General features: G+C 44.2%; 2 non-coding genes and 2 pseudogenes across 2 annotated transcripts; 2 read left to right on the top strand and 2 right to left on the bottom strand.

Moving 5' to 3' along the window:
- Positions 1-6,501: 6,501 nt before the first annotated feature.
- Positions 6,502-6,629, bottom strand: LOC128579529 (small nucleolar RNA SNORA11). The gene has a single exon (XR_008378182.1). It is a non-coding gene; the product is annotated as a small nucleolar RNA SNORA11 (small nucleolar RNA).
- A 12,349-nt stretch (positions 6,630-18,978) lies between these two features.
- LOC128579521 (neurotrophin receptor-interacting factor homolog) lies at positions 18,979-34,883 on the top strand (annotated as a pseudogene).
- Positions 34,884-62,572: 27,689 nt separating this feature from the next.
- LOC128579525 (death-associated protein kinase 1-like) lies at positions 62,573-134,143 on the top strand (annotated as a pseudogene).
- On the bottom strand, positions 68,208-68,341 carry LOC128579527 (small nucleolar RNA SNORA70). Its single transcript, XR_008378180.1, has one exon. It is a non-coding gene; the product is annotated as a small nucleolar RNA SNORA70 (small nucleolar RNA).
- Positions 134,144-144,179: the final 10,036 nt, after the last annotated feature.

Raw genomic sequence — 144,179 nt, 5'->3', positions numbered from 1 at the left:
GGAAATAAAAAATAAAATAAATAATAATGTTCTCAATTTTATATGTGTATACAAAATAATTCCAATAACCAAAATATTCATATGAATACAAAAATAACAAACAACAAATCCTATGTTTACTATAAGATTGGAATGTGGGACCCACCCAGAGGAGGCCATAGGATGAGGCCTAGTTGATGGGGCAGACTACCACCAGCACAGGGGTGAGGTGGTGACTCTTAAAGAATCTTCAGCATTTTTTTTTTTTTTGATACAGAGTCTTACTTTGTCACCCTTGGTAGAGTGCCATGGCATCATAGCTCATAGCAACCTCAAACTCTTGGGATCAAGTGATCCTGTTGACTTCTAAGCTGGGACTATAGGTACCTGCCACAATGCATGGCTATTTTTTTAAGACGAAATCTTGCTCTTGCTCATGCTGGTCTCGAACTCGTGAGCTCACGCAATCCACCAGCCTTAGCCTCCCAGAGTGCGTGAGCCACTGTGCCCAGACCATTATTATTTTTTTTTTTAAGAGACAGAGACTCACTTAGTTGCCCTCAGTAGACTGCGGTGGCATCACAGCTCATAGCAACTTTCAGCTCTTGGACTTAGGTGATTCTCTTGCCTCAACCTCCTGTGTAGCTGGGACTACAGGTATCCGCCAGAATGCCCGGCTATTTTTTTTTTTTTTTTGCAGTTTGGCTGGGGCTGGGTTTGAACCTGCCCCCCTCAGTATATGGCGCCGGTGCCCTACTCACTGAGCCATAGGCGCTGCCCAAATTTTTTCAATAATAAAAGGGAAAAGGGTCATTTTACAGTGGAGAAACCTGGAAGGTATCACCTTAACCATCACTTTTGTGCCAAAAGTGCATCATAACACTCTAATCATGAAAAACATCAGACAAACCCAAAGAGAAACCTTATACAAAACTGACCTCTATTCTGTAAAAGTGTCAAAGTCATGAAACACAAGGAGAGACTGAGAACCTGTCATAGATTGGAGTAGACTGAGGAGTTATGACAAATGAATGTGGGATCCCAGAACAAGAAAAGAATATTTGGGCTCAGCACCTGTAACTCAGTGGTTAGAGCTCCAGGCACATACACCAGAGCTGGTGGTTTCAAACCCAGCCCACGCCTGTCAAACAAAAACAACTACTACAACAACAACAACCAAAAAAAAAAAAATAGCCAGGTGTTGTGGCAAGCACCTGTACATGGGACACTGAGCCAAGACAATTGCTTAAGCCCAGGAGTTTGAGGTTATGGTGAGCTATGATGCCACTGCACTCTAATGAGGGCAAGATAGTGAGATTCTGTCTCAAAAAAAAGAAAAAAAAGGACATTTGGGGAAAAACTGGTAAAATTTAAATACAGTCTGTGGTTTATTCATTAGTATTAAACTAATGTTAATTTCCTAGTTGCACAGTTCCATTAATACTAAATCAATATTTACTATGCTAAATATATGAGGGTTATGTAAAATGTTAACATTAGGAAAAGCTAGGTAAAAGGTGCATAGGAATTCTACTAAGTATTTTTGCAACTTTTCTTTTTTTCTTTCTTTCTTTTTTTTTTTTCTTAAGACAGAGCCTAAAGCTGTTGCCCCAGGTAGAGTGCCATGCCGTCACAGCTCACAGCAACCTCCAACTCCTATGCTTAAGCGATTCTCTTGCCTCAGCCTCTCAAGTAGCTGGGACTACAGGTGCCCACTGCAACACCCAGCTATTTTTTGGTTGTAGTTGTCATTGTTGTTTGGCAGGCCCAGGCTGGATTTGAACCCGCCAGCTCTGGTGCATGTGACTGGTGTCTTAGCCACTTGAGCTATAGGCACTGAGCCAACTTTTCTGTAAAATTAAAATTATTTCTAAAAAGCTCAGGATAGGCTGGGCATGGTTGCTCACACCTATAATCCTAGCAGTCTGGGAGCCCAAAGCAGGTGGATCACCTTAACTAATGAGTTCAAGACCAGCCTGAGCAAGACCCAGTCTCAAAAAATAGCTGGGTGTTGTGGTGGGTGACTGTAGTCCCAGCTACTCTGGAGGTTGCGACAAGGGGATCACTTGAGCCCAGTGTTTTGAGGTTGCTGTGATGCCATGGCACTCTACCGAGGGCAACAAAGTGAGATTCTGTCTCTAAACAAATAATACATACATACATACATACACACATAGCTCAGGATAAAAGCCCTTTTCCTATATTCATATGAAAATAAGTTCACCATATACTAAGAAAAATGTTAAATATTGTTGTGATCCAGTTATTATATGAAGAGTATAGGAAAATAACTGAATTATGTTTTTGTTTGTTTTGGGTTTTTTTGAGACAGAGTCTCAAGCTGTCACCCTTAGTAGAGTGCTCTGACATCACAGCTCACAGCAACCTCCAACTCATGGGCTCAAGCAATTCTCCTGCCTCACCCTCCCATGTAGCTGGGATTACAGGCACCTGCCACAATGCCAGGCTATTTTTTTGGTTGCAGCCATCATTGTTGTTTGGCAGGCCCAGGCTGGATTTGAACCTGCCAGCTCAGACGTATGTGGCTGGCGCCTTAGCCGCTTGAGCCACAGGTGCCAAGCCCTGAATTATATTTTGAAAATCACAAATGAGTGAAGCTGAATATGACTTTTTTTCTTTTTTTCTTTTTTTTTTTTTTTACAGAGTCTCACTTTGTTGCCCTTGGTAGAGTGAAGTGACATCCTAGCTCACAGCAACCTCAAACTCTTTGGCTCAAGCAATTCTCTTGTATCTGTCTCCTGAGTAGCAGGGACTACAGGCGCCTGAAACAATGCCTGGCTATTTTTAGACAGGAGGTTTCACTCTGGCTCAGGCTGGTCTGGAACCTGTGAGCTCAGGCAATCCACCCACCTCGGCCTCCCAAATGCTGGGATGACAGGCGTGAGCCACCGCGACTGGCCTTTGACCTTTCATTATCACCTATTATCCTCTTTCATCCCTAGTAATTTTCTTGGCTCAGAACTTTGTATGATGATAACATAGCCTCTCCATATTTCTTTTGATTAGTGTTTGCCACGTATAGTTTTACATGCTTTTACATTTAACCTGAGCTATATTTAAGGTGGAATTCTTGTAGATAGCATACAGTTGGGTCTAGGTTTTGTTGGTTTATCCAAATTGACAATTCCTATTTTTCAATTGGTATGTTTAGATCATTCACATTTAATGTCATTATTGATATAGTTGATTTAGGTGTACCATTTTAATATTTGTTTTCTATTTCTTGTATTTTTTTGTTCCTGTTTCTCTTTTTCTGCCTTCTTAAATCATTTGAATATGTTTTTGCTTATATATTTAAATTTTAGCTATATATCTTTGTATTTTGTTTTGTTTTGTTTTTCAGACAGAGTCTCAGTCTGTCACTGTGGGGTTAAGTGCCATGGTATCATAGTTCACAGCAACCTCAAACTCGGGCTTGGGCAATCCTCTTGCCTCAGCCTCCCTTATAGCTGGGATTACAGGCTTGGGCCACAATGCAGGGCAAGTTTTTCTATTTTTAGTAGAAGCAGGGTCTCCCTCTTGCTCAACCTGGTCTCAAACAACTGAACCCAAACAATCCACCTGCCTCAGGGTCCCTCTTACTAGGATCATAGGTGTCATCCACTGCATCTGACCTATATCACTTTTTACTGATTGTGATTGCAATGGATTGAATGGACAGAATGTTTGTGCTCCCCAAACACAATTCATATGTTTTTTGTTTGTTTGTTTTTCCGGTGTGTGTGGGGCATTGAGACAGCATCTCATTATGTTACTCTCGGTAGAGTGCCATGGCATCACGGCTCACAGCAAACACAAACTCTTGGGCTTAAGTGATTCTTTTGCCTCAGCATCCCAAGTAGCTGGGACTACAGGTGCCCGACACAACACTCAGCTATTTTTGTTTATTGTTATAATTGTTATTTAGCAGGCCCAGGCTGGGCTGGAACCCACCAGCCCTAGTGTATTTGGCTGGCACTGTAATGACTGAGCTACAAATGCTGAGCCAACACAATTCATATGTTAAAGCCTAATCCCCAATATAAAGATATTTGGAGGTAGGAGACTATGAGAGGTGACTGCATAATGAGGATAGACACCTATGAGAATGGGATTATTGAGACCTCAGAGAAATCCTTCTCCCTTGCTCCACATAAGGACACAGAAAGAAGGTATTATATATGAACCAGAATGTGCCAGTGCCTTGATCTTATACTTCCTAGCCTATAGAATTGTGAGAAATAAATTTTTGTTGTTTTACAAGTAAACTAGTTTGCAGTATTTTTTCTTATAGCAGCCTGCATGGACAAAGACATACATTGTTTTTCCTCTAATGGTTGCTTTAGGGATTATGATATACATATCTAAGTTTTCAGTCTACTTATAGTTAAGATTTAACATATCCTGTAAAATTTAGAGGACTTACAGTTATATGTATATGTAGTACATCTATATACATTGAAAAATGAGCAGGCAATTTTATAACTTTTGCTTTCATCCATGCATATTTTAAAGAAGGTAAGAGAAAAATTATTATATTGATATTTACTTAGTTATTATTTCTGTTGCTGTATCTTCATTCCTGAAGTTCCAGGAATTCCTCTGGTATCATTTCCCTTCATCCTGCAGACTTCCCCTCAGCCTTTTTATAGAGCACGTATGCTGGTGATGAATTATCTTAGTTTTTCTTCATCTGAGAATCCCTTTCTTTCCTTCATTCTTGAAAAGTATTTTTTTCTGGGTATAAAACTGAGATTTTTCCTTTCAGAACTTTAAAAACATTTTCGTCTCTCTTCTATTCTCTATTGTATATAATGTAAAATCTACCAACACTTCAAATATTGTTCTCTGATAGGATATGTGTAATTTTTTCTGATTGCTTTCTTTCCTTCTATTTATTTTTGTTCTTGGCAATCTGATTATGAAGTGTCTGGCTATGATTTTCTATTGAAAATCACTGAGCTTCTTGATTCTGTAAAATTTATCTCTTTTATTTGAGAAGGTTTTAGCCATTATTTTCTGCAAGTACTTTTTCCTGTACCAATCTCTTTGTCCTTTCCTTGTGATGCTTTAATGGCTTGAGTTTTAGAATTTGTTCGTTTGTTTTTGAGACAGAATCTCACTCTGTTGCTCTGGGCTTGAGTGCCTGGCATCATCATGGCTCACAGCAATCTCAAACTCCTGGACTCAAGTGATTGTCCTGCCTCAGGCTCCCGAGTAGCTGGTACTACAGGTTTTCACCAAAATGCCCAGCTAGTTTTTCTGTTTTACTCTTCTTTTGTTGTTGTTTTTTGCAGTTTTTGGCCAGCACTGGGTTTGAATTCACCACCTCCGGCATATGGGGCTGGCACCCTACTTCTTTGAGCCACAGGTGCCGCCCTAGTTTTTTTGTTTTTAGTAGAGGAAGGGTGTTACTCTAGTTCAGGTTTGTCTCTAACTCCTAAACTCACCTCCCAGAGTGCTGAGATTACAGGTGTGAGCCATTGTGCCTGGCAGAGTACCAGATATTTTGATATTGTTCTATAGGTCTCTAAGGCTCTGTTCATTATTTTCAATGTTTTTTTTTTCTGTCCTTCAGATTGTATAATTTCTATGGATTTAGCTTTAAGTCCACTGACTCTTTCCTCTGTTGTCTTCTTCTGCCATTGAGACATCTAGTGAATTCCTTATTTCAGATACTGTATTTATCATGTGATTCTTTTTCATACTTTGTTTTCCTTCAGAGAATTCTATCTTCTCATTCATTTCAAGTTTGTTTACCTTTACATCAAGGAGCAGAGATGTAATAGCTGTGTTAAAGTCTTTGGTAATTGCAACATCTGTTTCATATTGGAGTTGGCATCAATCAAAAGTCATTTTCCATAACAATAGTCATTATTAAGATTTGCCTGGTTCTTTTTATGCCAAATAACTTCAGATTGTCTTGAATAACTTGAGTATTATGTTGAGAGATTTTAGAGTCTGTTAAAATTAGCTTGAAAATGCTGGATTTCTTGTTTTATCAGGCAATAAACAAAGTTAGATTTAGATCAAAGATGGGGAACATATGGTCTTCTAGGTCTTCAACTGCAGCCTTTTGATGGAATCCAAAGTTTTTGGAACATGTCCTTTTATTTTTACTAATACATCTTTGTCTTTTATGTTTTCATTTTATTTTTAAGATGAATGTATTTAAGATACCAAAGAATAAAATAAATTTCAATGAAATAATCCTCTCAGATTGACTGGCACAATTAACACTTTAGGGCTGAATTGACAGAGGCTATGCCCCTGATTTGGTTCTAACTTCTGCCTCCTGACTGACACCACTACTGCAAAAGACTAGTGAGAGACAGTTTATGGGGATCAAGTACCTGAGTTTGTTTTCAGCTTTTAACAATTGTCCACTGTGTTTAAAGAACTTAATTTCCCCCCAATAATTTATTAGATTATTTTTCAATTTTATTTTAATATGCAGTTGAAAGAATGTACAATAATCAGCCATACACCCACAACATATATTTCATTATTTTTTTCTTCTTTACAAGTAGGGAATTTGTTCCTAGGGAGGCCACAATTTTTGTGCTTGTCATCACAATGACCTCAGATTCCTGTTGAGAGTGTTTAAACAGAGGAGCCATTCTTCAGGCCCTCTCCTCTGAATTCACCCCTAGAAGTAGAATTTTTCAATAGTTGCACAGCTCAACAGCATTTCTTTTTTTTAGAGACAGTGTCACACTTTGTCACCCTTGGTACAGCTCCATGGCATCACAGCTCACAGCAACCACCAACTCCTGGGCTTAGGTGATTCTCCTGCCTCAGCCTCCCATCAACAGCATTTTTTAACTCTGTCCGATTAACAGTTAATCATGTCAAAGTAGACCAAGGGAATGCTGATGGAAGAAAACAGATTTTTTTAATGAGGTTTGAGAATTGCAGTATTGTCCTATTTCCACTGAAGAGGATTTTCTTGCTTTGTCATACTGCAGTATCAACATGAAAGAAATTCAATGCTCATCACCATTATAACACTTACAAAGACCACAAATACATATTTTAAATTAGAGGGAAAGGCATGAAAAGTGTTATTACAGAAATTAGTGGCTCATACCTGTAATCAAGCGTGAGCAAGAGTGAAACCCTGTCTCTACTAAAAATGGTAAAACTAGCCAGGCATTGTGGTGGGTGTCTGTAGTCCTAGCTACTTGGGAGGCTGAGGCGAAAGGATCACTTGATCCCAAGCGTTTGAGGTTGCTGTGAGGTATGAAATCATAGCACTCTACCAGGGCAACAGAGTAAGACTTTGTCTCAAAAAAAAAAAAATACATATATATATGAAAAGCAAAAGTAAAGACAATTCTTTCTATTAGAAATAAGACCTGCAAATCATGCCACTGAAACAACTTATAAAGACGCTCATATACTCAGGCAAAAAATGAAGCCATTCAGTTATGTAGAAATAGTGAAAGAATACATTGCCAAAGTTTTAGGATGCTTAGACTCTAATAAGATTTCAAAGTACAAACAACTGCCTCTTTCAAGGAGAACCATAACTGATCAGTAGCATGAATTAGCCTTCAACTTAACAGAACAAGTTTATACAATAATTCGAAAGGAAAATATATATTATTTCTGACATCAGAGAAGTCAAACTGGAGAGAAATCCTATAATGTTAATAAATGTACAGAATTCTTAAATCAGAGCTCAGCCCATTTGAACTATGAGCAAATTCTCACAGGAGATACTGGAAAATATTTTTTCTCAGTATGTTTTAGAACATGTTAGAGAACAATTCAATTTATATAATCTCTGGTAAATGGCTGTAGGCATAAATTACCCTTTATTCAGCATGAAATAATTTATACTTACAAGACAGTCTGTATTTGCTGTAAATTTAGAGAACTTTTTTAAAAGGATTGCCCATAGTCAGGTATCATTGAAAGCACCTGTAGTCCCAGCTACTTGGGAAGCTAAGGCAGGAAGATCACTTGATCCCCATAGTTTGCTGTGAGGTAGGCTGATGATGGGGCACTCTACTCAGGTCGAGAGAGTGATACTCTGTCTCAAAAAAAAAAATATATATATATATATATCCATGAGGGAGACACCCTTTGAATGTGTTCATTCAGGGAAAAGTTTCGCCCTTTGGTCCTCCCTTACTCAAAATCACGCGGAATGTACGCTAAAGAGAAAAATAATGGATGTTGTCACCATGAGAAAGGCTTCATATTTTGCTTAGCCCTTATGATGCAGCAGCAGAGAACTCATATTGGGGAAAGCCCATATATATGCTATTAGTGTGGAAGAGACTTCAGGAGGTGTTCTCACATTATTCAGCATGAGAGGACACATACTGGAGAACACTACAAATATAGTCATTGTTGGCAAGCTTGCAACCATGGCTTTTACCTTATTTGACACCCAGAAAATCATAGAGATAGGAAAATTTCGGTGAACAAAATCAACATGGAAAACATATTGATTGTGATTCCATTTTGTTTGACATCAGAGACAAACCATGAAAGAGGCAAAGTCCACAAGTTACTTTTGAAGTATAAATTAAAAGTACCTGAATAGGGCGGCGCCTGTGCCTCAAAGGAGTGGTGCGCCGGCCCATGTACTGGAGGTGGCGGGTTCAAGCTCGGACCCGGCAAAAAAACTGCAAAAAAAAAAAAAAAAAAAAAAAAGAAGAAGTACCTGAACATAGTAAGTCTGTACTTGTGACTTTCTGCACTCACATAACAGATTTTAGCAGTTCTACTCTAGATGTATCTTTAATTTGCCATAGGAGCATTTAATGGGGTTTCAGTGTCTATGCCTAATGGACAATGTCACATAGACATGGTTGCCATAGATAATCAAATGTAAATGTTATCAGTGACAACAACATACTTATCTTTGTACATCATATATGAATCAAAGAAGAAATTGTGTATCTTTTAACATCACTGGGATCAAATATGTATAGTTTTACAATATTTATAGAAGCGGGCCAGAGGCTATGCCATCCATTTTTTCCCTAATTAATCCAAATGTCATTCAAACAAATGTGAGAGATTTATACTATCTTATCAATGTTTCACCAATGACATTCTATTTGTAACTTACAGAGATGTATCATAAAGAGATGCTTTCTAAAGGCATTGCCAGTTTTCAAGTAGGATTCAAAAGTCATATTACAACTGCTATTGACATGTCTGTGATAATAACACAGACTTCACTAGCTCCAACCCAACTCCCTCACAAAAAGCAGAGGGTCTAAGCAGCATTGGCTATCTTTTCTGAAACCCTGGACATTAGAAGACAAGTAAATATTCCAGAAACAAAATGACTCTGATTTCAGAATCTTATGTTCAACAAAAATATAACTCATGTATGATGGAAGAATTGCAACAGTTCAAACACTATATTCCTTCTGTAATAATTTCCCCAAGATAACCTAACAGGAATTACTTAAAACAGAAGTATAAGTCATGTCTTCAAAAGACATATAAGAGGAAGGTCATACACCAAGAAGCTTTAGTTATAACAGGGACAAAACATATACAGCCCAGAAATCCATCATTAATAAAATAGGTAAATAAAATGTGGTACATCTACATAATGGAATACTACTACGCAATTTAAAAAGAATTGACTACTGATATATGTAGCAACTTGGATAAATCTCAAAAAAATTATTTTGAGTGAAAGAGGATAGACATAAAAAACTATAGACTGCATGGTTCCAATTATAAAAAGTCTGAAAGCAGGAAAAACTAGTTGATGGGCCAGGCACAGGTGTTCACACCTGTAATCCTAGCACTCTGGGAGGCTGAGGCAGGTGGATTGCCTGAGCTCAGGAGTTTGAGATCAGCCTGACCAAGAGCCAGATGCCATCTCTGCTAAAAATAGAGAAACTAGCCCAGCTACTTTTCCCCAGCTACATGAGAGGCTGCAGCAGGAGAATCACTTGAGCTCAAGAGTTTGAGGTTGGTGTGAGCTATGTTGCCACAGCAATCTACACAGGACAACAGAGTGACATTCTGTCTTAAAAAGAACAAAAAACTGGGTGGTGCCTGTGGCTCAGTGAGTAGGGTGCCGGCCCCATATACCAAGGGTGGCAAGTTCAAACTCAGCCCTGGTCAAATTGCAACAACAACAACAACAACAAATAGCCGGGTGTTGTGGCAGGCACCTGTAATCCCAGCTACTTGGGAGGCTGAGGCAAGAGAATCACGTAAGCCCATGAGCTGGAGGTTGCTGTGAGCTGTGATGCCACGGGACTCTACCGAGGGCAACAAAGTAAGACTCTGCCAAAAAAAAAATTAAAAAAATAAAAAACCAAACAAAAAAAACCTAGTTGATTGTGATAAACAGACATTGGTTACCTCTGGGAGATGATACTGCCCAGGAAGTGGTACAGAGTTTCCTTTTTTTTTTTAGACAGTCTCACTTTATCACCCTTGGTAGAATGCCATGGCATCATAGCTCACAGCAACTTCAAACTCTTGGGCTCAGGTGATTTTCTTGCCTCAGCCTCCCAAGTAGCTGGGACTTACAGGTGCTCACAATGCCTGGCTATTATTAGAGATAAGGTCTCACTCTGGCTAGTTTTAAAAATATATTTTTTCTTGACTGGAGTGATGATTTCAGCTTCACTGAAATCCAGTTTGTGGCCTTATATGGGTAAGTCAAAGAGGCCTCCAGGGAAGATGCACTCTAAGTAGATTTTTGTGCAAGTTACTGTGGCTGTGCCTCCCACCCTCCTTGCTCAGATGCCAAAATTCCAGCCATGCTCTTTTCCATCTTTTCTCAAGTTTAGGACACAGATGTATCCATCCTGTATATATACATGTATATATATATATTTGTATATATCCACGTATGTATATATACATGTCTATATATATAAAATTCACTGAGCTTTAAATATTAGGACCTTATGCCTATGTATACTACATATATTTTCAAATTGAAGTATGAGATATTGGGGTTGGAGAAAGAAGTGGATTAGGATTACATCTCACCCTTTAATTTAAAGACTTTTAAAACTGGCTTGGCGCCTATAGCTCAGTGGCTAGGGTTCCAGCCATATATAGTGGAGCTGGAGAGTTCGAACCTGGCCCAGGCCTGCCAAACAACAATGACAACAACAACAACAACAATAGCCAGGCATTGTGGCAGGTGCCTGTAGTCCCAGCTACTTGGGAGGCTGATGCAAGAGAATCACTTAAGCTCAAGAGCTTGAGGTTGCAGTGACATGTGACACCATGGCACTCTACTGAAGGTGATATAGTGAGACTCTGTCTTAAAAACAAAAACAAAAACAGACTTTTTAAACTATGTTCCAGTTGGGTGGCGCCTGTGGCTCAGTGAGTAGGGTGTTGGCCCTATATACTGAGAGTGGCAGGTTCGAACCCAGCCCTGGTCAAAATGCAACAACAACAACAAAACTATATGCCAGTTGACAGGATACAGAGGATCCATGCTGCAATTTGATTTAACTATTAATTAATTAAGAGAGAGTCTCAGTCTGTCTCTCTGGGTAGAGTACCATGGCATTTTAGCTCACAGGAACCTCAATCTCTTGGGCCCAAGTGATCCTCTTGCCTCAGCCTCCCACGTAGCTGGCACTACAGGTGCCTTCCACAAGGCACAGCTATTTTTCAATATTTTTAGTAGAGATGGGGTCTCACTCTTGCTCAGGCTGGTCTTGAGCTTCTGAGTTTAAGTAATCTATCCACTTCAACTTCCCAGAGTGTTGGGATTACAGGCATGAACCACTGCTCCAAATCATACTTTTGATCCAATTGTCATGGGCAGGAGAGTGCCTTACACTGACTTGTTTGGTCCAAGGTGCTCATACATCCCTGGATTAATTACTCTGGCAATGGTCATGGAATGAGGTCATGTAACTCTGTCCACTGAACTCATCCTCTGGGGCTGAGCTCAAGGGGCCACCTCACCCATTGCTGCCTAAAAGGATAACTGGATATGTGGAAAGTTCTCCCACATGAGCCTGAATGTTCTCCTCTCTCTCTCCCTACATGAGAACTCTTTAAAAATGCTGGCTTTCTCAAAAATCCAAGCAAGACCTCATGTTTTTCCCCTTACATTAGTGCAATGCTACCTTTCCTTTCCAAGACTCCCATCAAATCCTCAATCTGGGTCTCAACTTGCTAGCTGCTACCTGGATGTTGAGACTTCATTTCATTCCAGATCTCTGCCAACAGCAAATCCAGAGTTCTGACATGAGCTGCACTGAGATCCAGTTTGTGGCCTTATAAGGGTAACACGAAGAGGCCTCCAGGGCAGATGTGCTCTAAGTAGATTTTTGTGCAAGTTACTGTGGCTGTGCCTCCCACCCTCTTTGCTCAGATGCCAAAATACCAGCCATGCTCTTTTCCAGCTTTTCTCAAGGTCAGGACACAGATGTGTCAATCCTGGCTACTGGGGCCTGAGCAAGTCTACAACAGACAAAACTTCTGAAATTGTTTTATCCCTTCCTTGTGGCAGGAAGAGTAATGTCTCTTCCTCACAGATGTCCACATCCTAATCCATGGAGCCTGTGCATGTTACTTCAAATTGCAGAAGGGACTTTGCAGATGTCTTGAAGGGTTTCAGATGGGGAGTTATCCTTACTTGTGGTAGGACCAACACAATCACAAATGTCCTTGTATAATGCAAGGTAGGAGTTAGGATCACAGAAAGCAACATGATGACATAATCAGATGTTGGAGTCCAAGAAAGATATGAACATAGTGCAGTGATGGGTTTAAATATCAGGATGGGGCCATAAGCCAAGGGAGATAGATGGTTTCCAGAAACTGGAAAAAGCAAAGGCATGAATTGTTTCCTAGACTCCCAAGAATAAATGCAGCCCTGCCTACACCTTGATGTTATCCCAGTAAGATACATTTTGGAATTCTGACCTCCAGAGTTGTGAGATAATAAATTGGAATCACTTCAAGCCATAAAGTTATGATAATTTGTTACAGTGGCACTAGAAAACAATCACACTCCTTGATGTCAATTTCTTCAGCCAAATGTTTTGTGGTTACATTCAACACTTGGATCTATGACAACCACTTGAGACCACAAGGACGTGAGCCTTAGGAAAAATCAGAATAATATGCTGAGGAGGGTGAGCCAAAGATATACAGTACCTAGCTACTAGCTATAGTTGAGCCCAGCAGTCAGCCCTAGAAGCCCTTGCCTCCATATTTAAATGCAATTTAAGTCAATGAATGGTGGCATATTCTGTGATTTGTGCCAAAAATACATCTTATGTGACAACCCTTTCCTGCTCCGCCCAGCTCTGCTCTCAAGTCTCTCGCTCATGATGAGTCTCTCGCTCATGATGAGTCACGATGTGAGGACTCCTAGAGGTAACCAGGCCATGCAGGCTCCAGATGACCCCTGTGGAGCTGACTCAGAATCACTCCTTAGGAGGGGGATGCCCCATGATGAGCAGGGACCCACTTACTGAGCAGGAAGGGCCACATAGTCTCAGCTGTAGTCTCAGAGACATGGCCAAGGGGTTATAGGTACAGCAAGGGGACAACCCAGAGGTCCCAAGGTTAATGTGTGAACGAGCTCCAGATGTGGTGGATTCAAGTTACACAGGCAGATGTGGATCCACCTCCCACTTATTCCATGACCTTCATTTTGGGCAGCATAGGAATCCCCTCTGGGTGAAAAAAGTTGCTCAGAACAACCCATACACCTCCTACCAAAATAAATCATGCCAACTTGCTGAATTACAGAATGATTCCTTCTTTCACCATCCCTTGGTGTCAAAGTTCTATGATTACAACTGTATGCTACTGATGACTTTTAAGACTAAATTTATTGGAAAAAGCATAGTTTTAGATTACAGGCAGTTTCAGGTTATAAACAAGATAGGTAGGCTTTGTAGGTTCGTCCTTAAGTTTAATTTGTATGTAAGTTGGACCAGGTACATTCACCTATTACATGTAATAGCCTCCATTTGTAAGTGCCAGTCATACTTCAGATAGATGTTTGTAGCTCTGGCACTGCCTATAGTAATTTCTGCAGGAATTCCTCCTTCAGGTGAGTTTAACCCAATTTGTTTTCATGAAAAATAGTTCTTTGCTTCATATTTGGATGAGGAGGGAAGTATACAGCAAAGTTCAAGGGCTTAGCTGCCAAAAAGACTCTGTTGTAATCATATTTGTACTTTTATCATATCCAGTGATGAACATTGGCATTGGCATCCTGGAATACAGTAAGCATGTTCATTTATGTAAGTTTACATGTAATTCTTTCCAAAATGTATGTTAACATAAGTCCTCTGCATTTCCTATTAGATTAATCTCAAATATTTTGTGTTTATAATTTCTACTTTAAAGGAATTGCTTTTGCAATATGTGTTAAAGTGATAGAGATTTTGTGTGTTCACTTGGGTGCTTTGACCTGTACATTTTTAGTTCTTTTTCTGCCTGGCTTATCTCACTGATTTTTAAAATATTCAGTTGAGTTTTTTAAATATGTTAACGTTATTTGTTAGTAAATTCATTTTTATGTCTTTTTCCCAATAGTTATAGCATTTAATTGTTTCATCTTATTTGCATTAACAAGAAGATCCAGAAATTCTAAAATTAATATTGCTTTTTTTTTTTTTTTTTTGTTTTTTTTGGCCGGGGCTAGGTTTGAACCCGCCACCTCCGGCATATGGGACCGGCGCCCTACTCCTTGAGCCACAGGCACCGCCCTAAAATTAATATTGCTGAGAACGGATTTCTTTCTTTTGTTTTGGAATGTATGTATATCTATCTGTTCATGGTTGTTGAAGAGAGAAGTAAACAAGAACAAGACCCAAGAAGAAAGATGGGAGTTAATTTTCATCAAGAGAAAAAAGGTCAACTTCCTAATGCAGATAGAACTACTGAGATGAGCTGTGTTCAGGACCAGCCGGAAGTGGCTGGTTGGCTTCTTCCTTGTCCATATACTGGTGGAGGACAAAACACCATCACACTGAGGATAATGGGAGGAACAGTGGGAGCCCAGTCCTGGGTGACATCAGTGGGCAGTTAAACCAGCACCAGGAACCACCTCCTTGCAGATTTTCTATTCTGTGAGGAGACAATGTTGATTATTTGGGTTTTCTTTTTATTTACAACCAAACACATCCAGTGGAAACAGGTTGCAAAGGTGTGGACTAGGTTATTCCAAACCTGCCTCACTGGTTTATCTTGCATTCTGAGGACTTCCTGAATTCTTCTTTGAGGCAACCCATTTTCTAGAGGCTGTCTGTGGTCAGCCTCTGGTCAGAGCTCACACTCCGCACGTTTCCATATGCTATGTTCAGTGTGGGTTATCTTGCTATTACCTTATCTTTGATGTTAGGGAAACAAATGAAGAATAAATGAGTAGCAGTAATAAATAGAACAAAGAACTTCTTTTCTGGGAAAAAGCTATGATGCTAATAATTTACAGGTAAAAACACTGATTAATTTATACATGTTAATACTTCTCCAACCTAAAGTTCTCAAGCTCTTAGAAGTTCAGAGATGTGTGCTAGAGCCTGACATTTCTGTGTGAACTATATGAGGAAAACTAAGTGTTAAACTTTATAATTGAATAACTACTACCCTGTTTCCCCAAAAATAAGACATCCTCCGAAAATAAGACCTACTCATAGGAAAGATAAGACGTCCCCTAAAAATAAGACCTAGCACATCTTTGGGAGCACACCTTAATATAAGACACTGTCTTATTTTTGGGGAAACAGGGTATTGCAAAATCAGCCATTTTCCTATATATCCACAATGCCTTCATTGCAAGTTCAAATCCCAAAACATTTTCTAATGAAAATTTTTCCCTGTTATGAATCTGCAAAATATGTATGAACTAATGTTATTCATATTTTGTCTTTCTTCAAACTCGTGTAAATCTTGTATTTTGCTATGGATATACTCATGTGTTTGATGACTAGGGATTACTTCAGACATATTAGGGAGGTTATATACCTCGTGGTGGATACACCTTGCTATCCTACTAACATCCGAGTAATTGTGAATTCCAAAATACTTGTGGCTCTGAAGGCTTTGAAGAAGGGATCAGGGCACTGAATGTTGCCGAAAACAAACAAGCAAACAAAAAAAATGAACAACATTTCTGACATTTTACATGTCAATAGTTAACATTTGTTTAGAGGTTATGTTTTTTTTTTTTACAAATTACAGTAAACACCATGTTTAATTTGATAAATAAGTATACAATTATTAAAAGTTGCATCAAAATAGATTTCATAATTCAATCTCTAATAATGCACTTATTTTGAAGCACCCACCTTTAATCATAAATAATGCTTTTACTCTATACCATATAAACAGAAAAAGATATTAAAATAAATTCCTAGGGGACTTGCTTCCTCAATATGTAAAAGAGCTTCATCAAACATGAAGGTTAAGAACTAGAAACATCCCCGTTTACATCCAAAACAAAACAAGAATGATCGTTAGTAAACACGACAATTTAACATGGCTCTGTCACACTAGCTATGACTATACAACTGTAGTTTTTTTTAAGTTGAAATATCAATGGATATGGGCAGCGCCTGTGGCTCAGTGAGCGGGGCGCCGGCCCCATGTGCCGAGGGTGGCGGGTTCGGGCCCAGCCCCGCCAAACTGCAACCAAGGGGTGGCCGGGCGTTGTGGCGGGCGCCTGTGGTCCCGGCTGCTCGGGGGGCTGAGGCAAGAGAATCGTGTGGGCCCAGGAGTTGGGAGGTTGCTGTGAGCCGTGTGACGCCACGGCGCTCTGCCCGAGGGCGGTGCAGTGGGACTCTGTCTCTACAAAAAAAAAAAAAAAAAAAAATAGCCGGGCATTGTGGCGGGCGCCTGTAGTCCCAGCTACTCGGGAGGCTGAGGCAGGAGAATTGCCTAGGCCCAGGAGTTGGAGGTTGCTGTGAGCTGTGTGAGGCCACGGCACTCTACCGAGGGCCATAAAGTAAGACTCTGTCTCTACAAAAAAAAAAAAAAAAAAAATCAATGGATATGATATTTACAAAAGCCAAGAAAAATCCAAGGAAACATAAGAATAAAAGACATCTGCCTGGTCTCTGACTAAACAACTAATATACAAAACCCAACAGACTTACTAATTGCAACAAAGATTAAGATAATGTGTAGCCTGAGAGCGAACCACGCTGGCCCCCAAATTAACAATCCCTGTAACACGCTTAGTAGGCACACGATGGCTCAGACATGTAATCCTAGCAGTCGGGGAGGCTGAGGCAGGTGGATTGCTTGAGCTCAAGAACTCCTGGAGACCAGCCTCAGCCAGAGACTCCCCACAACCTCTAAAAACAGCTGGGTGCCTGTATTCCCAGCTAATCGGGAGGCTGAGGCAAGAGAATCACTTGAGCCCAAGAGTTTGAGGTTGCTGTAAGCTCCGACACTATGGCACTCCACAGAGGGTGACAACGTGAGATTCTGTGTCAAAAAAAAAAGAAAAAATTAGCAGGCAGTATGCAGGACCACTAGAGGGAGGCACAAGGCTTTGAGAAACACCAAGAAACCTCAAGGAAGAGGAGCACAGAAAGAAATTGAGCATAGATTAATGGACCCTGAGCCCCAGGAAGAGAACATCAGAGCCCCTAGGCTAGGGCCCCAAGGAAGACAAGACCACAAATTGGGAAGGCAAAATACCACATGCCAGTCCCTGAAAAAGCGAATAGATTACAGACCATCCTGGACTTAAGGAAGACCAGCAAACTACACGTCCAGTTCCCACCTCCAGTTTCCTCTTCCTGGACATGTGTACCTGGCACCCAGAAGCAAACTCGACCTCAGGAGCTGAGCAGAGGATCCTGGCCTGCCCACCCCTTCCACATACCATGGGTGCAGTCAGTCCTGATCTACTCCCTACAACTGTGAGGACATTCAGGCCCAGCCACCCTGCCTGGGCGACAGTCAATCCCTTCTCTTTAACCCCCCCCCCCCCACACACACACACAAGAACCAGGGTGAATGCTTCGCCTCTCTCCCTCCCCACTTCCGGTCGACAGACTGCTCTCCCCACCCCGCCTACCCACACCCGGGGTAGACCGGCCCTCTGCTCCCAGGCCCAGGCGGATTTGAGTCCCAACACCCAGCTCCCGCTCCTCTAAAGCGGGCGGGCCTTCAGCACCAATGAGCACTGCCACGCACGAGTTCATCACTTTGGTCTTACCTTCCTCCCCGCAAAATGTAGTTGGTTATTCGCTCTGCCCAGGCTCTCCCACTCAAGGGGCATGGTGGCCTCTAGGTCCAGCCCCTGAATTTCCAGACCTGCCTGGCCTTCCTCCACCCCAGAGCAATGTCAAAATGAGCCCCGCCCACGCAGCCTCGCCCCCAGCATAACTTCCGGCTTGACTTCCCCTTCCCGCGCTTTCCCTTTCTCCTGCTTCCAATCGGCCCCAGGAGGGGTCGCCCACATGGTGGGGCACGACTTTCTCTCAACCTGGGTTGCCATGCATGGAAGTGCTGGGGACCTGAGGCCTAGCTTCTCTCACCAGAGACCTCCCCTCCCTCCCACCCCCGCTCAGTTGCACCGTTGGGGCCCACTTCCCGGAGCCTCTTTTCTCTCCCAGCTCCCAGCTTCTCCTGCCTCACGGAGCGGGCTGAACAAGATGACCGCAAGGGCGAGGACGGGTGGCGCGCCGCGGGGCTTCTGGGAGTTGTAGTCCAGCCGGTGCGCTGACGCACTTCGCGGCGGCAGACAGGCGCCATGGTGAGGCGTGCACCGGGTGAGTGGGGCTAGAAAGCCGTGTCCGGCGGGAGCTCCCTGGGCGGGTGTGGGGTCGCTACTTGGGAGCGGGCACAGCCTGGGCCCCTGCCCTGCCGAGCTTGGGAGCCCGGAGTCAGACCTGCCTGCCGTCCTGCCGACGTGCTATGGGACATGGTGTGACCTGGAACCCCGAGGGGAGACGGCGGTCTCGGGACCTGAGGGCTGAGGGCTGAGGGAGCCGACTGTGCTTGGGAGCGCGGGGCCTGGGAAGGCGGACGACCCCCTGCGGGTACGTGGGAGCTGGAACAGCGCGCTCCTGTTGGCCAGGGTCCTCCCCAATCGTGCTGCAGTGCGCTTTTGACACATTCTGGGCTCCTCCTGTGAGGGTGGACTTGCCATTTCCTGTGGATGAAGCCAGTGGCGAGCACGCCCGGGGAGAGCTCCCTGGCGATTTCCCCAGAACCCCACTTCTGTTTTCTCAGGACTTCACCCATTCCCGAGACAGACAGACTGAGAGGGAGAAAAGTATGGCCTCCAGGCTTCCGACGACCTGGTCCTGGGTGAGTAGAGGCTTCTTTTAGCTTTGAATCCATTCCTTTATGGGGGTGTGGTGGGGAGAGGCCCCCTTCTGTGAGATTTCCTTGGGCCCCAGAGCTCCTCAGGAAGCTGCAAGGGGTTGGTTGGGCGCGAGACAATCCACAGGTTGCTTTGCTTTCTAAGGGGTGTGGTTAGATTAGTGGCCAGATTGGGGGTGATTCTGAAGAGCAGGCTGAGGTGATTCCAGTTTACTCTCATCTATACTGAGCTGAGTAACTGACAGGTATAAGTGAGGATTAGGCTTCTGTTGAGGTTTCAAACAAGACGTGACATGAGCTCAGTTTAGCAACAAAAGGAAAAGAGAACAGGGGATGGATCCCTGAAAATAAATGAGATAGAAACAGAAGGGGCTTGGCTCAGCTCGTCTCCTGTAGCACAGCGGTTACGGCGCCAGCCACGTGCACCGAGGCTGGCCGGTTCGAACCCGGCACAGGCCTGCAACACAACAATGACAACTGCAACAACAACAAAAAAAACCGTGCTTGTGGCGGGCGCCTGTAGTCCCAGCTACTTGGGAGGCTGAGGCAAGAGTTTGAGGTTGCTGTGAGCTGTGAGGCCATAGCACTGTACTGTGGGCAACATAGTGAGACTCTGTCTTGAGGAAAAAAAAAAAAAAAGAAACAGTAGGGGCTGAAGTCTATTTTTTTTGAGACATAGTCTCACTATGTTGCCTTAGGTAGAGAGCCGTTGCGTCACAGCTCTTAGCAGCCTCAGTCTCTTGGGCTTTAGAGATTCTCTTGCCTCAGCCTCCCTAGTAGCTGGGAATACAGGCGCCCATCACAATGACTGGCTGTTTTTTGCTGCGGTTGTCCTTGTTGTTTGGCCCGCCCCTGCCGAACCCGCCAGCTCCCGTGTACGTGGCTGGCACCCTAGCTGCTGAGCTACAAGCCTGGAGCCATGGGCTGAAGTCTTGCATGTGATGATTCAGCTCAGGGAATTCCCTAGGAATTCTTATACTCCAATGCTCAGATTAATAAGAAATGGGCAGGATTTCATATGCCAGCAAGGTCTGGTGACCTGAATAGGGTCTAAGCTTGTGTTTGCTCAGACTGGCACAGAATCTCAGGATGTGACTCCCAAGATGATCATCATCTTGTACACCATCTGTGATTTCACGGGCTCTGTCATCCTCCTTTGTCTTTCTTTGCCGTGGATGAGGACATGCCCTGACTGAACAAAAACCTGGATTTTAGGAACCAGTGACTTTTGAAGATGTTACACTGGGTTTTACTGGGGAAGAGTAGGGACTGCTGGACCTGGAACAAAAATATCTGTACAGGGAAGTGATGCTAGAGAACTACAGCAACCTGGTATCAGTGGGTAAGGCTGGCCTCTATGTCAATAAAGATCTGTGCTTTGTGTGAAATGTGTGTCTATTTGGGCTTAAACTGCAGGGATCACAGTGAAAGTGTTATGGCCCTGGAGCCTGAGGAAGCAAGTGTAATTTTTCACCTGTAGGATAAGGACTTACTACTGCCTAATCCATTGCTCAGAGCCCCCGAGTACTAGGCATGTGAGTCTGTTAAGGATGTTTGCAGCTGCAGTAGTGTATGATTCCTGTTTTTATAATAAGAATTACATAGGATGTGGTATAAAATGTTCTACCAGGTCAAGTGTATCATCATCAAAGAACCTAATCCCTTGCATCTCTGGATATTGTGAACCTTTCCATCTTCTGGTTAGTCATTGTATGCCTGTGGCTTCAAACAATTCTGCATTCAAGGCAGAAATAAGGGAAGGGGGTAGCGCTGGCCTGCTCCTTTTCACAGCTTTGCATTTAACAAGAAAACACAAGCTTTTCCCAAAAGTCTCAGCTAACCCATCTACCTTTGTGTGAGTGACTGGAACTGGGCCAAGAAAGGGGATGGATAGGATTGTGGTCATCAGAAGTTATGTCATGCCATCACAGGGAGGAAGGTGGAAACAGCTTGTACAGCAGCAGGGCAGCATTTTCTCCCAAACACAGACCACCCCTGCAAGCTCTGTCTCTTTTCCTTTGAGCAGAATATCAGCTTTCCAAGCCAGATGTGGTATCTCAGTTAGAGGAAGCAGAAGAATTCTTGCCGTTGGAGAGAGGAATTCCTCAAGATACCTTTCCAGGTGAGAACCAGGCACATGGGAAGACCTCACAGGGAATGGATCAATTGATTAGTCTGGGACCAATGTTTTGGAAAAGAGTTGGAGAAAGTTGGAGTGATATAGTAAGTAACCACAGACATGCAGAACCAAGTTTTTCTGTGGCTCCAAAGTTAGTGTCCCACTTGGTTGAAAGGGAACCTGTTACTAGGCTGGTGGTATATGTGTTGACAGTAGGGGCTCCCTCACACTGTTCCATTCATTGTCTGCATGCCTCCCCCTCATGTAATCATTTTTAAGTCTGGTGTGTCTGTAGCCAGACTTGTGTTTATGGGTTTAGTGCACATGTATAAATTTATATAGATGTTTTGGGGGTGTATTATACTCAATACAGACAGGTCTGCTTCACTCTTTAACAATTCATTGTAGTCCACATTTTATTTTTCTTCTCTCCTCTTGGGAGACATTCCAGTCGCTGGAAAAAACTTGCTTGTATACAGTTTTTTGCACATACAAGTTAGTTTTTCTGTCAGCTAGATTTTTTTCTTTTTTCTTTTTTTTTTTTTTTTTGGGATACTGGAGCTTGATGTACTTGCCATAAATTTGGTTACATTCTCCCTGAACTGAATCCAAATAGGCAAACAGTCATGCAGACTTGGGGCACGTGTCACAAGTAAGGCTGCTTTAGCAGGTGTGGTGGCAATCCTGGGTGCATCAGTTATCTGTGCAAGAAACATAGTTGATACCAGTTAACTGTAGGATTGACTAAAGTGTAAGCTAAAAATCTGGTAGCAATAAATAGTCACCTAAAATCCTATAAAGTATGTATAGCTCAGGCGCATGAGTGCTTTTTGCCCTCTCCATCACCAGGGGAATTTTAATTTTTTTTTTTTTTTTTCCCTGAAACAGAGTTTCATTATGTCACCCTCGGTAGAGTGCTGTTGTGTCACAGCTCACAGCAACCGCCAACTCCTGAAATCAAGCGATTCTCTTGCCTCAGCCTCCCAAGTAGCTGGGATTACAGGCACCTGCCACAACACCTGGCTATTTTTTGTTGTAGTTGTCATTATTGTTTAGCTGGCCCATGCCTGGTTGGAACCCACCAGTCTTGGTGTATGTGGCTAGCGCCATAACTGTGCTATGGGTGCTGAGCCTTAATTTTTTTTTAAGATTTGTGGGTTTGATGTGTAAAAAAAAATAGCATATTAGGTTTAGTTCACATTTTCCTCACAGCTGCCAGAATTGCATGTTTTATAAATTTATATACTCTTGGCATTTTTTTCTTCTGTGAGTTTGTGTATTTTCCCTTGTTTGTCTCCTTTTATATGTGGTAATTAATATTTTCTGGATGTTAAGATTGAAATACTATATTCCAGACCTTCTATCTTTATGTAGTCTCTCTACAGAAGTTCTATAATTTCAAGTATTTTTTTTTTTAGGTCTGTTTTTATTACCATTCTAGGTTTTGTATCATAAGTAGGCCAATAGTAAACATACTTTTGTGTATTCTAGTATTTTCAAATTTGTGTTTTGGTTAGTTCAGTTTATCTGGAGTTTCCTCTGATACTTGGTGTGGGGTACAAGTTCTTTCAACACTGTTTACTGTCTATGTTCTTTGTTCATTGGATGTTAATTGTTTTTACTTTTTGGAAGAAGTTATGTAATTGCATTCACATTAGCTTCCAAAGCATTGTGAAGCTGAGAGTGTGAAGAGTGGATGTCTGATTTCCAGATTTTGATGCGCATGACACTGGATTCTGCTTTGATTCAAAACAATTTTTATCTGGATGAAGAAATAGTCATCTAGTCTTTTCTAATGAATGAAAATCAGTAATATCCCCAGTTTCCCACCCAGAACCTACCACGGTGGTCATAGGGATATTTTTTTCCTTTAAGCAGTTAGCATGGGGACATAATAGACATAGAAGTACCCTTAGTGTAATGTGTAGCTGGAGTCTGTTGACTTTTTTTTTTTTTTCATGTCAATGCTCATAAATTACTTTAGGAAGGTGGGCTTTTCTTTGCTATCTTTTTTAGCTTTTCTATCATCAAGGTGTGCTGGCTAGAAAGCACACTGCATGCTTTGCCTTCTCTTTGTTCTCTGTGCTCTGATTTAAATACCACTGTAATTACCCACTTATGATTACTATGTGAAATCTGTATTTGAAATCTGTATCAGGCCCCCATGTTTGATGATGGACTGTTCACCACAGAATAGTGGGGGTGTGGTCTCTGTGACTCCTCTTCCTCTTTTTCTCAACTCTATTTCAGGTTTTTCCATGTTTTAGCTTGACATCTCGATGTTTTGGTTTTTTTTTTCTTTTCCACATTCAGAGGCCTTTCTCTTCTCTTCACTGAAAATGTTTCTACCCATTGGCACAGGTAACCGAACTATATGTCCTCTATAAGGTACCCTGCAATGCAAGCACTTTGTGTCTGTCTGCCCATTGGTTTCAACCTTGATCATCTAGACTCCTAATGTCCCTTCTGGTCTTTATGGTTCTATATTACTCTGGATGGGACGAGTTAGTGTCTCATCCTCCCTAGAGCTTAAGTCCCATATCCTGCATGGGAAACCTCCAGGTCATGTACTTCTGGATATAGTTCCCTAAATCTAGCTGCTCTGTGGGACACTGTGGGTGCCTATGGTTCTATACATAGGGGAAAGCTGGCTTCACAGGTGACAGATTGAGGGGTGGTGTCTCAGAGTTATAGGCTGTGTGAGGGGAAGTTGTGTGAAGTTAAGGAGCTCTTGTATTCTGTGCCTGAGATGATGGGCGCCTAGTTAATCTCTGCTTTGTCACAGAGTTATTTGTTAGATGTTTTACTTCCTCTACTTTCCTTCTTTCACCTCCCAAATATTTACAGAGAGTCTCTTTCTGTCCCATGCAGTATACTAAACACTTGTGTGAGAAACTAAAGCCTTAACTTAAACCCTGCCACCATACAGTTCATAATCAATTTGATGGCTGTTTGTAAGCCGATAGCACAGATAGAATAAGTTGTAGTAAGTACTGAAAAGTAAAAGAACTCAGTGGAAAGGGGAGAGCTATGAGAAATTAGGGAAGAGAGACTCTGCAGGGGTGAGATTTAAGCCAATAAGGGAAAATAAGTGTGCCAACATGCAAGAGTGTTGGTGAAAAGAGCCTCCAGACTTGGAGACGTCATTTGTAGTGACCATGAGATGGGAAAGAGCTTGGCTTTCTGAAGAACAGTAAGTTGCCCAGTGGGGCAGGAGTAGATAACAAGTATAAAGAGGGGCATGTGGTTTGGCATAATCAAAGTCTCATTGGCTGTGAGGGGACTGCTTTGCATTCTTGAGAGGGGTTGAGACGTACCTTTTCACGGCTCCCTCTGGGTAGCTTGTGAAGAAAGAACTGAGGTACAGCACTGTAGTAGACCATACGCCTTTAAGGAAAGGAGAAGCAAGGGCTAAGCTTGGAAACACTCAGCAATTATAAGAAACACCTGTAACATCTTGGTACTATTAACACCTTGGTGATAAGGGCATGGGGCAGGAGGGCCACAGTAGCACCTAAGAGAGAGGTCCTAGTACCAGGCTTGAGACTAAGAGCAGGTTTAGGGAGAAGCAAGTGTGGGTGATTCATGAGTGGACTCAGTGGGGGTAGGTGAGTAATTGGTTGAGGATGGTGAAGGAAAAGCAGCCAAGAATTCTTCATAAGTGAAAGGAAGACTAAGTGAGTTCCTGTGATTATTTATAACATATACTTACTACATACAGTGGTCCCCCAATATCGATGTGGGATTAGTTCCAGGACCAAGCTTCACACAAGATACCAAAATCCACAGATGTTCGAGTCACCTATATGAAATGGTTTAGTATTGACATATAACTTATGCACAGCCTCTCATATGGTTTAAATCAATCTCAAATCATCACTCATAATGCTTAATACAATGTAAATGATAAGTAAAGTAGTTGTTAATACTGTGTTGTTTGGGGAATATTAACAAGGGGAAGATTCTGGAAATGTTTAGTATGGACACAACCATCCATTGATTTCCCCCAATACATTCAGTCCACAGTAGTTTGAATCAACAAATACAGAACCCATGGATATAGAAGACCATCTGTACATTCTTTCTTATATGTCATTATCGTATTTTTAAAATGTGATAAGGGAGAAAATTTACTTCTGAATTTTTGGCATGAACCAAGGAGAGCTGGTAAATGCGTGGACTTTTTCAAGGGGTAAAAGTACAGGTTTTTTTTTTTTTTCTTGTCTTTGGGGTTTTTGTTTATTTGTTTGGCAGGCCCTGGCCTGCCTGGTTCAAGCCTGCCACTCTTGCTGCACAGGGCTGACATTCTAACCATTGAGCTATAGGTGCCCAGTCTACTTTTTATGTTTAAATAATTTTAAACAAACTGTTTACATAACACTACAAAGTCACAGCTTTTGCCTTGATTTTGAACTATCCCATGTCTTGACTGGTTCTGTTAATAAAGAGTTTGCATGAGAAGGAAGTAAGGGACAGCTAAAGAGGTTTGCAGGGCGGCGCCTGTGGCTCAGTGAATAGGGCACCAGCCCATATACCAAGGTTGGCGGGTTCAAACCAGTCCTGGCCAAACTGCAACAACAAAAAAATAGGTAGGTGTTGTAGTGGGTGCCTGTAGTCCCAGCTACTCCGGTGGATGAGGCAAGAGAATCGGCTAAGCCCAAGTGCTGGAGGTTGCTGTGAGCTGTGATGCCGTGGTACTCTACAGAGGACAAGAAAGTGAAACTCTGTCTCATAGCCGGGCATTATGGCGGTGCCTGTAGTCCCAGCTACTCAGGTGGCTGAGGCAAGAGAATCACCTAAGCCCAAGAGCAGGAGATTGTTGTGAACTATGACATGACAGTGCTCTACTCAGGGCGACACAGTGAGACTCTGTCTCTAAAAAATAAATAATTAAAAGCTCTATACTTCTAAAAATAATAATAATAATAAAAAAGAGGTTTGCAAAGCCAGTTGAGTGCACCCATTTGACCTCAGAAGGAGATCCAGTCAGCACATAAAAATGTGTTTGGAATGGCAGCCTTTATTGTTGGCTGAGACATTTATCCCTCACAGAGGTCTCTTCATCCTACCACTAGCATGGCTATCCCTCATTAATGGACAGTGAATTCAAAGGTGGGCCTTTTTGGCAACTCAACTTGTGTACTTTTCCAGCTTTCTGTGTTCACAAGAATGACAGCCTAGGCCCTGGTTGTTGAAGTACAAAGAAAACTCGATAAATGCCATATTCTCAAGAAAGCACTGAATGGGTAGTGATGCTGTGAAGGTAAAAAATGTGCTGAAGTAAATTTTATGGCAGTCACACTTCAGCTTTCAGTTAGTGTCCATCCCAAGAAGGCATTGCTCTGTGTGGCTATTGGGTAGAATACTTGAAATATAAACTAGATTTAGTCATTAGGGAAGCAAGGCAGGGAAGGGACTATTAATGAAGGTTATGCTTATAGGAAATCCTACAAGAATTTAACACTTTTTATTGTCAAGTCATTTAGTAGGAAATGAGCTCTAAAAATAAGAATATGGCATTCTTTTCAAATCTAAATTTTTGCAAAAAAATAATTTAAGGAAGGAAGTAGTTTAATTGGGAGAGAGATGCCTCTGTAGATTCCATCCTTCATGTAGCCCAACAGAATCACATAGACCATAGAGTTAACATATATAGATATAGATATAGATATAGATATATAGATATAGATAGATAATGTAGGAAATGAGTGGAATACACTTGTTTGACAAAAAAGACAACTCATCTACAAACAGAATGGAATAAAGGCCACTTTCAGCTCAGCTTGTCCTTTAAGGAAAGACTCACATGGGAGATTAACCTTCAAAGACTATGAATGAAGTTCTTTTCATGAGTTTTTTAGCATCTGAGAACTCACACAGGGAAAAAAAATCTCAGTAATATCACATCAGGAAAGATTCTGGCGTAACTCAGACTTGAGAGAATTCATACTGTAAAAGTTCTTAACAGGCAGTGATTCTGTCTGAGAATTCTGAAATGATGATAACATGCAATTGCTGTGGGAAAAGTTGTATGCATAGCTCTCCTACTCAGCATCATAGAAGTCATACTAAAATAGCCTAAGAATATAATCAGTGTTGGGAATGCTTCAGGTGTTATAGAAGTCACTGGCAGGGTGCCCAGAGAATGACAAAGTGGGAACCCCTTCAGTAGGAGTCCTCATTGTTTTCAGCATAAGAGGACTCTTATGTGTGGAGATGTTCTGAATTGAATCTCTTCAGGCAAATTAACTGCCTTAGCCCTCACTTTATTTAATAGAACAAATAAATTTACCCTGGACAAGACAGGTGGATTGCTTGAGCTCAGGAGTTTGAGACCAGCCTGAGGAAAAGCAAGACCCTGGTCTCAATAAATAGCCAGGTCCTGTGCGCCGGGGAGGCTGAGGCAAATGGACTGCTTGAGCCCAAGAGTTTGAGGTTGCTATAAGCTATGATGCTAGGGTGACTAAGTGAGACTGCCTCAAAAAAGAAAGAAACTTATGATAGAAAGAAACATTTTGAATAATGTAAAGGTAATGTTTTATCTTGTTTTTTTGTTTGTTTTTTTTTTTTTTTTGAGACCGAGTCTCACTATGTCACCCTAGGTAGTGTGCTGTGGCATCATGGCTCACAACAACCTCAAACTCTTGGGCTTAAGTGATTCTCTTGCCTCAGCCTCCTGAGTAGCTGGGACTTCAGGTGCCCACCATAATGCCCTGCTATTTTTTGGTTGCAATTGTCATTGTTGTGTAGCAGGCCCAAGCTGGGCTCTAACCCAACAGCCTCAATGTATGAGGCCGGCACCCTACTCACTGAGTTACAGGAGCCGAAACTTATCCTATTTTTTATATCATACAGAACATAAGCCCTACCTAAAGGTTCAGTAACATAAGTGTATAAATGTAGTAAAAAAGATCTTTACTAGTTTGTTTTACTCTCACCTCCCATATTTGTCTTATAAGACCTGTATAAAATGTGAGCCTCTTGTCTAGGGAACAAACACTCTCTGGCATCCAGTGTTGGCACCCAGGGCTAAATGCAAGGGCTGAATTGTCTTTAACCTTTATCTGAATATGAAGGAAAACAGACTAAACTTTTGAGGCAGACATTTTATAGAAAAAAGAAGAACACTTCCTCACCTTGGCGCTTGTTGCTCAGTGTCTAGGGTGCCAGCCACATACAGTGGAGCTAGTGGGTTCAAATCCAGCCCAGGCCTGCCAAACAACAATGATGACAACTACAATAATAAGGAAAAAGAAAATAGCCAAGCGTCGTGGTGAGCACTTGTGATCCTAGCTACTTGGGAGGCTAAGGCAAGAGAATCGCTTCAGCCCAAGAGTTGGAGGTTGCTATGAGCTGTGATACGATAGCACTGTACCGAGGGAAACATAGTGAGACTCTGTCTCAAAAAAAAAAAAAAGAAAAAGAAATTACTAAGGGTTTTAGTAATTAAAAAAGAAATAAAGTGCTGTATAAATTGGTAACTCACCGGAAGGTTTACTTTTTTGTTTGTTTTATTTGAGACAGTCTTACTATGTCACCCTTGGTAGAGTGCTGTGGTGTCACAGCTCACAGCAACCTGCTCACAGCAACCTTTAACTCTTGGGCTTAAACGAGTCTCTTGCCTCAGCCTCTTAAGTTGCTGGGACTACAGGTGGCCACCACAATGCCCGGCTATATTTTTGTTGCAGTTGTCATTATTTTTTAGCTGTCCCAGGTCAGATTCGAACCCACCACCCTCCGTGCATGTGGCTGGTGCCATAACCACTTTGCTATGGGCACTCAGCCAAGGTTTACTCCTAAAGTGTATAATTCAGGGATTTTAAAACTATTTTCACAAGGTTCTGGAACCATCACCACTATCTAACTGCAAAACATTTTAATCACCATGGCAGGGAACCCATGTCAGTTAGCAATCCCCTTTCTATTCCCTCAATTCTTCCATCTCCTGGCAATCACCAATCAAGTTTTTGTCTGTATGGATTTTGCTATTTCATATAAATGTAATAATGTGGCCTTTTATATCCGATTTCTTTCACTTTAGCATGATGCTTTCAAAGTTCATCTGTGTTGTGGCATGTATCAGTTGATTTTTTTTTTTTTGAGACAGTCTCAAGCAGTTGCCCTGGATAGAGTGCTGTGGCGTCACAGCTCACAGCAACCTCCAACTCTTGCGCTTAAGTGATTCTCTTGTGTCAGCCTCCCAAGTAGCTGGAATTATAGGCACCTGCCTCAATGCCTGGCTATTTTTTGGTTGTAGTTGTCATTGTTGTTTGGTGGGCCCAGGCTGGATTCAAACAGTTCTGGTGTATGTGGCTGCTATCTTAGCTGCTTGAGCTACAGGCGCTGAGCCTATCAGTTGATTTTTTCTTGTTGCCAGATACTTTGTTGTACAAGGGGATCACAATTTCTTTATATGGTCGTCAGTTGACGGCCAAAAAGGGGAAATAACACAGATGTCCTGTTATGAATAATACTGCATTCTGAGACAGGTTTTTGTAAGCATATGCTTTCAGTTCTATAAGAAATAGTTCTTTTAGGAATATTTACTAGATGGAGAGTTGGGGGGTTATATGTAACTTTACATTTACGTTTTTGAGGTTTTACCAAAGTATTTTGCAAAGTGGTACAGCATTCTGTATTGCCATCAGAGTTTGTAGGTGTAGCAGTTTTTCCATATTCTTACTTGTTACGATCCATCTTTGATAAAAACCGTCATTGTAGTTATAAAGTGTATGTTATGATGATTTTGATTTGCAGTCTTCTGATGGGTAATGATACTGAGCATCTTCCCATATGCTTTTTGACCATTTGTCTTGTTCTGTTCTTAACCTGAAGAATATCTTGGACCTCAAATCAAAATTCAGCTGGATCCTCTTCCTGCTGAGAATCCCCTGATGAACATTGAGGTTGTTGAGGTCCTCACACTGAACCAGGAGGTAGCTGGTGCCTGGAATGCCCAGATTTGCGCTGTCCATGCTGAAGATGGGGTCCTGAGTCTTGACATTCTCAAGGAGCTGGTATAATTGCTGGGCAGCATCCAGCTGATCCTGAGGCTGCTCGTCAGAAATTTCATTATGGGAATGTGGTAGGTCCCCGAGAAGCCCTCACCTACCTTCGTGAACTGTGTCACCAGTGGCTGGAGCCTGACGTTCACTCCAAGGAGCAGATGCTGGAGTGCTGGTGCTAGAGCAGTTCCTGGGTGCACTACCTGGGAAACTCCGGATGTTGGTGGAATCACAGCACCCAAAGGACTGCAAAGATGTGGCAGCCTTGGTGGAGGATGCGACTTGGATATCTGAGGAGGAAGGTGAGTCAGTGGAACAGCCCTACTGACACATTGATATTAGCCCAGTGAGGTACATATCATACCAGACTTATGATATCTAGAACTGTGAGCTAACAAATATGCTCATCTGAGCCAACTAGTTTGCAGCAGTTTATTACACCAGCAATAAGAAACTAAATATAGGTTCTGGCCGGGGTGCAGTGGCTCATGCCTATAATCCTAGCACTCTGGAAGGCCAAGGTGGGTGGATTGCCTGAGCTCATAAGTTCGAGACTAGCCTGAGCCAGAGCAAGACCCCATCTCTAAAAGTAGCTGGGTGTTGTGACGGGTGCCTGCAGTCCCAGCTACTTGGGAGACTCAGAAAAGAGAATCACTCGTGCCCAAGAGTTTGAGGTTGCTGTGAAATATGATGCCACGGCACACTACCTAGGGCGACATAGTGAGACTCGGTCACAAAAAAAAAAAAAAATAAAAAAAGCAGGATAGAACATTACATTATTCAATGTATTTCTCTCTAGCATAAGTTTCTTTCTTTTTTGAGGCAGAGTCTCACTTAGTTGCCCTGGCATCATAGCTTACAGCAGCCTCAAAGTCTTGGGCTCAAGCAGTCCATTGGCCTCAGCCTCCTAGGCCCATGGGGCCTAGCTATTTTTAGAGATGGGGGTCTCGTTTTTCCTCAGGCTGGTCTCAAACTCCTGAGTGCAAACAATCCACCTGTCTTGTCCAGGTGAGACTCTGTATCAAAAAAAAAAAAAAAAAAAAAAAAGAGAAAGAAAGAAATACAGCTACCAAGGAGACAGCTGTGGAGTTCCTGATATCCAAGTCAGTGAGTTCATCCTGTGTTTAACCTCACAGATGGATGGAATCAATTAATATCACAGAAAACAGAAGTCTTCCAGGAAACCCTCAGAATCCCTCTCTTAGTGATGATCACATCACTTGGGACTCTTCGGTGTGACTGCCACAAAACACTTTCGTAGAATGGCTCAGGGAGGAGGAAAGTTTATTGAAAAACTTCTTGGATGACGTAGCATCAGACACAGCTGAACCCAGGAGCTCATAGTGTCCTCAGAACTCATCTTCTCTCCCATATGTCACTTTTTTTGCCCTTGGTTGGCTTCACCCACAGGCAGTCTATCTCTCTGCAGGTCCTCCCATTGTGGAATTTCTCTTTCCCAAACATTCCCAAGCCTGTTGGCTCTGATTGTTTGGTTGTGGGCTGTGTTCATCCCAGATTCAATCACTGGCCAGGCTAGGTTACATCAGGTACCCCTTGATGTTGCAAGTGGAGCCAGTATGATACAAGCTTGCAAAATGTGTGGTGCCATGTAAAGAAGAGCACAAGCAGGAGCCATGGTTGAGGGGTCATGGGGCCAGATGGGCCTGTTTTCTAAGGTGGAAGAAAGTTGATGAAGTTCGTGTCAAGATTGGTACATGTCCTGAACGCTGGGAAAGTCCATGAGGTGGCAGGAGTGATGGAAGAAAGGAGTGCCCACATGGGCAGGGTGGAGGGCTTGGATGCTAGAAATGGGGGCTTAGCTTCACAGAAGGCATGAGGCAGCCATCTCATTGGGGCTGGGGCCCAAGATAGTCCCTAGAGAGGGAAAGAGTGGGACCAGGAGTCTCAGCAGTGGGAGCACTGCTCCCTGTGGCCTGTGCAGAGTAAAGCATCTTGTACCCATCCAGATGTGGGAAGACAAGTACCTTGAAAAGACTGGAGGGTCGAGAGTAGAGGGCTGAGTGTGGGAGAAGAGAAGGCAGGACCAGGGACATCACAGGGTGTAGCAGAATGCTGGTGTGCGGTAGCAGAGATAGGCTGCCCTTGCCCTTCTGGGGTATGACCACACCTACTGATGTCCTCCCAGCACCACCTGCCCAGCCTTCACAGGACCCCACCTGCTGTCTCAAAGTCCCTGCCCAGCAGGAAAAGCAGCAGCAGAAGGCTACAGCCATCCAGCCAGAGATGGCCCTGCCTGAGGTGAGTGGGGAAAATCACCCTCTTCTGGTCCCAGCATCCCTTGTGAAGCAGGCCCACACTTGAGGCTTTCCACAGGTTGAGCCATTCCAAATCTCAGCTCTTAGGTCTGTGCTGGACTCTGAAGCGACCTGAATCTGAAGAGAATCCCTGCCCTCTAGCCACAGTGGCATCACTAGAGTGCATGGTGACCTGGGAGTTGAGGCATGAGACAAGGGAGAGGACTGACCAAATGTTTCCATAGACTTGAGAGATAGAACAAATTCAGGCCAGGGGTGTGTGGACATTTATATCCCAGTTAGAGTAAGAGCCCCCATCCTTCAGAAATGCATTTCTGGGATTTGCTTCTGAATAACCCAGAGCTAGGGTCTGGGTAACACAGGTAGGTCCTGTCTTGCTGACCATCAGGGTAAGGGTGTATATGTGGCATTCGTCAGAATTATTTGCAAGTGACTGATACTGACTCAAGCATAGAAGTAAATTTATTGGCTTTCATGTATTCTGGATTAGGCTTAAGGCAAGGCTGCATCCAGGTGCTTCCAGGTGATGGAAAGAATCTCTGACTATCTCCAGTCTCATGGCTCTGCTTTCCCTCATTTCTTCTCAGGAAGGCTATGTCCCATATGGGCAAGGTGCCTCTCGTCCAAGCAAAGCAAAGTGGAGGAGATCTCATCTTCCCAGATAGGACCAATCATAGCACAGCCAGAGAGACCGTCCTACTCTAGCTCAAGTGGGGAGGTAGAATTCATACAAGGAGAAGGCTCTGCAGTGGGAAGTTGTCAACCCAGGGCAGGGTAGATGCAGATGTGGGTAAAAGGGAATAGCTTGCATATACTTGGGGCTCTTTGTGAAGTAGGAGCTTTGGTTCCTGGAGAAAGGACCCAGTAGACCTCTTTAGCCACAAATGGGTATCTAAACAAATCCCCAAAGCAGGAGAGTCCCTATCACAGTGGGGTTTGTAGGAATACTCAGCCAGCTTTTCTTCTGCCCCCATTAGGAACCCTCCTGAGCAGACAACACATGTGACTTCACAGGAGAGAGTGACTTTCCAGGATGTTGCTGTGGACTTTACCCAGGAGGAGTGGGGGCTGCTGGGCCCAACACAAAGGACTGAGTACCATATGTGATGCTGGAGACATTCGGGCACCTGGTCTCTGTGGGTAAGGCCAAACCCTTCCTTTCCCTGTCCTAGGGCTGATCTGCCTTAGGGACTCCAAGTTGCGGTTTCCCCTTCTGTGGGCTGAGAACTAGGACTGGTTATTATTCCTTGGGGATCATTCCTGTCACTCAGCATCAGAGAGTTCATTCTGGAGAGAGACCATTTGAATGTCAAGAGTGTGGGAGGATCTTCAATGATCGCTCAGCCATCTCCCAGCACCTGAGAACTCACACTGGAGCTAAGCCCTACCCATGTCAGGACTGTGGAAAAGCCTTCCGCCAGAGCTCCCACCTCATTCGGCATCAGAGGACTCACACTGGGGAGCGCCCATATGTCTGCCACCAATGTGGAAAGGCATTCACCCAGAGCTCACACCTTATTTGGCACCAGAAAACCCACAATAGGACAAAGTGGAAGAAGAAACAGCCTACGTCATAGCTCTTAGGCCCGTTGAAGAGACAGTGCCTTTTCAACTTGATTCTGCAATAGAACATGCATTTGGATGGTTGGGAATTGGGACTGAATGTGAAAGAAGCAGAGGGAGGACATTCCCCAAACCAAAGAACCACTGGGGACACCACCATTCTTTTAATTAGAGTAAAGAAAATGAGGAGTTGTCAATGTATTTGGGAAAAAGATTTAATTTTTCAATCAGTTGATGTGCTACTGTTTGCTCATTCATTCAGTCCTTAAAAATTATATTAGTGGCAGTGCCCGTTGCTCCGTGGGTGGCCAGCTGGCCACATACACTGAGGCAGGTGGGTTCGAACCCAGCCTGGGCCAGCTAGACAACAATGACAAGTGCAACAAGAAAAAAGGTGGCGCCAGTGGCTAGAGCACCGGCCACAAGCACCCAAGTTGGAAGGTTCAAACCTGCCCGGCCAGGTAAACAATGACAACTGCAATAACAACAAAAAACAGCCAGGCATTGTGGCTGGTGCCTGTAGTCCCAGCTACTTGGGAGGCAAAAGAATCACTTAAGCCCAGGAGTTTGAGGTTGCTATGAGCTATAATACCACAGCACTCTACCAAGGGCAACATAGTGAGACTCTGTCTCAAAAAATAATGATAAAAATAAAAGTTATATTAGTAAAATCTGAAAATGCTTCTAATTTTTTTTTTTTTTTTTGAGACAGAGTCTCACTTTGTCACCCTTGGAATAGTGCCCTGCATTATAGCTCACAGCAACTTCAAACTGTTTGGCTCACGTGATCCTGTTGTGTCAGTTTTTCCTTTTTAGTAGAGACAAAGTCTCACTCTTGCTCGGGCTGGTCTCAAACTTGTGAGCTCAAGCAATCCACCCACCTCAGCCTCCCAGAATGCTAGGATTACAGACATGAGCCACCCCACCCAGCCAAAAATGCTTATGAATTTAAAAAGACAGGTACTTAATAATCTGTGCACTGATTTTGTATCCACAGTAAAAATTTGAGTATGTGGCCTAGGACTTTAAAAAGAATGTGGTTAAACTATATATTTCTGTATAGAATTTCTTTCCTTGGCCAGGAATGGTGGCTCACTCCTGTAACCCGAGTGCTGTGGGAGGCTGAGGTGGGTGGATTACTTGAGCTCACAGGTTTGAGACTAGCCTGAGCAAAAAAGTGAGACCCTATATCTACTAAAAATAGAAAACCTGAGGCAAGAGGATCACTTGAACGTGAGTTGGAGGTTGCTGTGAACTATGACACCACGGCACTCTACCCAGGGTGACAGCTTCATACTCAAAAAAAAAAAAAAAGGATTTCTTTCCTTCATCTACTTAAATATTCTTATGGTAATGTTTTCATATTTAAAATAACACTTCTCAAACACAAAGAATAAAATTATATAATTTTTTTAATTAAAGCAACCAGCTCAGTGCCTGTAGCTCAGTGATAAGGGCACCGGACACATACACCAGGGCTGCTAAACCAGTATAACTACAACAAAAAATAGCTGGGTGTTGTGGGTGCCTGTAGTCACAGATACTTGGGAGGCTCAGGCAAGAGAATCGCTTAAGCTTAAGAGTTGGAGGTTGCTGTGAGCTGTGACACCACAGCATTCTATCAAGGGCAACATAGTGAGACTCTGTCTAAAAAAGCAATATTGGGCAGCGCCTGTGGCTCAAGGAGTAGGGGGCCGGTCCCATATGCCGGAGGTGGTGGTTTCAAACCCAGCTCCGGCCAAAAACCAAAAATATATATATATATATTAAAAGGAAAATTGCCAGATATTTTTAGCATATTCTGTGCAAGGCTGCAGTACCTTGGGCCTAAAGTTCTACCTTTGTTGGGATGACCAGTTCATTCCACTCTTTAGGGTATTATGATACAGTTTGTATAGAGAAGGGAATCCTTGAAGAACCCAGAGGACTAGAAAGTCCAGGCAAGTATGTGTTGCTTTCTGGGAATATACATTTATTTTGTTTCCATTTTTCCTAAGACCCCTACCAAGGAGGTAATGGCTCTGGCCAGGTGCCAGCCAGGAAGTTAAACAACAGTACATTGGCAGCATTAAGGTAAGATACCCATATTAAATATTCTCCAAGTCACACAACCTGTACAGCACATGCCCATTCAGTCCCTCCACAGCTGCACATATATTGAGTTCTGCATGACACTTAAAAACACCCTCTTAAAGCTGGACAAAAAATACTTAGATTCAACAGATGTTGAGTGCTGCTCTGCATAGCTGCTTAAGAGTCCTTGGGGTCATGCCTTCTAAGCTGAGGGCATCTCCTTTCACCGCAGAAGTCAACAGCTTTTGGTGACATGACCAAAGTAGACTCCTTGAGCCCAAATGCCCGAAGACTGACAGTAGTGTAACTTTTCCCATACTGAGCATAGAGATTGTGGCTGCTAAATTGTTTCTTTGTTTTAAACTCCTCCCTTCTTGTAGCTACATTGTTTTAAAAACCTTAAACACCTAATAGAGCCCCTGTTTCAATGATTCAGAGAGTAAAATATCTGTATTGAACTTGCCCAGGGATGTGTTAGTGGCATATCACAGTCACTTATCCTGTTCAGAACTCTACAATATCACCCCTCAAGAATGAATCAAAGAGTAGCACCTTTGAGAACAGAACTTGGTAATCTTTTATGCCATGATTCTCAATCCTAGAAGGGGTAAGTTGAAGGGGTTAGGGGTCACCAGATGAGGGAGTCTTGGCGCAAGGAATGAAGGGGCTTGACACAGTCTGTGCTGGGGGGACTGAGGAACTCTGGGAGGAGCCCTCCCAAGTAAACCTCAGGTCCATATTTATTAGTATAAAACAGGAAGAAGCAGAGAAAAGCTGCTTCCCCACTGGCGTGGTGGCTCACGTCTGTAATCTCAGCAATTGGGAGGCCGAGGCTGGCGGATTGCCTGAGTTCACAAGTTCAAGACCAGCCTGAGCCAGAGCAAGGCCCTGTCTCAAAAACATAGTGGGGCATTGTGAGCGGCTATAATCCCACCTACTTGAGAGGCTGAGGCTAGAGAATCTCTGAAGCCCAAGAGTTTGAGGTTACTGTGAGCTGTGACCAGAGGCACTCTGCTAAGGGTGACAAAGTGAGACTCTTAAAAAAAAAAAAAAAAGCTACTTGCCTGACATTAGCACTGATTAGGGAGGATATGAAAATGGTCAGATATAAGGTCTCCACTTTTGTTTTTTCAAAACCACAGACTTTGAGCCAACCTCTGCCTCCAGCATCAAAAGATTTTTGGGGGGCAGTGCCTGTAGCTCAGTGAGTATGGCACTGGCCCCATATACCAAGAGTGGCAGTTTCAAACCCGGCCCCAGCCAAACTGCAAAAAAAATAAATAAATAAAAATAAAAAAAAATAGCCAGGTGTTGTGGCGGGCACCTCTAGTCCCAGCTACTTGGGAGGCTGAGGCAAGAGAATTGGCTTAAACCCAAGAGCTGGAGATATTTCTGTGAGCTATGACAGAACAGCACTCTACTGAAGGGAACAGAGACTGTCTCTAAAAAAAAAAGATCTTTGGAATCTAGAGAATCTTTGCCATAATATTACTGCCACACCTTACAAACACATTTTCTCTTGGAGGGCAGTGTTCTGATATCCTGCATATACACAACTTACCCGCCAGTCTCATGATTCTTTCAAGTAGGAGGCAAATTTTATGCTAAAGATAAGGGGTCAAGGCTCAGCACCTGTGGCTCAAGCGGCTAAGGGGCCAGCCTCACACACCTGAGCTGGTGGGTTCAAATCCAGCCAATCAACGATGACAGCTGCAACCAAAAAAAAGCTGGGTATTGTGGCAGGTGCATGTAGTCCCAGCTTCTTGGGAGGGGGAGGCAGGAGAATCACTTGAGCCTAGGAGTTGGAGGAGGTTGCTGTGAGCTGTGATGCTACAGCACTCTACCCAGGGCAATAGCTTGAGGCTCTGTCTCAAAAAAAAAAAAAAATCTGGGGTCAGTTTCCCCCACAGTAAGTCAAATACTTTGGTGATGGCTTCAGGAACTGAGGTGATGACTTGAGCTGGGAGATAAAGAAGGTAGGAGCAGGAAGGGATGAGAACGTTCTAGGCTGTGGGAGAGCTCATTGGGACTAGAACGTACGAGGCCATTGGGCCCATTCCAAATTCTTCATCTCCTAGCTGGCACCTGGGTTGAGGTGGAGCCAAAGCTAGGTTTAGTTGTGCTTGGGTTCTGAAAGGGACCATCCAGAGAGCCAGGGTTCCACTAGAACCAGGCACATGCAGCATGGTCTTTTGTAATCCATTGTAAGGAAGTCACATGGTGTCACCTATGCCAGTCTATTCTTTATAAGTCAGTCACTAAGGCCAGCCCAGACTCAATGGGAGAGGAGTTAAATTCAGTCTTTTGAAGAGTGAGTAGCAAGGTTAGGGAAAAGAAGAGAGCATAGAGGCCATCGCTGGATAAGAAAGTCCACACGAATGGACCAGCTTTTGCCTTTAAATACCTGGATGCATATCACTTGTGCATGCAAGGCAGGACAAGGAAGGCAGGCTGCACATGTGGGAGCTGACACTCTGGACACAGTTAAATGTGGCTTCAAGCTTGGGTCTGTTCCTCACTGGGACTGTGATTTTCAAAAAAGGGGATTAATGCCAAAAAGGTCCAGATGTGATGAGTCCAGTATACTGTTGTCAGTACATGATTAATTCCAGTACTTCCACTTACTTGCTAAACAAACATTTTTTTCTTTGTTCCTTTGTAGCTAATTTTACTATAAAGATTATTTATACATCTTTGATCCAGCCAGTTGACAAGATTAATTTTAGTAGGCTTTGCTAAAATGTCTTGGATTACCAGTCTTTTAGAGATAATTTTTTTTTTTTTTTTTTGGCCGGGGCTGGGTTTGAATCTGCCACCTCCGGCGTATGGGACCGGCGCCCTACTCCTTGAGCCACAGGCGCTGCCCGTTTTAGAGATAATTTTATGACATTTCTTATGCTTTCATATTTTTTTTCTGCATACAAAGTCAGGGAAGATAGATTTTTTTTTTTTTTTTTGAAACAGAGTCTCACTATGTTGCCCTTGGTAGAGTGTAGTGGCATCACAGCAACCTCCAACTCTTGGGCTTAAGAGATTCTATTGCCTCAGCCTCCCAAGTAGCTGGGAATACAGGAGCCCGTCACAACACTCCACTATTTTGTTGTTGTTATTGTTGTTTAGCAGACTCAGGCAGGGTTTAAACCTGCCAGCCCTGGTGTATGTGGCTGGTGCCCTAACAACTGAGCTGTGGGCGCTGAGCCAAAGATCAATTTTTTTTTTTTTTTTGTGATTTTTTTTTTGGCCGGGGCTGGGTTTGAACCCACCACCTCCGGCATATGGGACTGGCGCCCTACTCCTTGAGCCACAGGCGCCGCCCAAGATCAATTTTTTTTTTTTTTTTTTTGAGACAGAGCCTCAAGCTGTCACCCTAGATACAGTGCCGTGGCATCACAGCTCACAGCAACCTCCAGCTCCTGGGCTCAAGTGATTCTCCTGCCTCTGCCTCCCAAGTATCTGGGACTACAGGCCCCCGCCACAACGCCAGTCTATTTTTTGGTTGCAGCCATCATTGTTGTTTGGCGAGCCCTGGCTGTATTCGAACCTGCCAGCTGAGGTGTATGTGGCTGGCACCTTAGCCGCTTGAACCACAGGCACTGAGCCCACACAAGGTCAATGGGAATAGGGAACTCAAGCCTCGAGAAATGGGTGAATCACCAGGAATGTAAGCAACCCAGCCCACAAATAGGGAAAACTCACTCCCATAGGGGTACTCACCAAGCCTGGATGAGGCCGGTGTTGAGTGCTGATGAGAGCGCGTTGGCAGATGGACATAAGCCGATGCAGTGATGAGCGCCCAGTCTGCAAGAAGAGGATAGGGAGCCCCCAGGAGCTAAAACCCCATGGAAAGGGTGGAAGCTACCCTTGGAAGTGTTCCCTAATTAGATCCCACTTCTGACGCCAGACAAAAGGGTGGCACTCGACCAGCAGAGATTTCACAGACCACCAAGGCTTGTATAAAAGGTTTTGATTGGTGAGGGAGGGATGCTGCAGAGCAGCACCAACTAAGAGAGAAAAGGAGAGAGAGGAGAAAGAGAGGGGAGGAGAGAGAGGAGAGAAAGAGAGCGTGTACCCCTTTATATAAGTTCAGTTAGGGGAAGTCTTAGAATGGTGACGGGATGGTAGAATAGCCAATAAGGAGTTATTGCTCTGGAGGAAAGACCCATTAGGGGCAGGCTGTAAGTTTGAAAATTTCTGTGAGTAACTGTATCTTTAAGAGTGAGCCAGCTAGTCTTGGTCAGTCAGTCAGGAAGGGGCTTTCTCTGGGGCAAGTACCTAACAGGTGGTCACAGTGGGCGCCAGTAGTCCAAGCTACTTGGGAGGCTGAGGTAAGAGGATGGCTTGAGCACAAGAGTTTGAAGTTGCTGTGAGCTAGGCTGATGCCACTGCACTCTAGATTAGTGTAGCAGATTGAGACCCCCTCAAAAAAAAAAAAAAAAAAAAAAAAAAACACCTGTATTTCCACCACACAAAAGTACCTTTTCTTCCAAAACTGTGGCTTCACAATCTTTTCTCAAAGCCTAAAACTGCACATAGATTTTTCGTATTTGCCATCGTACTTAAAATTTCACTTTTCCCTCGTGACTCGGGATTCTCCTTCAATGCTGAGAGATCTGCCCAGCCACTGAGCATCTCCACACTGTGGCCGTGCAGAGGCTCCGTATTCTGCGGACAAGCTGGCAGGGTAGCTTGTCCAGGTAGCCGCCCAGTCTGGGTGTTCTATGCGAAGTGCCTCCCAGGCTGAGAAGGCAGGGCATCGTGATCCAGCCAATCCCATGGCTCTGGGAGACCAGTTCTGTTTCCCTCCCAAAGCGTAGACCCAAACTTTGCTGGAGGCCCCAAGCCCAACCCTTCCGAATACCTACAGTGAGACACCACTGGACACCGAAGTGGGGGCGGGGGGGTTAAAACTCCCCAAAGACCATGCAGCTCCTCCAGAGCTGAACTGTCCAATCACTGTGCCACTCTGTCCAAGCTTCAATGTACATTGCCCAGACAGGCCTTGTTTGGCTTGCCCAATCCATGCCAGGTATGCCCTATCAGCTCCCTGCCCCACCCAATCAGCCCTTTATCCTGCCCAATTAGCTCCCTCCTCCCAATCTTCACCTTGCCCTACCCAGTAAATTGCTGTCCCTCAGTTCCGGTGCCCAGGGCCTGGTGAGGACAGAGTGCAGGCTGTATGGCTAAAACCCCAGACCAAAGCAGCAGGCTGAGGAGTCTGGGGGGTGGCTGCAAGGACAGAGGGCCCAGGCCTGTGGGTGCCCAATTGTCCTGAGATCTCCAACGCACCTGCCTCCTACCACCGCAATCCTTCAGTCCCTTGAGGCAGGCTGCAGGGTGGGGCTTTCCATCCCAAACGCGTGAGGCGCCACTCCTTCCTTAGGGCCAGAATTATGCGCAGCCCTGGTGCGTGCCTTGTTCCGGTATGTCCACTGCCCCTCCAGCTTCCCTTGACCACCTGGCACAGGCCAGGGGTGTTTGCTGAAGAATGGGGTTGAGCTTCCTTGGGCCATTGGTGATGGTGGTGGCAGTGCACAGGGGGAACTAGAGTACCAACAAGAATTTGAAAAAACTATGACAAAGCATACTTCTAAGGGCAGGCCAGCTGGGGGAACAGCAAAGGCCAAAGCCAGAGACTGCTGGTAAACTCTTTCCCAAAGTAGGTATCTGCAACCATACTTTTGATTTTGCTATATCCAGTACCATTAGTCTTAATACACTCAGTTAAAACAGTTTTACCCAGATATTGTTGCCTTCAAAAGATGTTCTCTTTTGATTAAAAAGTTATGTTGAGGCCAGGCACAGTGGCTCATGCCTGTAATCCCAGCACTTTGGGAGGCCTAAGCAGAAGGCTCCCTTACTTAATTGCAGGAGTTTGAGACCAGGCCTGGGCAACATAGGGAGACCCCTAACTCCAGAAAAATTAGTTTGGTGTAGTGGTAGTCCCACACACCGACTCAGGAGGCTGAGTTTGTAGGATTGCTTGAACCTGAACTTTGAGGTTACAGTGAGCTGTGATCCTACCATTACATTCCAGCCTGATACCCTGCCTTAGAATAATAATACTATAATTATTATTAATAATAATATATTAGCAAAGCGTGAGATATAAAAACCAGCTGGCACCAAATCTCCACCCTCTCGTTGATGACATTGGTAATTTCAGAAAGGAAACCAAAAGAATACAATTTTTCCTCGCTTTGAGCTTTGGTCACATTTAGGGGTACAGTTGATTTAGTTGCTCATCTACACAGTTCAAGGTGATTCTGACAAGTTACACTGGGGGAGGAATGCAATCCTGTCATCCACACCAAGGAGTGAGGCCATCATGGAATGTCAGGAGGGGGATATGCTTGTGGTCTGGAGATCAAGTTAATTGGTGCATGCAGCAAACAATTTTTGAGGGGTCAACAGGGACTGTAGCCAACATTCAGGCCAAGTCCCTGTCTATGTGTGGCTCAGGTTGGGGGAGAGGGCATACCAAAGAAAACAGTAATTCCATCAATAACTTCAGAGCTATGAGAATGATGAGGGGTCTAAAACAGGGTGAGGGATTAGAACAGTTTTAAAAACTTTACCCCCCAAAAGAAACGAGAGTTTTTACAAACTTCCATTCACTTGAATTTCCCTTCAATATTTCCTAGCCCTAGGCAACACTTTTGTGTTTTTGGATTGCCTACGGGGATGGGGGTGAGGGAACAAAGCATTATGTTTCAGAAATACATTCTTTTTCCTTTCTTTTCTTGCTTTCATTTTTGAGACAGGGTCTCAGTATGTCACCCTCGGTAGAGTGCTATGGCATCACAGCTCACAGCAACGTCAAACTCTTGGGCTTAAGCGACTCTTTTGCCTCAGCCTACCAAGTAGCTGGGACTACAGGTGCCCACCACAACACCTGGCAGCACCGGCTGGGTTCAAACCTTCTAGCCTTGGTTTATGTGGCTGACACTGTAACCACTGTGCTGTGGATGCCAAGCCATAGAGATACATTGTTAAGTATTTATGAATGAAAAAATATGCCTGGGATTTACTTCAAAATAATCCAGTGTTAGGGGATGGAAGGAGGTGAAGATAGATTAAAATTTAAAATTAGAATACTGACAGGAAGTGAAGCTGAGATTGATGCATTGGTGAAATGTGTTTCATTATACTGTTGCACCCAATTCAAGTGAATTCTCCAATTTTAGAGAAAACGCCAGCACACTTAGTTCAAATTAGGTATGGGGTCCTTTATTGGCTAGCCCACCAAGATGGATTCATATCCCAAATTCTCAATGTCTGCATGACAAAAATAATGTTTTATTAAATCACAGCTGTGTACAATAATACAATCATGAGGTACAATGTGCTGGTTTTATATACAGTTTGAAATATTTTTATCAAACTGTGTAGCACCCAGCAAAAGGACCGCTGAGGTCCCCTAAGTGTTTCAGCCTGAGTCCTTGCATGTCTCAACCCCCCCACCCCGGGTTAATTCTGAGAACAGGTTTCAGAACAAGGAAGTTCCGTGAGTTCCAAAAAAACTCCTAGCCACAGGTAAAACAATGGTAGAACTTACCCCAACCCCTTAGCAATGGCTAAACAATGGTGGAAAGCTTACTCAAGCAAAATTTCCAAAGCCAAGTTTGTCCCTATGCCAGCTGCCATGATGTAACCCCCTGAGCCAACCAGCCCTGCCCCACCCTGACTGTAATCCCACCTCGAGCTACCCCCTGAGCTAACTGGCCACGTTCTGCTTCTGCCCTTGCCAGCTTGCCTGCCAATATATCACAAAAATGGTATAAAAAACAACCTGCTTTTCTCTTCAGGGCCATTTGCCGTTTGCAGCAACCCTCCTGCACAGGTGTAATAAATCACCATCTCATTTATACCTGAAGTGAGGTCTGAGTCATTCTTCAGGTGGCAATGTGTACAACAGCTGGTTTCCATAGCTTTCATGGCATTTTCTTAGTTATTGTGCTCAGACTTTTATATTCTACATTATTAAGTTTCACCTGTACCCTTCCAAGATGCACTGTAGGTGTGGACCCATTAATTACCCTCCCTCCTCCCATAAAAATGGGGGTTTTATACCTTTTCAGTTGAGGGGTGAGGGTAGTAGGTGGAATCTTTGAAAGATTAGATTTACAGGGTTGGGGGTTGGTTAGTTACCTGGGGAACCAAGGATAGGAATGTGGTTTTACAAGGGTCTGCTGTGACTCTGGGCTAATCCCCTGTTTCTGCAGGATATTTAACAGGATATTTATTTAACAGCCCATTTCTGCAAGGCCAACGTGAAGGGGGTGCTGAACAGGACGGGGAAATAAAGTGCAAATTAGGTTCATTCGGCTTCTCAATTCTATTCTCTCTACCCTGTATGTTTGAAATTTTCTATAATAAAAACAAACAAGGTCATTCGTTATCTCATAATGAGTTTTGTGAGGTTGGTTTAAGCAATACTGATTGAGTGGCTCAAGGAGGATTCCACCTCTGACTCCAGTTCTTTTCATCTTTTTGCTCTGCCATTCCTGGCATGTTGACTTTGCCTCCTGGGCTGGCTTTGCCATGGTGCTGGCATAGTTGTGACTGTTCCACATATCACATGGAGACAACACTGTCCAGAGGCAATGAAAGGGGGCACAGTGCTGTCTTTTGTCCATTTTTAAGACTGAAGCAAACTTCCCTAGAAACTCCCGGCTCATTTCTCCTTGGCCAAAATGCTCTTCTAATTCATTCACATAGCAAAAAGCTTGAGAGTACTCTTGATTAACTTAGGATCTAAGATTTCCCCTTTGGGAGTTAAATAGATTCTAGGTGTTCTGGAAGAATCTGCAAATTGCGGGGTCGTGTTAGCCATTTATGAAATAATTAAGCAAAAAGGCTACGGCTGTTGGGTAAAGCTATTGACAAGGTCAGTTGCAAAAGAGTCAAGGCAAGAAACCCTTCTTCTCAAAGCAACCCTGTTCCTAGTTGGTTGAGATTTTAAACGTGAATGGGAGTTGTATTTGTCCCATAACTTTTCTGTGTTTATTAAAATTCTGATCCTGAGATTTAATATTCTTCCCTTTATTGTGTTAACATGATGTATTACATTGACTGAATTTTGTATTCTGACCAATTTTGCACTCCTGGATGAAATCCTACTTGGTATACGTATATAATTCTTTTTATATGTTGCTAGATTCAATCTGCTAGTATTATGGCAAGGAATTTTTTTTTTTTTTTTTACCTACATTCATGATGGGTATTGGTTTAGAATATTCTATTTTTATGATGGTTCTGTCTGGTTTTGGTATAAGGATAATATGGACCTCATAGAATGAGTTGGTGTTTCCTCCTTTTCTATTTTTTGGAAGATTTGGGTATGAACTCTTCTTTAAGCATTGGGCAGAATGCTTTAAGAAGGCATATGGTCCTGGGTTTTCTTTGTGCAAATTCTGTTGTTTATGAATTTGATCTCTTGGTATTTTAGGTGTGTTCAACTATTTTACCTCTAGTTTACTCAGTGTTATTAGTTTGTGTCTTTCTAGAATTTTTTAATTGCTTTTGTCATCCCAAATACACATTAATTGATATATCTTAGGAAAATAATACAATCCCATATGTTTACAGTTCTATTTCAGTAAATTTTTAGAGAAGCTAAAAAACATCTTTATTGAGGGTGGCACCTGTGACTCAATGGAGTAGGGTGCCTGTCCCATGTGGCAGAGGTGGCAGGTTCAAACCCAGCCCCAACCAAAAACTGCAAAAAAAAAAAAAAAACTTTATTGAATGAACTATGAATGAACACAAGTTAACCACACATAGATCAATATTCTCTCTACCTCCCAACATTTCAATCGGATTCTTGAAATGCAATTCTGATGTCTTTGGATATGACTTACTTGCAAACAGCCTAAATGAAGCAGAAATCATTGGTTTTGTTTTTGTCTCAGTGTGTCTATTCATTGTTTGTAAAAATTACTTTAAAATTTTCACATTTTGCAAGTGTAAATAAGTAATATTTTATCAGAGTCCAGGTCTTACACGACTTTTTTCAAACTTCTTCCTAAATATTTAGTATTTTGATGGTATTGTACATGGAATCTTGTGTTAACAGACTTCCTTTTAGAACAGTTTTATATTTACAAAGAAATTCAGCAGATAATGTAGAGTCTCCAAATACCCCCCGTACAGGTGTAATGTAATCCTTACATTAAGAACTTTTATGGTACATTTGTTTTTATTAAAAAACCAATATTGATAACATCATTAAGTACCCATTTGTGGGAGGAAGATCACAGAAAGAAAGTGCCATTTTCATCACATTGTATCAGGATACATACTGTCAACATGATCTATGACTCTTGACATGGACCTTGCTCATCTGGCTGCATAGTGTTTGTGTGATATCTCCAATGTCAAGCTATTCTTTGTTCCCTCTTCCATCAAGTGCTCGTTGGAAGGAAGTCAGTACGTCCCACACTTATGAAATGGGGCGTTGTGGTCCCGCGTATTAGGGTACAATGTCTACACTATTTAATTAAAATTATTAAAAATGGGAGATTTGTCTCTTCTCCCTCACTTATTAATTTATCTATGGAGTAAATATCTATGGACTCAAAGATATTTAGCTTATGTTATGAGTTATAATCCTATACTACATTTTTGTTGCTTAAATCGTTAAAGCTTTTGCCCTTGAGAGCTTCTTCTACTGGTTTTGTGTCCTGTTGAAATACAATACTGATGGAGGGTGTTGTGGTTTGGGGTTTTGCTTTGTTTTGTTTTTAGGCATTTTTGAGTAATGTTAATCAAGGCTGAATAAAATAGTTTGAGATTTAGAATTTTTTCATTCCTTATTTCTTCTGCATTCTGCAAGTTTAGAACAGCAGAAACCGCATTTGGAATAAGTAAAACAAAGTACTTCGTTGTCTCAGGGGAAACAAAGTCCACCAGTGAATCAGGCATAGCTATATCGAGGACCCAATCTCTATTTTCTCCTCCACCACAGTCCCTTTGCTTTATTTTCTGTTGTATTGGCTTCTCTTTGGCCAGTTTCCCTCCAGGGATGGCTCCACTGCATATTTAAAGCCTTACAGTTGTAACGTCACCAAGGAAAAAAAGAGGATTTTACTTTCAACACGTGCATAGAAGTGTCAGAATTGAAACTTTGCCCTGTCTTGGGCACATGTACTCTCTTGAACCAGGTGCTATTGTGGAGGGAATTGAATTCTCATATCAGCCAGACCCAGTCACCAGCCCAGCTGAATCTCATTGCAGTGAGCTCCCTGTGAAGCATTGGGACTGAGCAGAGGGGAGGTTCCCCGATGAAATCAGGCTTCCAATACCAGCTGATAGAAGTAGATGCTGGGCAGGTGACAAACAGAAGCCCTCACAGGTGATGATCAGCATGAACATGTTTTAGTTTGCCTCCTCTGCACTGCAATAGAATTCTTTGTCCTTATTTCTCCTTCTTCAGGTTAGAAGTCATACCAAATTCATTTCTAGATACCTTCTTTCTCTTCTTTCCAGACTCATCTTCAGTGTTTGGAAAGTGACCAATCCTGGAAAGATGTCTTGTTTTGATGAATGATTTTTTTTATACTCATGACTCATAGATTGATGTGTGTAAATAATGAAAATACAATACATCCATAAACACAAGATAATCTGAGAAATGAACATTATATAATCTGATAAATATGATCCTCTTCTTGTTTCTCAAAGACTAGTTATTTTACATATCTGCTGATAATCATAGCTGAATCTTATATAGCGCATCTTAGGTGCCAGCATTTTCTATCTGTTCATTTAATCTTTATAACAATCCAATGAAATATCAATAGATGCCTTTACAGTCTTATGTTTCAGTAAGATGAATGACTCAGTAAGAGTGAGAGCTGGGCCTATCAAGGTGGGGAGTCTGGCTGGAGTCCACAGTCTTTTTTTTTTTTTTGCAGTTTTTGGCCGGGACTGGGTTTGAACCCACCACATCCATATACAGAACCAGTGCCCTACTCCTTTGAGCCACAGGTGCTGCTGGATTCCACAGTCTTTACCGCTGTGTATTACTGTCAGGCACTGAGCTAAAGCCTTCCATGTGAGTAGGACAGAGTCTCTCATTTTAAAGACTTGTGCAAAAAGGAGGCAGACATCATGTGCATACACGTGAAAAGTGCTTGTTGTAGAACTTTCTCTAAAGACGACAGACGAATGGCTAACAAACACATGAAAAAATGTTCATTATCTCTATATATTAGAGAAATGCAAATCAAAACAACCCTGAGATATCATCTAACCCCAGTGAGAATGGCCCACATCACAAAATCTCAAAACTGCAGATGCTGGCGTGGTTGTGGAGAGAAGGGAACACTTTTACACTGCTGGTGGGACTGCAAACTAGTACAACCTTTCTGGAAGGAAGTATGGAGAAACCTCAAAGCACTCAAGCTAGACCTCCCATTTGATCCTGCAATCCCATTACTGGGCATCTACCCAGAAGGAAAGAAATCCTTTTATCATAAGGACACTTGTACTAGACTGTTTATTGCAGCTCAATTTACAATGGCCAAAATGTGGAAACAGCCTAAATGCCCACCAACCCAGGAATGGATTAACAAGCTGTGGTATATGTATACCATGGAATACTATTCAGCCATTAAAAAAAATGGAGACTTTACATCCTTCGTATTAACCTGGATGGACGTGGAAGACATTATTCTTAGTAAAGCATCACAAAAATGGAGAAGCATGAATCCTATGTACTCAATTTTGATATGAGTACAATTAATGACAATTATGGTTATGGGGGGGAAACAGAAAGAGGGAAGGAGGGAGGTGGGTGGGCCCTTGGTGTGTGTCACATTTTATGGGGGCAAGACATGATTGCAAGAGGGACTTTACCTAACAATTGCAATCAGTGTAACCTGGCTTATTGTACCCTCAATGAATCCCCAACAATAAAAAAGAAAAATAAAAAAAGGAAAAAAAGAAAGAAAAGTGCTTGTTGTCAGAACAGCCCTAAAGGGGAGCTGTGTGTTGGTCCATATCACTAAAAGATATTGTGTGAGGGCGTGCTCACTTACTTAGGCCATATTTGGGCAAAGTGGTGTACTTAGAACCTCCCAATGTCATACTGTGTGGTGAATGCTTTACTATGTTTGTGCTAAGGTTGGATTAATGTTGACATAGGACTGACTAGTCTTACGATTAGACTATATTTGAGAAATGGTTCTTAGGAGCATGTAATTATTTATATATTGATTTCATATTACCTTAATAACAGGCACACTAGGTTGCAGTGTATGGAGTACATCGTATATTTATTTTTCCATTCTTGCCATACTTTACTAAGAAGAATGCATTTCCACTCCATCCAGGTAAATATAAAAGATGTAAAGTTTAATAAAACACTAATATTGTCCAGTTCAGGGGTAGAAGGAAGCAGGGTGTGGGCATTTGGCAGAATGAGGGAGAGAATGAGGCAGGATCTCACCTAATGTGCACATTGTTGGGGTGTATAACACACCCTGGTGAGGGGCTCTTCTACACAGTTCTTCAGGATCTTTACCCTGAAATGGGAGCACTGTAATATAAATATTGTACCCTCATATTAATTTAAAAAAAAACATAAAAAACATACTCAAAAAAATAAAAAGAACTGAGGAAGATATTTATCTACTTACTGATTGTTTTCCAAGGATCAAATATAACATAGAAATATAAAGGCGTTGCATCTGAATGTGAACATTATAATTATTAGTATTATCAATTGTGAGTATAGGCTTTGGGAGGAGATAAGGCAAATTCCATGTCAGAGGAACAGTGATTCCGGTCATTTGCACTGCATGTCAATATGACACCAATGTGACAATTATTTCCTGACCCCTCTGCCTTTTACAGAGAAACAAACTGGATCATACCGTGATAAAAACCAAACTGATGGGAGCATATTTACAGATACGCTTCAACTACTGCTGATCTGTGGTTCAGAAGACCATGGGTGGGTTGAGGGGAGAGAGGGGTTAGGTATATTATGTTGAAAATAATTTTCTCTTGTTTCAGTGTACTTAGTGGGAAAGGTCATCATCAGCTGGGGATGGTTGTTAATCCAGAGCCTTCTGATTTCTTTCCTCATATTTATGTATACTAAAAAAGCCAACTTGGCATTCATCTGTTCCTAATAGAATTCTGCACTCAGGTGGTGGCTTTTAGCAGCAGATTTTGTTAAAAAAAAAAAAAAAGGAAATAAAAGATTTTACAGAAATGAGCTCAAAACTAAGCTAAAACCTCATTTCTCTAAGGATGGTATGTGGACCAGGAGCTTCCACATCATCTCAGAACTTTCTAGAAATGCAGAATTTCAGTGCCACCTCAGAGCTACTGAATCAGAACATACCTTTCATGAGATTCTTAGGAGATACCTGAACACAGTAAAATTGGAGCCAAAGTAAAAATAGAAAGTCAGCAGTTGGATCTGTCAGCATCATCTGATGAATCCTGATTGTCCTTAGTGGCTGAAGCAGTTTACCCTTATCTGGCAGTCTGGACATTCAGCTTCTGTTCAGCCTGAGATCCTGGAACATAATTAGAAAAGGCTAGCCTGACCACCAAAGAAGGACAGAGATTCCGTGGAATGCAATCTGGGGCTCCTGGCTATCCTAAAGTTGGGGTTGACAGGTGGAAAAAGCAGAAGCCTATCAGGCAGCAGAAAGAAAAACCACTTGGGGCCAGGCACTGGAGTAAGCAGTGAGGTCTCCAGGAGCTTGGTGAGCAAACCACCCCTGGACTAGGAGGAGAATGGTACCCTCTGCTGACAAGGCTTGACATCCCTGCTGCTGGCAAAGGAAAACTATTTCAAAGGTCCAGATCCATTGTCATAGAGCAGGCAATGAAGCATGAATTTGGAGCTGATAGGCAATAATAACGGCACACTAGGATGAATTTAACTAGTTTCCTATTAGCGGACGTGTTGGTGTTTCCCGTTTTTCACTATTCTCAACCCTGTTGCTATGAGTGACCGTAGGCATACCGATTCTCACACTTGAATGATTGTTACATGAGAATTTGAAATTGCAGAGAGGAACATGAGGAGTTTTGCATCCCATTCTAGTGTTAATCAAGTAAGTCCTGGGCTGAAGATTGCAGGTGAAAACATAGAAATCAGCAGCTGCCCAGATTACTCAAGGATGGTCAAAGGCCTTATTGGGAGTTGGGCACCATTGCTTTTTTAAGATTCACTGTAGATAAAAGAAGAATAGATATTTACTAAAACGTCATAGGCCCCAGGTTTCCTCTTTCATCTCTGAATGGTCTTAGCCATTGGGGGCTCTCCCAGGATAACACACCCCTACCCTGCCACACCAGAGGACCATCATAGCTCGTACAATTCCTTCTTTATTTGGTACCTGAAGAACCTATTTTTCACCCTTGGGGATATTTCTATATTTGTCTTGTGCTATTTGAAACATGTCCAGGTGTTTGTAAACAGAACCAGGGGGTCTAGAAGGCCCTGTGTCCTGCATGGAAGGCTTGTCCATTCTTCATTTCTTTGGCCCCTTTATCCTCAACACATTCTCACCCAGAAATCCCTCCAACCCAGAAATCCCTCCAATTCAGCCTATGGGTGGTCACTGCTTGAAGACCTACTTTAATCCATTCATCAGCTAAGCACCCTCATTATGCCAGGCAGTCCGTATAAGGATCCTGAAGGACAGATGCTGTTGTGTTCATTTTGTACACATGGAAACTATGGGTAAAAGCCTAAATGAATTCTCAGGTGACAGAGCTTTAAATAGTAAAGCTTGACTTTGACACCAGATTCCCCAGTGGAAGCCCAAAACATGGACACGTTTTAGAAATTATTGTAATTAGTGGAAGGGGGAAAGGGCCAGTGGGCTCTGTCCTGCCTCAAAAGGCCTCACCGTGCCCTATGGTCTCTGGTGGCTCCTAAGGAAGTCCTTCCCTGTTAGTTCTGGCCCTGGTTGTGGCTTCCTCCACTGACGCTTCCCATGGTCGCCTGAACACCTGGTCACACATACAGAGGGTCTTTCCTAAGTGTTTGTTTCTCAAAGGCACCGTTGTGTTTGGAGTTCTTGATCCAGACAGGTGTTATTAATCAAGGTGCGGTGCTTCCTTCCAAGAGTCAGGCCCTTCCCGCATGGTGCATCTCTTAGAGATGTTACCTGGCAGAGAGTACCAACAAGCAGTGAAGGTTTCACCAACCTTTCCTGAGCATCAGGCAGAAGTATAGGATGGGGACCACCCACCTATGTCTTTGATTATTGTTTCCCAGAAGAGCCAGTCATCCTTTACTTTTGTTAATTTATATATTTTTCTCAATTTCAGATTTACACAGAACACACACAAAAATACATGCACAAAGACCCTGAAACATCATGGCAATATGTAACCAAGACAATCTTCAAGCTATTATCCTCTCTTTTCAATTATAAGTAAGTGTTTGGCATGCTGTTTTGTATTTTTAAAATTGTAATGGACTATTTCCTAGGCAAAGTCAGGTGCTCAGCAAAATTCAGCAGAAAGGATAGGGAGTTCCATATGGTGCCTGTCCCCACTCCCTCAGAGCCTTCACACTTCCAACATCCCCCACTGGAAAGGCACATCTGGAACAACTGAATAACGCACATTGACATGCCCTTATTATCCGAAGTCATAGTTTACATTAAGGCAACAACTTGATGTTGTACGTTCCCTGAGTTTGGACACATGTCCTGTATCCCCCATTATAGTATCATACAGAGTAGTTTTACTGCTCTAAAGATCCTTTGTGCTCTGCCTGTTCTTTTCAACCTTCTTCACAACCCCTAACAACTACTAATCTTTTAACTGTCTCTAGTTTTATGTTTGTCCAGAATATCATATTTCAGCTAGTATGGCATATAGCAATTTCAGAGTGGCTTGTTTGTATTTTTAAAATGTCTTGCGACTAAGCATACATGACTATTTGTTTATTATATATTCATTACCTAGGGATAATATCAAACAGTGTTTAGCAACTTTCTTCCGGTAAAAGTAAGTCTTGACCATATTTTCTCAACAGTATGTCCAAAGATTAGGGTATCAACCACAATAATCACTAACTGACTTGATCATTTACTGTGCCATGCACTGTTCTACTGTAACTGTTTTCCACTTGTAATATGGGCTGAATTGTGTCCCCCTGAAGAGCACATGTTGACGTGCTAACCCTCAGTATGTCATATTGTGATTGTACACAGACATAGGACCTTTAAAAGGAGGTATTGAAGTTACAATGAGGTCATCAGGGTGAACTTTAATCCAACATGACTGTTCTGCTTATACACAGTGGAGACTAGGACATGAACACACAGACACACACAAAGGGTCATTATGTGAAGAGGGATAAAGAAGACAGCCATGTACAAGGCAGGGAGAGAGCTTCAGAGGAGGCCAACCCTGTGCTTATGATCTTGAAATTCCAGCTTCCAGAAATCTAGGAAAATAATTGCTTATGACACCAGATCTGTAGTACTTTTTAGGACTTGTCTAGCAAACTACTACCATGTGTAACATTTATTCTTGCCATAGCCTCAAAAGGCAGGTATTTCTGTATGCTTTTTATAAGAAGAAACCTGAGGCACAGAGAAGATAAATAACTTGCCTGCAATCCACCACAGTATAACATCCAGCTACCAGGATATGCTGTGCTAACATAAAAATCCCCCAATCTTAGCCGGTTAACACAACAAAGGGTTCCCGCTCACTGATGTGGACAGTGTATCAAGGGTTGGTGAGGGGTACTTATTCCTAGTTTCTCAGGGACCCAGTCTCATGGCCCCTTCATCCCAACCTGTTTACACAGGCTCCTGAGATCAGGGAAGGGAACGTGGTGAACCTATGTTGACTCTGAAGTTTCTGCCTTCTCATCATTTCCTCTTACATTTCCTCTACTAAGCAAGTCATTAGGGCACATCTGTCTTCAAAGGGCTAAAGGAAGGAAGCATAATCCCACCACGTGCCCAGAAGGAGAGGGAAACCAGGATGTTTATGGATAGTGTTTATGGATCTACACAGGGCAAGCAAGCTCAGGGTGAACATGTCTTCCCCGATACAGGCAGGGCAGTGTGGGGCAGAGAATTCTCTTCACCTGGAGAGAAGTCTGGTCTCTGGCTTCAGCTACTGGGAGGAAATCTCAGAGTCCCTGGAGTGTCCTGCCTCATCACAGCATCGTTATCTGCCTGGGGGCTTTAGTCATCAGACAGTCTAAGAAGGTGATGTATGTTGGGCGCTTTGTGACATGCCATATGACTTCTGACCACCAGAAGGGCTGAAGACTAATGGTCAGCTACACAAACATCATGTGATCAAGTTCACGAAAAGGCCTGAACACCTGGCTCAGCTGAGCTTCCTGGGTTGGCGGGACTCTGTGTACTGCCTCACCTTGTTGATTCTAGGAGGGGAAAGTGCTCCCAGGACACGAGACTGCACATCTGGACCTGCTCCAGATTCTGCTCGAGGTGTCTCTTCCTTCCGCAGTTCTAATGTGCATCCTTTCACTCTAAGAAACTATGCTCACAAATAACACTTCCCGGAGTTCTGTGAGTCATTCTAGAGAATTATCAACCAAAAAGGTGGTTGTGGGAACCCCCCAAATTTGTAGCCAGCTGGTCTGAACTGAGGGTGGCCCTGGGATCCCCTGAACTTCTAGGTGTTTATCTCTTTTTTTATTTTCATTTTTTAAATATTTATACTCAACGTAACACTTTATTCTGTTGCTCTGCTGAGACTTTTCCATTTAGAGAACAGAACCCATCTTTTAGTTGTTGTTCCTTCCCTCATTCCAAATTAGGTATCATTTGACAAAGTAGAATTTCAAAATTCACTTTTCAATAATACATTCCAATTTAATTTTTTATACAGCTTGAAACTGAGGGTTACAATGCATACATTTAAAAATAAAATGACATCTTTTCACATAACTTATTTTGAACAGCAAAAAACAACTTTATGTACCTGACCATCAACTTCCATGCAAATGAAGAATCAAAATTGCCAACTAATATATCAATATTCCCAATGATGGTTATTACTGAGGGTTCAATTTCTGACTATTTATCTTACAAAGTTAAAATTTGTTCTCAGAATTTTGTTTTTAAAAACCTGCCTTTTGGAAGTGCTTTTATTTCTTAAGGGTGATGGCAACGTAAATTGTGAAAACAATGTGTAAGACATCAAAGATAGTGTAAAAATACATACGGATACATAAATATGATAAATATTTCACTTTTTTCTGATTCCAAAAGCAGATAGCTAGCCATCTTTCTTAAATTGTATCAAAAATCTCCAAAGAGCATCTAGGTAACTGGAATATACAGAACCACTCTATAAGAAAGAGATAAATTGGAAGTAGGGCTTCTGTCACAAACATGATGACTATAAAGCATTCTCTGGAAACATTCCTATTTTGGAAGTGGTGACAGAAACACAGGTATATTTCTTATTGTTTTATGATTTTATAACAGCTATTATGATTTTATAACCCTAAATTCTAATACATCAAAACTAAAGTTATTAACATTTCACTTAAGATCATTCAGCATCCTCAGCTTTTAAATAAATATAGTAAACACCTTAAAACAATGAAAATAGTGTTAACAAACTATACTCTACATTAGTATTTGACCCCAACTTTTGGTCTTCTTAACAGGTGATGGGCAAAATCCCAACCGTAGAACACTCTTCAGAAAATTTGGCATGACACTCATATTCAGTCTTCTCCCAGAGGATGGGCATGACAGTGGGGCTCTTGGGCCTGGGCATGTGGTTGTAGTATAAAGCAGGAAAGGGGAAATGACTGGACAGGGCTCTCGGAGGGAAAATAACTAAGTTGCAACCTGAACGTATGGCTCATTTAGGTAGGTTTTGTAACGTAGAGTATGGGTGAGGTAGCCCCCAGTGAGGTCTCATAAGTGGAGGGTAATACTCCCTCATCCCTTGTAGAATTTCATTGTTTGAAAATGATCTGGAAGTTAAGCTTTATCTTGGAGACCAGGGTGTGTGCTGCCTTTGCCATTTTCTTTCTGCCATTTCTCAGTCAATGTCTCATCTCCAGTCCTCTCTGGCAGTTTGGCCCCTAAGAGCTTGGTGGCAAAAGACTGATAGCATGGCAGAGCCAGAGGTGAGCTATTTCCCACCATGAAGGCAAAGCTCTTAGAGCAGGCAGGACACCCAGGCCTGCTGTCTGCTGCCTCCTACCCCACCTCCCTGGGGGCCTCATGGGGCCATTGTCTGCCTCTCTGAGATTATATGTGAGTGGCCTTGTCCTGTGTTATTTGTGTGAGTCTCATGCCTATGAATGTTTGAGGAAGAATTGAATTGTATGAGTGTTGGCATGTTGGGAGTGCCAGGCTCAACTGCTTCAAGTTTATGGGCACCCAGCTGTCTACTGGGAGGTATTTACTCCCCTCCTCCCCACCCCTACCCTCCAGGTCTGCCAGCCCTTAAAGGCAAAAACTTTTTGAAATTCAGGGGCAGCACTTGCAGCCATACAGTGGTTGTAATGTCCACCCCTTCAGTTAGCTGGGTCCTAGAAAACTTGAAGCAGTTAAGTCCCAACATGGCGCCACTCATACAATTCAATTTCTCCTCAAACATAGGCAGGAGCTTCAGACAAGTAACAGGACAAGGCCTCGTACATATCATCTTGGAGAGGCAGACAAAGGCCCCATGAGGCCACCAAGGAGGTTGGGTAGGAGGCAGCTGACCGCAGGCGTGGGTGTCCTGCCTGCCCTAAGAGCTTTGCCCTCTCGGAGGGAAGTGGCTGACACCTGGCTCTGCCATGCTAACCGTCCTTTGCCAGCAAGCTTTTAGGGGCCAGCTGGCAGAGAGGTTGGGAGATGAGGCATTGACTCAGAATAGACAGGAGGAATATGGCAAAGGCAGCACACACTGTGATGAAATCCTACAAGGGACAAAGCAGCAGGAAATGGATAAAGAGTCCCCTAAGGCAGTGGTTCTCAACCTGTGCGTCGTGACCCACAAGAACTGTATTAAAGGGCCATGGCATCAGGAAGGTTGAGAACCACTGCCATAAGGGAACTCAGGGAAGAGAGCCACTTCTGATAACCAAGCCAAGTAAGGAAATGTTTTAGAAATAAGAAGTCTTTCCCAATCCTATCAAATGCACAGACATCCAAGTGGGCTGCACCTTATAGCTGCCAGCAAAGATGGCTGTCAGGGCAAAGGTAAGCATGGAGGCCACCCAAGTAAGGTTACACACTAAGCAAGAATTAGGGAAGTGAGTGAACTGAATGTACAGAATGTTCCGCAGCCTCACCAGTGAGATTGTCTAAGTAAAGGTCCCTGGCTCTGCCCTGCTGTAACCAGTCTTCCCTTCCCACAAGGCAGGTACTAACTTGAAGGGTAAAAGCCTCTTCCTAATAGGTGCCATGGTCCAGATTTGGGAAAGATGCTGGGGGACCAGAGTCAAGGGACAAAGGCAACTTGTTAGAGGTGAGCCTCCTTCTGATATGCAGTTGCCGCCGAGCACCTGTATCCTTGGACCCTGCATTAATGGGAAATGCAGGGGCTGGAGACATGACAAGCCCACCTCCAACAAAGCCTTGGGTGGGTGTTGAGGATGCTCCAACAGAGATGCTGCTGCCCGATGAGCCCACTCCAGTGCTGGCGGTGTTCTGATGGAAGGTGGCACTGGAGGTGGCTCCACGTGGAGGTTTGAGGCGGGCTGGGCACCTTGAAGACCTCACCTGTCAGGATGGGTGTGTCCGGCCTTGAGGTGGCTCCACGTGCAGGTTTCTTGGCAGCCGGGCTGGGCACCTGAAAGACCTCGCTTGTTGGGATGGGTGTGCCCAGCCTTGAGGTGGATCCAGGTACAGGTTTCTTGCAGGCGGGCTGGGCACCTGAAAGACTTCGCTTGTCAGGATTGGTGTGCCCAGCCTTGAGGTGGCTCAAGGTGCAGGTTTTTTGGCAAGTGGGCTGGGCACCTTGAAGACCTCGCTTGTTGGGATGGGTGTGCCCGGCCTTGAGATGCTCCAGGTGCAGGTTTCTTGATAGGCGGGCTGGGCACCTTGAAGACCTCACTTGTCGGGATGGGTATGCCCAGGCTTGAGGTGGCTCCGCCTGCAGGTTTCTTTCAGGCGGGCTGGGCACCTTGAAGACCTCGCTTGTCGGGATGGGTATACGTGGCCTTTTCTGATGTAAGCTCCCCCCATAGCTGGTGGTAGTGCTCGTGGTCCCATTCTGTGCTGCTCCGATGCTAAACTCTCCTGATGTGGATCTAGAGCCTGGGGTAGCCACACTGATTCCCAAGGCCCTGCTGCGAGCTGGAACTGCTGAGGCCGCCAATGTGTAGGAGCCAAGCACTGTGCCACTGGTCCCACTGCTGGTGGTTTGGGTTGCAGCTGTCAAGCCAGAGGTGGTGGCTGTGTGGTCTGGGGTATCCTCACTCTTCTCAACGTCTTGACTGGCAGGTGGGACTGCCAATGTCGCCAAGGAGAAGGCACGTGACACTGATCTATGGCGCCTACTTCTGGTGGTTTTGGTTGTAGCTGCAGAGGCAGGGATGGTGGCTGCAGCAGAGCTGTCACCTGAGGTATCCTCACTCATCTCAACGTCTTCACTGGCAGGTGGGGCAGCTGATGTCCCCAGTGGGAAGGGACCAGACATTGAACTAATGGGGCCTCTGCTGCTAGTTTGGGTTGTGGCTCTAAATCTGGGGGTGGAGGCTCTAGCAAGGGAGAAAACAGCCGTGGTGGTAGCAAAGGCTGGCTGAGTGCCAGCAGGTGTCCCCAACGCAGAGGATATGGTTAGCAAACCTCCAGAAGCTAAATGAGCAGCAGTGCCAAAGCCTGGCTGGAGTGGGGTTGTTTTTGGCTTTTTAGCTCGGGCCAAGGCTGCAGAGTTTCCATATGCCAGAGTGCGGTTCACACTGCTCAGGGGAGATGAGGAAGGCACAGCAGGAGCCACAGAAGATGGAGGGTTAGAAGGTGGGGTGCTCAGCTTTCCAGACTGAAATCCTTGCATGGCACTGGCGGATGGGCCAGATAGGGCTTGGGATTTGGTAAATGTCTCCACTGTAAAAGCTACAGGTGACCTGGTATCAGTGTCTGGTGGGTCCACCTCCATCATCTCGACTGTGGAAATTAAGTCTGTAGTGGTGTCTGGAAGGGGCCCCGACTGTGAAAAGCCCATCACAGCCAGAAGGCTGAGTGTTGTTGCAGAAAGATGGTCCTCAGTGGTTCCCAATCTAGCAGATTCCAGGAAGGATGGGAGGCCTGGGGGATTCTGCCTTTCCATCCAGCTATCCAGCAGTGGATTAGTGCTTGGGGCTGGGAGGGAGGCCATGGAGGATGCAGTCTCTGCAGGAGATGGTGTCAAAGTAAATGCATGCTGCATAGTGGCTGGGGTTTCAGGGAGGCAGGTGGAGGCAGCTTCATTCGTGTCTGCCAAAAGCTTGTTAAACAAATCGAATGAAGCTTTCTTTTCTAAGTCCAGGTCTTCAGCAGTGACTGAATAGCCAAGCTGGGGAGGTGGAGGCAATGTTAGAGGTTCCCCCCGCCTACAATGCAGCAGCTGAAACTTCTCTTTTCACGGCCCAGAGCTGGGAGGTGTAGATGGGGAACTCCAGGAGTTTTGTTCCTTCCGCATGGTTGTTTCTGCAGCCTTCTCTCCCTGGGACTCCTTGTCTGTGACAGGTGGAGTTGAGGAATTGCAATGATGACACAGCTCCTCTCCTATTATTTTCTTTGCTGGCCTCTGTTGTGTCTGGGAGCAGGATAAGGAGGGCGAGGAACTGGGCCCGCTTCTCTTCTGGAGCCCTGAGAAGCCTTGGGTAGAGCTGTAGGAGCTGGTAATGGCATTGCATCTAGGGACTGGGATGCCACATGTGTACGTGCTGGCCAAGGAGCTCGCAGAAGATGTGCACGATCTCTTATTCAAGGGGTCCTCTGAGCTCTGGGAATCGGGACCTTTCTTCAGACACTCAGGCTTAGGCACCAAAGGAGTGGGGACTCCTTTGGCCACCAGGGGTTCAAGGGCTGAATGTCCAGTCCCACTTCTGTCATGGCAACTTCTTCTATTTTCCTGGCCATCAGCAAATATTTGGTCTTCTCCCCTCAGTGTCTTTTTCATCCTGTCTTTGAGGGCACTTGGGACAGTCTCCTTGGCATTTGGGTCTGGGACGTGACGTGATGATGAGGACAGTGCTGAGCTGATCACCTGCTCTGGTCCTACAGAGCGAGTCCATTTTCTGTCAGGAGGGGGGATCCTCACAGTCCCCAGGCGGCCCACCCACCTGAAATCACAAACAGGTAGCAGGGTCTTCTTGTTGGGGCAGCCATCCCAGGACACCCTGGGAAGTACCCCCCCATGGGAATACCTAGGCTGTGGAAGCGGATCCCATCTTGGAGGTACCATCAGGTACCGTTTTGAGGACATCCCACAGTCCCCGTGGCAAGGCCTCCTGGAGGCCGGGAGCAAAGGAGTGGGGAGCAAAGACTAAACATGCCAGAGAGGATAGGTCAGCCGGTCCGGAGGTGAGGTCCGGGCGGGTGGGCGGTCCCACCTCTCCTGTGGGTCCCTGCCCTCCTGATCTGGCGCAGGCTGCTGCGGGCCAGATTTGTCCAGGTAACTGCCCATGAGGGCAGTTCAGCAGAGTCAGGTTCTTCAAATAGGATCCGCTACTCTTGGAGGTTTGTGTTGACCACAGACTTTGCCAAGGTGAAGGGATCAGTGTTCGCTGACATTCTGTGTTCTGAGCAGCGCGCTCAGCACTCCAGGTTCTAAGTTCCAGCATCAGGAGCCTCCGTGACCAGCCTGACCTCAGCACCTACTGGCAGCACCAGGTATAGCAGTAGGGCAGGAGGTAGAACAGAAGTGGAGGAGAAACATCCTGGACGGCCCTGACACTCGCTCTCGGCCTGTACATGTGCAGTGTTGTCCATCTTTTCCACAAATGTCATTGGTGTTGACAGCATGAGGTACTACAAGAGGGCATACACACTACTCGGCCTATGATGAAATTAATGGCCTGATTCTTCTCCATTGTCGGTATCCACCATCTCAGCTATGCAACTTTGCACTGCCCTACTACTCAGCAGGTGGGTGTAATTTTCCAACCCCGAGTTCAGCATGTGTCTGGCTTTGGTCAATAGGAAATCAGCCAAAATGCAAGCGATTTTGCATTTTGGTCAATAGGAAATCAGCCAAATGCAAGTGAAGGTATGATTTGGTCTGCTGAACTTGACTTTCTGTCATTCCTGGGAAGGCATATGGGGTCCAGCCATCTAGTCTGTGTAGGATGAGAGATTTGTGACACTGAGCTGCCCTAGCCAAGGCTAGATGACAACAATCTCTTAGCCATCCTGCTGATGCACAAGAAATCTTCATTGTTCAACATCCCTGTATTCTGTGGTTATTTCTAATGCAGCTATAGCTAACTGTCAAATATTCTAATTAGTTACAAACCCACAGAAAGACCTTGTAGTAGACATTGTCCAGGGACACGATGCATTCCTCAGAGCACTAATGGGAAACTGGATAAAAGAAAAGTTCAATTATGAGGAGCATTCATTGAGGAAGTTTTAATTCTTATCATTGGCATTTTAAAGGAGAAAGACACCACTATCCAGAGAACATCTGAATTGTTATTGTACTGAAACAAGACAGGAGCCGGAATCAAAACATGTGTATCAGTGTCAAACAGGAACAATGGAGAAGGATGCAGAGCTGGGTTTCCACCTATAATGTCATAATTTCAATATACCAGAGGTAAAGGGGACATCCTAAAGGCTTCTGGGAATGTGTAAGTGGGAGAGATAAGAATTTGATTGCCTTGTGCCTCTCACCAGGAAAGCCAAATTCTGGAATATAGTAGAGCAATTATTTTAAACTTGCTTATTTTTCTTTAACCAGTGTCTGATTTATTCCCAGCTATATCAGCAGTCAAATGAAATCACAAAATAAAAATCTGTTTGTTGTGAGGACTCTGAAGCTTTCCTACCACAGATGTTCACAAAAAAAAAACAAAAAAAAAAAACATATTTCCAAGTATATAATCCAGCCAAGGGCTTCCTTACTCTTTGCAGAAGCTACCTAGGAGTGCAAAGGCAGATTTTTAAATTATGTTCTCTGCTCCCTGCCCTTTTTCTTCCTAACATTGGCTCCATCTTTATCTTCAGCAAGGGAACTCGCACCACCCATACAGAAACCAAAGTCTACAAGTCTGAGATCCATCCAAACCCATCTCAAGCAGGCTTTTTCTGCCTGGCCCTCAGCTCTCCCGAAAACTGTGAACTGCCTGAGGAGGTAGAAGCCAGAGAATAGACCTGCACATGCTCTGCGAGTGGCCTAGGGGCCAGGTGGACAGGGAATTCTTGATTGTCATGACCACAGTCCATAGTCTTGAAGGAGAGGAGGTGAAGTCTGGGTAGGTCCCATAGACTCTTCACTGCCTTGGAAGGGGCTAGAGAAAAGCCAAAGCAGGGCCTTATCACATCTGAGATGCACAGTAGAGGCCCAGTTGCCCAAATATTGGGGTGGAACTAAGGCTAACCACATGAAAACTGAATCCAAAAGCAAGACCTAGAACACAATAAGGAAACATGGAACAGACAAATATATCACTGACAAGAATAGGCCCATGTGTAAGGGAGCTTAGCATATGATAATTAAAACAATGTTGACTAAAATTATCATGTATTGAAAGCTGAGTATGTATGATATTCTCATGGATTTCAGTTCATTTATGAGAAAACTAAGGCTCAAGTAAAATGTATAGTTCACAGAACAGTGCCATAACCATACTTCTATGTGCTGCTCTAGCATCTGCTAAAGGTAACCGTATTTCATGGGGTGGAAGCAGTGGCTCAAGCCTGTAATCCTAGCACTCTGGGTAGCGAGGCACCAAGATCACTTGAATTCAGGAGTTCAAGTCCAGCCTGAGCAAGAACAAGACCCTGTCTCTACGAAAAATAGAAAAATTATCAGAGCAGGTATTCTGGATGCTGAGGCAGTAGGATCACTTGAGTCCAGGAGTTTGAGATTGCTGTGAGGTAGGCTGATAACATGGTACTCTAGTCTGGGAAAGAGAGTGACACTCTGTCTAAAATAAATCACTGAATCAAAGCATAAATAAATAAATATTTGAAATTAGTGGTGACTGGATGAACTTTCAGTAAATAATGTTGGAAAAACCTTGTCTCACATTTTTTCAGGTAACCTGGTTTCTATAGCCTCAGTGGTTTCACACCATAAGAGATCATTTCTCTCTCTCTGAAACCTAAATGGGTGTTTTGTTCCTGATTGGGAGTGATTTGGGCATCACAGTTTCTTCTATTGTAGCCCCACCTTTAAAACTGGCTTTCCCAGGTACATGGTCATCTGCACCAGGCACAAGGGGAAAGATTAGTGAGGATGGTGGTGAGAGGTTTTTATGGATCAGGCCTAAATGGAATTCCCACTTTCTACCCACATTCCATTTCCTGGAGCTCAGTCTCCTGGTCACAGTGAACTGTGGAATAGGCTCAGAAAGGTGAACGTCTGTACCCCGAGGAAAAAGGAGAAAAGTTTCATCAAACATTTCTATCTGTTTGGTAATAAAATTTTAAAATGGAGAGGAGGGTCAAGATTGCAGCCAACTAACAGCTTCCTTGCAACCAGGCATGGTGAGTCTGGGAAGACAAGATTCCAGGCATCTCTGGCTTGTGGGATCTGACCATAAACATCCCTTTGAGGACACAGGGAGTCAGTGAGAGACTTCTGGACCCCAGGAGGAGGTCAAAAGCAGTGTAAAACTGGCAAGTGGTTGCATGTGTTCATTCGGTCTAATCCTACTCTCAGCTGTAAGTAAAGCGGCAGTGAGATTGCAAACTGGAAAGGCCTTACCTGTGAGCTGCTTTAGTTTTTTTGGAATTGGCACTCAATTGAACTACCTTGGGAGAATTTGGACAAGAGTGTGGAGGACTTCAGTATTGTCTGGGGCCCCAGACTGAGCTAATAGTGTTCATCCGTGGACCACACAGAGCCATTGTGAGAAAAGTACCCTGTCAAGTTCTGCCCTCAGGGTCGCAGAGCAAGGATCAGGTGGGAGCTTGTAATCTTGTGACTGAGCAGCCTAAAGGTGGGAACTGAGATCCCTTGCAGCCTTAGCCCTCGGGGGCACTAACAGCATAGCCAGTAAGAAATGACCAAGCTTTGGTTATATTTTTAAAGCCAGGCCTCTAGTGGTGTTAATGAGTCACCCCTGGATTCACAAACCACCAGAAAATCCAACCAACTCTCTAAGGAGTGATCTCATTTAGCAAATCTGCCAGAGAGATGAGTGGTAAAGTTAGAAATATAGTGAGACTCTGTCTCAAAAAAAAAAAAAAAAAAGAAAGAAAGAAAAGGAAGAAATACTTAACCAGAGAAAGAAGAGCAGCAATCTTCATATATTTTTTAAACCTTCCACATAATTGGCTGAAAGCTTGATTGTTTCTTTTTCTTTCTTTCTTTCTTTCTTTCTTTCTTTCTTTCTTTCTTTCTTTCTTTCTTTCTTTCTTTCTTTCTTTCTTTCTTTCTTTCTTTCTTTCTTTCTTTCTTTCTTTCTTTCTCTTTTTTTTTTTTTTCTTTTTGAGACAGGGTCTCACTATGTTGCTCTTGGTAGAGTCCTGTGGCATCACAGCTCACAGCAACCTCTAACTCTTGGGCTCAAGCAAGTCCCTTGCCTCAGCCTCCTGAGTAGTTGGGCTACAGGCAGCTTCCACAACATCTGGCTATTTTTTTGATGCAGTTGTCATTGTTGTCCCCCTGCCCCCTGCGTGGGGTTCAAACTCGCCAGCCTGGGTGTATGTGGCTGGTGGTGTAACCACTGTGCTACAGGTGCTGAGCCAAAGCTTGATTCTTTCAAAGGAAACATGCCGTTTTCATTAGCACTCAAAAGCTCCTATTGTGCAGTGTTCTGCAAGTGTTTCTTTTTATCTCTTCTACCAAGTGAGTCAAAGGGACATGACATCCTAATTATTGCATTTCTACTGTAAATTTTAGTATCACTTATATATTCTCTTATATTCTTCCTTAGTAATTTCTTGCATATTAGTCTTGGCATAGAAATAAAATTACTGACCTATGGGCAGGGATCATACCATTCATGTCTTTCCTGTCTATTCCTAGACCTAGGAGAATGAGGTCAATAATGATCATTGCTGTGTCCTCAGACATGAAGAAGCACTCAGCACAAACTCAACACTTGGTTTCTCACTTGATCTCTCTTTCTCTCTCTCACACCCATACTCCTAATGAACAATTAAAATATAAATTGCACAAAACTCAAACTCACTTTCATCTTTTCTAAAACATAGCCTATGAGGTAGTGCTGTTATTCAGAAAAACAAGTACAACTGAGTGAGTAACTCTATAGTTTGGAGCTTACGAGAGGTTCTGGACTGAATTGGTGAATTTTGGAAGTATAGATTCTACCTTCTTTAGAAATAATTTCTCCTGCAAAAAAAACTCATTTGTAAAGGCAAGCATTACCTTTGGTAGGTAAATTTTAGCTATAAAAGACATTGATTGCTTATGAGGAAAGACAGAGTCTGCCACACTTACAGTGACCAGGGCTATAAACAATGGCATCACCTTCTTCCATCCAGGTTCCCTAAGCCGCCACATAAACAGGACCCCATGGTGACAGCAGGCTCCGTGCTGGTAGCCTGGACTAGCTTCACTCACCTCAGTGAATTTCTTTTTCTGCACATATTCAGTGGTGACAGCATCAAAATACTAAGCCTAGCCATAATTGAGGCTGTAAATCTTTCCTTTCTTCTTAATCTTGACATCTCTTTCCACCAAGACAAATTCACCAAGAGCCTAGGAGGATGAACAGAGACAAAAGGAACAAGGGAGGAGCAGGAAACAGCAGCCAACAGCACACTGCACAGCGCCCAGGGCGTTAGTGGGTTAAGCCCGCTGGAGGAACCCGCGTTTCCTCTGGTCATTATGGAGCTGGCTCAGGGGTGTTTTCATGAAACAGTCAGAAAAGACAGTGATAATTTGGAGCCTACACAGAGAGCTCAAGCAGTCACAACATGAGAAGCAAAATAATTCAAAGGAAAGTGGTCCAGTGTCTCCTTTCTTTCCTTTGCCCCTTCCACTGGCAGTGAGGCCCCTCACCTACAAGGACTCTGACCATACATATGTCCCAGTTCCTCATCCCAAGATTAAGGTTTTCAGGAGAATTTGGGCCATCAGCAATGAGAGGAAGAAGTTGCATGGATGCATGAAGGATACTTGTTGGCCATTAAATTGTGGGCCAGCTATGTTGTTTAATGATTCAGTTTTGGAAACCACTAAAATCTCTGTATATCAACACTCTTACTTGGGGGAAAAAATTCCTTCAGTCAGAGACTGGGTTCACAGGGCATAAGGACCAAGTTAGTAAAATCTAAAGGCATCCTCAGACTTATTAATAAAATTGTACCAAGTGCCCTGCAGTCCCTGAGGGTCATGTGGTCAACACCTGCAGGGCATTGCTCCAGCACCCCTTTTTCTAGTTCTGGTGGTAGCAGCCCTAAAGGATGTGGTCATCTAGCTGCAGAAATCACCTTAAACTCTGGTGACTCTCTAAGTCACCAGGAGGAACATCAGGGCAAGGGGCCCTGATCTATTTTGATGACTGTCAAAGACTTTAAAAAAATGAGAAAATCCATTTGTCCCAGCCTTCCCTGGAGTCTCCTCTGATAGTTCACAGCTGGCAGCTAGAGCAAAAGGTTCACAAGGGACACTGAAGATACTTCCAGAATGGAAGGAGGCAAGGCCACTCTGATCATGTCTGAAATAAGGCAATGACGAGGTCACTCAACAATCACAAAAATCACTAAACATTCCTCTCTCTGCCCAACATCAGTGATGACGGCTCCTTCACCAATGAATCTCTACTCTCACTTTCATCTTGCCTCCTAGATAAAAAGTATTAAGACATCTAATTATTAATTGCAACCACTTCCAAGTCACATCCAATCCAGAACAGATCCTCTCTTCCTAAAATCCTTGAAATCACCAAGACAACACCCAGGTGTCGAATAAGCCCATGCAGACTCCTTCTTAGCACAGTGCCCCTGGTTCCTCTGGGGGCATCCCCCTGGCCCAGTGAGCCCAGCTTCTCTTTATTATAAGTTTGCTCTTGATGGTGTTTGGTTCATGAGTTTGTTAACGTGCTGTGGGCTTCTGTTGCTTTGGAGCAATTCAGCACTGATTTCAGTTCTGAGAAGCACCCTGACTTCCACTGAAGAATTAGCTCTTTTCATGGATGCCACTCTAGGAAGACTCATGTATGGGCCTCCTCTAGGCCAGGGTCAGACATTAGCTTGAAAATTAGATACTCATTGACATTTGAAACCCGAGTGAGAAACAGAAATTGTGGTGGTTTCCAGACCAGACTGGCCAGGCTGTGAGACCACTCCTGAGCTCCCTGTTTTGGGGCCCTCCAGACCTGTCCATGTATAGCAGCCTAAATATCCAACATGCCCATTATTTGAGCAGGGTCAATTTCTCTCTTCCTTTTTTTGGATAGGAACTAGGATTTATTATTGGTAGGCACAAATGACAGGCAACACAGTAGAAGTCCTCGTGAGTGCAAGGCTCACAACTTGTCCAGGGCTATGACTTGGAATGTATTTGACCCCACAGATATCTGGGATGACCTGCTTCTGAGCCATCATGTCTTCAAATTTATCAAATTTAGATGTAAACTCAGTAAAACCCCACTTCCTGGAGATGTGAAGTGGAGGCCAGAGAACTTGAACTTGGCCCTGCAAAGGGCCTCAGTCACATGTTCCTTATTCTGTAGTTTGGTGCAGAGGGACATGATGACTTGACCAGTGTGAACCCTGGCCACAGTGCCCTGGGACTTTCCAAAGGTACCACACATACCTGTCTGGACCCTAGATTGTGGACAGCACAAGTTCTAACACATGAACATGTATTGGAAAGGAATGTCTCCGAAGTCCCTTAGAGGAACTTGTAAAGCAAAAGGCTGTATACACTACCAAGGAGGCTGCTGTTTGCAGCCATTGCACACCAGGCCTCCATGAAGAAAGGAGCATGTTTGGCTTAATTAGCTGCAGTTCTCTCTTGCTTTTCACCAAAGAGCATTGAGGATCATCTAAACAGTTGTAGTCACCAGTCCGTCTGCATGGAGGAGCCCTTTCTGCATCAGTTTGGGGCACAAAGGGCCGGTTTATCCACCCCTGGGCCTGCGTGTGGGAACTTTCAGGCTCCTGGAACATTGTTTCTGGGTTGTGGGGTGGCAATGATGCCTTACTACACTCTGGAAAATATGTCTCTTGGTGACCACCAACAACCACTGATGATTAACGTGGCTGTCACACACTTTGGTAAGAGGCACCAGATCCTTGTCACTACAAAGCAGTATCTCCCTTTTGTAACGAGCACCTTGATACTGAGTCTCTCCTTCGTGGGGAGCTTGGTTAACAGTAGGTGGTCCCTCTGCCCTCACAGCACGTGTGTTCTGAGATCATCAAGTTATGAGCCCTGCAAGCCCATAGGTCAGACAGGTTCTGTGCAACCCACCAAGGATCTGTATCCTGTGTGATGCTGCTCATTAGCTGCTGGCCACCCTCCATGGCCTCTCTCTGTGACAACTGCCATAAGCTACCTCAGCTTGACGTCAGCATCCAAACAGGCCCTAAGCCTCGGACACTGGGTCTTTGCTGCAGTACCCTTGTAAGTACCAACATGATCCAGAGGGTTTTCAGGCTAATAAACAGATCAGAAAAGATTATGCTTTGGTTCATCTCTTTTTCTGTCACACAGACAAGCTCTGATGCCCCTATGTGTCCAGACTGGGCCTATCGTCATGATTGAGGGCAGGAAACAGAGGTTGTGTGCCTGTGACTCTTTGTGTTGGGTCCCTGAGTCAAAGGCACCTTCCACTGTCTTTAGCACTGCTCAAAAGATTCTGGAAATATTTTTTTTGCATCGCACAGTGTGTGTTCCAAATTTAGGAACAGATTAAGCACAAAATAGCCTGAGGGTGACTCCTGACACCCAAGTCATCAGTTTGACCTTGGACAAGTTACTTACCCTCACTTTTTTCATCTGAACATAGGAATAATAGTAGCACCTGCCTCCCAGGGCTGCTGTAATGTTTAAATGCATCATAGATTAAAAATTCCTTAGAACATGTATCTACATTACTACCACTTATTAAAAACTATATAACTAAAAAAAGACTATATCACTGTCAGCTGTTGTTCTAGAACAATTGTTGGAAGACCACTTTATTGTCTGATGGTAATATTTATAAACCATAAAATGTCTTTGAAAATAAGAGCAAATTGGGGCATCAGCAAACTGGCACAGCAATGTGTCTTGGTTTAGGTGTAAAATGATTTCTATTTGAAAGTTCATGGTGTCCATACTGCAAACTCCATTCTGTCAGTTAACTGTCCTGTTTTGAAATCTGCCAACTTGATTCATTTTACACGAATGTATTAACAGGCAAACTCTACGAAGGCTGAAAAGTTTGTGTGATCAGGGCTATATCGCCACTACAGCAGTGGTGCTTTGTGAGATAGTGTAATAGATGGTAATAAACATTTGTAAATCAGAATTAAATTAAGGACTGACCTTTCATGTGTATGACCAAAAGCGGCTTTGAAATGGCCTACAGTCAACATTATTTGACTTTTCACAAGACCTGACTATACTTGGCAAAGCATCCAGCATTTAAAGGTGAAATTCACAGGTCATTGTACAGATGCTGCTGCTCTAAACAATCCGTACTTCATTCTTCTGTCTGGACATAGATGGCGTTGTCATTCTTATATTATGGAGTTCCCATAAATTAAAAAGTTTGAATTCATTTTTGGAAAATAAACTCCTTAAGGACAGGGTCTGAGTTGATACATTAGACTCTATAGACCTCTCTATTCCAAAGTGCCCTCACTTGGACAGAGGTTTTTCGCATTTCTGATAATGGTGTTGGCTCCCTAAACCAGGCCCTCTCCCTCCCAAAGCAAGTGTAAAGAATGACCGGGAAATTATCCCAGGGGACTGGGATGAAAGCAGGGGAACATGGAGTACCCAGGAATAGATGTCATAATATTCTCCTGAGTGGATGAAGAAGCATTCAAGTGGAAGGTAAGGACTTCTAAGTGTGAGTATGGGAGGGACACTTCCCAAAGGAGGTTCGCAAGTAGCCACAATCCTCCTGTTTACCCCAGGGGTGGGATGTTCCTGGGAGGCCAGAAGAGTTTCCTTTTGAGGAATTTGGACAATTCATTAATCTCAGGATTTAGGTCTTACGAAATGTTCTTCTCCATTAAAAGAGACTTTGTTCCATAGAAACAAGTTCTTCATCATTTCTCCAGCTTCTTGTGCTTGGCTCCCAGCCTTTTTAAAATGTGCATCCAACTTACGAGCTGCCTGCTCAGGAGCTGCCACCTCCTCGATGATCTTGATCTGCCCCCAGTAAGGTTGCAATCTGCCATGTTTCTGCCTTAAAGTCCTTCAAGTTTCTACTTGCTTACAGCAATGTCTTTCATTTCAGGATACTTCAAGCTACTGAGGTTATTCTTATTTTCATTTTTTATTATTATTAAATCATAGCTGTGTACATCAATGCGATCACGGGGCACCATACACTGGTTTTATAGACCATTTGACATATTTTCATCACACTGGTTAATATAGCCCTCCTGGCATTTTCTTAGTTATTGTGTTAAGACATTTACATTGTACATTTACTAAGTTTCACATATATACTTGTAAGATGCACCGCAGGTGTAATCCCACCAGTCACGCTCCCTCCACCCACCACCCCCTCCCTCCCCTTCCTTTCCCCCTTCCTCCTATTCTTAGGACTTCAACCTAGGGGTCGTCCCCCCTCACCACCTCTCATGGCCACCTACTGGGAAACACCCAGAGCCACAGATGGGCAGAGCAGGGACTCTGAGAAGTGTCTCAGGTCACATTGTCTTCCTGGAAGTGCCTCCTCTGAGGGCCCTTTTCCCCAGAGAGACTGTGTCTAGCAAGTGACTTCCTCAGAGATCAGAGACCTGGGACCACACAGAAGGAATAGGACGGCTCCCCTTGAAGAGCTCACATTGAGTAGGCAGAACTTTACTCACCTCTTCTCCTTCCACCTCTCCCTATCTTCTGGGCTTTTTCCTGAGGCTGGGAAAAAAAAGAGATTAAGAGGCTGGGACTCACTCCTCTCACTCCACTCACTAGGATAGCGGTTGTCAACTGTATTAAAGGGTTGCGGCATCAGGAAGGTTGAGAACCACTGCTCTAGGAAGTGCAGGCACTCTTTATCAACAAATAATGTGATTCTTCATTTTAATTGATAGAATATTAGTAACTTCTGTCAATTTTTAACAATGATAAAATATTTCCACTTTTTCCTTCTTTGAAAAGTTCAAAGGAGAATTGTGTGTGAAACCCCCACTTGATGCTCTCAGAAGTCCTGTGCTCAAGGAGGAGAGGACGCTGAGTCAGAATCCAACAGTCACATCTACTTCCACAGCAGAGGACCCTGTATCCTGGGGACAGAGTTTGTAAGCTCTGGACATTGCTCTCCTGATCAGTGCAGCAAGAAGGAAGGCTTGGTCAAGTGACACCTGCCATGGTTATGTGACTCTCCATCAAGTGTCAGGAGCCTGTTCTCCTTCAGAAAACCCACGCTCTCTAAGTGTGCCAACCCAGGACCACAACCTCACTGTATTTGGGATTTTATCCTGGAACCTTCCACTACACCCACGCAGGCACCTGTGAGCCTGAGGTTGGACCTTAGTCCTCCTGAGCAATTAGCCCCGCCCCACCTCTTCCTCTAGCGGAGTCATATTCTACCAATCTTCAGGCCGACCAGCTCATTTAGAAACGTGGGGATGGGAATGGAAAACAACAATGAAGAATCTCTCTTGGGTGTTCCTTTCCCTTTTTATCTTTATGGTCCCAGGCTGTTGATAGGAATGAATTCATGACTAGGTATGTCACATATATAAAGGTTAATGCCAAAAAACCCAGAAATGTAAATTGAGGGTCAACATTTAAAATGGTAGTGTAGGCTCCACCATAATTCAGGATTACTATTCAGAGAAATGAACATATTGTCCATTCTCTCAATAGCTATGCTGCCTGAAGCTACTGTGGGCTGAGGGTGCAAGGGCTTAGGTATATATGGTCCCAGGCCTGCGTCACAGAGCACAGAAGAGTCACAGAGAGTTTCTGAGGGTGAGAGGGAAGAGCAGGAGGAGGGTGTGGCCACTATCCTGTTCCTGCTGCCAACAGCCCAGCAGATCCCTCCACCCCTCCTGGGCCCTCTGCCCCCCACCCTCATCACGTTTTCCAACTTTATCCTTCTATATCTGATATATTTGCCTCAGTGAACTTTTCTTTCTTTCATCCATCATCCAGATATTACCCGAGACCCTGTTACCATGCAAATCCTTAACTTGGACCTTGAAAGTCTGAAATATTGCCTGGAATTTCCGCTTGTTCTAGACATTAAGAGTCTCAGGATCACACACATTGTCACAACCATGTTATCTATAGAATGCTTTTGCCTTCCATTAACCCTGCTATGAAACCTAAAGTTATTTTGCATTTATTTAGTTTTAAGAAGTTTGTTAGCAAACATTTTGTTTTAAAGTCAGCCTTTTTAATTCCCAATTAGAGGGGTTGCTTCAAATAATTAAAACTAGCAATTCATTATTCAATATCTTATTTGTTATTCAATAATTTGTATATTTAATATAAAACTAAGTATATAATAACAATTTTATTTAACTAAAATAAAAATTTAACTATAACTGCAGTGATCTTGGGGATAAATTTATTTTTCTGGAGTTAGTAAAGCTTTAACTGTACAAAAGACTTTGGGGACATGCTACCCACACACACACACACACACACACACACACAAACACACACACATCCTTGATAAATCAATTCAGTGTTTCAATTTGCAAATCCAGGAATCTATCAATTTCTTTTATTTCAATCTTTGATTCATTGTACTGTCCACAGTTTTTGTAATCTCTGAAATAGAGTCCTTTCCCTCTACATCAGCTGTATAACAGATATGTAATGCCCCCAAGCCAGGCATAGGTGAAGCTATTGACTCTCTCAGTCCTTGGTTGTAGGGTGAGACATAGGAGGGCCAAAGTGTTAAAGCACGTTGGCACCTGTGGTTTAGTGGGTAAGCTTCTGGCTCCATATATCAAGGATGGTGGGTTCAAACCCAGCCATGGCCAAACTGCCACAAAAAATAGCTGAGTGTGCGGTGGGTGCCTGTAGTTCCAGATTCTCAGGACGCTGATGCAAGAGAATCACCTGAACCCAGGAGTTGGAGGTTTCTGTGAGCTGTGATGCCACAGCATTCTACCGAGGGTGACAAAATGAGACTCTGTCTGGAAAAAAAAAAAAAAAAAAAGCAGAACCTAGTCTGTAGCAGCCTCCCCTGACTATCCTAAGGGCCACATAAATGTGTTCTGTCTCATTTAATAAATATTTACTTCTGGAAACTAGAAGAGAGAGACATCTGTAAGTTGGAGCCTCTTCCCTTGACCGTATAGTGCAGTTTTAGCATTAAGCTAAGAGATTAATGCTAAACAATGTAGAAAAATTATCCTAAGGTTTATTAGCAGTTAATAAAATAATCTTTTTCTAGGAAAACACAAAAGCAGATAGACAGCAACACAAATGTTTTTACTCAACTATAATAGGTGCTTTCTCTCCTTAGATTTTAATTATTTTGTCGAAAAAAACAAACAAACAAAAAAAAGCATGTATTTCCTGCCCAGTCCAAAATACAGAATGAAATGTGCCTGAAGATGTTCATCCTTGCTGTATTAACAGTAGGTAACGATGCCTGAGTGTTTCATAGTAGGAGTTGGGACCTAACAACGTTATTGCAGAACTATGTCACCATGAAAACTGATGTTTCTGAAAAACTTCTAATAACACTGAAAAATAGCGACGTTGTAATCTTAGAAAAAAAAATCATAGGGTATATACAATTGAACACGTCTAGGATTTCAGTGACATTAAAATCTGTCTAGAAACAAAGGGAATAAAAACTTCCATTGCTTCAAATTGCCTGAGAGCCAAGGGGCCCGTGGCTGTGGAGGGCAGGCCAGGGGGATAGTGGCTGCTGACGCTCAGCTCGGTTGCAGGAGCTGAACCCTCAGTCATCACTGCCTGGTTCCCTGTGAATTCCAGTCAGAAAATCCTGTGATTTAGAGGCAGCAGCCCTGGCCTCACTCTCGAATGACTGGCCTTCCTTCTTGGAAGATGAAATGATTCTCATCCACACTGGATGTGACGCAATCTGACAGCTCTGCAGAGCTCCGGTGGGGCTCAGGCTGGGGTTGGGGACTCAGAATCTGAGGCCTGAGGGTGGCACCAAGTGGGATGATGGGCAGAGCGGAAGAAAGTTCTCACGATGTTCTGTTTAGTCATTTTGATTGTGGGAAACACTCTCACAGCTGAATCAGCAGGAATCAAGGCTCTTGGCCAGAAAATCAAGCCTTTCTGGCCAGAGAAAGGTGTAGCCCTCCCCACACCCCACACACATATATGTACGTACATATGCATGAAGACACAAACTTGCACACACATGCACTTACACACATATACACATGCACACACACCTGTTGCACACATACACACCAACTCAATTATACATGTGCATGCACATGTGCACAGGACACATACACATACACTTCTGTACATGTACACAAATGCACACATACCATATACACGCAGACACAGGTATACTCATGACACACATTCACACACATGTGTACATTAATGTGATCATGGGGCACCATACACTGGTTTTATAGACCGTCTGACACATTTTCATCACATGGGTTAACATAGCCTTCCTGGTATTTTCTCAGTTATTGTGTTAAGACATTTACATTCTACATTTACTGTGTTTCACATATACCCTTGTAAGATGCACCGCAGGTGTAATCCCACTAATCACCCTCCCTCCGCCCACCTCCCTTCTCCCTCCCCTCCTTTTCCCCCTTCTCCCTATTCTTAGGTTACAACTGGGTTATAACTTTCATGTGAAAGCCATAAATTAGTTTCATAGTAGGGCTGAGTACATTGGATACTTTTTCTTCTATTTTTGAGATACTTTACTAAGAAGAATATGTTCCAGCTCCATCCATGTAAACATGAAAGTAGTAAAGTCTCCATCTTTCTTTAAGGCTGCATAGTACTCTATGGTGTACATATACCACAGTTCGTTAATCCATTCATCGGTCGATGGGCCCTTCTCCAATTTTTATCCATGTTGCAGATGTGTTTTGTTTTGTTTCCACTGATTTTTTTTTTTTTTTTGCAGTTTTGGCTGGAGCTGGGCTTGAACCCATCACCCCAGGTATCTGGGGCCAGGGCCCTACTCCTTGAGCCACAGGCATCTCCCACCACTGATTTTTTTTTTTTTAATGCACCTATCATCAAAGTCAATGCTTTCAGGTGTGCAAGTCAGGAGGTTTTTGTACATTTCCTGTTGTTTCTCCAGCACTGCTGTCTGGCTCCAGAGTGCTGCATCCCTCTGAGAGGGAGCTCTGCACCCAGTAGCAGTCACTTACCATCCCCCACCACAGCTCAGCCCCTGGCAACAGTGGATCTGTTCTGACTACATGGATTTGCCTGTTTTCACTGCGATCTGATGCCCAGGAAATTGGGTGGAACCGGTGTGAAGCTTCGGTTTAAGCAGGAGATCAGATAAGCCCTGCCTGACCAGCTTGGGCATGTGTTCCCCTCTGTGTGCAGGGGTCTGGTTCCTTTAGCGAGGAAGGGGACACCATGTCCTTGTCACTTTCTTCTTTCTAAGTTCCACAGGGGAGAAGCAGGAGGCCCCCAGCACAGGATACTTAACGATTCACATTGACAGAGGCCTCCCCTGTGCTAAGCACAGTGCTGAGGATGGGAGATGGAGACTCAGCCCTGATCATAGCCTTGAGGAGGTACACACGGGTGAAAACTTCCACCGTTAACACCCGAGGGCTTCTACAGGGTCCACGTGATGATGCATTGCTTGTGTCATCCTGGTGCCCCTTTTCCCACCACCCTACCCTGCTCCCTAAAACGGACCCATTTGTGTTTGTCACCTGTAGCCTGAGGCCTCTCCTTTCACCCCTACCCGGGAGCTTTCCATCTGCTCCTGTGCACCCACCAAACCTATCCTGCCAGTCACGTCCTCCTAGAAGCTTCCTCCCCAGGCAGCTCAGGCCATGTATGGCTTTTCGTGGTGACCAACATGACTTGTAATTACATCGTGCTCTGCGCTTCCAGACCAGGAGCCACTCTAGGGTAGAGATGGTGTTCCCAGCACGTGGCAGGAACTGTATAAATGACTTAAGCCAGAGGGACCCCTTACCAGCGTCTCAGTGTGATCTCACTCCTGGCCGGACCTTTCCTGCCAGCTCTAGGTCCTGGCAGGTGCTCATTTGCTGCTGATCCCCCGGCTGAGCCACTGCTACTGTTATAACTGTGCTGCTACAAACTCGTACGGCTCCTAAAGGATCCAATTTTCTCCCCCCATTTTTGATTCCTAAATTGGGGCCAGACTTTCTCAACAGGAGTGGCACTGCCACCTAGCGGCACCATGGAAACCTGCAGTGACATTTTTAGTTCCTTAGTGTTGGGTGCCCTGCTGGGGCTGGGTGTCAGGTGTCCAGACTAGGTGCACACAAATGTCCCTCACAGAAGATTCTCCTGGGTTCCCCTGAATTCTGACCATCTGCTGAGCATTTATATAGGAACAAAACCTATTTAATATCATTTGAGCTAAGGACAACTATTCAAAGTATATTGAGTTATCCCAGCATGGCACAATTTTATTAATTGATGGATAAATATATTTTGGATTTGTATCTTCCATCTCTGAAAATCCCATTAGCATGGTGCTGTGGTCTTTGGGCTGCCATAGGGCCCTCCATTGTCTGTGGGCATTTGTAGGAATTTCATCAGTGATCATGTGGTTGAAGCAGATACCTGCCAAGTTCCCTGGTCACACCCCGTGTCCCAGCAGGAACCTGCAGTGTATTATACTCTGCGTATGTTCCTTCCAGGTCTGTGTTACATTTCAGTTAGGGGATTCTACTGAGCTTCTAAAATTATCTGTGTAGAAGTGTTTCTATCTATGAATTCTATTTTAGGAGAGGGAAAGGGACATGAAAAAGCCATCTTGTAAAGTTCTGGGGCATACACATTTGGAGGCCAAGGCTCTGGACTGTGATCTGTAGGACATGGAATTGTCCTTACTTTGGCTTCTTCTTCTGACCATAAACTCCCTGACAGGCTGGTTCACTCCTGAGAATCCCATGCAAGACAGTGCTGGCAGAAGCTGCTGGCAATGCCTTTGCCAGTCAGAGAAATGGAGGGAGGGGGCAGGTGTGGCTGGAGGGGTTGAGACAGATGCACTTCCTGTCCACAGCATGGCTCCCCCCTACCTGGAGGCTTCCAGCTCTCACTGTGCTTGTACTCACAGCCCTCACTGACACCTCCAAGAAGCCCCTGTGGTTAGTATCATCGTCTTCCCTCTCACTGGAGGAAACTACAGCTCAGAGAGGCCAAAGCACTTGCCCAAGGGCACAGAGCAAAGCCGGGACTCACGACTGGGTCTTCTTCCTACCACTGCTGGCCACTGACCAGGAGGTAAGGGCTTCTCAGAAGCAGGGACACAGGGAGGAACAGGGACGTGCACACTGAAGGCAGAGCCACAGCTGTGTGCTGGAGTGACAGTACATCCCAGAGGCAAGGCAAGGGGCACCCTCTGGAGCAAAACATTACTGTGGAGAGACTCACATCTCCCTGGCACACTCTTCCCCCTCTGCCAGGAGCTGTCAGACTTGGCTGAGACTGACCCAGTCACCCTTCACCATGTCTTTGGGGAGAGAAGCCAGGACCAGGTGAGTGGGGAGGGGGAAGCAGGAGGTACAGGGAGGGAAACCTGAGCAGGGTGCCAGACAGGACAAAGGGACTAGGTGTCCTGGGGGAGGGGGGAGGGTACCTCATGGGGACACCCGGGGAGTTCAGCGGTCACACATTGGAGCAGCCCTACCCACACTGCCATTATTTGGCAGGACTCAGCAGGCAAATTCTTCAAAGATGTCCTCATTAGTTCTATTATGAAGTAACTTCAAGGACAAAAAAAATTTTGCCTCATATAAAGGCATGTAGATATTATTTTACAGAATAACTGGGCTCTGAACCCAGATATGGCTGGGTAGGGCTTGACAGAGGCACACCAGGCTCAGCAGGCCACACAGGGCAGGGCTTCTGTATGGTGGGTTTGCACTGGGTACAGAGGTTTCCTAAGAAGAGGACGCACCCCACATAGAATACTGGTAATAAGTGGGCCTGAGAGGAAGCACCACACTTCAACCAACACCACACAGAGCAGACCTGTTACTTCTGTAAAGGACTACGGTGAGCTCCCCTGAGGGCAATCAGAGAGGCAAATTTTAGACCAGGGGTCAGAAAACACCTCTGTGTTGTTTTCTTTCTTTCTTTCTTTCTTTTTAATTTTCTTTTCATTTCTTAATAGTTTTGAAATGTACCATTGCATCATGCTCATTAGGTAAGGTCCTCCCAAATACCCTCCATCCTCCCATATTTCCCCTCCCCTCCCTTCTCTCTCCTTTTCCCTTCTACTTTCTGGACTATAATTATGTTTTGCCATTTATATTAATGTGTAGGTAGGTGATTATATATTGATTTAATAGTAGTATTGAGTACTTTGGATACTTTTCCAATTCTTGAGATACTTTACTAAGAAGAATATGTTTCTGTAATGGACCGCCCTGTCGGTGGTCTTCAGTCCGAGGGAGTGTAGGGAGAAGGAACGAGGAAAGTTGAGAGGTTGGTGTAGGAAAGACAGTCTGGCACACTACGGGTGAAGTATGTAGTTGTAAATTTACTGGGTACACATGTTGGTATTTATACATTTTTACAGAGCTTACATAATGCAATTTTTCCGCTTACGTGCGTGGGTTATCTTTGCGTTTACAAGTGTGATTTATCATGCATTGTTATGTTTTAACGTTCCGCTTCCGGAGGGTGGCGGTTATTAGTTAACTCTGCTCGCTTCCTTCTATCTCAGTTTCTTATTATCTTTTTAGAACAGCTTGACATCTTCTTTATGTTAATGTTTGACTAATTCTACATTTACTATTTGATTTTATTGTTATTGATAATTATAATTTTGATTTAGAGTAAATTCCTTGACAAGTATTATTTTTCCTATTGATTTTTATTATGCGTGACAATTGGTGAAACAAGATGTTCTGAACAGGACTTTATGGTGGGTGGATGTGTTTCAGTGACTTTGTAACTTATGTAGATAATTTGTATTTCATGTCCTTGGGCTTATCGTCTTAGCTCACTGGTGGGAAAACATCTTTATGTGCTCATTGTTGGTGCCACTGAGTTTAGTAGCTCACAAGGCTGTGCTCTATCTGGATTAGTAGTGCATTGTGCTCATTCTTAGGAAAGTACATATTGACAATTTATCAGAACAAACAGACTTCTGGTACAGGATGACAAACACATGAGTAGACGCCACAATCTTTAAACTTAAGCGGGTAACTGAGTATGCTAGGTAACATTTCTGATGCTGTGCATACTGGGGGCGCTAGGGGCAAAGCTCCAGGGAGCATAAACCACCTTCCCGTCGTTCTGTAACGCGGACAGCACTGCCTCACTACGGCTATATGCCGTGGGTGCTGCATGTTTCAGCTCCATTCAGGTAAACATAAAAGATATGAATGAAGTCTCTATCTTTTTTTATGGGTGCATAGTATTCCATTGTGTATTTAATCCATTCATGGGTTGATGGGCACTTGGGCTGTTTCCCTGTCTTGGCAATTATGAATTGGGCTGCAATAAACATTCTGGTGCAAATGTCTTTCTTGTAAAATGATTTTTGATCATCTGGGTATATACCTAGTAGAGGAATTGCAGTATTGAACGGTAGTTCTACTTTGAGTTCCTCGAGTGTTCTCCAAACTTCTTTCCAAAAAGGACGCATTAGCTTGCATTCCCACCAACAGTATAGAAGTGTTCCCTTCTCGTCAAACCATGCCAACATCTGTAGTTTTGGGATTTTGTGATGTGGGCTACTCTTACCCGAGTTAGACGATATCTCAAAGTGGTTTTGATTTGCATTTCTCTGATGATTACGGATAATGAGCATTTTTCATGTGTTTGTAGGCCATGTGCCTGTCTTCATCAAAGAAGTTTCTGTTCAAGTCTCTTGCCCACATAGAAATGGGGTTATTTGTTCTTTTCTTGATTAGTCTTTTTTTTTTCCTTTTTTGAGACAGAGTCTCATTATGTCACCCTCACTAGAGTGCCATGGCATCACAGCTCACAGCAACCTCAAACTCTTATACTTAAGCGATTCTCTTGCATCAGCATCCCAAGTAGCTTGGGCCTATAGGCGCCCACTACAATGCCTGGCTATTTTTTGGTTGCAGTTGTCATTGTTACTTAGCAGGCCCGGGCCAGGATCAAACTCACCAGCCTCGGTGTATGTGCCTGGTGCCCTACTCACTGATCTACTGGCACTGAGAGAGGGCCAGGGAGTTTTGGACTCTGTGGGCCATATAGTCTCTGTGGGAGCTGCTCAACTCCAATACTGCTCTGTGGAGGCAGCCAGAGACTACACAAAGGCACAGGAATGGCTGTGTCCCCATAAAACTTTATTTATAAAAACAGGCAGTGGGCTGGATTTGGACTGAGGGCCAGTTTGCTAAGCCCTTGATGGTCTCCAGGAAATGAGTCTCTACTCCAGCCTGAGTGCCCTGATGTTGACAGCCACAATAAAAACCACTTGATCTCAGAGAATCACTTATGTCAGCAAAGCTCTAATCTGTAAGTTTCAGCAGGAGGAAAGGACAGTCAGCCCACTGTCAGCAGCAGCAACTCCAGTGAAGCCATTACACTGCAGCAATAAAGCCACAACTGTATCTTATTAGCTGACGTTTTTTTCTCTCCTGCTTAGTGCATGAAATGTGAACCAAGACTTTCCTCTGTTGGGAGGAACTAGATCTGCAATGGGGAGAGAAGGCAAAGGGAACTGAAGAAATTTCACTGAAAAATATTTTGCAGAGCCGGCTGTGGCAGCACCTGTAGTTCCAGCTAATTGGGAGGGAGAAGTGGGGGGATACCTTGAGCCCAGGAGTTCCAGATCAGCCTGGGCAATATAGGAATACCCCAACTACTATCTATAAAAAAAACCAAAAAACTAAAAACACACACAAAATGTGAGGCCCAGTAGCAAAGGCAGACTCCTTAAACCATAGAGAGCTGCTCTTGTGCCTCTCGGGCTGGGGATCCCTGCGCCCCTGAAGGGGGTACCGCAGAGTTTCTGTGCTATTCTAGACCTAGGTCGTCCCTGCTGGAGAGTCCCTGTCCTGCTGAACTGATCTCTGAGGGTGTGACAAATGGGTCTGCCTACAGTGGTCGGCGCTGTGGCTCTGATGACTCTGGTCACCGCCGGCGCACAGCGCCTGTGGGGGGCGCAACCCGCGAGGTCCGAGGCGGCAGCGGGGCGGGGCCGCGCACGGCGGGAGGCTGCGGGGCTGTGAGGCGCGGGCGCCGCCTACCGGCCGGAAGTGACACACAAAAGCGGGGAGCGGGAGGTCACTCGGGGCTTTCGCCACCACTGCCTCTATGAAGTCTGTCTCCACTCGTCTTCCGGAAGCCAAGGGGACAGAGCCGGACGCCTGAAATGAGTGAGACTTGCAGCTGCCACCGCTGCCGTTATAAAGCCCAAAGGCCGCCGCGCCTACGTTGCCACCCGGGTCGCCCGGCCCTTTCTCCCGCAGACTCGGCTCCGCCCGTCCAGGTGCAGGTTACCAAGTGCCGGGCGCCGAGCAGCGACGGGGACACAGGGCCCGAGAGTGCCAGGCAGAGTGTGAGGCCGATACTGCCACGCTGGGGAGGCGCTGTGAGTCCGCGAACGAGGGCGGGAGGGCGCATGAGGGAGAAGAAGGGGCGTCTGCGGGGAGTCGGCGCAGGGGGAGCGAACAGCGAGGGAGGGACAGGAGCAAGGCGTTCCCCACTTAGCAGGTTTTTTATTTATTTATTTTTTTTACATATACATGTATTTATTAGGTTTCCATTTTTTTTGCCTTCACAAAATTAAAAAGGCTTCATTTTAATAACAATAACAATGCTTAAAATGAGGACTAGAAACAAAAACCTTCTAAAGAACGAAGGAACATAAATACATTCAGAAAAGGAATCAGACAATTGCTACATCTAAATATTAAGCAATAATAATAATAATGCAAAGAAAGCAACATTCACATTGTCAAATAAGAATATATCTATTATGGTATGTTTTGATTCTGAGATTCAGTATGGAGTCATCAGTTAACTTCTTTTTTTTTTCAGTCTCAAAAAATAGACAACTAATATTCATAAATAAAAGTAAAATATAATTTTGAAAAACAGATCATGCCAAATCTTGTAGACAATAGAAAAAGAAGAAATACTTCAAAATCATTCTACTTGATCTGGGTACACCTGATATTAAAATTGGAGACTTTTTTTGTTTGTTTGTTTGTTTTTCAGTTTTTTGGGGGGGCTGGGTTTGAACCCACCACCTCCAGTATATGGGGCCAGGCCCTACTCCTTTGAGCCACAGGTGCCACCTGATACTTACAAGTTTTATGATGAGAAGTTTTTGTAGGCTGACTTCTCATTCCTTTGTGGATGAGGAGGATGGAGAAGTTGAGGGGAGTGAAATAGGGGTTTTGAGTAGATCAGGGAGAGACATAACTAAGATGACGGTCCTGTACCCTGCACAGACTGGACTTTCTTTCCTTTTCAGCGTGTCCCAGTGCTGAGGAGACTGCCTAGGGCCAAGTCATCGCTGGAGGAATGAGTGGATTGTTTTTAGGAGGTGTGGGAACTGGCCATAAGTCACAGATGACGAATTAAGCGGCATCAAAGCCCTTAATTGTGTCATTTTGCCCAAAGGGAATCAGCCTCTTTTTAAAAGACAGGTCTAGAAAAGGTAGAAAGTTGGATTTTTGTAGGCAAGAAAGATGAAAGGAGACTAAGGTAGGCTGTTCCGGGTGGAGCTATACAGGTTTGTGGTTAGTGGAATTTTCTTTGGAGGGGGGAAAATAAAGGCAAAAAGTTATTGAATGGACAGGGAGAAAGTTTAAAGTGGCTTGTCCTTGTCATCTCAGCAAACATCATTTTGTTCCTTAAGAAATCCTGCTGTCTCCTGAGGACTTCCACACAGACCCATCCTCCTTACATCCTTATTCTCAAGTCCTTGACTCCAATGACTGCTACCGTTAGCAACTCTCCCTGCATCAGCCTCTAGCTCCTCCCTCCCAGGAGCACCTGCTAAATCCCCCTCCCACATGACGGTCTGGATAGGACTGTACAACAAGTGCCTCAAAGCTTCCATTTTGAGTCAGGGAACATAAAAGCCATTAATAACCCCTGATCCCAAGAGCTCAGAACTTCCTTGAAGACTAAACTGGCAAGTTAACTTTTATTCCTTTTGGAGTCCCCATTGGCAGGAAGCAGAGGCAGCAATCAATAGCTTGGGAGATTATCCTACCACAAATGAAAATTACATAAAGAGCAAGAATCCCCATAGAAGAAAATTGACCTCCCTTGTCATTGTCAGCACAACCTCCTCTCTTAGAGTGATGCGTTGGTAACCTTGTATAATAATTAAGTGGGATTACTGTTGGTGCCACCCTATTTTGGGTGGGTCACACTTGGATGCGCTGTGAGTGCAAATTCTGTCTCACTGCCTTATCCAGTGTTTCTCTGAGTGGAAGGAAGCAAGTATCTGGGCACCAGGTATGTCGTGTTCTGTGACCTCAGGCCAACTCCGCCTCTTTAAGGCATCACATTTCCCTTCGTTAGAAGTCTTCAGGCAATGGCTATATGGAAAACATGGCAGAGGGAGAGTTAAATGCTCTGAGTTCCCTAGTCTTGCTTTTTCTACCAACTGGGTGTCTAAATCTATGATGTTCAAGCTATGAGAATCAAATTTGAAAGGCTGTGTCTGCCTTTAAATATATTAATTATATTAATAAAACTAGAAATTAAATCTTGTAGCCTATTGACTATGCTTCCTCTATAAGCCTGGCTGTCCTCCTAGGAGTGAAAGGTTGCTTCTTTTGTCCTAAGGTCTGGAGCTATGTCAGAGTGGAGACTATAGTGGAGGCAAGATATTGCAACTAGCTTCTCCTCCTCTCCGAGTTTAGAATGAACATTGGCAATATTATGTCAGGGGATTCTCAGAGATCCTTTCACTTTACCATGCATGGTGAACCCACACTATCTTTACCTTCACACCAGCTCTCTCCTTTTCTTTGGATACTTCAACCTCCAACTTCTGATATATATGTATTTTTTTGAAACAGAGTCTCAAGGTGTCACCCTGGGTAGAGTGCTGTGGCATCACGGCTCACAGCAACCTCAAACTCTTGGACTTAAGCAATGCTCTTGCCTCAGCCTCCCAGGTAGCTGGGACTACAGGTGCCTGCCACAACACCTGGCTATTTCTTGGTTGTAGTCATTGTTGTTTGACAAGCCCAGGCTGGATTCGAACCTGCCAGCTCCTGCGTATGTGGCTGGTACCCTAGCCACTTGAGCTACAGGTACAAAGCTGATATTTATTTAATTATTTATTTATGACAGAATCTCACTTTGTCACCTTCGGTAGAGTGCTATGGCATCATAGCTCACAGCAACCTCAAAGTCTTGGGCTCAAGCAATTCTCTTGCCTCAACCTCCTGAGTAGCTGGGACTACAGGTGCCTGGTACAATACACAGCTATTTTTAGAGATTGGGTCTCACTCTGGCTCAGGCTGGTCTTGAACCCATGAGCTCAGGCAATCCACCTGCCTTGGCCTCCCAAGGGCTAGGATTAAAGACGTGACCCATCGCACCCAGCCACTCTGATATTTGTCTTACTAGTCATCACTCCACTGAGCCATTAAACAGGTTTGACTTTAACCATGGATATGGATGATGAGGAGGATCCATTTGTCACCTTTGGCCACTTTGCCTTTGATGAACTGAGTGGGGTGTCCCAAGAAGAGACCCTTGTGTTAGGATGGCTTGTAAGAAATCTCCAATGACACTGCCTCTTGGTATTTACACACTTGTGTATCACCCTCCCCTTAAATGTAGGTGGGACTTAGTGATTTACTTCCAACCAGGAGACTAAGGAAAAGACGACAGGATATATTTCCATTTTGAGTTTACAAAAGATAGTAACTTCTATCTTGCTTACAGACTCTCTCCCTTCCTGGCTTTGATGAAGAAAGCTGCCACACTAGGAAGGCCCACATGATGAGGAACTCAGGGACATCTCTAAACAATTCCAGCCAACATCCAGCAAGGAACTGATGGCTTCAGTTCAACAAGCGTTGAAGAACTGAATCGCATCAACAGCTACATAGGTGAGCATAGAAGTGTATCTTCCCCACTTGAGACTTCAGAAGAGACCTCAGCCCCAGCTGACAACCTGCTTGCAGTCTTGTGAAAGACCCTGATGCAGAGAACCCAGCTAGGCCTCACCTGGATTCCTGACCCACAAAAACTGTGATATAATAAATAGACATTTTTTAAGCCACTAAATTTTGAGGATCCATTACGATAGATGACTAATATACCCCTAAATCACTGTAATCTTATGTAAGATGTAGCATGGCTAGGGACAAAAATCTCCTCTCCCAAGGAAGATGATAGTGTGTTTTATGATATCCCTGCAGATACTATCTTTGTGATCAGAGACCATCCCTTGTACTCTTATACTGAAACAGTATCACTGTTGTCTCCACAGCCCTTACTAGTAGCTGCCAGGAGGTAAGGGCCAAGTACAGGAATGGCAGGTGTAAGATGACCAGGATGGGGTCATTATTTTCCCTCTTCATTTTTTTCTTTCTTACCCACTTCCTTTCCCGTTACATTTTTCTTACTGTCTTCTTTTTTTCCCCAAATCCTTGGTAGCTGCTACCTGATGACCAATTGCTTGCTGCAAGTGATTGCCAGGTGGTCTATTGCTCTTACAATGATACCATCAAGCCAAGCATCTTAAAGAGATTCCCCAGGGACAGGGTCTTCCCTTTTCTTCTAAATGCCCTCACAATCAAGACGACCTTATAGTCAAGCTCAAATTGTGCTTTCCAGACACAGTACCTCACTATGCATAATAGATTTTGCAATAAGACCCACCCATTTCCTGGACCGTGCCCCTATCTACAGGAGAAAAACCCATCCGTACATGTTCCACTCAATAAAGTTCAACTGCCAGATACTCTGGAATAAGTAACTTTTTAAAAAAATAAAAGGAAACTACTGTTTTCAGGAAAGTATTTTTATCCCTGGATCCTTTCAGAGCTACCTAGTCTGTCCTCTATAGGCTTCAAAAAGGATAGAGAAAAGGGAAAGGGGAACTTCCATTTTCCTTAGGGGAAGGTGGGGAACATGGCACATTCTCCATACTTCTTGAGGGAAAGAAGGCTGGCCCTTAGGAGCAGTAACAGTTATTCCTCACCACGAGATCCAAGAGGAAGGTTTCTCCCTCCCACTGATCTCAGGGCCTAAACACCCCCATGCTTCCAATTCTAAAACTTCTGGAGGCAGAAAGGGGAATTTCTAGCTTTACTGTGCTGGAGTAATTTACCCCACCCTATAGCTGTAAATAGTTTAAAGTGATTAGGGAGAAGGTGAAAAGATGGCTTGAGCCAAGGTCTGTACATTAAGGATTTTCTCACTTTGAAAAGGCTTGAAACGTTTGAAAGTTTTAGCATAAACTTTTTGTACCTTTTATGGTATTTTAATTGCAAGACGTATAAGAAGGCTCTTATAGAGGATTCTAGGTTAAGACTGAGAAGGGTCATTATTAGCTTCCTGCATGAAACTCATCATCATTTAGAAGCTTAATGAGGCAAAGAATAGTAAGAGCATGCCCTCTGCAAGCACTTGAAAACTTTTTTTCTCTCCCAATCTCCTTTAGGCTATTCGGCCTCTTGGGGCTCTCAGATGTAGCCCCTTCCACCCATACAGTGTTCCACACTGCTGCTCCCTCTTTCTTCTCTCTACCAATCCCTCTTTCCTCTTCCCGATATTTAAAAACTCTCCTTCTGTTTTACAGAGCAATTGTGATAAACCTCAACCCTCATGACCAAACACATACTGATTTCAGGAGCAGAATTCTCTTTAGCATCATGTGACCTCTAATGAGCATAACTGAAGTTCCATTTAGCAATGCTTTGGATTTGAATCACACTTAAGTTTACTTCCTCCATGCAAGGTTTAACAAATTTTTCCCCCATCTATTTTCTAACTTTACACCACAATTTCTTTTCTTTTTTTTTTATTAAATCATAACTGTATACATTGATATGATCATGGGGTATCATACACTCGCTTCATAAACCATTTGACACATTTTTATCACAGTGGTTAACATAGCCTTTCCGGAATTATCTCAGTTACTGTGCCAAAACATTTACATTCTACCTTTACCAAGTTTCGCAAATACCCCTGTAATATGCACCACAGGTGTGATCACAATTTCTATTGGCTCCACTATAATTTTTGGTTGCAGCCATCATTGTTGTTTGGTGGGCCCAGGCTGGATTTGAACCCTCCAGCTCAGGTGTATTTGTCTGGCGCCTTAGCTGCTTGAGCCACAGATTCCGAGCCGGCTCCACTATACTTTTTAAAACAATGATGTCACTTTTCTCGATGATGTATGTGTATTTGTTTTCTTCCCCCGGGGTTACCCTGTCTTTGAACAGTTGTAACACTTAAATTTTCCTTCTTTAGGTCATAAACTGCTAGCAGGGTGTTGTAGCTCAGTACAGTGACCGCCCTACAAATGGGAGGCTGTGCGTTTGAATCTCACCTGGGCCTGATTAAGAAAAAAAAAGAAAAATAGATTATAAACTGCTGAGATGAAGCCCTGTGTCATTTCCTCACCTCCCACTGAGTCCAATGAATCTATTTTGGCCACAGACACCTGATTCTTTTATTCCCCTCCACGTGGTGAGGGTTTAGTGGTGATGCCAGCTCCTTTCTCAGCCTGACTTCTGCATCCACACCTTCCCTATTATTTCTACCTAAAAAAGAGGGAGACTTCACATCTGCCTCCTTGCATCTACCCTCCCTTGACTCTAAGAGGTCTCTATGTTCAGAAAAATCTCTCCATATAGCCTTGCATCTCCGATACTGTTGTTTTTTCTTGTGGTGTATGTTTGTAACAATCCTGGTCCTGACAACTTCTAAGGTTACTAGGACTCACAACTGTGAAAACATCCTTTAAAGTAAGATAAGCTCCACCTCTTCCAAGTGAGAAGAGGTTATAAAAATGGCTCACTGAACACACAGTAGAACCTCTGGAGTTGACCACCTCTGTTCATTGCCCACCTGCTTCAATTGACCCAATTTACACAGACGAGACGTGCACCCCGCGTGTAGGTATCAGTACCGTAGGCCTAGTTCTTATGTCGACCTCCTCTGTATGTTAACCCATTTGTTACAGTCCATTGAGTGGTCAACTTACAGAGGTTCTACTGTGTTCTTTAAAAACGGCTATGCTCAGAAAAAAAAAAGAAAGAAAGTTTTAGAAACTGCTCCAGATTAAAGGAAACTAAAGACAAATAACAACCAAATGCAATATATAATTCCAAACTGGATCCTGTAATGGATATTAACAAAGGATATTTCTGGATAAATTGACAACAATGGAATATGTCTGAGAGATTAGTTAAAAGTTCCGTACCACTGCTAAATGGCACTGCTAATTTATGTTGATAAGTTTACAGGGGAATGATTGAGTATGTAAGAGGATTTTTTTATTAAGAAATACACCATGAAATATTCAAGGAGAAATTGCATGATGTATGAGAAGTTATTTACAGATATTCAGGAATGTATGTGTATTTCCTTGTGTGTGTATGGAGAGAGAGAGAGTATAAAAGAGAGAGAGAAACGATAGGGAAGGAGGGAGGGAGAGAAACAGATCACAAATGAGTCAAAATGTTAATGAGTGTTAAATCTATAAAGAGTATACTGTTGTTGCCATCTGTACAACTTTTCTATGAGTTCAATTACTTTCAAATTAATACATTTTAAAAACGGACCATTGACTATATTGTCTTGAGTTTTACATAACCTTTGAGATTTTTAGTTTTGATTCCCACAGTTGCCACACCACACCCAGACCCCAATGTGTGTGATGATGGCAATGTTTTTTTTTTTAGGGACAGAGTTTCACTTTGTCACTCTTGGTAGAGGTCTGTGGCATCACAGCTCACAGCAACCTGAAGCTCTTGGGCTTAGGTGATTCTCTTGCCTCAGCCTCCCAAGTAGCTGGCACTACAGGTGTCCACCACACAATGGCTATTTTTGTTGTTCTTACCGTTTGGCTGGTGTCAGGTTCGAAACTGCCACTCTCGGTATATGGGGCTGGTGCCCTACTCACTGAGCCACAGGCACCACCCTGATGATGCCAATTTTAACACAGTGGTCTCAGGTTCTGTCCCTGGCAAGAACCTAGGATTCTCTTTCCACATTTGAAGCATGCTGACATTTGAACCGAGTTTTACAAAATATTGGAGAAGAATACTCCCAAATTGTTTTTTTTTAATACATAATATAAAACAAAAATGGACCGAAGTTTTAAAGAACCATATTTATAGCAAGTAACCTCTAGTTCTTATTTGGTGCCAACATGTCATTCGTCTTCTGGAGTTTTGTGGTTTGAAAAAAACCCTGGTTTGCAGAGGTTTTTCTGCTAAGTCAGTTATCTGGATTTTTATCTTCCAAAAAAGTGTTTACCTCTTCTATTGTATCCTCTGCTGTTCTTGTCTTTCTTAAGCACTTACTATATATATATATATATATATATATATATATATATTTTTTTTTTTTTTTAAGAGACAGAGTCTCACCTTGTCGCCCTCACAAGGTGAGCTGTGGCGTCACAGGTCATGGCAACTCCAGCTCTTGGGCTTAGGAAATTCTCTTGCCTCAGCCTCCCGAGTAGCTGGGGCCACAGGCACCCACCACAACACCCAGCTATTTTTTTTTTTTTTTTGCAGTTTGGCCAGAGCTGGGTTTGAAACGACCATCCTCCTCAGTGTATGGGGCCAGCACCCTACCCACTGAGCTACAGGTGCCACCCAGCACTTACTATTTTTAAATTTTTTACTTTTTAAACAGTTTTATTCATAGTTCACATACCATACACTTTGTATATAACTAAGTGATTTTCAGCATGTCACAGGGTTATACATCCAGCACCAAAGTCAATTTTATAACATTTCATGACTTCAAAAGGAAACGCCATACTCTTTAGCTATCACCCCTTCCAGCCCTCATTCCCCACACCCCTTAGCAACCAATAATCTACTTTTAGTCATTATATAGATTTCCTTATTCTGAATATTTCATAAGAATGGAATCATATATGGTCTGGCTTCTTTCACATATCATAATGTTTTCAGGGTTCATTCATTCATGTTGTAGCATTGTATTAGTACTTTTTATGACTGAGCAATATTCCATTGTAAGGATGTATCACATTTTTGTTTATTTATCCATTCATCAGTTGGTGGACATTTGTGTTGTTTCTGTCTTTTGACTGATTTTTTGTTTAAATTTTTCTTTCAACTGGCTTTCACTCATCTTAGTTTGAAGTTTTCTTTTTCTTTTTTCTTTTCTTTTCTTATTTTAGCGATTCTCTTGCCCTTAGCATCCCAAGTAGTTGGGACTACAGGCACCCGCCACAACGCCTGCCTGTTTTGGGTAGAGATGGGGGTCTCACTCTGGCTCACTCCTGCTTAGGCTGGTCTTGAACCTCTGAGCACAGGCAGTCCACCCACTACGGCCTCCCAGAGGGCTAGGATTACAGTATGAGCCACCATGCCTGGCCCCAACTTTGACTGTTATGAATAATGACGCTGTGAAAACAGGTGTGCAAGTTTCTGTGTGAACAAATGTCTTCATTTCTCTTGGGTGTATACCTAGGAGAGAAATTGCTGGGTTTTAGGTTAATCTTGCTTAACATTTGAGGAACTGCCAGACTTTTTTCCAAAACAGCCACACCATTTTACATTCCCCCAGCAGTGTATGAGGCTTCCAATTTCTTCACATTCTCAGAAACACTTATTTGAGTTTTTGATTCTACTCATCCTAGTGGGTGTTAAATGGCATTTCATAGTGGTTTTGATTTGTATTTTCCTACAATTAATTATTTAATTGTATTTAGAGAAAGAGAGGAGATAAACAAGTATATATGATCTACTCTATTTAACTGGAAACAAGTAACTTTTAAAACATTTTTAAAAAATGTTTTCTTCTAAATATTTGAAAACATTCATATAGCAATCGTAAGTTTTCATCAACTCATAATGTTTTCTACTCAGTATTTTTTCATGTTGTACTTACTGTGTGATTTAGGGACTGCATTATTATGCACTGAATCTGTTCTATAACATTATGGCTTGTATGAAGTGGGTGGAGGAGTTCAAATGGTTTCTCAGGGTTGAATACAAGGCAGAGCAGAACTGATTGCCAAAGCCAGCACAGCTCAGTGTGGTTCATTCACTGTGTTGTAGATAAGTGTGATCTTCACGTGTTAAGTATCAAGGGAATATGAGAGTACTGACATAGGGCACATGACACGTCTTCTGAGAGATAGATGGCAAGATGTGTAGATGGACTTTTACACTTTAATCATAATGTAAAGATGGGGTCCGTCATGCATGGTAATTGTGAAAGTTGGGTGGTGAATACATGGGTAATTATACTGTTATATCTGAAAATTTTTCATAATAAACACTTAAAAAATAAAAAGATGTTAAGTGCCTCATGATCAGAGATGAGGGGGCCGTAAAGACAACTGGCAAGCGTGGATCAGTCTGCATCAAGACTAGGTTTGATGGCCTAGCATGGTGGTGCACACCTGTAGTCCCAGCTACTCAGGAGGCTGAGGCAGGATGATTATTTGAACCCAGGAGTTTGATTATTTGAACCCAGGAGTTTGCAGTGAGCTATGATGATGCCATTGCACTCTATCCCAGGTGACAGAGTGAGACCCTGTCCCAAGAAAATTAAAAAAAAAAAAAGACTAGGTGTTAGCTATCACTCATAAAGCCATTTTCAGGAAGTGTTATTTCTTTGAGGATAGAAACCTAAGAAGGAAAGTTTTTTCTGTATAACAGAAAGAAAGAAGAAATGGAGAGGTGGATACCATTTTTTGAAGATTTCTTTTGATGAAAAATTCCCATCTAACACCTTATAGTTCCTCTATGAATGACGACGAGTCCAGTACATCTACTAAGCAAGTGGAGGTGGCCTAAGTCTGAGCAAAGTGGAGAAGGTTTGAAATAGATTTGAGTAGCATGGGAGAGTAGACTAATCCTCAATTTGTTTAGTAAGCACCTGATAATTATTTGGGGGATGAATGATGATTTCCACATAGTTCTGGGGTTGACGATGAATGTTATCACAGTGACACCAGACTTGTGAGGATTAATCCAATAGTGATCAGTTACATATTGGAATTCATTTCTGAAAAAGGCAGAGAGATAAGATTTTGCCAAATAGGAAGGATGAAAGGGGACTGAATGACGCCTACACAAAGTGGAGCTTTTTAAATATTGGTTACTTTGTAGACCCTAAAGTCTGCCTTGATGAGGGAGGGAATGGAGGCAAGAATGTGGTAGAGAGATGAGCATAGAAAAATGAATGACCTGGAGTTAAAGAAAATGACCAGTTGAGAGTATATATTGGAAGACTAGGGAGATGCAGTCAAAGGGTGGAATGTCAAGCTGCATTATTACAGATGTCAGAGGGGGGTTCCTGATGTTAAGTTCTGGGTGTGGCAGTGAATGAACTGGAATGGAGGTAAAGGACCCTAAGATGGGAAGATAAAGTATTGAGAGGCAAGGTTAGTGGCTGGTCTGTCCACATGGATGTCCAGTTCCTCCCCTGAACCTCCACCTCTACTGGACCCCATCCCCCCTTTTGTCCTTCCCAGGGCCTCCCCAAACCCTGCATTCTTTTAGCAACCTTAATCTTCAGATGCTGCAGAGTCAGTGGCATAACTCTGGACAAGAAAACACAAGTATAGTAGAGTAAGGGGGCTTAGTGTACATCTGTTTTTTGTTTTTGTTTTCACATCCTGCATTCACAGATTTTTCCAGAAAAACTACCTGAAGTGCCTGCTAGGAAACTCACTCTATTTTTGAGTCCCAGTCTGTATAAGTGGAGTTATTTCTACTCCAGGCCCCTTTTTCAAGGGTAGATTTTTGCAAATTCTCCAAAAAGAGCATTTGTAAAGGCCCTTGGTGAGTCCCCAATATCTGTCACCCTGATGCACAGCCCAGGACTCACTTCTGGGCCATGAGCTGCATGTATTTTAGGAGTTATCTACTGTGGCTCCACCTCGCCCATGAGAATCAAAGGCAGTACCTCCATTCTGATGGGTGGACTGTACACACAAAGGGCAGGATGAAAGGAAGGCACTGAGGTCACCTTCCCTAAAGAGGAGGCCACCATGCCTGACAACAGCCCTGCAGACATGGCTTAGTACACAAAGAGCAGCCCCAGGGCCACTTGTGCCAAATGGCATCAGTAAGCCCTGCAGCACCCTGATCAGCCTCAAGGAAGTGGTGCCTGGGTCAGACTGAGAAATGGGGGAGCAGGACAGGGTCATGATAAGGGGACATTGAGGCATAAATGCCTCTTTTCCACCAGCAAGGGCATTCTTTCCCTTCTTCATTTTTTTTTCTTACTTTCTCACTCACTCTAGGCATCTTTTCCTTACTCTCAGCTTTGTTTTGCCCTGGGAGGTAAGGAGCTGCCTGGGTGACGTTCCTGCCACTGACATTTGTGTGAGCCTTTTGTTGTGCAAATGCCATCAATTTAGGCAGCCTATAGAAATACCTGGGGAAGGAAGCTCTTCCCCAAGGTGACTTTCCAGTAACAAAACCACAACATTGGGGTAAGAGTATGCTTCCTCAAGGTATGAACTTGCCCCACATGATGAATTCTTAGGCAGCATCTACCCTGCTCCTAAGACCTTCCCCCAACCAGCCCAGCACCCACCATAGCAATAATCCCCAAACACTCCCATACACCTATGGTCAGCCTCTGGCCTAACAGCTTTTTCTAAAATTTGATGAAGTCACTATTTTCTGAAAAATATACCTGTCTTTGACCCTCTCTTCAGATACAGTAGACCTATCTTCTTACAGTAACTCTAAAGGATATAAAACAGCCAATGAGGGGGAAGGAAGTCCACCATACACTGTCCTTAGGGCAGGGCTCAGAGGCAGGAAACAGAGGCCATCTTCTCAAACTCCCTCAGGGAGGGCAGGAGCTTAGGGGGGCACATGATATCCACTCTTCAACAAAAGCTCCAGGAGACTCGTCATTTTTTGGAAGCCAAAATAGACATTAGGAAGAGCTGAACTAACTTCTACCTTCCCTAAGCACAAGCTCTAGGTTGCTTAAAACCTAAAACAGTATACAGACACTCTTCTTATTAGAACTTTTTTGAGGAGACTCAATATCCTCAGTAAGGAGAATCAATATTCTCAACAAGTAATGTATTACCTGGGGGTGGTGGTGGTGGTGGTGAATTTTCCTACCTGGGTATGTTTCAGGAGCGTTATCTGTCTAGAGAGTAGGGCAGTTCTCTGAATGGTGTTCCCAGCAGCGGTAGGGTAGCTAGAGGCACTCAGTCAACTTGATGCCGGCAAATGTGACTGAACCAGGGCACGGGCCCCCTGTGGGGCATGGGTGGGAAATGATCCTGATGAAATAGCTGGTACTTAAATGCCAGACCTTTCTAGAGCTGTCTGCCCTTGTTTCTGATTTGTCTAATTCTTGTAAAAAAGAAAACTCTGGCCAGCACTTTATAAAAACCTTTTACTGCGTTGTTGAAGGGATGGCCCTGGGTGGGCTCTGAGGTGGTGGGAGAGGGGGAAAGGCAAGCAACTGGGTTGGGGAAGGGTCTTCTGTGAGTTTGGAATCTAAGGGAGGAACAGGCTTGGTGGCAAAAAGACATCCAGTGGCGAGGAGGAAAGGTGGGCAGGTTGGGGGTTGTCAGACCAGGTGAGAGAATGGAGGTGGGAGGTGAAGGCTCAGCAGACTGGCTGGTTTTAGGTCTCCTATAGAGCTTTCTGAGTGGGAGGAGGATGAAGTGCATGATGTCTCTCTAGAATCCAAAGGTGACAGACAGAGGGAAGCATCTTCCAGCGTCTTCCGGAACAGAACTTTCCTGACTACAGTAATTACCCTATCACTTAATGGAGGGGAACTGGACATAACACATGATAGAAATTCATGATTTTGTGATCCTCGCCCCAGGGCCTGCAGAACACAGGAGGTACAAAGCTGCAGCCAGGACCAGAACACAGAAAGGAGGGCCTGCTGGCCTAGCCGGGCTGGGGCCACCTGAAGCCTGCACCCCCACCTTGCCCCCACCCACCACTTGGTATCCCTTGCTGCGCCTCCCTCCCAGGCCTTGTTCACTTACCCATTCCAGATACGCATAGAACATGCTTTGAAAATGGATCAGGAAAGAAGGGGTGAGATTAATCCTTTGTCAGAATAAAAAGCATTGTCCTCTCCTCCTCTGTTTCCCTCTGGCACATCCTCCAACCTGGGAAACCAGGAGACAGGGTGATAGGTGAGGAGGGTAGAAGTGTAAGAGTCACAGGAGTCCCTTCATGGGAGACCCTTGGCATAGGAGACTGATAGCCCCCAACAGACAAGGTCGAATGTCAATAGTAATGTTAACAAGGTGCCTGTGTGTGTGTGTGTGTGTGTGTGTGTGTCCTCATTTATAAATTACTTTCACATTCATTATCTCTCGTGATGCTCAAACTCACCAGGTGCAGCACAGGCAGCAAAGGTCACTTCAGAGAGGAAGCTGAACTCCTGGGAAGTCAGAGGAATTACCCAGAGTTGGGAGACAGGATTCTGACTCCAACCTAGGGGTCAACCCCCCTCACCACCTCTCATGACCACATACTGGGCAACACCCAGGGTCACAGAAAGGCAGAGCAGGGACTCTGAGAAGTGTCTTAGATTACCTTGTCTTCCCAGGAGTGCCTCCTCTGAGGGCCCTTTTTCCCAGAGAAATTGTGTCTGGCAAGTGACTTCCTCAGAGATCAGGGACCTGGGACCTCACAGAAGGAAAAGGAAGGCCCCCCTTGGAGAGCTCAGGTCGAGTAGGCAGAACCTTACTTACTTTTTCATCTTCCACCTCTCCTTCCCTTCTTGGTTCCACCCTGGTGCTGAGAACAAAAAAATGACTAAGAGGCTGGGATTCGCTTTCCTCACTCCACTAGGAAGTGCAGACAGTCATTACTTATGAATAATGTGACTCTCCATTTTTGATAGAAATTTATCCCTTTTATCAATTTTTAAAAGTGATAAAATATTTTCAATTTTTCCTTCTTTTAAAAACTCAAAGGAGGATTGTGTGTGTGAAATCCTCACCTGATGCTCTCAGATGTCCTATGCTCAAGGAGGACACAGAATCAGAATCCAGTAGTCACATCTGCCCCCTCAGAGGACCCTGTGTCTTGGGGACAGAGCTCAGAAGCCCTTGACATTGCTCTCCATAAGGAAGGCTTGGTCGAGTGACACCTGACATGGGGAGTGTGATTCTCTATCAAGTGTCAGGAACCTGTTCTCCTTCAGAGAACCCACGCTCTCTGAGTGTGCCAACCCAGGACCACAACCTCACTGTATTTGAGATTTTATCCAGAAACCTTCCACTACACCCAGGCAGGCAGCCTGTGAGCCTGAGGTGGGACCTCACTCCTCCTGAGCCCCTAGCCCCGCCCCACCTCTTCCTCTACCAGAGTCATGTTCTACCAATCTCCAGGCTGACCAGCTCATTTAGAAATGTGGGGATAGAAATGGGAACTAATGAAGAATCTCTCTTGGGTGTTCCTTACCTTATCAATCCCAGGCTATTGATAAAAATGTATCAACTACCAGGTATGTCAGGTACAGGAAGCATAAATCCAAACTCCTCAGGAAGTGCACTGGGGGTTCGCTGAGCATAAGCTCTGCCATGGCTCAAGGGTGGCTGTTCAGAAACAGAGAATATTCTCCATTTTTTGACTAGCTGGGCTCACTGAAGCAACTGAGAGCTGGGGGTGTCTGAGCTTGAGTGTATATAGTCTGGGCCTACACCACAGAGCACAGAAGAGTCACAGAGGGCTTGGGGGTGTGCAAGAGGAAGAGGGGATAGTCACAGCCCCAACTCCAGCCCAGCAGATCCCTCCACCCCTCCTGGGGCCTCCAGCCCTCTGCCCTTCCCTGCTATCCTGGTGTCCAACTCCACCCTTTCTTCATACCATATATTTGCCTCAGTGAAATTTTCTCTCTGTTTCATCTGTCACCCAGATTTTACCCGAGTCCCCTGTTACTGTGTGGAGCCCTTGACTTGGACCTTGAAAGTTTGAAATACTGCCTGCAATTTCTGCTTGTTCCCAGATGTTTATACTCTCAGGATCACACCTATCCTCAAATCCATGTATCTAAAGAATGCTTTTGCTTTACACTAACCTTGCTATGAAACCTGAAGTTCTTTCACTTTTAGTTTTATGATTGTTGAATAGCCAATTTTTGTTTTAAAGTCAACCTTTCCTGTTTCAAAGCAGAGGAACTGACTGAAATAATTAAAACTAATCATGTATTATTCAACATCCACAAAGCTAAAGTAACTATAAAATAAATGTTATGTAATTATAACTTTGAGTGATCTTGGAGATAAATGTATAGCACTTATTTTCTGAAGTTAGTGAAGCTTAAACTGTACAAAGACTTTCGGGGCATGCTCTACACGCACATCCTTGACAAACAAGTACAGTATTTTCAAATCCAGGAATCATTTATTTTCTCCTTTTATTTCAATTTTTCCTTCATTATATTGTCCACACTTTTTCTAACCTTCATGAAATACAGTCCCAGCCCTCTACATCAGTTTTGTAACAGGTATGTGACTCCCCCAAGTCAAGCATAGGTCACTGTGCGCTAAGCTATTCACTCCCTCAGTCCTTGGTGGCAGAATGGGAACTAGGAGTGTCAAAGCCTTAGGGGAGAATCCAGTCTTGAGCAGCATCACCTGTTTATTCTAAGGGCCATGTCAATGGAACCTTTTCCAAAGAATGCTTTGGTACCAAAAAGAAAAAGCTTGAAAAGATCCGCAGTCATCCCTGCAAATGTTCAGTATCAACTACCCGTCACACTTCATTCAGGCACTTCTTGTGGGGTTGAAATAATCCCAGTGGGCCCCCACTCCTTGCCCACACTTCTTTTCTAAATTCATCATGGCAGCTGTCCTGTGAACTGTCTCCTAACTTCTCACATCTGTCTTAAACTGCACCGCCCTTTATTTGACACCCATAACGCTGTGACTTGATCTCTTAGTAAAGGGTGAGGCAGCCTCCAGCCTGGCAGGATCTCCTTTCAGTTCTGAGGGAGCAGGTTACCTGCCCCGAGGGTAACATCTGCCGCTCCCCCCCCATGTGCATTCTCCATCAAGTTTTCATTTAATAAATATTTACTTCTAGAAACTAGACAACACAAAGTCTGTAAGTTGGGGGCTCGGCCCTTGCCCTCATAATGCAGTTTTTGCATTGAGTCTTGCATAGTTCAAGAGCTACACAAATACAGAGCAGAGGTTTCCCCACCCCAGCCTTTGTAACAGTCAAGAGGTGTCGGTAACAAATCAGGTGCTATGGGTTATAACTGTTCAGGCACATCATGCCCCTTCCCAATGCATCCCTGAATGTCTGCCCTCCCCAGTTTTCTGATACAAATTAATGATTCTTTGATATGATGGTCAAAGAACAGCTTTTCTCTTTCAACGTTGCATTCCTTGACCATATATCCTTACAAGCAAGTGTATGTGTGCCTAAGTTAAACATTGCAAGGAGTTTTAATCAAAAAGCTTTCCCCAAATGCTGTTAAGCTTCCTTTCCTTAACCTGGTAGAAGCTCCTTCGGAATTTCAGGGAAGAAGAAACTAGAGATACTGCATGCCTTTTTTTTTGTTTTTTGTACCTTCAATAATAAACTCCTTGCCATTGGTGGCACAGCCTCGTAGCTCTCATCCTTTCTACAGTAGCATCTGATACAAAAAATAAATTTGTTTAATTTATAAAGAATTTTACTATCAGCAGTCCCAGAAGATTTTTGCAACCATCCTGTGAGGTATCAGCAGGTATTACTCTGTTCATTTTATCAATGAATCAAACCATCGTTCAGAGAGGGTCTAAGTAATTTATCTAGATCACCCAGTGAGTAGCAGTGCCCTAACTAATGAACATCCTTTAACACTTCTGTTTTATACAGTATTTTTTTTTAATTTTTTTATTAAATCATAACTGTATACAATGATATGATTATGGGGCATCATACACTCACTTCATAAACCATTTGACACATTTTTATCACAGTGGTTAACATAGCCTTTCCGGCGTTTAATAAGTGATTTTGTCACATAGAAAGTATGCCCTAGTCAGGAAACTAAAGGAGTTGTGTGGCTAAGAATATTCACTTTGTCTATTCAATGCTGGCAAATTTGAGAAGTTAAAACAAACAAAAGCTATTTTACCTAAGCTACCACATCACCTCATAGCTAACTTTTCTTTTCCACTCTTCATAGTTTTTTTCTTTCCCTTTCAGACAACCTGCTTTTAGGAACTATATTACATATGAGTCCCAGTAAGGTGTCATAAATAATGAAAGTTAAAATGTCATCCGTTCCAGGGAAACATTTCACATATTTCCATATACGTGGTATCTAACTGCTAAGCCTTGGAAGGACTCTTAGAGCATTTCAGGCAGCCATTGGTAGGTGACAGTGGTGGCTTCCAGGAGAGGGCGGCCTCACCACCACCCCATGGCATCTCCCAGTTGACCTCGCCCCACAGAAAGATGTCTGGTCCCGAGTTCCACACTGCACTTGGTTATGTTGTCTCCACGAGAGCATGTTGCCCAAAAGCTCTATTAGAAGAACTCTGTGGTAAGACTTGGTACAGGTCAGTTACTAGTTTAGGATTCCCTTATGTTGTCAGTTTCTAGGAAGTTCCTCCGTGCTTTGTCACTTGCATCCTGACCACTGTCCGTGCGATCACGTGCTTGGAGACTGCTGTTTTCAGTATCCCCAAAAGCCTGAAGAGCAGATTCTGAGGCAAAATCCTTTACAACTGTATTAAAGCACTAGCTGTGGAATGGCCTTCATACAGTCACACAATGCGTCTTGATCGCATCCTAGTACTGTAGAAATGTCAACAAAATAAGACACTGCCTCCGCTCTTGGGGAGGTCACAGAGGCTAAATGTGATGATAAAGGCTAAAAAATAAGTTAGAATAACTCCTGGGTTCAAGTGATCCTCTTGCTTCAGCCTCCCAAGTAGCTGGGACTACAGGTGCCCGCCATAACACTGGGCTATTTTTTAGAGACGGGGGTCTTGCTCTGGCTCAGGCTGGTCTCAAACCTGTGAGCACAAGCAATCCACCTGTCTCAGTCTCCCAGAGTGCTGGGATTACAGGCATGAGCCACTGTGCCTGGCCCTTTCATCTTACTTTTTTTTTTTTTTTCTTGAGACAGAGTCTCACTATGTCACCCTCGGTAGAGTGCCATGCCATCACAGATCACAGCAACCTCAAACTCTTGGGCTTCAGGGATTCTCTGGCCTCAGCCTCTCAAGTAGCTAGGACTACAGGCACCAGCCACAATGCCTGACTATTTTTTGGTTGTTCTCATTGTCGTTTGGTAGGCCTGGGCTGGATTCAAACTTGCCAGCTCTGGTGTATGTGGCTGGAACCATAGCAGTGGAGCTACAGGTGCCAAGCCCTTTTCATCTGGCACTCTTGACTTCCTGGCAAATTACTGCATTTTTCCCACTTTCTGTTCAGGACCAATAAAGGCTAACATGTGGAGGATGCATATAAAAATAATAGGAATTTGATATTTTTTTTTTTAAGTAAAAGTAAAGAAATCTGGGTCTCTGAAAAATGTTACAACTTTCTCCAAGGTCAGCCAGATACACCAAGAGATGGGTTACAGTTCAAATCCAGACCTATGTGTATCCAAAGCCCAGACTCCCTCTATTACACGGGATGTCTTTCCATCACCCAACACCTAGGCTTACACCAGTGTTATTGGCAGAGCCTCAAGCCTCCACTCACCTCAGTGCACAAACTAGAAAGAAGTCCAGCTATCAGACAAAGTAAATAATAACAACAGTAACAACTACAAAAGGCCTTTGGCCTGTAAACATCTATCAAGTGAAGAAAGCTCACTTGTTTTATTCCAGAACTTCTCAGCCCTGAACCAGGAGTGCTTTCTCTGCTGGAGCCTGGTCCTCTCTCTGCCTTATCGACAGGAAGTTGAAGAGAAGTGATATTGTCCTGCTAGTGAGAATCACATATGTTGTTGCAGAAGCTTCTTGGGTCACACACAAGGTGGACGGAGTCACAACATATTAAAGTGGTAACAGCTCTTTCCCTCTGCAGAAGGAAAGATCCCCCAAATTGGCACTCTTGAGTTCCTGGCAAATTGCTGCATTTTTCCCACTTTCTGTTACATTCAAGCCCAAATGGTGAGTCCTGAGTGTACTGAATGCTTAGAGATTTTTAAAGTAAATTTTATCGTCCTGTCTCATACATGCAGACAAGAAGAGAAGCTAAAAGGGCAGAGTGCATTGAATTTTCACAAAGCGGATGTACTCTCACAAAGCGGATGTACTCTCTCTTGATGTGGGCAATGTAACATTGCCCACATCAAGAGAGAGCATAGTGGCAGCACCCTCGGACCCCCCACTCTCATTCTCCCTGTCACTACGCCCCTCCAAGAGCAACTGCTACTCTGAGTTCTAACCATATTTTTTTGCCAACTAAAATTATATATGAGTATTTTTTACTCTTCTATGTTGGGCTTCTTACATACAAATATTATATTTGAGAGATTCGTTCTCACTGTTAAGTGTATAGTTTGTTCATTTCCATTCATGCACAATGTTCCATGGAACTAATAGATATCCACTGATTGACCAATTCGTCTATTACAGTCACTTGAAGAGTTTCCAATTTGAGACTGAGTATATCAGTGCTACTGTGAATATTCTACTATACATCTTTTGGTGAGCATATGTTCATATTTCTGTTTGTTATTTACTAGGAGCGGAATTGTTGGGTCAAGGGTACATATGTTCAGTTTTAAAAGGTCCAGTAAAAGATTTTTCCAATGTTGCATATTTTACCTTCCTACCAACAGTATAAGGAGAGTTCCAGTCACTTTATGTCTTCACCAAAACTTGCTGTTTTCTTTTTCATTTTAGCCAGTGTGTGTGTGTATGTGTGCCTATTTGGTGTTCATCACATATTCTTTTTTAAACTCAATTTTGTAGAGGTATAATTACATACAAAAAATGCAAATCACTTAAAAGATACAATCTGATGAGCTTTGAGAGATGTACACACCAGTAGAATCGCGGCCACAATCAACAGGTAGGATAGTTCCAAATCCCAAATGTTTTCTCGGGGCCCTTCTGCATTTTCTAGGAGACGCTCTGGAAGAGGAATGGGCTCCCTTCCTGGCCCAGGGCACCTCAGTGACCAGTCTCCAGTAGAGTAGGTTTCTGGAATACTTCCCTGTGGGGCTGTGCAGTCTCCCCCATGGTGGGCTCCTGTAAAACACAGTTTTTCCTGTATTTTGATGAGGGCAGAATTGGCAGGAGACCCAGGTAGCATAGCATTAATTCCATTTAATCTTAATTGATTTAAACTTAATTGTAAATATTTGCATAAACCTACTGACTATTATATTGTGCAAGGCACACCTAGATTTTACTAAGTTTCTTTCAGAATTATTGTGTGTTAAGAGTTATGTGGCTGTTTCCTCTATTGCATAAATGAATCTCATGGCCTATAAGTTTCTCAGCAGCAAATTCTTGACTTATTCAGAACTTTTCCTTATGCCTTTTTAATCAGGAAAACAGAAGACAGACTCACTCTGCTTCCCAGTAGTCTGGGGACCACTCTTCTCTCCACCAAATGCTAACAGCAGTGCTCACTTGGCAAGTCCTTGATTCTTTTCTTGCTTTTGGTTGAAGCTTCCAGGTTTGGAAGTCAAACAGATGCTGGTGTAATCCCACCTGCGGTGCATTTACAAGGGTATATGTGAATCCTAGTAAATGTGGAATGTAAAGGTCTTAGCAAAATAACTAAGAAAATGCTACAAAAGCTATGTTAACTAATGTGATGAAAATGTGTCAAACGATCTATGAACCAAGTGTATGGTGCCCTATGATCATACTAATGTCCACAGCTATGGTTTAATAAAAAAAAAAAAAAAACAGATGCTGGGTGAGTTTCATCTCTGGATCTTCTCATCCGTGTCACAGTGAGTGAGCCCTTAGTCTCTCTGAGCTCCACCTTCCCCTTCTGCAAGAGCAGGATCATAAGGTCTATTTCATGCATATCCGACTCCCCACACTCTCTTCACCTGTTGAATGGTGGGTGCTATAAACACCTGCATTCCACAGGGGTTCTTCTATCTTTCAAACCCTGTGGGATATGCAGAGAATCACCAAAAAGGCCAAGAGTTGTTCCCTCTATTAAAATGAGTAGGGGAAGAAATAGCAACTTTCGCCAGCCAAGGCCACTTCAGTAAAAGTCCATGTGGGACTCTGTGGGCTTTGTCTTACCCATGTAAGACTGAGAAATGTTTTTGCTAAGTGCCATCAGCAGAGTGCCTGCTCTCTTTTCACGAGGAGAAACAAAGACTTGGGTCTGACCTACAAAGGAGCACATTGCTTTGTCTTTTATGGCTCTATCCTCTAGGGAATCCCAGGGCAGGGACTCTGTTTGCTCAGATCTCATGACACCTTCCCTTCCAAGGAGCTAGACAGAGTTTATACTGGAGAGAACGGGTCTGAGAGCTCTGACTATTCTAAGGCTTTTCCCTGTGAGAGCAGGTCCCAAGCAGGTGCTGGGGAGGACGGTGCTGTTACATTACGAGGAATGGGGGAGAGAGGGAGGATTTGGCAGGTGGGTGTGCTGAGTGTCAGCTATCTGCGGTATAATATTGGTCAAGAGCATAATTAATTATACAGCCAGGAACTGTTAAACCGTTCAATTTTGGAACAAGAAACAAAATTACTATCTCTAAGGTTTAAACAGGAAATAAATTTATCTGAGATCACACAGCTAGCTGAGATTTGTGCCCAGGTCACTGTGGCTCCATACAAGTATGCTCTTGACCATGGTATAATATTACCCCTGCTTCCATGTTGATTTCTACTTAATGTCCTGGAAACTCTGAAAGGTAAATTTTATTGCCTTTCATAGATGGGAAATGGACTTTGGCTTCTGCACAACACAGTTTTGCCCGTATCTTGACAAGGGCAGCATTGGCAGGAGACCCAGGTTGTTTGGGAAACAACATTTCCAAGATTCACAGGTCTAGAATCCTAGTTGAACTAGGATTTGTAATCAGGTTTGTTTGATTTTATTTATTTATTTGAGACAGAGAATCACCATGTGGCCCTCAATAGAGTGCCATGGAGTCAGAGCTCACAGCAACCTCAAACTCGTGGAGTCAAGTGATCCTCTTGCCTCAGCCTCCCAAGTAGCTGGCACTACAGGCACCTGCCACAACGCTTGGCTATTTTTTTTAAATTGTAGTTGTCATTATTGCTTAGCTGGCCTGGGCCAGGTTTGAACCCACCACCTCTGATGTAGCTGGCCTGGGCCAGGTTTGAACCCACCACCTCTGATGTATGTGGCTGGCGCCCTAACCGCTGAGCTACAGGTGCTGAGCCTGATTTTATTTTTTTTTTAAATTCCACATGCAGGACTATCTTCATCATATTACCTGGTAATAAGGAAGATAATGATAGCTAAAATAATCAAATACCTACTGTGTACCAGGCACTGTTCTATGCATTTTACATGTTGTAATTCATTTTATCTTCATAAAAACACATAAAATATTTTGCAATATCATTCTCATTTACAGGCAGTGAAACTGAAGCACAGAATGATTATTTCCCAAGGTTGCATTGTAAATAAGTAAAGAGCTTGGGATTTGAACGTGAGCAATGTGTCTCAAGAGCCACTTTTCAATCACTGTGTTAGAGGCAACCCCAATGTCAGGACACTCCTACCACACATGGACAACTTTTGGGACTACTCTAATGTATCTGGGCAGGGTTGAAAGCCACAGGGTGAAATAAACATTGAAGAAAGAACTAGGAAAAAAGGACATAAGAGCAGCAAGTTTGTTAGCTAAGAAGGACTGCCATGGTTCTTTATGATCCACAAAATGGGTTTTCTTTGATTCTAATGTACAGCAAGACTGGCCTTGCTGTATCCACAGTGGAAATCACCCAAGTCTGGAATTGACATGAGAAGTTGATTTATTTTCCTTCTTTGTTACAGCAATTCAGTGAAATTTATTTAGGACCACTGTCTTTCACTCAGAGGGAAACTCATAATGCAAACACATTAATCTTGGGAGACAGTATCTTTGATACTGGCAGTTTGGATAATTAGATTGTTGCTCTCAGTGGGCATGTCCTGTTCATAGGCAACAAAGGAACTTATTAGATTCTAATAACCCTTAGTGCATAGTATACAAACTACTGCACAGAAAGACATTTGCAATGTTCAAAGAAAATTCCATAACCTAGACTCTGGAATGTATGGAAGTCCAATGTGCATTTTCCATCCATAACTGAAAGACCACTTCTCTCATTAGCAGCCTGCCTAGAACATTTTGTACAGATTATTTAAAAGTTCTTCATTAAGGAAAATCTGGAATTAAAACCCAAGAGAAGTGTGACTCTGCAATCATCCAGGTTTGTATCCAAAGTCAAGACCCATCCAATATATTGGGTAAGTTTCTACCAATTAGTACACTTACAAGTTGAACCCTTCAAACAATGAGCAACTTTTAACCAGTAGTGTCCTTTGTCCATATCTCTAAGTTCAGAGAGTTCACAGACCTCCAAGCACCTCATATAAGGATGGTTCAGATGATAAGGAGGCCTTGGTACAAAGGCTCAAGCTTAAATCACCCTCCTAATTGGAGGTGATAAATCCTTTGGAATTAGCAACTCTCCTACTGCATCCTCTGGTGAATCCCAAGATGTATCTCTGTCTTGGACACAGACAGTAGAGCATGCATTCAGATAGAGATGCTCAGAGAAAGTTACTAAGCCAGATGGTCAAGATCTCCTGGGTATAAAAATCACCAGATGTCCACAAACAGTTATTGCAATCAAAGATACTAAGAGTGATGCCCCACTCTTTGGTACTTTTGCTCCCAACTTGGATTCTGCATTGTTCCACTCCAGTCCACCATCTTGATTTCATGGCTCTGACCCACACTTCTGTTTCTGTTTCTGTGAATTACCTCACTTTCTCCACTGCAGCCTGAAATCAGTGACTTTACCACTATAGACATCATCTATCCTTGACCTCAGAGAGTGTCCATGCAGGTATATTCCAGGTTGCTTTGATCAACGGTCATTTTTACTCAACTCAGTGGCTTTTTTCACAAGTTCCAAGGAATCTCCCTTGGGCCAGAGAGCTCTGGAAAATTCTGTGGCTCTAGAGATTTGCCTCAAAGGCTGTAATTTGGCAACGGGGGCAAAGAAGGCCAAGTGGGTAAGACCCTAAGCTCAATCAGAGGTCTATTTTCTTTCTTTTTTTTTTTTGTGGTTTTTTTTTGGCCGGGGCTGGGTTTGAACCCGCCACCTCCGGCATATGGGACTGGCGCCCTACTCCTTGAGCCACAGGCACCGCCCCAGAGGTCTATTTTCAACTGAATTGTGTTACATTGGTTTTGGACAAGAGGATCTTGATGCTATTAATACAATGAAATGCTCAATAAGAGTGATCTAAGGGAGATGGCAAGGCTGGAGGGAGGTAAAGCCATCCTATATACTCCTCCTCCTGAAAGTATCACACTCCCCTATTTCTGCATTCAAACATGAATTTGTTGTTAGTCTTTCCTCTCATTTTCTCATTGTTGCATGTGTTATTGGTCTTCTCACTGTCCCTTCAATCCCCCACATGTTTCCCTCCCTGCCTTTGTACCTCTCTTCAAGCCATTCCCCAGCCCAGCAGGCTCTCTCCTGACACAATCATTCTGCTCTCAGCACAGGGCACATATACCCCTGCTCTGAGCAGAGTATGCATTCTCAGCCAAGCTTGCCCGGGACTTTAATCCATTCTGTGGGCCTCCTTTTCTAACCTAGGGCATAATGATATTTAACTCACACTTGTTGTAATAACTGCAGAAATGCTATGTATTAAAGTGCTGGGTAGGTTTTTCACTGTATAGACATTTTAACCCCTTTGTGCCTCTTCCCTGCACAGCAGTGATCACCTCCTTCACTGTCACAGGGTAGAGATGGACCTCAGGAACAGCTTATGGGTATAGCTATTATTTACTGAGTACCACGTGCAAGGCATGGGCTGCAGCATTTTACATTTCCTTTCCCATTTAGTGCTCACAAGAAATCCAGAGAGTTGTTCCATTTATTAGCCCTGTCTTGAAAATGAGAAAACTGAGTCACAGAAAGCTTATGTAACTTGCCCAACATTACGCATACTGTGTATGTAATTCCTGTCTCTATGAAATGTATCAAAACTGTAACCCAATTATAGTGAGTCCACTTGCTTAAGGCTTTGGGAGCATGGCTCTGGGCCATGGTCCTCAAATTTATCTAAGAATAAAACTCTTTAAGTTATTTTAAGAGTTTGGGTTATTTGCCACAAAGTGCTCCTCCTTTTCTAAGAATTTTTTCAGCCTACAATGATTTCTCCTTCCTCTGAGCTCCCACTTACTCTGTCAGTGTTTCTCATTAAGTGGCTAATCCCTTTTGAGCCTCCCACACAGCCCACACAGCCCACAGCTAACTAACATCCCCTGCATGTGGTCTGTAAAGATGGCAGCACGTCTATTGTGGTGGCCCTCTGTGACACAAACTGCAATTTGGACATCTCAAGGTATGCACATGGAACAAGATCCCTGCAGATCCCATCTGTGTTCATCTGCTCACCTGCTTCTGGGTTTGGGCCAAGAAGCATCTCTGTTTGCATCTCTTCATTGTTCAAAGTGAACATTATGCAGGTGGACGTGTTCTTTTCTACAGGGCTCTGCCATTTGAAAGCATATTTTATGTGTTTACTTTTGAATAATTTCCAAGAGTAACCGAAAATTATCACATTAACAAGTACTTCCTGCCTAGCCTGGCTCAGCTCTGATGGGCATCCAGAATGTGTATCTACAATCCTGTGGAAAAATCAGAGAACATGGTACAAACTGGAGCATCTTCAAAAATACACAATGATACTGAATTTGATTAATATTCCTAGGCCACATTTTTTCCTAAGCTTTCGCATTAAGAGTTTTATATTCAAAAATTCCTAATACCGTTTTTTGTGCTAAATAAATTTAGTAAGATGAAGGGGATAATTTGGCAAATGATAAAGAAATAAAAATAACTAATTGTGTGCTCCTAGGTTCATAAAATAACCTGTATGTTGACTCTTAGAAATTAGCTACTGTCTCCTCTTTTCCCTGCATCCATCTAGATTTTAATTACCAAAGAATATAGAACAGTTGGATATTCCTGTGATTTGAGTCCCATAGCTGTATGAAAGTTCAAGCACTATTCTATTATGATTGTATTAAAAACAAAGTCCAAATGGAATTAATATTTGAATTACAGGGAAATGTTTGTTTATCAAGGGTGTGTACAATGCCAGTGGGATTTAGTATGATTTGTTTCAGGTAAGAGAATTAATGTCTGAAACAGCTGGAAAATTATACTTCTCTAAAAAGTAATTATTCTTGCATATTCTATGATTCATTCTATGGAAATTGAAATTGGTCATCTTCACATTCTAGGAACATGAAATGCCAGTACCCTAGGCCTGAGCCATTAGCTGCCGGTTGCTTTCTTCATTTATCCCATTCTAATCTTGTCAAGTCAGCCAAATATAATATAAAGTAGCATAAAGACCTTGGCTTTCCTTCTCGGATTCTCTAAGCACATCAAAAGCAACTTCAAGGAACATCCATGCCCTGACGTCACTACCTTTAGACTTGGCCACCCTATGAGCAGGAACTCCCATGTGCCCAGCATCTGGGACCGGCTCGCTCCATGAGACAGGGCAGGGGGAGTCAAGCATCTCATGTGCTTTGACCCAACCTAAACAGGGAACAGGTGTTCTTTCCAGCTGCAACCCAGGTCTAAATGCAAAAAAGTGCACTTGTCACCTTTGATCTTTAAAATTTCAGCAAGAAAATGTCAGACTTTCAGGGCTTATTTAATGAAAAGTCTCTACATTTTTGCTACTGCAAATGGCCATTGTAGTCTCTAAATGCTGATATAAACTTGTGTTTTTGCTATATATAGCATGGCAATGGTACATAGAGGACCTTCAATAGATGATTTTGTTATTGAGTTGTGCTCAGCTGAAGCAGAAATCATTTGCCCAGTTTCAACCTCTTGGAATCAGCAGCAAAGCTCAGAACTGTAATTTAGAGCCTGTCTGGAGCAGAAGTGTGCTGCTTGGGGCGCCTGTAGCTCAGTGGTTAGGGCACCAGCCACATGCTCTAGAGCTGGTAGGTTCAAATTCAGCCCCGGCCTGCTAAAGAAAGAAACAAAAAAAGCCGGGCATTGTCACGGGCTCCTGTAGTCCCAGCTACTTAGGAAGCCGAGGCACAAGAATGGCTTAAGTCCAAGAGTTTGAGGTTACTGTGAGCTGTGACACAACAGCACTCTCCTGAGGGTGACCAAGACTCTTGTCTCACAAAACAAAAAGTTTGCTGCTTGCATGCAGTCTGCAGCCTGTGCCCACAGATAGCCTCCCTTGGTTGTTTTTAATGCATTCATGATCAGCACGCCCTGATTTGAGGGGTCTCAGGATTTCCTCAGAAGGGTTGCCATCAGGCTTGTTTTTCTATTTCTTTTATTCATACATAATACCACATATTGTATTATGATACCGCACTCATGAATAGATGGACACTGGATTGATTCCACATCTTTGAGTTGTGAATCGTGTTACAATAAACATTCAAGTGCACGTGTCTTTTTGATAAAATGATACAATTTTCCTTTGGATAAATATCCAGGAGTGGGATTGCTGGGCTACTTTTAGTTATTTGGGAATCTCTATGTGTGTCTGCTGGGAGCTGTCACTAACATGTAGTCAAATAGGGTAGGTATTTAGTTTGGGGGAAGTAGGGAAAGGGACAAAATAAAGCTATGAAAAGCCATTGGGTCCAGGTGGCAAAAGACCTGGAATATCATGCAAAAGGGTCTGGATTTTGGTCTGTCCAAACTGGGGGCCTTCAAAACTGTGGGTTTCCTCCACCCCAATAAGCCCACCTCAGTTGGCTTTCTTCCCTTGTATAAAACTTCATATTCTATAACCAAAATGATATCTTCTTTGTTTTTTGTTTTTGTTTTTGTTTTTTGATTCAGAGTCTCACTATGTTGCTCTCAGTAGAGTGCTATGGTGTCACAGCTCATAGCAACCTCAAACTCTTGGGCTTTAATGATCCTCTTTGCTCAGCCTCCCAAGTAGCTGGGATAACAGGCACCCGCCACTATGCCTGGCTATTTTTTTGGTTGTAGTCATCATTGTTGTTTAGCCGGCCCAGGCTGAGTTCAAACCCACCAGCCAGTGAATGTGGCTGGCACCCTACTCACTGAACTATGGGTGCTGAGCCTAAAATGATATCTTCTTTACATCACATCTTCCAGGCATTTTATGCTTTGAAAATTTCTTTTTTCCTTTTTATGCTAATTCTAGGGTATTTGAATGCTTAATAACTCTTTCTAGATCATTGTAGAAGATAATAGTAAAGAAACATGAATGTGTGTGCATGTTACTGTAGTATTTATACTAGAACAGAAGTGTACCTCCTAGGTGTTCACCCAAGTAGGGTAAAGATTCATAGATACAAGCTTGAATGGAAATGCACCAATTTTATTTTTAATTTGTACAACTCTTACATGCATACATTGCATAGTGGTGAAGTTAGGACTTTTAGGGTATCCATGACCCAAATAATGTACCTGTATCCATTAACCAATTTCTCATCAGCCTCCCCACTCCCACCTCATCACTCTTCGGAGTCTCCATTATCTATCATTCTTTCAGTATCTATGATTCCACTCCCTAGATCCATGTGTACACATTTTTAGCACCCACTGAGGAGTACAAACATGTGATATTTGTCTTTCTGTGTCTGGATTATTCTACTGAAGATAATTACCCTGAGTTCCATCGATGTTGCTGCAAAGACAAAATGTTAAGTAGATATGGCTCTGAGCAGGGAACTAGGGATCAAGAAAGGGAGAGGGGAAATAGGGAAGGGAGACTTTGTTTTCTATCATATATGCTTTTATATTGTTTGGATATTGCTATGTGTTAACTTCATAGTGGAAACCATTAGTTACACACAGACAGCATGAATCAGAGTTTCCCAAACTTCCTAAGCTCACAGTATCCTTAGGGTCTCAGGAATTGTTTTCTAGGGCAAAGGAAGTACCTGCCAGTCCTGTTAACAAGTTGAGTGGTTCAGTGCAAACGCCTTAGTGAGTATGTCCTAACAACTTCATAGCCATTAAGAAAAATAACACACAAAACTTGAAAGAAAACTCCTATTTTAATTTCATTTGTACATAATCACAATTGCTGACTCTTGGATGTGTGTACCTGTTGGGCAGCGCACAGCCTTCCAAAGCTTGGGCTCAGATTAGACACATCATCCTCACTTTCCACAGTGATTTTCTCATATTTGTGTCTTTAGGACAGCAAATTCCAACCCCTGCTGTGCAAAGACAGGGTATCATTGAAGGGAAGGTGATACAGTCTAATGATGGGACTCAGAACTGCCTTGAGCTGGTAGTTTACTTGTCCTCACTAGGTGGTTCCATCAAAATCCTCAAATGTTCCTTATCATTCCTGTGAATTCACTGCAGTCCCCTCAAGTGCTTTGGCACAAAGTTTGGGAACCACAGGCATAAAAAGAATTTGGTGGCCGTGCCTTGTAATTTCACTCATTGAAAGAGTCTCCAATATCTGTCCTTCCATATTCTCTTCCCTGGCTGTGTCTAGAGATGTTGGCGTAGATGTGGAGAAAAGGAAACACTTCTACACTGCTGGTGGGAATGCAAATTAATACATTCCTTTTACAAAGATGTTTGGAGAACACTTAGAGATCTAAAATAGATATGCCATTCAATCCTATAATTCCTCTACTAGGTATATACCCAGAAGACTAAAAATCATATTATAACAAAGATATTTGTACCAAAATGTTTATTGCAGCCTAATTCGTAATTGCTAAGTCATGGAAAAAGCCCAAGTGCCCATCGATCCATGAATGGATTAATAAATTGTGGTATATGTACACCATGGAATATTATGCAGCCTTAAAGAAAGATGGAGACTTTACCTCTTTTATGTTTACATGGTTGGAGCTAGAACATATTCTTCTTAGTAAAGTATCTCAAGAATGGAAGAAAAAGTATCCAATGTACTCAGCCCTACTATGAAACTAATTTATGGCTTTCATATGAAAGCTATAACTCAGTTATAACCTAAGAATATGGGGAAGGGGGAGAGGGAGGGGAGGGAGGGGGGAGGATATGCAGAGGGAGGGCAATTGGTGGGATTACACCTGCGGTGCATCTTACAAGTGTACGTGTGAAACTTAGTAAATGTAGAATATAATTGTCTTAACCCAATAACTAAGAAAATGCCAGGAAGGCTATGTTAACCATTGTGATGAAAATGTGTCATACTGTTTATAAAACCAGTGTATGGTGCCCCATGATCGCATTGATGTACGCAGCTATGATTTAATATTAATAAAAAAAAATAAGAAGAGCTTGTTGGCCTTTTTTCTCTCTTCTCAGTGTGGACAAACGCCTCTGCACCTTGCTGCCAACAATGGGATCCTGGACGTGGCCCGGTACCGCTGTCTGATGGGTGCCAGCGTGGAGGCACTAACCATGGTGAGTGTCCTCAGGCCGATCAGGAGGGAGCTGCAGGGAGCGCTGCAGCCTCTTAGTAGGAGGGGACAGAGCACACTGGGCAACTGCGTTCTAAAGCAGACAAGCTGCTGTCACTGGCAGTTACAGGCACATTTGCCCACACAAGCCGGTTCCAAGTCCAGTTAATGTACATCCTCTTCTCAACCGGCCAGGCCCCACTCTGGTTCCCGCCGGCCTCTTAGGGTTTCATGTTACACAGCAGGGCCTCCGTGTTCATGGGAGAGATATGTTTCCCTTTCCTAAATGCTCCCTCTGCCCCATGTCCCCCCACCCAGGGGAGCCCAGTAGTCAGACTTGCAGGAGGAAGGGCTGTCACCGTGGGGTGTGGTCCCCACTTCTTCAAACAGACACCAGGCTTCCCAGCCCCAGAGGCACAAGAGCAAGGTTTAAGGAGTCTGTCTTTGCTACTGGGCCTCACATTTTGTTTAAGGAGTCTGTCTTTGCTACTGGGCCTCACATTTTGTGTGTGTTTTTAGTTTTTTTTATAGATAGTACTTGGGGTCTTCCTATATTGCCCAGGCTGATCTGTAACTCCTGGGCTCAAGGCATCCCCCCACTTCTCCCTCCCAATTAGCTGGAACTACAGGTGCTGCCAAAGCCGGCTCTGCAAAATATTTTTCAGTGGAATCTCTTCAGTTCCCTTTGCCTTCTCTCCCCATTGCAGATCTAGTTCCTCCCAACAGAAGAAAGTCTTGGTTCACATTTCATGCACTAAGCAGGAGAGAAAAAACCGTCAGCTAATAAGATACAGTGGTAGCTTTATTGCTGCAGTGAAATGGCTTCACTGGAGTTGCTGCTGCTGACAGTGGGCTGACTGTCCTGTCCTCCTGCTGAAACTTACAGATTAGAGCTTTGCTGACATAGGTGATTCTCCGAGGAGATCAAGTGGTTTTTATTGTGGCTGTCAACATCAGGGCACTCAGGCTGGAGTAGAGACTCATTTCCTGGGGACCAACAAGGGCTTCGCAAACTGGCCCTCAGCCAAATCCAGCCCACTGCCTGTTTTTATAAATAAAGTTTTATGGGGACACAGCCATTCCTGTGTGTTTGTGTAGTCTCTGGCAGCCTCCACAGTGTGGTATTGGAGTTGAGCAGCTCCCACAGAGACTATATGGCCCACAGAGTCCAAAACTCCCTGGCCCTGGCTCAGTGCCAGTAGATCAGTGAGTAGGGCACCAGCCACATACACTGAGGCTGGTGAGTTCCATCCTGGCCCGGGCCTGCTAAGTAACAATGACAACTGCAACCAAAATATAGACAGGCATTGTGGCGGGCGCCTATAGGCCCAAGCTACTTGGGATGCTGAGGCAAGAGAATCGCTTAAGCATAAGAGTTTGAGGTTGCTGTGAGCTGTAATGCCATGGCACTCTAGTGAGGGTGACATAATGAGACTCTGTCTCAATAAAGGAAAAAAAAAAAAAGACTAATCAAGAAAAGAACAAATAACCCCATTTCTATGTGGTCAAGAGACTTGAACAGAAACTCCTTTGATGAAGACAGGCACATGGCCTACAAACACATGAAAAATGCTCATTATCCATAATCATCAGAGAAATGCAAATCAAAACCACTTTGAGATATCGTCTAACTCTAGTAAGAGTAGCCCACTTCACAAAATCCCAAAACTACAGATGTTGGCATGGTTCGGCGAGAAGGGAACACTTCTATACTGTTGGTGGGAATGCAAGCTAATGCGTCCTTTTTGGAAAGAAGTTTGGAGAACACTCGAGGAACTCAAAGTAGACCTACTGTTCAATACTGCAATTCCTCTACTAGGTATATACCCAGATGATCAAAAATTATTTTACAAGAAAGACATTTGCACCAGAATTTTTACTGCAGCCCAATTCATAATTGCCAAGACAAGGAAACAGCCCAAGTGCCCATCAACCCATGAATGGATTAACAAATACACCATGGAATACTATGCACCCATAAAAAAGATAGAGACTTCATTCATATCTTTTATGTTTACCTAAATGGAGCTGGAACATATTCTTCTTAGTAAAGTATCTCAAGAATTGGAAAAGTATCCAAAGTACTCAATACTACTATGAAATCAATATATAATCACCTACCTACACATTAATATAAATGGCAAAACATAACTATAGTCCAGAAAGTAGAAGGGAAGAGGTCACAGAGGGGAGGGGAGGGGAAATATGGGAGGATGGAGGGTATTTGGGGGGACCTTACCTAATGTGCATGATGCAATGGTACATTTCAAAACGAAAGAAAGAAAGAAAGAAAGAAAGAAGGAAAGAAGGAAGGAAGGAAGGAAGGAAGGAAGGAAGGAAGGAAGGAAGACAGAAAGAAAGGAAGGAAGGAAGGAAGGAAGGAAGGAAGGAAGGAAGGAAGGGAGGGAGAGAGAGGGAGAGAGAGAGAGAGAGAAAGAAAGAAAGAAAGAAAGAAAGAAAGAAAGAAAGAAAGAAAGAAAGAAAGAAAGAAAGAAAGAAAGAAAGAGAGAAAGAGAGAGAGAGAAAGAGAGGAAGGAAGGAAGGAAGGAAGGAAGGAAGGAAGGAAGGAAGGAAGGAAGGGAAGGAAGGGAAGGAAGGGAAGGAAGGGAAGGAAGGAAGGAAGGAAGGAAGTCCCTGACCCTGCCTCTCTGAGTGCCTTTGGGGGAGCTCACCTTAGTCCTTTACAGAAGTAACAGGTCTGCTCTGTGTGGTGCTTCCTCTCAGGCCCACTTATTACCAGAATTCTATGTGGGGTGCGTCCTCTTCTTAGGAAAACTCTGTACCCAGTACAAACCCACTATACAGAAGCCCTGCCCTGTATGGCCTGCTGAGCCTGGTGTGCCTCTGTCAAGCCCTACCCAGCCATATCTGGGTTCAGGGCCCAGTTATTCTGTAAAATAATATCTATATGCCTTTATATGAGGCAATTTTTTTTTTGTCCTAGAAGTTACTTCATAATAGAACTAATGAGGACATCTTTGAAGATGTTGCCTGCTGAGTCCTGCCAAATAATTGCAGTGTGGGTAGGGCTGCTCCAATGTGTGACCGCTGAACTCCCTGGGTGTCCCCATGATGTACCCTCCCCCCTCCCCCAGGACACCTAGTCCCTTTGTCCTGTCTGGCACCCTGCTCAGGTTTCCCTCCCTGTACCTCCTGCTTCCCCCTTCCCACCCACCTGGTCCTGGCTTCTCTCCCCAAAGACATGTTGAAGGGTGACTGGGTCAGTCTCAGCCAAGTCTGACAGCTCCTGGCAGAGGGGGAAGAGTGTGCCAGGGAGATGTGAGTCCCTCCACAGTAATGTTTTGCTCCAGAGGGTGCCCCTTGCCTTGCCTCTGGGATGTACTGTCACTCCAGCACACAGCTGTGGCTCTGCCTTCAGTGTGCACGTCCCTGTTTCTCCCTGTGTCCCTGCTTCTGAGGAGCCCCTACCTCCTTGTCAGTGGCCAGCAGTGGTGGGAAGAGGACCCAGTGGTGAGTGTCAGCTTTGCTCTGTGCCCTTGGGCAAGTGCTTTGGCCTCTCTGAGCCTTAGTTTCCTCCAGTGAGAGGGAAGACGATGATACTAACCACAGGGGCTTCTTGGAGGTGTCAGTGAGGGCTGCGAGTACAAGCACAGTGAGAGCTGGAAGCCTCCAGGCAGGTGGGAGCCATGCTGTGGACAGGAAGTGCATCTGTCTCAACCCCTCCAGCCACACCTGCCCCCTCCCTCCATTTCTCTGACTGGCCCAGGATGCTGGCAAAGGGATTGCCAGCAGCTTCTGCCAGCACTGTCTTGCATAGAATTCCCAGGAGTGAACCAGCCTGGCAGGGAGTTTGAGGTCAGAAGAAGAAGCCAAAGTAAGGACAATTCCATGTCCTACAGATCACAGTCCAGAGCCTTGGCCTCCAAATGTGTATGCCCCAGAAAAATACAAGATGGCTTTTTCATGTCCCTTTCCTTCTCCTAAAATAAAATTCATAGATAGAAACACTTCTACACAGATAATTTTAGAATCTCAGTAGAATCCCCTAACTGAAATGTAACACAGACCTGGACAGAACATACGCAGAGTATAATACACTGCAGGTTCCTGCTGGGACACGGGGTGTGACCAGGGAACTTGGCAGGTATCTGCTTCAACCACATGATCACTGATGAAATTCCTACAAATGCCCGCAGACAATGGAGGGCCCTATGGCAGCTCAAAGACCACAAGAGAATACTAATGGGATTTTCAGAGATGGAAGATAGAAATCCAAAATATAATTATACATCAATTAATAAAATTGTGCCATGCTGGGATAACTCAGTATACATTGAATAGTTGTCCTTAGCTCAAATGATATTAAATAGGTTTTGTTCCTATATAAATGCTCAGCAGATGGTCAGAATTCAGGGGAACCCAGGAGAATCTTCTGTGAGGGACATTTGTGTGCACCTTGTCTGGACACCTGACACCCAGCCCCAGCTTGGCACCCAACACTAAGGAACTATAAATGCCACTGCAGGTTTCCATGGTGCCGCTAGCTGGCAGTGCCACTCCTGTTGAGAAAGTCTGGCCCCAATTTAGGAATCAAAAATGGGGGGAGAAAATTGGATCCTTTAGGAGCCATACGAGTTTGTAGCAGCACAGTTATAACAGTAGCAGTGGCTCAGCCGGGGGAGATCAGCAGGAAATGAGCACCTGCTGGGACCTAGAACTGGCAGGAAAGGTCCGGCTAGGAGTGAGATCACACTGAGATGCCGTTCATGAGTCCCTCTGGGTTAAGTCATTTATACCGTTCCTGCCACGTGCTGGGGACACCATCTCCACCCTAGAGTGGCTCCTGGTCTGGAAGCGCAGAGCACGACGTAATTACAAAGTCATGTGGGTCACCACGAAAAGCCATACATGGCCTGAGCTGCCTGGGGAGGGAGCTTCTAGGAGGACGTGACTGGCAGGATAGGTTTGGTGGGTGCACAGGAGCAGATGGAAAGCTCCCGGGTAGGGGTGAAGGGAGAGGCCTCAGGCTACAGGTGACAGACCCAAATGGGTCCGTTTTAGGGAGCAGGGCAGGGTGGTGGGAAAAGGGGCACCAGGATGACACAAGCAATGCATCATCACGTAGACCCTGTAGAAGCCCTTGGGTGTTAGCGGGTGGAAGTTTTCACCCGTGTGCACCTCCTCAAGGCTATGATCAGGGCTGAGTCTCCATCTCCCATCCTCAGCACTGTGCTTAGCACAGGGGAGGCCTCTGTCAATGTGAATCGTTAAGTATCCTGTGTTGGGGGCCTCCTGCTTCTCCCCTGTGGGACTTAGAAAAAAGAAAGTGACAAGGACATGGTGTCCCCCTCCCCCCTAAAGGAACCAGACCCCTGCACACAGAGGGGAACACACGCCCCAGCTGGTCAGGCAGGGATGATCTGATCTCCTGCTTAAACCGAAGCTTCACACCGGTTCCACCCAGTTTGCTGGGCATCAGATCACAGTGGAAACAGGCAAATCCATGTAGTCAGAACAGATCAACTATTGCCAGGGGCTGAGCAGAGGTGGGAGATGGCAAGTGACTGCTACCGGGTGCAGAGCTCCCTCTCAGAGGGATGCAGCGCTCTGGAACCAGACAGCAGTGCTGGAGAAACAACAGGAAATGTACAAAAACCTCCTGACTTGACACCTGAAAGCGGTAACTTTGATGGTAGGTGCATTTAAAAAAAAAAAATCAATGGTGGGAGACGCCTGTGGCTCAGGAGTAGGGCCCTTGACCCAGATACCTGGGGTGGTGGGTTCAAGCCCGGCTCCAGCCAAAACTGCAAAAAAAAAAAAATTCAGTGGAAACAAAACAAAACACATCTGCAACATGGATAAAATTTAGAGAAGGGCCCATCGACCCATGAGTGGATTAACAAATTGTGGTATATGTACACCGTGGAGTACTATGCAGCCATAAAAAAGAAGGAGACTTCACATCTTTTATGTTTACCGGGATGGAGCAGGAACATATTCTTCTTAGTAAAGTATCTGAACAATGGGGAAAAAAGTATCCAATGTACTCAGTACTACTATGAAATCAATATATAATCACCTACACACTCATACGAATGGCAAAACATAACTATAGTCTAGAAAGTAGAAGAGAAGAGGAGAGAGAGGGGAGGAAAGGGGAGCTATAGGAGGAGGGAAGGTATTTGGGGGACCTCACCTAATGTGCATGATGCAATAGTACATTTCAAAACTATTAAAGAATGAGTACAGTTGTGATGGATGAGTTACTTAGTTCCATGTAAGCATTTCACATTGTATGTCAAAGCAGTACCCTGAACCCCACAAATGCATTAAGGTACAAAGTTTTCATTTAATAAAAAGCAATTTTATGAAATTGGAAAAGGGACGTTAGGTACCATGAGAATTATGATTTGTCTCTTTTTCTGTGACAAATCAGCTCTTTTTTTTCCCCTTTTCAGGATATACACCGAGGACTCTTTGTCCAGCAGTTCAGGCCCTCACAGAAGCTGCAGCCAAGGATCAAGCTCAAGCTGTTTGGCCACTCGGGGCCAGGAAGACCACCCTGGTGGAGTCTCTCAAGTGAAGGCTGCTGAGGTGCTGGCCCAAACTGTCCTCCAGTAGCTGCAGCAGATTCCCGCCCTCGCCCCTGGCCACTAAGCCTGCAGGTAGGAGGCCCCTCCAGGGCCCTTGACCTATAGGCAGTGACTCTGCACTGCTCTGTTAGGAGAGAAGGTTCTGTTTCTGTGGCTTGATCCGGTGCCTTTAGTGACTTTCAATTATGGGTCAGGATGGCTGGTGGCCTTATGTGAGTCCCTCTGGTCCAGTGATGGCAAACTGCCCTGATAATAGCAGAACAAGGGCCTCGCAGACATCACAGCCACAGAAACTGAGGCTTATCATGCAACTATGCATGTGGCCCTCCTCAGGGCTCTGTCCTTGGAGGCAGAAGATACAGACCACATGGGCCCAAGCACAGCACAGTGAAGTAGGGCTGGGGGAAACCTCCCCTCTCATGCTTCTTCCTGGAGGACTGCAGGGACACCCAGTGTTGTGAGGACCTGGAGCAGCAAAGTCAGATCCCCAGGGAGCCCCTTTCCTGCTCAGGTCAAAGTAAGTCAGGTAGTGGCTTCCAAAGGCCCCTCAGTGTTTCCACGTCTGTTGGTCTGGTCACAGGGACCCTACTCGGGAAGCTACACCGTCTCCATGACCTTCCACAGACAAGGTTACAGATTCACAGCAGGGCTGGCAGGACTCACTCCCAGCACTGCAGGGCTGCCTGTCCTCCGAGGAGAGGGGCCCCTGCTGGGAGCAGAAGACAGAGCCCTCTTGGCCATGGTTGTTCCTGAACCCTTTTGGAAGGAATTGATTGTTTTGAAGATACGAATAGAGGCCTTAGTAGAGTTTCCCACACAAAGTCAATTTGTGCTGTGTGCCTCGAATTTATACAAAAGAAAACAGATCTGTCCCTAGGTGGAACACCAAAGTGTTAAAGTCTGCTTTGGTGGCTTCCTTTCTCAGTGAGGGAGGAGGTCTGAGGAGCATGTGTAGCCAGGGGACACTGAGATTTACACACCCTCTTCCACTTCCTTTCTCTGAATACAGTAGAATTGAAATGCAGGGAGGCAAGACTAACTAGAAAGGATTTCTAATTCATGTGATGCAATATGGCTGGGACACATGCTAATAATTACTGAGCCCCAACTGTGCCAGGAACTGGGCAGAATAAAGTACGTGTGACTCCTTAGTCAAGCCACACCACAGCCTTCCAGGGAGTTTCTACCACCATTTTACTGCAGCCTGGAGTGGTCAGGTGGCTGCCCTGAGTCTCACAGCCGGTGAGCCAGTGTCTGGTGCCTGAGCCAGCGCTCACTAGTGATGCTCTGGGAAGATTATTTAAGGCACTCATTTTCCAGATTTGATGATCACTGCCCTCCTCTGTGGGTGTCCAGGTCAGTGTCACCTTCTCGCTCTGCTCCTCCCACAGTTCCTTCCGTCACCCCGAGAGAGAAGCAGCTCCCTCCTGCTTTGGGGTAAAGTCCCTGTACTGTGAGTGGGTATAAGCAGGGGTATGTGTGTGTGATGCAGGTGTCACTGACCAGGATTTCTGCGAGGCCTCCTCAGGTGTGAAGGTCATGCCCCTGGCATGTGAGGTTCCAGGAGGGAGAGATTTCACCTGTTGCTCCACACTCAGCCTCAGAGGACAGGCACCCCTCCATCATCTCCCTCTGGTCAGTTTTCCAAGCTAGTCTTTGACGCATGTCAGGGTAGCCGCTTTGTAAACTTGCCCCACCAGGTGACAGCAGCCTCACCAGTGCTTAGAGAGAAGTGGGACCTGGGAGCTATGACAGAACATCCTTTGGAGGGGACTAGAGGAGCCCCCAGCTGCCCTCAGCACGTGACCTTAGGAGTCTGATGAGGAGGCTGCTCCCCTGATCCTCGGCACCCCCATAGTCGGAGCAGCTTCCCCAGTCCCATGGCTGTTTCTAATTCAAGCCAACTGGCCAGGGGTGCACGGCTCCTGCTACCGTGTGGTTAGGCAGGGGGACACTGCTCTTCCTTCAGTCCCTGCCATTCAGTCCTTTAGAACCCATCTGCTGTCCCATTATCTCAGGGGCTGCTGGCCATGACTACTAAGGGGAATTGAAGGGAGAGACAGTCCCATATGTGTCCCCTGCTCCTGGGAGCCAGTGTCTTTGTGGTCTCAGAAAGTATAGCTCTGAGAAAGTCCTCTGGGGAATTGCAAGTCTTAAGAGAGTGACATTACCAGAAAGATGCAGGACAAGGCAAAGGGACCCCAAAAGGTGGTCTAGCTTGTATGGTTGCTGCTCCTTGGGGACACAAAAACCAAAGGTGTATATAAACCTCTTTAGAAGCGAGACCCTGGGAAGGACCCCGTAGGATTAGCAGGGCTCATACTGACCTGGGACCCAGGTGCTGCCACCTCCTCTCGGGTGATTCCCAGGTTGTGTCATGAACTCATTTCAGAGAAAAGAAACCTGAGCTCAGGGACATCGGGTGTGTTTGCCTAGGCAAAGTGGAAGGGCCCTGTCTGACAACTGCAGTAATCCATTGAGAATGAAAGGGAGGAGAAAGCCTGAATTTGTTGCTCACCTTTATAATCCAGATATTTCACCTGTAGTGAGATGTTTGCAGTCTTGTGGAAGATCAGAAGCTTTGGGCACACTGGTTTGGCCTCCCTGCCTGGTTAGTGGGGAGGAGGGCAGCTGCCGCACCTCAAGGGACACAGGCTCTGCATTTCACGAAGGTCTCGCTCACCCCTTCCCCCAACCCAAAGGAGCAGGAGAGGGAGCACAGAAGCCCAAGTCTGTTCTAGAAGAAAATTTAGTCTGTTAACTGTCACATTTCAAATCAGTGGATAAAGGACAGTCCAGTGGAACAGGAATGCATGGGAGGGTGTGACCCCTGGGTAACGTCACCTGTATTTAATACCAGAGGGGGAATTTGGGCCCAGATGTGTTGGGAGTACCTGGCAAGGACAGAATAGGTGTTGGCCCCACTAAGGGCCACATTGCTTAATGCCCACACGGCCCCTCTGCTTCAGAGTTGTGGGTGGAGTTTTTTCCAGACAGTCCTTGGAAGAAAGGGGACTCATTTGCAGTTAATTGCAGCATCTGTTCAAGGTATAAGGAGGCAGGAGGCTGTGCTGCAGGCCCCACAGCACTTTCTCCCCTGCCCATGTGGGATGAGCTCCTCCTGGTGGGTGCACCTGCAGCCTCTTGTCTGAAGGGGCTGCTGTCAGGAGGCCTACCTCAGCAGCTGACCCCAATGGTGTTTGGGACAGAGAAGATACCACCAGCACTGACTGGCCAGGTCACCAGTCTCTTGTCAGCCTCTCAGCTTGTGTGTCAGCACCAAGCAGCACCCTGGAAAAGCAGAGCTGGGCACAGATATAAAGCACTGTGGGACTCTCAGACAGGACTGTGCATGCCGTGGACTGGATGACACAGCATGGCTTTGCTGGACAACTAAGGAAAGTCCACACCTGAGCATGGTCCTCCCAGGATGGGACCTTATTCTGGAAGTAGCTGCATTGTCCCTCACAATGGCACTGCGCCTGCCTGGTAGACCAGGCTCCGCTCACTCCCAGGCCAGGGGTCTGCAACTTGTAATCTCTCAAGATTTGTCAGGCCCTTTTCCTTTCACAGAAAGATGCCCACGTGGGGACATTTATATCATCAGACAGCAAAAGTTTGCTTCCTTTCAGAATTTTGGCCCTTTGCCATCACCATTCTCTTGAGAATGCTGGAGGCAAAGGCTGAGTTTGAGCCAGGAGACAGGACGGGACATGTGTCCTCCTGGTGGGCAGATGCATCTGACCTGTTTCCAGCAGCTCAGAGCAGGACCAACTCCCTCAGGAGGCCAGTCAGCCCGGGCTTCCTTGGATGATCAGTGGAGCTTGAGAGGAGGGTGGCGAAAGGGTGGTTGCAGGATTCTGGCTGACACATCTCAGAGCTCCTGGACAGGCATTCAGGCTGGCAGTGACCTCTAGTGAGCCTCACACCACCATTGTCTAGCTGACACATGCGTCACTCAGCCTTGTGGACACTAAGGCTGTGGAGTGGTGCCCCACAGGAGGAAGGGCAACATCAGAGGTCACAGGTGGAGTAAAGTGCAGGAAGGGCACCTGAAGGGACCTCCTGATGCCCCCAGAACAGCCTGTGGGCAGGGCCCTCTGTACCACCAAGCAGTAGTCAGCAAAGGGAAAGATTTCCTTCTGGGATTTCAGCATTTCCCAAGAAATTGTTCCTTTAGTAATACTAAGTATCAACACCATCCTGACCTCTTATCCTCCCAATAAGAACTGTCACTGAGGAGAAATGACTGCAAATTACCAAACAGTGTCTGCTTCACTCAGCAAGTCCCTGCCCATATTATTGACCCTGAGAAGTGGTCATCTGGACACAAGGTTTGGCCCTGACAGGTGACCTAGACACAGTTTCCAGGTCATAGCTAAATGAATAAACTTATTTTAGGTAAGCACCGTAGCTTTTGTAAGACTTGGACTATGATGTCCAGAGAAATACATTAAAGTGTTGGCTATTTTGACAAGGTTGGGGAAGCTGAGGCCTTTGGGGCCACATGTGATCTTGGGATCATTGAGTGAAGCCTTTTTATTGAATACAAATTTTACAGAACAAATCCCTTTCTTGTTTGTTGTCTTCTTACCTTTCTGTTTGCCAACTTTTCTGATTGTATAATCTGAAGTGTATGTGTGTGTTTGCATGATTTTAAGAATAAGTCTGATCTCATTGCCCCTCCTCCTTTCCCTGTATCCAGCCCAACCTTTGGGTCTTCTTTCTTTCTTTTTCTTTTCTTTTCCTTTTTTTTTTTTTTTTTTTTGTCTGAGAGTCTCACTTTGTCGCCCTTGGTAGAGCGCCATGGTTCACAGCAACCTCAAACTCTTGGGCTCAAGTGATTCTCTTGCCTCAGTGTCCAAAGTAGCTGGGATTATAGGCACAAGCTACAACGCCTGGCTATTTTTAAAGATGAGGTCTCACTTTGGCTGAAGCTGGTCTTGAACCTATGAGTTCAGTCAATCCACCTGCCTTGGCCTCCCACAGTGCTAGGATTATAGGAGTGAGCCACCAAGCCTGGCCCTTTGGGTCTGCTTTTTCCTTCTCATCCCCTTCTTTAGATTATCCCATTATCCCCTTGTTCAGTCTTAAAGGTTTGGTTTTACATACAGGATTACCTTTGTATTTGGAGCACAAATTTTGAATGTCAGATTGCCAAGTGAAATGTCACTTTCTTAGTGCCTTTCAATGTCTGCAGAGTGAATTGTGTACTCGCGATCCTTCCTAGTACCATTCAGCACCTTGAACCCCTTCCCCAGTGTATCTGCTCATAAATACTTAGGAGCACCCACTTGGAGCCAGGCCCTGAGGCAGACAGACAGCTCTGCCCACACCTTGTTGGTGGCCCAGAAGGGATGGGAGGCTGATAGGCCAGTGAGCAACTGGGAGAGTGAGGACACCCTGGGGCTGTGCTGGGCAAGCACAGTCTCTATTCTGTCACCAGGAGAACCAGATTTGCTCTCAGCTAGCCACCAACCCCACATATTCCACCATTATTTATATGATAGTCTCTTTAAACTGGCTCACCTTTCCTTATTTACTAAAATACCTTGGTTTAAAAATGGACCACTTAAAATCCTTTGCCTAAAGAGAAAACCAGCACCACTGCCATAATAAAACTAAATACAGTGAACACAAACCATGTGATTACAGTTTGACTGCATGCTCATGGCCAGTCCCTGTTATGAAAAGGGAAGATGAGCAAGTATTGAGGAGATGCTAAAATCTTAAGGCTGCAAACTGAGACTTGCTGTTAGAGTATCTGAAAGGCCTTCTAGAAAACTTTAAAATGGAAAACTTCTGGGTTTTGTGACTCGGCATTATTTAGTGCCATGGCCTACTACTGCCTAAAATCACTTTGCATCCAACATAAAACAATCCCGTGTGTTAGAGAGAGAAGCCGCCCAGCGGGAGCTAGAGCCATGGAGAGGCACAGCTGCTGTCAGAGAAGCGCAGGAAGACCCAGAAGGGAGGAAATCCTGGCCCTTCTTTCCTCCCACCCTCTCCAGTGCCTCCCCTTGGCTGGCCCTAGGCAGACACCAAATGACAAGCAAGCCTGGAGATGCAGCCCCTAGGCCAGCCTCTCAGGGTGCAAAGCAGGGCAGGTGAGGGTCTTAGGGAGGTAGAAGGGAAGGGAAATGCCACCGCCTCCCTGGGAATTCCTGTGCCCAGCACACTTGGGGGCACACACCACCCAGCCTGAAGCCAGACTAAGGTGGGGACAGCAAGGCGGGAGGGAGACTTGCGTCCTATCTGGCCAGCAGTCTCTGTGAGCATCAACAAGGCTGTACCCGGGCTCTGAGAATGTGAGCATGCGCAGCTGCAGCATTATGTTGGAGCCTGACCTCACCAAAGGAATGCTAGAGGTGTTCCTGGCCCTGTCCTGCCAGCCACACTGCTCCACCAACGACCAGTCCACCAAGGCCATCGACATCCAGAATACCTATTTGAATGGTATGCACCACCTGGTCCAGGGAGGGATCTCAGGTTTGCCTTTGACAGGGCTTAAGTCATTTCCCAAAGGGAGCTTGTCCGTGCCCCATGTGTCGCATCTGCAGCTATAGTAATTTACATTCCCACAACAGTGTGTAAGAGTTCCCTTTTCTGTACAACCTCACCCCAGCATCTGTTAATTTTTGTCTCGTATCATAGCCATTCTAGTTGGAGTAAGTTGATATCTGATTGTTGGTTTGATTTGCATTTCCCTCACCATTAGTGATGTTGAGCACTTTGTTGTGTATCTGCTGGCATTTTTTCTTTTCGGAAATAGTCATTCATATCCTTTGCCCACTTATTTATTTATATTTTATATTAATATAAGGATACAAATGATGAGGCTACATTATTTGGGTTTCTGAAGTAAGGTTCAACTTGTAGTTGAGCCCTTCACCCAGACACGTGCGGCAAACCCTTAGTTGTGCCCATTAGGTGAGAGCTTACCAATTGCCCTCCCTCCTCCTTTCCCCTTGCCCCTTTCCCTCCTCCCCTCTCCCCTCCAACTTGAATATTATTGTTTTTCTCTCTTGTGGGCATGTAGTTGTTTATCTATTGGTTTCATATTAGTATTGAGTACTACTTTTAAAGGATTTTTTGTTTGTTTGTTTTCTTACTGTTGAGTTGAGTTCCTTGTATTTTGTGGATATTAATCCTTTCTCAGACAAATAGTTTGGTAATGTTTTCTCTCATTCAAAATGTTGTCTCTTTGTTCTGTTGATTGTTTCCTCAGCTGTGTAAAAGTTTTTTATCTTTAGTCCCATTCATTTGTTTTTGTTTTTGTCTCCTGTGCTTTTGAGGTTTTAGCTGTAATATCTTTGCAAGAATAGTGTCCTGAATTGTGTTTCTCCATATTTTCTTCTCATAGTTCTATAATTTCAGGTTGTGCATGTAAATCTCCAATCTATCTTAAGATGATTTTTGCATATGCTGAGAGATAGGGGTTCAATTTCATTCTTCTGCATATAGATGCCTAATTTTTCCTGTATCATTTATTAAAGAGGGTGTTCTTTATCCAATTTGTGTTCTTGGCACCTTTGTTGAAAATCACTTGGTGAGGCCAGGTTCAGTGGTTCACACCTGTAATGCTAGCACTCTGGAAGGCTAGTGGATTGCTTGAGCTCAGTTGTTTGAGATCAGCCTGAGCAAGAACAAGACCTGTCTCTATTAAAAATAGAAAAAAATATAGCCGGGCCTTGTGGTGGACACCTGTTGTCTCAGCTACTTGGGAGACTGAGGCAAGAGAATCACTTAAGCCCAAGAGTTTGAGGTTGCTGTGAGCTGTGAACCCACAGCACTCTACTGAGGGTGATATAGTGAGACTCTGTCTCAAAAAAAAAAAATAGCCAGGGATTGTGGTGCAGGCCTATAGTCTAGCTACTCAGGAGGCTGAGCAAGACAGAGGATCGCTTGATCCTAAGAATTTGAAGTTGCTGTGAGCTATGTGCCACAGCACTTCTACCTAGGGCATGGAGTAAGACTCTGTCTCAGAAAAGAAAGAAAAGAAAAGAAAGCAAAGCAAGGAAATTCAATTGCCATTTGTGCCATGGCTCTTTGTGTCTATGTGATATTACCAATACCATGCTGTTTTGCAATAATATGAGTAAAAGTCAGATAATGTGATGCCTCCAGCCTTGTTCTTTTCACTCAGGATTACTTTGGCTATGCAAGATCTTTTGTGGTTTCATATGATTATGTGTTTTTTTTTTCTATTTCTGTGAAAAGTGATATTGTTATTTATTTTTTTTGTTTTGAGACAGACTCTCACATTGTTGCCCTCAGTAGAGTGCCGTGATGTCATACCTCACAGAAAACTCAAGTTTTGGGGCTCAGCAATTCTCTTGATTTAGCCTCATGAGTTTCTGGGACTACAGCTGCCCGGCTCTTTTTAGAGATGGGGGTCTTACTCTTGGTCAGGCTGGTCTCAAACTCCTGAGCTCAGGCAATCCACCCACCTCAGCTTCCCAAAGTGCTAGGATTGCAAGTGTGAGCCATCATACCCGGCCAATATTTTTTCTTAAAATTTCTATGGAATAATTAATAATACATGGGATATATAATAAATACAGCTAAAAAACAGGAAATGCTTAGGGAGTATGGAAGTAAATCACAATATCTATGGAAATGCAATAGAAAACAAATTTATTTTAATTTATTCAGGGAAAAGCTTATTTAGAGAATCATCGTGGCTCCACTGGTGATTTGCATGAAAAGAAGTAAGTTTGGACACCTATATTTCAGCATCTATATTATCTAAAAATACATAGATCAAAACTTTTAAATGTAAAATAAATAAATTTCATGACTTAAAATTTAGGAGAATGTATTTTTAAACTAAGTAGGTACTGGAGAGCTGGGCAAGGTGGCTCATGCCTGAAATACCAGCACCTGGGAGGACAAGGCAGGTGGATTACCTGAGGTCACAGGTTCGAGACCAGCCTGAGCCAGTGTGAGACCTTGTCTCTGAAAACAGCTGGGCATTGTGGCAGGTGCTTGTAGGGAGGCTGAGGCAAGAGAATTGCTTGAGCCCAAGACTTTGAGGTTGCTGTGAGTGGTGACGCCACAACCCTCTACTGAGGGTGACACAGTGAGACTCTTTCTCAAAAAAAAAAAAAAAAAAGGATTCATAAGTAGGTACTGGGAAACTTTCTAAACCAAGATAGGAAACCATAGAAGTTTTTGACTTGTTGCCCACAGCACAGTAGTTATAGCACCAACCACATACACTCAGGCTGGCAGGTTTGAACCTAGCCCGGTCCAGCTAAAAAACAATGACAACTGCAATTAAAAAAAAAAAAAAAGGCGTTGTGGCAGGCATCTGTGGTCTCAGCTACTTGGGAGGCTGAGGCAAGAGAACCGCTTACCCCGAAGAGTTAGAGGTTGCTGTGAGCTGTGACGTCATAGCACTTAACTGAGGGTGACATAGTGAGACTCTGTTTCAAAAAAAGAAAAAAGAAAGAAACAAAGAAAACAATAGACGTTTTCAGAGAAAACATACTAATTTAGCAACTTAACATTTTTTTCTAATTTTTTTCTGGCAAGTGAATTCCATAAACAAAGGAAGGATAGAATAGACTTGGAAAAAAATATTTTAACACATTTGACGGATAAAAGGCTACTATCCATAATATTTGTATTTGAAAAGCTCACCAAAATTGGTAATCAAAGGGTAAATGTGTGAAATGGAAAAAATGCTAAAGTGGAGAAGTGCTCACATGTTCTCCTGCTACCCCTGAAGCCCAGGCACACACTCGGGGAAGGTGTGTGCCTTCCTCCTGTCCCACCTCCTGTTGCATCCCCGCCCCATTCCAAAACACTGCCCTGTCAAAACCAGGCTTCCTTTCCCATCATGCTTTAGGGATTCTCAGGAAAATCCTCTCTCATGAAAACTTGGCCCTTGAGTACCATCAATCCTTGCTTTCCTGAGTGGGTCACACTATGTAAGAATGAGCACATGGGGGAGTGTCTAGTGAGGCCTGGGAGGACTCTGGTCACAGAAACTAGTGGGCAAGTGATCTGAGCCTGTAGAAGGTCCTAGGCGTCCTCACCGTGTCTGGATTAAGGCTGCCTTCTCTAGACGGGAAAGAGTGAGTGACGATTTTGAATCCAGCTGTGGAGTGATCGGCTGCTCTGCCATTGAGGGAGAGAGTGAGTGAGGAAAGGACTGAGGAAGAAGTGAGTAAATATTAGGAGGTGGTGAATATTAGTTGATTGAATGATTGAGTCCACAATTCCAAAACATTTTTGGAAGTTTCACCATCTATTTGACATTATCAATAGAACTAAAAAGCCTCTTATAAAACTTTATGTTTGAGAAATAGATTCGGTTTAAAACAATTGTAAGGAAATAACCAGCTCAGCCAGTACTCAGCCATAAAAGTGCTTACTCCTTCATCAAATCAACCCTGTGCAACATGCCTGAATGAAAGGTGTCATCTCTACCTGGGTCCTCCTCAGAGCATCCACACTGTGAGCAAGGTCACCTGTCCTGCCCCACCTGTTGTTGGTCTGCCCTCCTATGACTCACCTGTGTGAGAAAATCATCTCCACGCTGCCTTCCTGGAGGAAGCTCAATGGGCTCAAGCAGCTGATGTCGCTACAGCAGTTTGTGTATGACGTGCAGGACCAGCTGAATCCCCCGGCCAGCGAGGAGGACCTCAGGTGCATAGCTCAGCAGCTCCACAATACAGATGAGGTGAGAGCGCCGCACACTCAAGTCTGTCCCAAATTCCAGCTCTTGAAGGTGGTATGAGCTGGGGAGGCAGAGTGAAAATGACCCAACTACCCATAAAATTTCCAGACCTGTGACTTACATCCAGCCTCAAGTGACCCTTTGAGCCGCAGTTCCCTGCTTTCCTACCTCACGGTAGGAGCAGTCATTTGTCTTGTTTTGTTTGGCTTACCAGCTTCTCTTAGTTGGGGAGCACATTGCCTGCTACCCTGGGTAACTGGGCAGCTCTTCACTCTCCCTGGGCAGCCAGAACTTCCCTGCTATTCCTGGAAGCCCCCAGGAGGGCTGCTTTCCAAGGTATGTGAATGTACCATTTCTGAACAGATTCTTTGGGTTCACAATTGAAAAAGGCAGTGAGGTGTTCTCATAGAGACAATGTTTGGGACTTGACTAAGACAGAGATATAGTGCAGACACACAGAGTAATAAAAATGCAAGGAACACATTAAAAAAAGAAAAAACAAACAAACAAACAACAAAAAAAAAAAAAACAGCCAGTGATGCCTGCTAGAAATGACCCCAAAATGGGAGTCTTTGCTCTGGCCGTGTTACATTTGGCACTGGGGTGTGGTTTGGAAATCTGTTCTGATTACACCACCTGCCCAACCCCAGAAAAGGGACAAAGCTTTTGAGTCCCTCCATGAGGTGAAATCAGGAGACACAAGGTACTCTGGGCCAAGAAGAGTGGATCTGAGTATTAAAACTGGAAGCAGCCCTGAAGTTATTGAAAGCCAGAAGCTGCCTCTGCAGTCTCGGCTGCCAGGTTTGCCTCTTTGAACCATGTGTTCTTGAGGCTAAACTTGAATCCAATGACCCTGAAAACTAGAGCCTCGGGCAGTAATTTTGTCAGCCAGTAAACTCCCAGTTCTACAGCAGCTGATCTGCTCACTCCTCCAGGAATAGTTTAAATGATTGAATATGAGGAAAAAGACAGGCACAGGATCAAAGCATAGATTATAAGATACTACTGGATATTAAAAAGTATTTTCTTTGTAATAAGAAACTCCTTTCACAGAATTCCCTTGCATTCTAGCATTTGACTAGCACCTTTCTAGATGGCAGCATATAATCTGCTTTCTCTGCCATCATCCCTCTCCGCCCTGAGACTTCACAGTACACGCAGACTTAAAGAAGGATGACAATAAAGGGGCGTCTACACCATATGCCCCTCCCCTAGCCCCAGCCCTCCCACAGTCTTGCCTTCTTCTGGTCTCTGATCTTCAGATCTCACTCCCATTTCCCCAGGAGCCCTTCTGATGTGTCCCTTCTGGTCCAGGGCCACACTGCATTTGGTTAGCTGTGTCACCTCCTCACTCTGCTCCACTGCGGGACAGTTTTCAATCTCTGTCTTTTGTGACACTAAGCAGATAGAAGTCTTTAGGAGGAAATTGCAAAGGGTGTTCCACCCAATGCCATGTCAAATACTTCATAGATATTGGCTCCACCTTCAGGAGTTGTTCCACCTAGGCTAATTTTTAAACAGAATCCTAGACAGAGGCCAAGTGGAAGGTTTAAGCCAGGCTGTGGGTAGAAATGTACTACTGTTGTGCACAGAGTCTGAGCCTCCCTGGGAGGAAGGTGTCCACCTTGGGTGGTCATTATCCTTAGAACTAGCCCGAAACATGAGGGAAGACAGGATGTGGAACTGATGGGTAAAGGGAAAGTTACTTCTGTTTTTAGCCACATTTTTTTTTCCTTCTGACTTCTGATTTTTTAAGGAAGTAAGCAACCATAAACCTGAAGTCACCTCTGGTCACCATCCCCCATCTCATTGCTCCCCCCATCTCTGGGGCTAACAGTTATCATGGCAGCCTACCTTTCCAGACCTTTTTGTATGGTTGATTACAATTTACATAATGGAATATAACCTTCTGAATCCTTTTTGAAAAATCTTTTGAAAAATGTAAAGACTTCAGCAAAGTTGCAAGAGTAGTGCCACAGACCCTCATGCATGTGCCCTATACTTCACTGGCACTGTAACCACTGTGCAATGGCGCTGAGCCCATTCACTTTTTTTTATGTTTCTATTTATTTTGGGATTCAGAATCCAGTCTAAAATCACTCACTGCATTTGGTAGCAATTTCTTGTATTTTTTTCTTTCATTTCACTGACCTTTGTGAAAACTCAAGGGTAGCTGTTGTCCACAATCTCTCTTCTGACACTACCTTGATGCTTTTCCCATTTAGTGTTAACTCTTTGAGAGTCACCCTGGATCACCCCTCAGAACATCAGCTCAGACGCTCTCACTGGGGTCAGGTCCTTTCCTGCTGAATGGCTGGTGCCCCCAGCCAGGGCTCCTTCCCTAAGCCGGACCGTCTTTCGCCCCCTCTGGCATATCAACATCATGCAGAGTGAAGCAGTCCAGGACGTGCTACTCCTGTACCCCCGCTGGCTCTGCACCAACGTGCTGGGAAAGCTGCTGTCCATGGAGACACCGCGAGCCCTGCACCATTACCGGACAGCTACACCGTGGAGGACATCCAGCGCCTGGTGCCCGACAGTGACCTGGAGGAGCTGCTGCAGATCCTGGACACCATGGACATCTGTGCTCAGGACCTGAGCAGTTGGACCATGGTGGACACACCCGTGCTGGTCAAGACAGACAACCTGAACCGCTCCTGGGCTGACGAGGACAAGATGATGGTGTACCGCGGCATGCACATCATGCCAGTGGAGCACCTCACCCACTTTCCGTACTGCATCTTTCACAAGGTGCAGGTGAACCTGTACCAGTGGATCCACCAGCAGAGCACTGAGGGGGTCACAGACATCGCCTGTGGGTGAACGGCTACAAGGGGCCAACCGCAGGCCAAGTTACTGGTGCTCCTGGTTAACCACAGCCAGGGTATGGAGGTGCAGGTGTGCGAGCTGGAGACAGGAAAGGTCAAGTGCTGCCTGCTGCTGGACTCGGTGTGCAGCACCATTGAGACCGTCATGGCCACCACGCTGCCGGGGCTGCTGACTGTGAAGCCTTACCTGAGCCCACAGTAGCCGGGAGCACCATGAGCCCGTCATGGTGAGACCTCCCTGAAAAACACCATGGGTACAAGGAAAGCTTCAGCAGCATCATGTGCTTCGGCTGCCACAAGGTCTACTAGCAGGCCAGCCTCGGCATGGACATCCACGTGTCTGACCTGAACCTCCTGATGCAGAGGAAGCTGAGTCGCCTGCTGGACCCGCCCGACCCCATGGGGAAGGACTGGTGCCTGCTAGCCATGAACTTGGGCCTCCCGGACCTTGTGGCAAAGTACAATAGCAGCGAGGCTGCCAAGGACTTCCTTCCCAGCCTGATGCATGCCCTGCTGCAGGAATGGACCTCCTACCCCGACAGCGCAGTGGGCGTCCTCATGTCCAAACTGAGGGAGCTGGGCCACTGGGACGCAGCGGAGATTCTGCTGAAGGCATCCTCTGTGTTCAAAATCAACCTGGAGGGCAAAGGCCTGGACACCTACGCCTCCAGCTGCAACAGCGGCACCACCTACAATTTCATTAGCTCGGTGGTGGCCCAGTGAGGTTAGCTGTGACTGCAGAGCAAAGGGGGTGCGGCCCATCCTTGCACCCGAGATGCCTAGGGCGTTCCTTCCCTCACCGCATCCCGAGGGCTGCCCTCCCCTCCCTCCAGCTAGTCCTCGGCCCCTGCTGCCTTCCTTCCTCTCACCCATTCCCTTGTCTGTGGACAGTCTTCTAGTTCCAGAACAGAGCAGACCTTGACTTTGGCCATTTGAAAAGCTAGTGTAGCTCCTCCGTATTTTGGACATCATCTCGTCCTCCAGTACTTTGCTTTTACTGGAATTCTACTGGAATTCCTAACATTTCCATGAAATTTTTTTAGCTGTTCTATGGGTTGTCCTTTAAAAACAGAAAAGTGCACATTTATCTGAAGTATGTATTTCCTATACTCTTTGCTTTGTTATACCATCTCCTCCTCAGCTTCTCTCTTTTATATGTGTAGGAGAAACTCCCACATACGGAATCCCACTGTATAATTTATAAACAGACACTATGTGAGTGCCTTTGCAGAAGAGAGTGTGTTTGAAATTGTCAGAGTCAGCCAGCAGCTGTCACCAAGGAAACACTACCTCTCTGTCCCTGCTGTATGCTGATCACCGCCAGAGGTGCTTCACCCTGAATGTTCTCATTTTTATTCTTTCCAGCGATTTCTGTGTTTCATTTGGCAAGGAAAGGAGAGAAAGGGATCTTCCTCCAGGGTAATTTCATGGTCAGTGTTGTTGCTTTGAGAAGACGTTCTCATTTTCTTTGGTTTCAATGTCATTGTAAATGTCAGCAGCAAACCTACCGACTTAATCATTCCGTCATCTCAGCTAGAAAGTTGACACAGTTGCAGGGTTAGGGAGAGCTGTGTAAGAATTCAGAAGGTCCCTGACTCATCACTTGTGGCAGTCTATTGTAATTGGTGCATAGCAGATGGCTTCCACATTTAGATCCTGGTTTGATAACTTCCTGAAACATAGAAAATAAAGAAGGCAAGTTTACTTCAGTGATTTTAAATTGTGATCGAGTTTTAAATTGATACGAGGGAACATGTCGAAATTCTTCTGTCCTGAGAAGCATGTGATGTTAATGTTATATAATATGTATATATACATATGCACTAAGTATATACTTATATATTAATACTGGTATTTTTACTTAATCTATAAGATGTCATAAGAAAGTTTATGATTTTTCTTGTTTCTTTTTTTTAATAAATGGTTGTTGCATTACTTTTGTTAGTCTTTAATTCAAAATGATTTCTTTTTCTTTGTTGTGTTATCATTTCCAATAATCCCACATATCTTAAGACAGACCAATCTGAAATCCAAGAATTAATTAAGACTAAATGCTCAGAGGTTGAAAACACCCCATTTTATTTAGTTGATTAATTATTACTAACACTGGGAAGTTCAAAAAGCCCAGATGACCTTCACATTTCTTCTTATTTTAAAGAAAAGAAGCCCCTTTCATTTTCCTTGGGTGAACCAAAAAGCCAAATGCAATCTTTGAGCCTGGACACTGGGGAACAGAAAAAGCTTCGCTATTTCTATGCAAAAGTGAAGGAAATGGCGCCACGAGCAAGAGAAAACCTATAGCAAAAGGTATGTAATTTGTTGCCCCTCTTCAAATTCAAACTACATTTGAAGTTCATTTTTTCACCCAAATTGTCCACAAGAAATATGATTTACTTTTCTAGTGAGAGGAGAAATAGTAATGAATAAAATTAACAACTACATATAGCAATACCCAGAATGGGTTATGCCCAAACGTAAATGTTGAAGCCTTAAGGAGTGGAATATCCTTTCCTTGTCTTAACTCCTCCTCTAGGTGTTGGCCTCATTCTCTCCTACTTGAAAGGAGCTTCGTATTGCAGGGATATGGCAGAGGGGAGCTAAAACCAGAGCATCTGCATGTAAAACTCCAGAGAATAACTCTGATTGGACCAGTTGGGTCACGTAGCTGTCCCTGTGCAAATGTCAACAGCTTGAGGAGACAGAGTTACTAGTACTGGGCTCGCCCCAGTGACCTTGGGTGGATATTGGGGGGAGGTAGCAGTTCTCTCCAAAAAGGAAGTTCTGGTAACAGAGGAAGGGGATGAGGGGAGGGTGTTGGGCAGAGAAATGCAAAGCATCTGAAGAGTGTTCATTACCTTTGTGCTCTGAAGGTGTTGCGGTCATACTCAGGAACCATTACATCCCAAACTTCAAGAGCTTAAGGATCACTGAGCTCACTGCCCATCCTGGGAGATGCCCTGGGGGCATTGCATGGGGCAGTCTGGGGTCTTCTGTACCAGAGAGTGGTCAGGCTAAAACTTGCAAAGCCCCACCTGTGTAGCTGGCTCTGCCCCCTGAAGGAGGGGAGAAACCGGACAGTAGCTCCTATGGCCAACATAAGAATCAGAAGATGCAAGGACTTGGGAGCCTGAAAGAAAAGCCGGTCATGGACCCTTTCTCTTGGAATTGCTGAAACGTCCTCAGGCCACATGTTCCTCATCACCGTTGGGCTGTGGTATGGCTGCTCCTGGGTATCAAGTTCCATCTTTGGTCACCCTGGGGTGTCTGAGGTCTCCAGTATGGACAAAAGCATCCCAAGGACACAAAGCCTCTATGGTGTAGTCTTGAGGACACTTGTGGGACTTCCAGTGGACTCAGAATCTGGATTCTCACCAATTCTAAACAGAATCAGATCTGTGGGGTGAATGGTGGTGGTCTTTTCTGTAAAAAGGGGTTCACAATGACAACTGCAGGACTCACAGAAATCATGAGAGTACATTTGGCCTATCAATGTCCACAGAACATACCAGTCTTCCAGATCCTGAAAAGCCACTCCAAAGAACAGGGCCAGGCTGGCTATTCCTGTGTAAAGGGCTGCCAGATGCCAGCCAGGCTGTACAAGCCAAAGGGCAGTCAGGACATCTGAGCCTAGAAGTGGAAGGCTTTCATTAAGGGTAAAAAGATGGTTTCAGTTCTGCAGATAAAAGTGTTCCGGAGATGAATTAGTCACAATTGCACAGCAGTGTGAATATGTTTAATGGCACTGACCCGGTCAGTTCCAATGGTTAAAATGGTAAGTTTTATGTTATGTATCTTTTATAAATTTTATATAAGGGGTAAGAGGTAAAGCTGGACTCTAAAAATGTCCAGGTAACAACAAAGCTGCCAGAGTAATGGACGAGGCTACCCACTGTATTTAGAGCAGCCCAGCAAAGCTGAGCCCCCCCACCCCAAAGTGGGATAAAAACAATTGATTGCTTGCCTTTGGAAAGAATTTGGGACTTGGGATTTAAACAAACAAACAAAGAAACAAACCCTTTAAAGTGGTCATATAGGGGAAGGAGTGAGAGTTTTCATTGGCTTCTCTGTTTACAGTTAATTTTTTTTTTTTTCTGATTTGAATTCATGCACAGGATGGTGCCCTGGTCTTCGTAGGACTTTAGATTCGTGAGGGCTTACTGAGCCCACACTGTTTAGAAGGCTGTTTAGGAGGAGTGAGTAGCGAGCTATGTTTCATCATTCCCCAGAGGGTTGTTGAGCACCTATGATGCTGCCAACCCCATGCTGGTGACAGGGACACAGTGCTGGGTGCAGCTGTGCCTGGCTCAACAACCAGGCCCCAGGGCTCAGCTCCACAGCTGTCTGAGGAAATTGCTCTCGGGGCTATATACAGAGATCATGCCTGGGTTTTCCTGAGGGTGAGGTCAGACATTACCATTGAAACCAAAAGTCACATGCTGATAGGAGGCTGGAGGTGCCAAACTCCACAGCTTCCAGATGGGGGCTAAGGAGGACAGGTTCGTCTACCCCAGATATACGCTCCGGCCAGAGAAAGTAGACCAAGGGCACCCCTGAAAGGAGGTTTCAAGGAGCAGTCAGTCCCCTTCCACCTCCACTGGGCAGAAAGGAAGCCCAGGAAATGCCCCAGGACAGAGCTGCTAATCCCTTCTAAGAACGAATTCTTTGTTGTTGTTTGTTCTTTTCTCTTTGAGATGGAGCCTCACTTTGCTGCCCAGCTAGAGTGCTGTGGCATCAGCCAAGCTCTCAGCAACCTCAGAGTCTTGGGCTAAAGTGATCCTCCTGCCTCAGCCTACCAGGTAACTGGGACTACAGGTGCTCACAACAATGCCCAGCTAGTGTTTCTATTTTTGGTAGAGATGGGGTCTTGCTCTTTATCAGCCTGGTCTCAAACTCTTGATCTCAAACAATCCTCCCACCTTTGCCTCCCAGAATTCTGAGATTACAGACTTGAGCCACTGCACCATCTAGGAACAAATTTTCCACCTGTGTGGACATGGTGGGGGTTGGGGATAGGTCCTCAGAGATCCTGGGCTGTTCCTGACACCATCACTCTCAGGGGCAAAGGCAGATGACGGTGACCTGGCAGGTGCCCTGGGCTGTATCTCAAGCCCATGGAATTCTTGTCTGGGTATAGAGAAGCAGCTCAGGTGAGTTGTGGGTGGATAAGACCAACTTTCCCACTGAAGTCACAGACTTTCACAACTAGGATCTATTTTGTTGTTGTTTATATCATATTATTACTACTTTTTATTAAATCATAACTTTGTACATTGATGCATTTATGAGGTTCAGGGTACTGCTTCAATATACAATGGGAAATGCTTACATTGAACTAAGTAACACATCCATCACAATTATACTCATTTCTTAATAGTTTTGAAATGTACCGTTGCATCATGCACCTTAGGTGAGGTCCCCCCAAATACTCTGCCTCCTCCCATATCCCCCCTCTCCTCCCCTGTCTCTCCTCTTCCCTTCTAATTTCTGGACTATAGTTATGTTTTGGCATTCATATGAATGTGTAGGGAGGTGATTATATATTAATTTCATAGTAGTTTTGAGTACATTGGATTCTTGTTTTTCCATTCTTGAGATACTTAGAAGAATATGTTCCAGTTCCATCCAGGTAAACATAAAAGTCTCCAACTTTTTTATGGCTGCACAGTACTCCATGGTGTACATACACCACAATTTGTTAATTCATTCATGGGTCAGTGGGCACTTGGGTGTTTCCCTGTCTTGGCTATTATGAATTGGGCTGCAATAAACATTCTTGTGCAAATGTCACAACTACGATCTTGAAGGCGGCTTGGTTCCACTACCCTCTTTGAGATAGATAGAAAAGACATTAAAAGATGTAGATGTGATCCCACAGTTCAGTCATGGACCATTCAGACTAAGTGTCAGGACATTGACCACCCTGAGGACCCTTTATACTGCATGTTATACTGTGTGTGCACATGTGTGTGAATGTGTGTCATAAGTATACCTGTGTCTACATGCATATTGTATGTGTGCATTTGTGTACATGTACAGAAGTGTATGTGTATGTGTACTGTGCACATGTGCATGCACTTGTGTAACTGAGTTGGTGTGTATGTGTGCAACAGGGGTGTGTGCATGTGTATATGTGTGTAAGTGCATGTGTGTGCAAGTTTGTGTGTTCATGTGTATGTATGTGCATATATGTGTGTGGGGTGTGGGGTGTGGGTAGGGCTACATCTTTCTTTGGCCAGAAAGGCTTGTTTTTCTGGCCAAGAGCCTTGATTCCTGCTGATTCAGCTGTGAGAGTGTTTCCCACAATCAAAATGACTAAACGGAACATCGTGAGAACTTCCTTCCGCTCTGCCCTTCCCACTGGGTGACACCCTCGGGCCTCAGATTCTGAGGCCCCAGCCCCAGCCTGAGCCCCACAGGAGCTCTGCAGAGCTGTCAGATTGTGTCACATCCAGTGTGGATGAGAATCATTTCATCTTCCAAGAAGAGAAGGCCAGTCACTCGAGAGGGAGGCCAGGGCTGCTGCCTCTAAATCACAGGATTTTCTGACTGGAATTCACAGGGAACCAGGCAGTGATGACTGAGGGTCCAGCTCCTGCAACCGAGCTGAGTGTCAGCAGCCACTATCCCCCTGGCCCGGCCTTCAAAGCCACTGGCCCCTTGGCTCTCAGGCAGTTTGAAGCAATGGAAGTTTTTATTCCCCTTGGCTGTTTCTAGACAGATTTTAATGTCACTGAAATCCTTGAAGTGTTTGATTGTATATACCCTATGATTTTTTTTTTCTAAGATTACAACGTCGCTATTTTTCAGTGTTATTAGAAGCTTTTCAGAAACATCAGTTTTCACGGTGACATAGTTCTGCAATAACATTGTTAGGTCCCAACTCCTACTATGAAACACTCAGGCATCGTTACCTACTGTTAATACAGCCAGGATAAACATCTTCAGGCACATTTCATTCTGTATTTTGGACTAGGCATGAAATACATGTTTTTGTTTTTTTTTTTTTTTAATTTTGGGGACAAAAAAATTAAAATCCAAGGAGAGAAAGCACCTAGTATAGTTGAGCAAAAACATTTGTGTTGCTGTCTATCTGCTTTTCTGTTTTCCTAGAAAAAGATCATTTTATTAACTGCTAATAAACCTTAGGATAATTTTTCTACATTGTTTAGCATTAATATCTTAGCTTAATGCTAAGACTGCACTATATGGTCAAGGGAAGAGGCTCCCATTTACAGATGTCTCTCTCTTCTAGTTTCCAGAAGTAAATATTTATAAAATGAGAAAGGTCACATTTATGTGGCCCTTAGGATAGTCAGGGGAGGCTGCTAAGGACTAGATTCTGCTTTTCTTTTCTTTTTGTTTTTTTGAGACAGAGTCTATGTCGCCCTAGGTAGAGTGCCATGGCATCACAGCTACAGCAACCTCAAACTCTTCAGCTTAAGCGATTCTCTTGCCTCAGCCTCCCAAGTAGCTGGGACAACAGGTGCCCACCACAACGCCTGGCTATTTTTTTGTTGTAGTTGTCATTGTCATTTTAGCAGGTCTGGGCTGGGTTTGAACCCACCTGCGCCAGTATATGTGGCAGGTGCCCTAACCAATGAGGTATAGACCCTGAGCCATAGATGTTTTAACACTTTTTTTTTGTTTGTTTTTTTGAGACAGAGTCTCATTTTGTCACCCTCGGTAGAATACTGTGGCGTCACAGTTCACAGAAACCTCCAACTCCTGAGTTCAGGTGATTCTCTTGCATCAGCCTCCTGAGCATTTGGGACTACAGGCATCCACCACACACTCAGCTATTTTTTGTTGCAGTTTGGCCAGGGATGGGATTGAACCCACCATCCTCATTATATGGAGCCAGCAGCTTACCCACTGAGCCACAGATGACACCTTGCTTTTTTTTTTCTTGGCCAGGGCTGGGTTTGAACCCGCCACCTCTGGCATATAGGACTGGCGCCCTACTCCTTGAGCCACAGGCGCGGCCCGACACCTTGCTTTAACACTTTGGCCCTCCTAGGTCCCACCCTGCCACCAAGGACTGAGAGAGTCAATAGCTTAACATATGCCTGGCTTGGGGGCACTACATATCTGTTACACGGCTGATGTAGAGGGCAGGGACTCTATTTCAGAGATTACAAAAACTGTGGACAATACAATGAATCAAGATTGAAATAAAAGAAGAAATTGATAGATTACTGGATTTGCAAATTGAATCACTGAATTCATTTATCAGGGATGTGTGTGTGTGTGTATGTGTGTGTGTTTGTGTGTGTGTGTGAAACATGTCCCCAAAGTCTTTTGTACAGTTCATGCTTTGCTAACTCCAGAAAAATAAGTCCTACAAATTTATCCCCAAGATCACTGCAGTCATAGTTAAATTTTTATTTTAGTTAAATAAAATTGTTATTATATACTTAGTTTTGTATTAAATATACATATTATTGAAAAACAAATAAGATAGTTGAATAACGAGTTGCTAGTTTTAATTATTTGAAGCAACCCTTCTGCGTGGGAATGAAAATGGCTGACTTTAAAACAAAATGTTTGCTAACAAACTTCTTAAAACTAAATAAATGCAAAACAATTTTAGGTTTCATAGCAGGGTTAATGGAAGGCAAAAGCATTCTATAGATAACATGGTTGTGACAATGTGTGTGATCCCAAGACTATTAATGTCTAGAACAAGCGGAAATTCCAGGCACTATTTCAGACTTTCAAGGTCCAAGTTAAGGGTTTGCATGGTAACAGGGGCTTGGGTAATATCTGGATGATGGATGAAAGAAAAGTTCACTGAGGCAAATATATCAGATAAAGAAGAATAAAGTTGGAAAACATGATGGGGGTGGGGGGCAGAGGGCCCAGGAGGGGTGGAGGGATCTGCTGGGCTATTGGCAGCAGGGGCAGGATAGTGGCAACACCCTCCTCCTGCTCTTCCCTCTCACCCTCAGAAACTCTCTGTGACTCTCCTGGGCTCTGTGACGCAGGCCTGGGACCATATATACCTAAGTCCTTGCACCCTCAGCCCACAGTAGCTTCAGGCAGCATAGCTATTGAGAGAATGGACAATATTTTCATTTCTCTGAATAGTAATCCTGAATTATGGTGGAGCCTACACACTACCATTTTTTTCCTTTTTTTATTTTTGTTAAATCATAGCTGTGTACATTAATATGATCATGGGGCATCATACACTTGGTTCATAGATCGTTTGACACATTTTCATCACACTAGTTAACATAGCTTTCATAGTATTTTCTTAGTTATTTTGCTGAGACCTTTACATTCCACATTTACTAGGATTCACATGCACCCTTGCAAGATGCACTGCAGGTGTAATCCCACTAATCCCCCTCCCTCTACCTCCCTCCCTCCTCCATCCCCTCCCTTTCAACATTCCTCCTATTCTTAGGTTGTAACTGGGTTAGCATTCTTCAAGGTCCTGGGTCCCTTCCCCGCGCTACCCTCCCTCCGGCTCGGCAGGGCAGAGACTGGGGGCAAGGGTGAACAAGGCGGGCAGAAGTGGAACGCAGTGAAGTCGCCAAGCTTCTCAGAACTGACATTCCCGCCCAGAGCCCGGTCCTTCATAAGACAGCCCGCCACCTAAGCTGTTCACTCCCTTTTGGTTTTCGCCAATCTTCAGGCAGATATCCCGCGCCAAGGGGTCTAAGGGGCCGAGCATTCAGGTCTGAGAATTCTCAGGTTCCCTCTCTCCCTTCACCCGGTCATCAGCAGCATCTCTGAGTGGCGATGGGGGAACAGGCTTGGATCACTGTGCTCTGCGACTGGAGAGGCTGTGATATTTTTCACTGAGTCCTCTCCTCGCGTCCACTGGCTTCTATCTGGAGGGAGATCTACTTGGCTTCTGCGCGTCAGAGCCTGGCAAATGGAACTTCACAGCCTCGAATCATCCCCCCACTCGTCTCAGCCTGAGGTTCTCTGGATGCCACGCGCTTAACGTGGAGCCTCTTTACGGAAGGGACATCGGTTTTCCCAGGAGCTCTGGAGAGTCAAAAGGGATAAGGATATCCTCTGGGCTCAAGGGTCATACGGGCCTAGATCTGTCAAGTGGTGTCAGGTATCGCTTTGTCTGGCAGACCTCCCTCTGAGGTGAGAGACGATGCAGAATGACCAGCCACGCGTGTTCAGTACCCCCGTGCCATTAGGATGCATTGATGCCAGAGTTGGATCCGTGCTGGGGCGCGGCGGTCACACCTGTGCAAGGGAGGGCCCCGCTGTCTGACTGCCCGGCGCACAGTGCAAAGCTCCTGCCCACTCCAGGCTTCCTTTTCTCGTTCCCTTTTCAAAACCCTTTGGCTTTGCCCCTGGGCACTCACAGATTCCCGGCAAGACTCGGGAGCTTCGTGTCCGACGACTGAATTTAGACGCCACCCTTGCCTTTTGTGAGCCAGCCGTGAGACGGGTCCCTTTCAGCTACTGGGTGACCATCGCACTCACTTGTCTGGTTGTCCGCGTCATGAGATCAGACGGCGCACACGATACAGAGTCTTTTGTCGAAGCTGTAAAGTAGACCGACAGACCAACCAGATCCTGGGAAAGTTGAACGTGGCAGAAAGGCCTCCACTTCTCATGAGCACTACTTCTTGTCCCATCCACAGCTGATGGAGTGCCAACTCAAACTCGATTTTCCCTCTTACCTAGAGAAGAAGAAGGGGAGCGAACGCGAAAGTAGTTGCCAGGCTAGGGGTGATGGCGGCTACTCGCCCGAGAATGTGGGTCTTCCTTGGCCAGGACCCTTTAG

This window comes from Nycticebus coucang, unplaced genomic scaffold (genome assembly GCF_027406575.1).
Source record: "Nycticebus coucang isolate mNycCou1 unplaced genomic scaffold, mNycCou1.pri scaffold_62, whole genome shotgun sequence".
Classification (NCBI taxonomy): domain Eukaryota; kingdom Metazoa; phylum Chordata; class Mammalia; order Primates; family Lorisidae; genus Nycticebus; species Nycticebus coucang.
This window is presented reverse-complemented; position numbering and strand designations above follow the sequence as displayed.